Here is a 127,015-nt window from a genome sequence, read left to right on the forward strand (position 1 = left end):
AATACCATTAGACACCTGATGTATTACTCTTGTTTGCCCATCCATCTTGCAACATGGATATACATGATTTAAAAAAAGCTAGGGGAGGTTCCCTAATTACCATGACCATTTTTTTCCTTAGGTGTGTGTTTTGGCATTATGATCACAGGATGTTAGGGGTTGGAAGGGGCCTCTGGAGATCTTTGAGTCCAACCCCCTGCCAGAGCAGGACCATATAATCTAGTGCAGCTTGCACAGGAACATGTCCAGACAGGGCTGGACAGTCTCCAGAGAAGGAGACTCCACAAACTATCTAGGGAGCCTATTCCAGTGCTCTGATCCTTACAGTAAAGAAGTTCTTGCTCATATTTCTGTGCTGTAGTTTATATCCATTGTTCCTTGTCCTATCCCAAGGGCAGAAGTGAGCAGAGGCTATCCCTTCCATCCTGTTACCCAGCCCTCAGATATTTATAGACCTTGATTAGATTCCCCTATCAGTTTTCTCTCCTGACTAAACAGCCCCAGGTCTCTCAGCCTTTCCTCATAAGGCAGTGCTCCAGTACCTTCATCATTCTTGTAGCCCTCCATTGGACTCTCTCCAGTAGATCCCTGTCCCTCTTGAACTGGGGAGCCCAGAACTGCATCCAATATTCCACACGGAGTCTCCTTGGGGCAGAGCAGAGGGAGAGAAGAACCTCCCTTGATCTGCTGGATACTCTTAATGCACCCCAGGATACCACTGACCACAACATGTATTCTTATCTGATTTGAACTATCCAGTCCTTTAAGAGACAGTTTTGGATTCTGTCCTTCAGAGAACAGCTACCTAAAGTAATTTGGGATAAAAAGCCTCTTTAAAAGTTTGTATTTGAGTACCCAAAGCCACACTCTTGCCATACCTGAACAAGCTCATTTAAGACCACTGCATCAAAGGAAGATATGCTGGATGTAGTATCTCTGCATCACAGGGCTGTACTTCCACACATGGGCTCTCAGCTCCTCCATGTAGAAGATCAGCTTGGTTATGTGTTTGTCTATGATAATCTAAGGTTACTTTAGGATGCAGTTGTGGCTTGTATTTGGCTCAGAAGTACTTGCCTTGACCATGTATTAACTGAAACTTCCTGACAGTTTTTTAACCTTGTTCTTTTGACATCACATGGAGTAACAGGGGACTGAACACGTCTCAGTCAGGACATGGTCTAGGCAGGCACTTCTGGTTTTCTGCTACGGAAAATTTAACTGCTGCAGCTCATGGTTTATATGCAGACCAGAGCATCTCTGTCATGCTAGTTCTGCTGTTATGGGCAGCAACTCGGGCAGCATAAGGTCAGTCTCAGGGTGATATATTGGTATTTGAACCTAGAAGTCTATGAAGTGCAAACGGTTTTGCCAGACACTGAAACAAAGTGGTACAAATCGTTCTGCCAACAGACTGCTCAAGACTAATATGCTCCGCAAGCAGCTTCAGCTGGTTTTGTCTGTCTTGAGACATTCCTTTTGCAACAGAGTATCTTGTAGTTAAAAAGTTTTACTTATTTATCTATTGATTTCCACAGATTAAAAAAAATTAAAACAAATCCAAGTACAATTTCTGTGGCCTAAGGCCACAGTCGTTAGTGTTCCTGTGCAATCTCAGTCACTAGTGCTAAACCCTGGCACAAATTAGTCTCTCACTACAACAAAAAAACCGATTGTGAAACACGAGAGGACTTTGGACCCTGGGGTTTGTGCAATCTAGAGACTTTAGGGGAGTCTTGAGGTATTAACAGACCCCCTACTGAGACGTGTGAGGGTGCTGTTTGTTGTTAACAAATATCGAGTATGAGCCACGTTGGCTTGTTCTGAGGAACAAAGGCGCAACACACCACTACCGGCCGCGACGCCACACCCGCGCTGGGCCCTGCCTCAGAGACTAGGCGGGGCAGGGATCCGGGGCGCGGGCGGGGCGACGTCCGCCTTCACGACCCTCCGCCCACAGCCCAGCATGGCGTGGGGAGGGTGGCAGTGCTACCCAGCCTGACTGGAGCTAATGGGGGCGTGCCCTAGGGCCTTTTCTCAGGCGCCAGCGGAGGCTTCGGCATTTTGCGCGGCCTGTGGGGTGAGTATCGCATGGCGAGGTCTCAGGGGCTCGGGGCGTCCTTTGGCATCCTTGCAGCATTAGGAAGCCGTAGCTACCAGGTGTAACTACTAACGTCACACACATACCGAGTGTGCCTCTGCCCCTGAAAAACGTCCTTTTGTCATCGCTTAGGTGCCTGCGGAGTGTTTATTTTTCAATCTCTGGATAAAGTGGGTACACATTGTATCCTTTCAGAAACAAGCCATTACTCATCTTCTAAACCCAACTCATTAGCCTATTAAAACACGGTGTGCGCACAGTTGTATATATGAAGTGATGTTTGAATCGAGGATAACTACCAACGTTTTGAGGAAAACCTGTTGTCTGTAAATGCAGTGATAGGTTTCATGGATGGAAATGGTTCGAAGCTGTGTCAGGAAGGGTTCAGACTTCTCATTGGAAACGTTGCTTTACAGCATAGGGTGGTCAAGCACTGGAACAGGCATCCTAGAGAGGTGATTAATGCCCCAAGCCTCTCAGTTTTAAGAGACATTTGGACAATGGCCATGACAACATGCTTTAACTTTTGGTCAGCAGTCTGGCAGTTGTAGGTCCCTTCCAACTGAAATACCTTTATGTCTATTACTATTTCTATTTCCTGCCAGTCATTGAGGTCTTTGTGCATGAACACCAATAACTTTTCCCAGTTTGATCTTGCTTTTTTTTGTTTTAGGTGAAAATTGACACTGGAAGCTTGAAGGTTGTTAGTGTGCCTTTGAGTTTTGTTTACTGTTATGAAACCACCTCAAGAACTGCAAGTAACAAAAAGATGCTATACTATTAAAAATTATAAAATGCAGAGATGTATGATACTTTAAGCTGAACTTTCTGAAGGCCTCATTTTCAGCAAAATCACAGTACCAGTTGGAATTATGTTTATTGTAGTGCTGAACAGTTGTAGGTATCCACCTGTTCTTGTTATGTTGGGGTGTGTTCTTTTTTTTTTCTCATGCAGATTAACAACAAATGTTTTTAAAATTTCATTACAAAGTTTAGAAGATAAGCCTGTGAAAGGGAGTGTTTAAAGTGAAGTGTTGGACTTAGGATCATAAAGAATGGAACAATACAAAGTGTTGGAAGTACTAGGAGAGGGATCCTTCGGCAGAGCTCTCCTAGTTCATCACAGAATCAGTGAGCAGAAGTATGCAATGAAGGAAATAAGACTTCCTATGGTAAGCATGACATGTACATCACCTCAGCCACTGCTATTTTCAATCATAATTCACTTTGTTCAATTCTGGACGCCACAGTATAAGAAAGACATTGAGGTTCTGGTGGGTGTCCAGAGAAGAGCAGCAAAGCTGGTGAGGGGTTTGGAGGGCATGTCATAAGAAGAGCATCTGAGAGACCTGGGGTTGTTTAGTCTGAAGATGAGAAGGCTAAGGGGAGATCTTACTGCTTGCTCACTACAACTATATGAAAGAATGCTGTAGTGAGGCTGGTGTTGGTCTCTTCTTCCAAGTAACTAGTGATAGGATGAGAGGAAATGGGTTTAACTTGTGACAGGGGAGGTTTAGATTGAATATTAGGAAAAATGTATTGACTGAAAGAGTGGTGAGGTGTTGGAACAGGCTGCCCAGGGAGGTGGTGGAGTCCACCATACCTGGAGGTGTCCAAGAAGCGTGCAGATGTGGTGCTTCAGGATACAGTTTAGTGGCCGTGGTGGTTGGATTAAGGTTGAAGTCAATGATCTTAAAGGTCTTTTTCAACCTTAATGATTCTGATTCTATACTTTTGAAATGCTGAGCACTTTGTTGCAGAGAGTTTTGTGAATTAGACAGCTACATGGTATGGCTTTTCTGCAGCTATGTCTAAGGTGATGATAATATAGTAGCAAAATCTGATCCATTTCAGAGGGTGTGTAGTTAGATTTTGGGAAGCCTAGCACATAGGAAAACACTTAGAATGAAACCACTGTTCCCCTGATGCCCTTGGCTGGATTCACATTGATTTCACTGCAATACTATTGCTGGTAATGCCATTTATGTTACTTTCTCTATGCTTAGCTGACAAAAAAAAAAAAAAAAAAAGGACAAAATGGGAGGCACAGGCTTTACTGAGGCTGAAGCTTAGTTAATACCTGGGCGCTTGGCTTTATACTGCCTTCATGTAGTGTAGCTCTTCCAAAGTCACAGATTCACAGAAACATTCAGGTTGGAAAATTCAGGATCGCCAAGTCCAACCCATAACCTTACTCTACAAGGTTCACCCCTAAACCATATCCCCAAGCACTACATCCAAACAACCTTTAAACGTGTCCAGGGTTGGCAACTCGGCCACCTCCCTGGGCAGTCCATTCTAATGCCTGACCACTCTTTCCATGAAATTTTTTTTCCTAATATCCAGTCTAAAGTCAGTGCGTGCTGCTTTGTACATAGTTCTGCATTATTAAAATTGAAAGAATTACTAACCAAAGTAGAAAAATATCCTCTACAATTAAAAAACAACTCGGAAAATCAAAGAAGTCTTCAGTTAATAAACCATTAATTACAAAATGATGGGGTTTTTCAAGTTTCTTAATTTTTAAAACAACTGGGGAACAATTCATAAAAATATTTTCTTTTTGGAAAATTAGGTGCATCATGTATGTATATGCAAATCTGTTACTATGGCATTTATATAAGAGTACTTACATTTTCAGGCTTCATCTGATGTGGAGAACTCTAGGAAGGAAGCAGTTCTTTTGGCTAAAATGAAACATCCAAATATTGTTGCCTATAAAGAATCGTTTGAAGGTAAATATGTATACTTAGAATATCTTTGTTTTGTTTCAAACTGCATACTCCTGAAGGATCAAGATTACTGTTTGTGTTTGTTTATAACATGTTGTAAACAAAATATGTTTATTCTAATACAGACCACATAGCATGTAGTCAGAGCTTTATAGTAACAAAACTACACTTAGCCTGCTATGAAAATTACTAATTATTTTTTCAATTACCTACAATTTAGCTGATGGACATCTCTATATAGTGATGGAATATTGTGATGATGGAGATCTAATGCAAAAGATTAAACATCAAAGAGGAAAGTTATTCCCTGAAGACACGGTAAGAAAAGACATTGTTTTGAACTAAGAACCTAGGAATCCTTTTTCATGAAAGCTGAAGCACCCTACATCACATAAAACAAGTTATAGATATACTGCAGGGAATTATAGATATACAAGCACGTTAAAGTATCTCAAATGAAACAAAGTCATTTATAGATAGAAAGTAAGCATTATTTCTTTGATAATTTCCTGAAGAATATGAAAACTGAACTGAAAGGAACAAGGAATTGCTGTCTACATCTGTGAAATGTGCAAGCAAGATGAAAAATATGGTCGGGTTTGCATGCATATATTTATGCAATTAATTAGGAGTTTAACACAAACTTCAGTCGTCAGAATTGAAAGCACAGTAAGTGGTACTGCAAATGAAGAGTAAATAAAACATCCTGGTATGATAAATGAAACTAGCTGGGAGTCTAAATGCCTGCATGTTGTGTAGCAATTAATTGTTTAGGTAATTAAGGAGGCAGAGGCTATAAAATTACTTTAGAAGAAGATTCAAAGTGACATTGCAGTGACTGACTGAAAACTACTTCCTGTCACAGTTTGAAGCATCAATTTAGTTAAAAGACCATAATCCTCACTTAATCTAATATTTAGATTGGCCAAGCATCTCTAAGAACTTTACTTTGTACTTTTAAAAAGAACACATTTTGTTTTAGAATCAGTATGTCATTTCAGTGTAGTTTTCTGTTGTTTTTTGGTTGTTTGGGGTTTTCTTGATAATTTACTTCCAAATTGTAATTGGCATGCTTATAAAGTGCCATATACTGATTCCTTAGCTTCATTATTTTTAAATATTATTAATACTTTCTAGACACAGGTAGCAAACAGTCCTTCTGCTGTGTTAGAAGACACTTTATTGTAAAGAATTCAGTCTTTCACGCTGACTAGAGGCCATTATGCTAGAGTTAAACTGCCAAATATTCTGAGTACTTTTAAATTTTTTTTTCTCAATTTTAAAAAATCAATTAGTAAAGAATTAATTGCATATAGCATTGAGCTATTCTTGTAACTCTTAGTTACTCTTTTCAGATCCTTCACTGGTTTGTGCAGATGTGCCTAGGTGTGAAGCACATTCATGATAAACGTGTGTTGCACAGGGATATCAAATCCAAGGTGAAGATAGCAAGTTTTGTTGCCATTATTAAACTGTCTTCTGCATGTAAAAGTTTAACTCCCTCTCTCATAATTTCCTGTTACTGCTACATGCTGTGTAGCATGTAGCATCCTTTAGGTTTGAGAATATTAGGTAAATGAAATTGATGAGTCTATGGGTTAATGTCAGACCATGGGTGTAAACATTATTTAAGTATAGCTATACATTTCATATCCACACTGCTGATAGTGTTTATTGCTTGAGAGACTTCATGGAGTGTATGGAGTATGCCATTTGTAAATATCTTGCCTTTCATTTTTCCTTTCAATTTTTCCTAGCAGAAAGTCAGATAGAAATTCAGTGAAAAGTGTGACCTTAGCATGTGAGTACAGCATAGAGATTAAAGCATTTTCTATGCTCTGCTTCTTTCTCAGATGCTGATGCCGGGGTTTAAGGCTCATAAAACCTTTCCATCTCCATTTAAACACAACATAGTTCTTAACTTTTTTTGGTAGAAGTATTAGGATAAGCGAATAAAAGGAAATATAAAGATAAAATATCAGAAGTCATTGTCACTGTGTTTTTTCTGTATACCTACTACAGAAGTGTTTCCTTGAAGAATATTTAAATATGTAAATCTGTCCTTCTCTTGAAATGCAGAACGTCTTCCTCACTCAAAATGGGAAAGTCAAATTGGGAGATTTTGGATCTGCACGTCTTCTGGCACAGTATGTGGATGTTTACACTCATCTCAGTGGTGTAGAGTTTTATTTTACCATTGATCAATAGTATGATAGATCAATAGAGCTCATAAATAATTATTTTTCACCTGGCAATTTTTCTTTGTCATTTCAATAGTCCAGCGTCATATGCTTGCACATATGTGGGAACTCCTTATTATGTACCTCCAGAGATCTGGGAAAGCATGCCATACAACAACAAAAGGTATTTTCAGTAGTCACAAATGATGCCTGACAGTTGTGTGTCTTTTTATTGTCATCTCAATGTGGTGTTATGGCTACCCATCTTTTGATTGGAGAAGATACTGAGCTGAGAATATTTAGAAAGAGTTAATTGCAGTTTGCTTGGGATGAAAAGGTCTAAATTCCTCTTTACTTAGGTAACTGAGTGTACAATATCTTTAAAGTTTGAAAACTGGTGTGCAGACCTCTCTGTGCATTTAGGAGGGTAAATATATACATACAAACATACACACATGTATGTGTACATGCATATGTATGTGTTTGTGTCTTTTGTCTGGTCTTATTTTTTCATCTCCTCTTGCCTTAACTGATAATGTAGGGATAATGACTACAGAACTGATGACTTAAATTTACAAAACCTAGTTAATCTAGTTGTTATGCAAGAACTTCCGAGAGCATCCTGATAGTATGGTGTTTACAGCTGTACTCTAAAATGCTAAACTATTTTATATTCCCTCCACTAGATCTCTTTTATGACTATTTATACCTGTATCAAGTGACATTTTCCGTAGAAGGGAAGAAACCTTCTACTGCTTAAGTTTTTTTTAGCTTCTGTTCTGGGAAAGGCATCAGTTGCTTCTTGTGCAGGTGGTAGTACTCACTTTGAGCAGAATATTATTGGTTTTTTCTCAGTAGGATAATTCTTACTGGCAAGACCAGAATTCCAGTTCTCAGAATTAGGATTGTGTGTCTGCCATCTTGGGTTAAAGGCTGTGAAATACAAAGGCTTTGAAGTGTGGAAGGATAAATACTACAGCTAATTGCTTAGGAGACATTCTGGAAATAAAAAGCCAACTACAACTCTATGACAGTCGTCCGGTTTTACATCAGAGTAGGTAAAAATAAGAAAGACCATTTCCACTGAAGAGGTAAAACTTGTATTTCACAGGATCACAGAATGTTAGGGGTTGGAAGGGACCTCCAGAGGTCATTGAGTCCAACTCCCCTGACAGAGCAGGACCACAGAATCTAGCGCAGGTCACACATTAATGCATCCAGATGGGTCTTGAAAGTCTCTGGAGAAGGAGATTTGTCTTCTATGGTTATGTACATTTATTTCTAAATTCAGTTATATACACATAATGAATTTCACTTTTTCTTGGCAGGACGTCAAATTGTAATTTTTGGCTCAAAATTTCTCATCTTTCTCTATACCTACAGTGATATATGGTCTCTGGGATGTATTCTGTATGAGCTGTGCACTCTTAGACATCCAGTAAGTATAGCTTGATTGCTATGAGGAAAGTTTTGGAAATCCTTAAATGGAATGAGCAGTTAGCTATACTTTGAAAGATTCACAGCCAATTATTTATTTGACTAATGTGTTTGCTGCTGCTTCTGGAAGAGGAAAGCACTGCTCCACTCTTCCCACCCCTTCACCATTACATGCCTTCTGTTTTTTCACCAACTCTTGTACGTATTGGACCCTTCTGTGTAATGATTTTTTAAGCTGTTAGAAGAAAAAAAAAAGTTTTTCTTTCATGGTTCATATTCTTCAGTATCAGTGAGGTGATTTGGAGCATACTAAGGAGTTCAGCAAGTAGCGGTCTGGTTCCAGATATCTGCAGGGAAGTTGCAATGAACATTTTACAAAGTCAAGATGATCACTAAAGATGTAGGCAAAAACTCTTTGCTAAAGAGCATATACCGTATGCAAGTACAGCAAAATACAGTAAGTGATAAGCGGTTTTGTACCTTGCATCTGTGGTCCACCTTATTCTTCAAAGTTCAAGAACTATCCTCCTGTTGGGAACCTTTGTGGATGGTTCTGTCTCTCTTATTTCTGGAACACTGTCTTTTACAACTTTGGTGCTACGCTTCTTACTGGTTAACTCTGAAACATGTTAACTAAAATAGCTAACACAGGTTATGCTTGTTTTGCAAGAATATTCGATTGTCCTAATTTAAGGTCCTTTTGTCTTAGCTTTTTGTAAGCAAGAGTTTCCTTTAATTGAGCTAATACTATACCTTGAAAACCTGCATTATCAGCAAAAGATTCTCTACCTCTGCACCTGCCAGCAGTACAAGAGTTTAGACGTTTATACTGTATGTGACTGGATGATAAAGGAGTCTGTGCATAGGAGTGCATTAGCCTAAGTGCATCTGTGGCAAGGCTTTGGTACTGTCACAGCTATTCAGGCAGTGCTTAGAGCTGAGACACTTAAGTAGTGGAGTATCCTTCCCTCTTTAGCAGCAATGAAATGTTATGTACCTCTTTTCATGTGGTGGTCATATACGTTCTTGCATAATCTTATCAGAGGTGCACGCTGTGGATACTTGGCATTCTGCAACCCAGCCAGTGGGGTGTACAGTAAGAAAACTCCCCATGGAGATGGAAGTTCTGAGCTATTTTTGCTCAGGCTGTTGCCATCTGTGGTTATAATTGTCCTTGCTGATATTGCAGTTGTCCAGTGATTTGCACTTAGAAGCAGTAATTCCCAATGGAAGACTGGTTAACAGTCAGCCATTTCAAATATATTTGCAAGAGCATACTTGTGCTTTGATAAGCGTGTCAGTGTGAGCTGAAATTCCCCCCCCACTGACACTAACCAGGCTAGCCCAGTCTGAAAGCAAATGAAAGCTGTATTTACAAAGCAGAATCTACAATCTACAATGAAATGCAATGAATATGTACAAATATACAAAATTCACAACATTTACAAATATATACAATCAACAGAAAAGCACAACCAATCTCCCTTTGCTTCCCCCCAAAAGGGACCCTTCCCAAAGGGGCCTCTCTCCCAGGAGCTTCCCCCCAGTCCCCCCTGGACAGAAAGCAGAGTTAGCTAAAGCAGAAAGTTGTTAACTTAGCTGCCAAGGTCAGTGTGTTATCTTCAGCCAGAAGAGAAGAAGAAACAGCAGTCAGACAGCCCAGCAACTGCCCTGCCTGCAGAATGCAGAGTGCCCCACTTTGTTTTGAGTAATAGTTCTTAAACATTTCTATCTATCCAATGGAAGTGTTTAGAACAATCAGTATTTTGCTTTCTTACACCCAATAGTGACTTATTTACACTCTTTCACTTTCTCTGTTTGAACTTTGCAGGGAAAAAAGAATTAAAAAGACAGTTTCAAACCATCACAATAAGCTACTTTTGATGATTTAAATTTTTTTTAATAGAAGTCTGCATCTTTCCTTGCTTGCAGGTTCACTCCTGCAGTTTGATTCTGATCTCAAGTATATGAAGGAACTAAGATGATACAAAATTTTCAATGCTATATACCTATAAAAATAAAATTTGAACAATCCTAAATTTACAAGAGTAACTCCCACTTGATTTACAGTTGTACAGATTATTGTTTGCAGTGTCTATTAAAATCTCATTTTATGCAAACCATGATGTTTTCATTCTCTGCAAATTACATGTCTGTCATTGTTAATATAAATAAATACCTACATAAATAACCCTACAAAATGTAAAAGTTACTGATCTGTTAATTCAGGGTCATTACTCCATACCTCTGAATTAGAGCTCTGAAACCATCAAATTTGGAGCCAAATCAATATGCCAATTGGGAGCATGCATAGACACATACATGGATTTTTATAAAATATATAATAAATGTTTAAAGTTGCTCTTAAATTATGTCATCTTCTTTTTACCTCATGCCTAACATCCATGCCCTAATATTTATTTATTTTAATGCAGTTTCAAGCCAGCAGCTGGAAACATCTCATCCTTAAGATATGCAAAGGATCCTACAATCCACTACCATCTCACTATTCCTATGAACTTCACTACCTAGTAAAACAGATGTTTAAGAGAAATCCCAAGAGTCGTCCATCAGCCAGTACTATTCTTGCAAGAGGCTGCTTAACCAAACTTATAAAAAATTGTTTGCCTTCTGAGGTACATTATACTCTTTGTCTCTAGATTTAAACAATAGCATTTACTTTTTAAATGCTAGGTCAGCTTATGTTGTAGTTGTTAAGCATGTAACAATATGAAGTGTAGTGTTGTGTAAGTCCTCCTCTAAAAGCTATAAATACAGTTGTAGACATCTCAGGAAACTGAGTTTTTAGAAGGATTTCTGTTTAAAAGTAGAATATCAGCATGATGGTACTAAAATTAGAAATTGTTAGCTGTCAGCTCTACCACTGTTTTTGTATATTAAGTCTATTTTTAATACATAACGTTTACAATAATTTGAGAAAGGTTAAAATGGTACAGTACTTGCATCTCTTCATACTCATTCCAGATGATGAGTGAGTTTGAGCAGGTACTGAAGGAAACCAAGACACATGAAAGCAGTGCAGCAAGACCAAAGAGTAAGTCAGCAACATTTTTCTTGATGTAAGGAATGACAGAATGATTAGGAATTGTAAGGTCTTAAATACAGCTATAAACCAGTACTATTACATGTTCAAATCGAATTATTTCAAAATCGAATATTACTGAACTTGTATGGAAAAATGCTTGAAGTGTATAAATTATATTCTGGCATAAGAAGTAGCAGTGCAGATCTACAATACATACATTGTGACTCTTGAGACTTGTGCTAGAATTAAACCTTTCATTTTTAAAATTAACAAAACTTCTAGCTGTTACATTTTAAATATGACAGTGTTTTCTTTCCCAGAATCTGGTGAAGCAAGTTATTTTTTATTATTTAATTTCTAGTGGGAATGTTGGATTTTCTTCTTTTGCATAAATTTAGCTATGCTAACATTTGTACACATTTGGAACTGAATAGCAGAGGGACTCCCTGTTGAGAATGTGCCACATTGACAGAAGTGTGAAGAAGCGTTCACATAATTTTCATTGCTTAGCTCAGTGATGTTGCTGTCAGACCTCTGGAATAGCTCTTTGCCACAAATGTTTACTAAAGGTATTTACTCTTAAACCTGTTCCTTAATCTACCAGGTAATGTAGTGGCTGGTGGAAGCTCAAACAAGGAGAATGAAAATAGGGTAAGTATTCAAATATAAATGAAATATTTGTATTTCAGTAATGTAGAACGTTCTTCATTATAGAGAAGTTCATATGGAAAATTAGTATGCCAAACCATAGATCAGCTTACTAGGCCAGCTCTCATATGTGTTCAAATTTCCCTCTGCATTTCCCACTGCTGTAACTTTTGATGCTTCCCACGTTTAGTTTAGTTTCAAGTAGATTTCCTTATTGCTCCGTTAAATAAAACTCAAAACAAAAACCTCTTCTCCTGTTCTTCTAAGTTTGGGGATACTGCAAAAATGGATGCTTTTTCTTTGTTTTAGAAACAAATTTTGAACAGGCTGCTGTGGAAACAGTCAAGTCTGGACGTAATTCTCCCCAGGTTTTAGGGCCTATGTGAGATTCCAGGTGAGGAGAATTAAATCACAGGTGTCAAATAAGTCACCTATGGATACACCATAGCACAGCCTGGCTTGGCCATACTGAGTATACTTTAACACATGTTGCAAACAGTTTGGTTTTTTTTTCCCTTTCTTTCTTTTAATAGTCCTATCAGTCTGAGAAGCTTAATACTTGGGTGCATCTTTTTTTCCCTGGGAATATGGTTTACTTACCTTTATATTGTTACTAAGTGTAAAAAAATCAAACCTACAAATTGCATGAAGTAACTACACACGTGCTTAGCTTCAAAAACTGAGATTGTCTGTGAAGAAAGGGCACGAAGTTCAATGAGGGATACAGTGCAGTTGTAAGTGGCTTCATGGTGTCAGAGGTTTAGTCTTCAGATCTTTTTGCAACACTAATGTAACGAATGCCATGTTAATATTACTGCTTTGTTTTTCTCAAGACAACAAGGGTAATGATTAATACAGTCTTTATTATTTTAAAGCAAAGTAAAGATGAAAGCAAGCATAGCCCCTTAGAAAGGAAAAACATTACTAAGGATTTGAGTGAAAGCACAAAGGAACAAAAGAAATCTGATGAAGAAGGTAAGTTCTGCAGTTTTGATAACTGTGCAGTGATATCTAAATGTCAGTGATCCAGCCATTTAAAGATGTAGAGCATACAAGTCTGCACCTATAGAAAACCATGCTACTGCCTGTTACTTATGCAGTTGTATCGATTCTTACTGCTCACTTGAGATTTTAAAAAAAATCTTGACCCAAGTGTTAAAAAGTTACTGAAAGACTTAGTATTGAGTAAATGTTTGGGGAACTCTTCACCAAGTTCAGGCTTTTAGCCACAGAATCAAACATCACTGTTAGTGAAGTGCTGCACACTTGATTCTCTGTCCATACAAACTAGTTTTAAGTTAGATACTGATGATCATCCTTTATTGTTGTTGCAATTACAGTAGAAATGTCTCATGTCCTCCCAGGAACCGCTGATTCGTCACCTCCCCATCGGAAACAATGGGAAAAGGGGATATCCAGTACTGTAGTGGATGTCCTGGAAAATGCACCCTTGCTTTCTTCCAGTTTTACATCTGAAGAGACTAAAAGTAAGATATAAATAAACGTGGGTTTAATTTGTTCTGTACAGTTTTTAAAAGCCAAAGTTTTACAGGGTGTATTTAAAATGATGTAAAAATAGTTTTAAAATATTTTATTAGCAAACATTTAAAAATTCCATTGTGCTGACAAGAATTTTTTAGTGGTCTTGTGTGACAGGAGGACTGTTACACAAGAGTGATAAAAGCCACTGTAGTGGTTTGGAGCACATATTCCCCACTGTCAGAGAATTTATGGCTGTACACTACAGTCCTTGAGTGGGCAGCTCTGTTTTTGCCTGCTAGGGGATTTGGATGGGTATTCCTTTCCCTTTTCCTACTGATGTCATCTGATATCTTTGTAGCAGAGGAGTAAAATACTCTGTGTAAATCAACCTAACCCTCTCCATCTGCCTTTTTTTTTCCCTCCCTTTCTTATCTCCTGGTAAGGAGAGAGGAGACAAGAGGGGGAGTGAGAAGAGTTGGGGGAGTTTAGCCCTTGTGCTAAACCATTACAGCTACAGATAGCATTAGAAACCCTAAAATTACAATAGTCTCTAAGAAATTATCCTACTATCTATCCTCTTAATACACCATTTGTCACAGTAACACTGGAGAATTCATCTGATGCAAAATGCAGCTGCCTGACTTTCAAGTACAACATACTGTTGGGTGCATATAACTTGCCTACCTCTACTTCTGCTGTCATTTAACCCACAGATAATACAATGTCAAGAACTATTAATGATGTGAGGGAGAGATTCTTCTTCCACTTCAAAAGCTTTTAATTAGAACACTTAACACAAGGTTTCTTCTGAAAATTGGTCCCATTTTAAAATGTCCCACACTGTATGTGAGTGTTATAATAATTATTCCATGTGATCATGGATATATATGCTAAGTAAATGTGAATAGATGCTATTGAAATAAATAATCAAGATACGAGTAGTCAGAAAATTCCCAAGCTGTGGTAGGTACATTGCATGATCATCATATGTAGGACAAGGAAAGAGGACAGAAGAATGCATGTATTTAGGTGTTATGCTATTAAAAGGGATAAAAATGTCCACAGGCTCCATTTTTGTGAGATTTATAGAGCCACCAAATAAGCTTCTTGAGAGTCTGACTTCTCACACTGCTCAGCCAGCTTGGGTTGACTCCCTGATAGCAGAAGGCTCCACTGTAATTTTCTTTCTTAATGCAGATAGTGTCAACCTCTGCATATTGACAAGTCAGCAGTGCAGGTGGAGACATCCAGATTATTTTCTTTATGTATTTCTGTCTTGAATGTGATCCTTAAAATCTACACTGCTGATGCAATTTTGTCTAAGTAGTATTAATTGTTTTATTACCTAGGCGGCTGTGTAATAAACTACAGTGAAAAGCCACGTAAGCACTGGACCAAAGAAACTCCTCAGACTGTGATGAACATTCTCAGTAATGCAGATGTCAGCTTAGCATTTAAAACATACACCATTTATAAACCAGGTAAATCTCTATCTTGTGGGAAAATATTTTTTGCAAACAGATTTATTAATAAAGGCATTGATTGGGTTTTTTACATACATATCCCCTATATATAAAGATTGTGCACTTCATGTCACAACAGACTGCTTTGGTGTTTTGTTTTTTTTTTTTTCTTAAGTTTACCAAATGAAACATAGATTACAAGAAGCCATGTTTAGAATTCACTCCACTGCATCTCCTTATGATGAGCTTTCACTTGCAGCTCAGTAGGTGAGTAAGGTTGTGACAAAAATGCAGTGACTGCAGAGCCATCCAGTTTCCATCTTGCTCAGCAGATTGTTGTATGTGTTCAGGAGGTGCAGTAAATGGGCTGTAGGCCCACCACGTAAAACCACTAAATCAGTAGTTCCTTGTTTTGAAGACAGGATGGTAAGGTGGCACAGCTAAAATAACTGTATTTTACAGACATGCACAGCCACAGTCATAAATAATTGTTTTGCACTTGAGTTGTGTTATTAATCTCACTTAAAGTAAGTAACAGCTTGTACTAGAATCTGCTAAGAAGTGGGGACAAATTAGAAGGACTATAATAGTATTTATATTTTCAATAATTTTGTTTTTTAAAATAAAATACTTCGGTGACATTTTGATTTTTATACTTTCCAAGCTTCTGAAAATGTATTTAGAGGTCCACTTTCTGATGAAACTGAAGCATCTGATGAAATAGATGGTGAACATGAAGCTATTGTCACAGATTCTGAGAGACTTGAGCCTAGATCTGATGAAGATGACACGTATGTCCAAATAATATTCTTGTATTTTTTTTTCCACAAAGATACTCCTCTGAAAAAAAACCTCAGTATTTTTCTCAGCATCAAAATTCATCCCTCTTATATAATAAGTTTAGTAGTATTTGATGTCTTACAGGTTTTCTTGGCTATATTTAGTTATTGGTGGTGTTGAAATTAAACAGATTGTTCTTCAGCAGATATGCTAATAATTTGCTGATGACTTTGCAAATATGAAAGCATGAGATTAAATTAGATCCACAGTAAAGTGCAAAATCATGCATGAAACATCATTATATTCTGACCTTGAAATCAGATAACCAGTGGCAAAACCACTTGGTTATGTTTACTGTGTTTTTGTATTCTTCCTACTCTTTCATGCATAGTACAATAAACTCAATTTAGTACCTACTTACTGAGACATACTTAGAAACTGCTTTACCTCTACCTTCCATTTATGTTAGTGACTCACTTCTGGTTTTGAAAGAGCAGAGTGTACATCAACACATTCTGAGCAGAAATAACTGTGTTTCGGAAATGTATGTATGCTTTGGGGGGAGTTTCTTGGATTCTCAGGATCATCGCTTATTTTTGTGGCACTTGGAGATTAAGTACTTAGACATGTATTACTGCAGTTCAGCTGCAAGCTGGTAATGCCAACATGTTTGCAGCCTCTTACTATATGCATTTGGTTTTGCTTTTGATAAAACTTACTTGGGTAAATTCAAAAGAGAACATCTATTGGTTCCTTAACCACAATGGCACAGGAAATACTGTGTTGACGTTTCTAACATAATTTCTCCTAGTTGTAGGGTAATATGGAGGGGGGAAATACTTACAAAGTTGTATGTTGCTTTGCAAAATAATATTTTGAAATTTCTTTTTAGGGACTTTGAGGAAGATGACCCAGACTGGGTGTCAGAACTGAAAATAATATTGAAACAGTGACTGAAAACTTGAATTTACCTACAACAACTGGAATTAAGCTTGCCAGTATTTATAGCTGTTGATACCCACATCATTGCTGTTAATAGTTGTAGTTATTAATAAAATTATTTCAGTCAAAAATTCTGAGCAGGCATGTTTTCTGTGTCACAGAACTGAGTGTGGAAAATGCATCCAGAGAAGGGCCACAAGGATGATCAGAAGGCTAGAGCACTTCTCCTATGAGGACAGACTGAGAGAGTTGGTATTGTACAATTTGGAGAAGAGAAGGCTCTGAGGAGGACTTATTGTGGCATTCCAGTATCTGTAGGGTACCTACGAGAAAGCTGGTGAGGGACTTTTTAGGATGTCGGATAGTGATAGGACTAAGAGGAATGGATCCAAGCTGGAGGAGGGGTGATTTAGATTAGATGTCAGGAAGTTCTTCACCATAAGGGTGGTAAGACCCTGGAACAGGTTGCCCAGGAAGGTGGTGGAAGCTCCATCCCTAGATGTTTTTTAAGGCCAGGCTGAATGTGACTCTGGACAACCTGATCTAGTGGATGGTGTCCCTGATCATGGCAGGGGGGTTGGAACTGGATGATCCTTTGGGTCCCTTCCAACCCTGACAATTCTGTGATTCTATGAAAATGCAGAGCAAGCTTTTTCATCTGGAACGCTTGCAAATAACGAAAAGTCTAGCTATTAAACATATTTGGAGTTGGTAATAGCTTTGCAGAAATGTTCAGTCAAAATAGCAGTGTTCAAATTGCCCTACGAGAATACTGTGTAAAGTTTTTCTTCCTGACTACAGCTGAAATGCTACATAGTAGGATCTCAGCTGAAGGGCATATTACAGACAACATTTAGCCACGCTAAATATTTGAGGCTTTAGTTCATGCAGTTACTAATCTGAAAACTCCTGAGGCTGAGCTTTTGCCTTAATTACTTCAAAGAGAAGGTTTCTGTATACTCTACTGCAAGGCTAAATTTGCTGATTATGGTAAGGAGACACACTTCTGCTGCAGAAAGCATTATGGGCATGTCATGTTGGGGCTCTGTGCTGGATACTGGGTGTGAAACAATCATTTTATAAGAGAAGCACAGCAGAGGAGAGCAGAAATGCTTCAGCAGAGCTCTCCTAGGGAACCTGTTCTGGACTGTGTCCATGTAATAGAGAATACTACATAAAAAAGCTTTAGGTAGTCTGTAGATGAGCCATTTCATACTGTACCTTGTGTGTTGCACATTGGCTGGTACAAGAGGCATCACTCAGGATTCACAAACTTGAGGCAGTTGAGATTTTTTTTTCAGGCCATCCGCCTCTGTTTCTGGCCATCCAAAGCAAAAGACGCGGGGGAGAAGAAGATGCCGTTGCGTGTGTGAAATTAAGCCTCGCTGCAGCCGACGAACCCTTGCCGTCCATGGCCGCCGTTTCAGGCCTGGCTGCGGGCTCTATCGCCGCACTGCTCCAAACGCCGCAGTGCCCGGGGAAGGCTCCCTCCCGGGGCTGCGGGGGCTCACGGCAGTGGGCAGAGGCCGCAGGGAGAGTGACCCTAGCAAAAGCGCACCCTGTCGGTAATGGCCGGGGCTGCAGGGAGAGTGACCCTAGCAAAAGCGCACCCTGTCGGTAATGGCCGGGGCCGCAGGGAGAGTGACCCTAGCAAAAGCGCACCCTGTCGGTAATGGGCTGGGCCGCAGGGAGAGTGACCCTAGCAAAAGCGCACCCTGTCGGTAATGGGGGGTCAGGGAGAGTGACTGCAAAGCGCACCTGTGGAATGGCCGGGCGCAGGGAGAGTGACCCTAGCAAAAGCGCACCCTGTCGGTAATGGCCGGGGCCGCAGGGAGAGTGACCCTAGCAAAAGCGCACCCTGTCGGTAATGGCCGGGGTCGCAGGGAGAGTGACCCTAGCAAAAGCGCACCCTGTCGGCAATGGCTGGGGCTGCAGGGAGAGTGACCCTAGCAAAAGCGCACCCTGTCGGTAATGGCCGGGGCCGCAGGGAGAGTGACCCTAGCAAAAGCGCACCCTGTCGGTAATGGCCGGGGCCGCAGGGAGAGTGACCCTAGCAAAAGCGCACCCTGTCGGTAATGGCCGGGGCCGCAGGGAGAGTGACCCTAGCAAAAGCGCACCCTGTCGGTAATGGCCGGGGCCGCAGGGAGAGTGACCCTAGCAAAAGCGCACCCTGTCGGTAATGGCCGGGGCCGCAGGGAGAGTGACCCTAGCAAAAGCGCACCCTGTCGGTAATGGCCGGGGCCGCAGGGAGAGTGACCCTAGCAAAAGCACACCCTGTCGGTAATGGCCGGGGCCGCAGGGAGAGTGACCCTAGCAAAAGCACACCCTGTCGGCAATGGCCAACGCCACGGTCAGGGCGGGAGCGATGCCCCAGCGCTGCGAAGAGGGTGGCACCCCCGCCGGCGTTCCCTCCCCGAGCCACCTGAGGTGCCTCTCCCACAGCCCCCGAGCAGGCAGTAGTAGGCCACCACCCACGTTTGTGAGGGTGGCCCACCAGTCCCAAATGGTAGCTTCTCGCCCATTACCACAAACAGGAGCTGACTTTGACCCAAATACCTACATTAAAAATGCCTGGATGTCACCCTGATTGCGCTGTCAAAGTGGTCTTCAGAAGCTGCCAGTCGTGAAGCCTGCATGGGCTCACAAGGTAGCCTGCTACAGAGCTTGCTTGGCCTTTCTGGCAGGGAAAGTCTACTATCTCAGCAAATCTCCCTTACTAAACGCAGACCAGCTAGTAAGAACAGTTTTATAGTGTTTGCTCATGTTTAGCTGTGTAAGTTTTCCTACGAATACGTTGCCACTCCCTAGTGACATTACTGTTTGTGCAAGAGGTTTCCAGACAGCTGCTTATGCCTGACTGCACTTGGCTGTGGTCTTGCAAAACACAGTAGCTTTTCTTTTTGCTGCCAACATTAGATGGCATTAGTTTAAATTACATGACATAGATTATTATTTTTTTTCCCATTAAAAGAACATGCCTGCAGGATGCCACCTTCAGGAAATAATGAGTCAGGCTTTCCAAAAATCATATGATCATCTTACACAGTACTTTCTATGCTTTAATTTTAGGGTGTACTAGGACTAAACCTCTTTATGAGCCACTCATAAACTTGCTTCTTCTTGAAAGTTCAGATCCTCAATAATTTGCAGACTTCTAGGCCAGCAGTCACCTCCTCAGAACTGGTCTATCCATTGTATTTCTGCTCCCCATGTTGAGACCGGCAGGTCTGGGATCAACATATCACTTGATGTGCTCAGGAAAACCCACAGCGTATAGTTTCTTAATTCTTTGTAGATGCCTGTGAAAGAAAAAGAAGCCTCTCAGAAAGAAGTTATTCTTCTGGCCAGGTGAAGCATGCAAATATTGTAACCTATGCTGTTTTGCAAGGTTTACCTCTAACATTTGTGTTTTATTTGTGGTTACAGGAGTTGAAGTCAGCAAAACCTGCCTTATTAATTCTGGTCAACCTTAAGCCTGTCCCCAGTGCCTTGCTTACCCGTGGGACAGGTCGCAGCTCCTAAAAATAAACATGAGGTATCAAATTCAGTCATCACTTGCTATCTTCATGTGTGTGTCTGTGGGACCTATGGTATCGTGGCATGAATGCTAAATCCTGAAGTGTCTGCACTGCTTAAGTTGAACTTCCATCTTGATCTTCAGGAGGAGTCCAAAGTTTAATGAGACTTTTCTAAGAGTTTCAATAGAAGAAGAGAGCTTTTAAGAAGTAAGTCCTGTTGGCATCTTATCTTGAGCCGTATTTTGAGGTATCACTCACAGATACAGAATTCTTCGGGACAAAAAGATATAGAAGGAATTCTGTTCTCCATAAAAGCTAATTCCCTGTATTTCCTGTTGACATCTGTCATAAGCCATGCCTAATGTAATGAATGCTATAGTCACAGCTGGTGTTCAAATTGTTTTCTGTGACCAGGACTGTACATTTTTTAAGGGACACATAAATCTGGTAGTCTTCTGAACCCCAGAGAGGTAAGAATAGAGTGAATTTCCGTGTAAGTAGCCCCTGCTGTTTATTTCTACTGCGGAAACTCTGCTTTTAGCGTTTTCCATAAGCCTAACTCTGTACTCAGTTACTATTTGGAACAATCCTAGCTACAAAGCATTTTGCTAAGCATAGCCTGTAAGAGCATCTTTCTATCAATGTGGTCTCTCTCGAGTTTTCTCATGTATTTAATTTCTTGGTGCATCTCCGTGTGAATATATTTTCACGTCTTAGTTTTGCATAAGGTTTCACTGGAAATATTTGTTGTTTTTCAGCTGTCTTTGAAATGGAGGAGAGGAGTAGGTAGAGGATTAATTGCTCCTTTTGGAAAGAAGAACCATAGAAAACAAGAATATGTTACTATATTAATCAGTAACAAAGGAAAAGATATACCTTTCCTTTCAGAACAGAACAAACTATATATTGTGGTGGAATACTGTGATGGTGGAGATTTAATGAAGTGGATAAATATGCAGCATTCTCATTCATTTCATTTGGGTCAAGACGTCTCTGATGCCATTTAAATTGTTAAACCAGCACAAAGAAACAAGCCCAGATATCTGACTGCTTTTTGGACCATGTTCACATAGATTTTATTTTATAAATAGGTTAGTATGATAGGTATTGCAATTCACAAAATTTCCCACTATTTCTTACTTTTTTTTTCCCCTCTTAGCTTTCTGAAAAAAATTTTCTCTTATATATCGGACTTTGTGTCCTGGACTCTGGTGTTATTTATATAGCCTGTATATTTATATATAACAGTCTTCTACTTTTGAAGGTTCAATGAAAATTCACCTAGAAACCAGAAAGATAGTATCCAACTTGTTAGTGGAGATATACTCTAAAGCATAAATGTGGGGGAAAAAATAACAAGTATTGTGATTTTTCTTTTTGCTTTAGTAGTAAAAGATTAACTTCTTAGTGTAGAAGCCACTTGGAAGTGAATTAGTGATTCAGTAATAGTAAATTTTAAGGTCCTATTGAGAGTCATACTAGAGGTAGAGAGAACATGAGAGAAAATAAAGAGGACAAAACCACACATCATGAAACAAAAGAGAGAGTCAACACATACAAGCCCTTTGAGAAAGCAAGAAAGAATAATGCATATTTAAAAAAAAAAAAGGCAAAGGAAGTACAGAGAGAAAAACGGATTATAGGAACTAAAGATACATCTGCCAATCAAGAAAGCAAGGCAAATTGCCCAATTTACTACAGCATTGCATGGCCATTTAGGCTGGGTGCCTCCAAAAAAGAAGTCACAGAGTTGAGACCTCCAATGTTTGGAGTGTCTAGCCCCATGGGTGGACACAGGAAATTGTGTATTTCTACCCATAAATTTTGCACCCTTATAAATCTGGCTGCAAACCCTGTGCAATCTTGGCTTGTTTAGGGCTAATGCCAGGGTAAAAAGTGAGGGGCAGTTCAGGCCTGGCCAGCCTGAAACCAACCTAGCAATGGTGGGGGGGAAGAGCGAGCCCTGGGGCTTTTGGTAAGCCCCAGATGGGGAGAAGGGAAGTGTTGGGTTGTGTGTTAAGTTTAGACTGGGGATTTTTTTGAACTTTATATGCTTTGCTATGCTCACCACTATGCTTTGTAGTTTTGTAGTATAGGATTGCTTTTCCATATAAACTTTCCGTTACTATCCAATCTATTTGAGCATTATTCTTTTGCCCCTTTTGGAGCAATAGAGCAATCTGTTCTGCTCTAAACTAGGACACATTGTTAAATCATCTTTATATTTTCTGATGTATGCCTAAGAAAGTCTCATTTGTGGCATCAGCCTCATTCAGGAAATCAAGCTGCTTAATGTGAAGTACTACTAAATAGAAGATTATTACTTAATCTTTCGTGACCATCAATTTTCCTAAATGGAGAAGCATATTGTACTTTTGTTTTTTAATTAAGTTCAAAGCCCTTATTCAAGAAAAAATGTGTATATTTGAAGTTAAATATATGTTTATGGGCTGTAGAGAGTCAGGGAATAAGGATAAATTGGTGTGGTACCAAACCCCCTTCCTCCACCTCTGTCTGGGGAGGTTTGAATGGGGGCAGACAAAGGTGCAAAATTCCTTTCCCTTCCCTCTGCGGGCTTGAGCAGGGAAAGATAAAAAAATCCTTTCCTCCCGCCGGGAGCTAAAGTCCCGCACATGTATTCACTCGTGGGAAAGCCCACGCTGGGAGCTGGGATCGTGACTGTCTGGGACCTTTACACCCAGTATATATTGGCATTGGACAGGTTGTCTAGTGAAATCTTAAATAGAGTGACCAGAAAGTGGTCTCGGACTCGTTTTTTTGGGACTCGTTTTGAGACTTGTTTGGGATTCACTAGATTAGTGGCAAAATTGGAGAGATTTGCCTGCAGCACCCGGACCTGGCTTCTCCCTAGACCTGCGTACCTTGGGTTCGTGCTCCCTACCTCATGCTGGAGCAACCCTGCCTGCCGTAAACTGTGGCCGTTGGCTGTAAACACGCCAGCAGCACGCCTTCGCTTGTGCTGCAAAGGCCGCGCTGCTCCACGAGATTTGCCTCGTGGGAGCCATGTCTGGAGACACTTTCACTTTGGCAGATCCCATTTTCTTTGGATTTATGCCGCGTGATCCACAAATTGGATTATAAAGCTTGCCGTTCTGGAGGCTATCGCCAAGGAGAGATCTAGGGACCATCTCCAAATTCCTACTTTGCCCTCGTGAGTAAAATCTGTCATTCTCGGCTTTTCCCTAAGGTCCTGGCTTGCCTCTGATTTTGTAAGGGGGATAAAGCTATTTTGTGGCTTAGCCTTTTCCATTTCCTGAATTCCCTAAATTGAACTAAAGTTGTCCATAAGCATCTTTGTGGAATTCCCGACCAAATAGAACCAGTAAATAAAATTTAACTAGTTTTGTACATAATTTTGGGGTGGGGTTTTGGGGAAAACAAAGATAACCATATTTTATAGAATTCCCGCCTCGTTAAGTTATTCCCAATCAAAATACTTATTATGCAAGTTTATTCATAGCTTCCTTCTTTCACTACATTTCATTCTTTCATCTTTTGTTTCTGGTGGGTTTTTTTTTTCTTTCTGGACTATATTTGTTTAAGACTACAAATAAAACAAGTGGGTGGTATAACTTCCCACCATTGAGTATAAAGAAGACACTTACCAATTCTGTCTTAGTTATTTGAACTAATTTCTAAAAAGGCCTACTAGTCTTACTGTCCTTTGACTTGACTCTTCAGTCTTTAATCAAGTACTTATCCTGTCACAGTGAAAACTTGAAGGGGATGAGGAGAGTGGAACAGGTGTCTATTTACATTTAGTTTTGTGATAGCACTGAAAAAGGAAGAGATGCAACTTGGAAAGGGACCTTGGGGTATTGGTTGATAGTTGACTGAATATGAGTCAGCAGTGTGCCTAAGTGTCCAAGAAGGTCAATGGCATCCTGGCTTGTATTAGAACCACTGTGGCCAGCAGGAACAGGGAGGCGATTATCCCCCTTTACTCTGTTCTGGTGCCGCCACACCTTGAGCATTGTGTTCAGGTCTGGGCCCTTCACTAGAAGAAGGACACTGAGGTGCTGGAGCTTATCCAGAGAAGGGCAATGAGGCTTGTGAAGGGCCTGGAGCACATGGCTTACAAGGTGCGTCTGAGGGAGCTCCTAGGGTTGTTCAGTCTGGAAGAGGATGACAGGAGACCTCATCGCTCTCTTCAGCTACGTGAAGGGTACCAGTACGTGTTTTCCCAGGCAGCCAGGTATCCCTAGTAATTGGTTGCTGCAAAGAAGGCCTCTTCCAGGTTTTCACAATCTCTATGTACTGCCAGCACAGCATTATAATCCAATTTCATTTACACAGTACTGACCCTACATAGTATCACTGACTGCTCAGCACTTTCATATAGTAGCAGTAAAACCAGTTTATTAGCAGCATGAGAACCGTGTATTTCCCAGGTCCTAACAAAACATGGGACAGTGGTTCTTCCAGTTATTATTATTTCATGTACAAAATTTCATATAATGCAGGTGAAGTTAAAGGGAAAACCATATTTTAGTAGTTTTTGCACTTTTTGGTTTGCTGAATTATACAATACTGCTTTGAAGTCTCAAAAAGGACTACACAGAATCATAGAATCAGTCAGGGTTGGAAGGGACCACAAGGATCATCTAGTTCCAACCCCCTGCCATGGGCAGGGACACCTCACACTACATCAGGCTGGCCAGAGCCTCATCCAGCCTGGCCTTAAACACCTCCAGGGATGGGGCCTCAACCACCTCCCTGGACAACCCATTCCAGGCTCTCACCACTCTCATGGTGGAGAACTTCTTCCTCGCGTCCAGCCTGAATTTCCCCACTTCCAGCTTTATTCCATTCCCCCTAGTCCTATCACTCCCTGATATCATAAAAAGTCCCTCCCCAGATTTCTTGTAGGCCCCCTTCAGATACTGGAAAGCCACAATAAGGTCACCTCAGAGCCTTCTCTTCTCCAGACTGAACAGCCCCAACTCTTTCAGTCTCTCCTCATAGGAGAGGTGCTCCAGCCCTCTGATCATCCTGGTGGTCCTTCTCTGGACACCTTCCAGCTTGTCCATATCCCTCTTGTAATAGGGGCTGCAGAACTGGACACAGTACTCCAGGTGGGGTCTCACCAGAGCAGAGGAGAGGGGGAGAATCACCTCCCTTGACCTGCTGGCCACTCTTCTCTTGATGCAGCCCAGGATCTGGTTGGCTTTCTGGGCTGCAAGTGCACATTGACAGCTCATGTTGAGCTTCTCATCCACTAGCACCCCCAAGTCCCTCTCCTCAGGGCTGCTTTCCAGCCAGTCACTGCCCAGCCTGTATTTGTGCTTGGGATTGCCTCGACCCAGATGCAGGACTCTGCACTTGGTCTTGTTGAACCTCATGAAGTTGGCTTGTGCCCACCTCTCCAACCTGCCAACGTCCCTCTGGATGGCATCCCTTCCCTCCGGCATGTCTGCTGCACCACACAGCTTGGTGTCATCAGCAAACTTGCTGAGGGTGCACTCAATGCCACTGTCCATGTCACCAACAAAGACGTTGAACAAGACTGGTCTCAGGACTGAGCCCTGAGGGACTCCGCTTGTCACTGGCCTCCACTGGGACATGGAGCCATTGAAAGCCACTCTTTGGCTTTTTGATGCAAAAGCAAATGTTCAATTTTTAAACATTTTGTTGAGTTTTGTAACTGTGGTTATAACAGTGGCTTAAGGTTTTAGCTTTCATGTTTGTGTAACGTTTGTGGTTTGAGGCTTTAGTGTTCATGTTTGTATAACGTTTAATTAATTATGCCCTCAAATCTATACCCTCTATTCTTTTGGAAGAAAAAACTTTTCAGTGGAGTTGGATAAAATACCATTAAATTGTCACACTGTGAAAGAGCGTGGCCAAATACCAGGTCCTGGGGATATGGTTTAGGGGCAAACTTTGTATAGTAGGGTTATTGGTTGGACTTGGTGATCCTGAGGATCTTTTCCAACCTGAATGTTTCTGTGATTCTGTGAAATTGCTAATATTAAGATCATAGACAAGTGACTTAACTAAAAAGTGAGGTAACAAAACCATGTGAGTAACCTAAAGGAATCACAGTAGGTAGTGGAATCTCCAGAACCACAATTAAAATCTCATGTAATAGAATTCTGTCACACAGTGGGGGACAGCAAAATGAAAATATGCTACAGGTTCTGGAACACAATCTTCTGAGTACAAAAGATATCAAACAAAAGCATTGACTTCAGAAATGTGACTGTGGGTAGAGTCATGAAAGAGGTGGAAAGTATTTAGTAAATAAAATAACTTCCAGATGCAATTCTGTTACTAAGGAAATATGATGGTTTTGTGAATCCTGAGGGTTTTGCAGTGCCCTGTACAGTCATAGAGTCAACAGAAAATTTTCATGAGCACTTTTATCCCAGTAAAAATCTGTTACACAAAGCAGAAAGAAAAAAAAAAAAGACAATCTCTTTATTGAATGGGACCAAAGGATCACAGATTAAATATCTACAGGTGACACAGTGAAAGAAAAAAAAAAAAGGTTAATTTTATTCATTTACATTTTTATCCATACACATTTGTTTAAATAATGGTTCCACTGATAAGAGGAATGTCTCTTCAAAATGCTGGTCAGAAAACCTGTGCACAGAGCGACGAGCATTTTCTCTGATCTCTAACCTTTTTTCAGGAGACAAAGAGAGAATATAAGCCATCATCTCTGCATAACTGTCCACATTTTCTGCTAGGAAGCCTGTAATATGTCCTTCATAGGGTACCACAATATCTAATTTGGGGCCTCCAGAATTGTGAGCCAGGGTAACTGTGCCAGCTGCCATACATTCAACTACTCCTGTAAAAGATACAAAACATGCTGTTACAAATGTCCACATCATGTATCTTGGCTTTCTGTAAGGCACTGCAAAGTTAAAACCACAGTAAAAATCACCTGGAACAGTAAATTACTACAGACTGCTGTTCTAGATTAGTTTGAAAAACACAGAGTAAAATGAGCTCATAAGAAGACCGTTGTGTAAGCATGGGACCGGTCAGGAAGGCCAAGGGGTAATAGTTTTAAACTAAAAGAGGGGAGAATTAGACTATGTAAAATAAAGATTGTATCACAGGTCAAAAAAAAAAAATGTACTTCATTAAACTGGTTTGTGAGGGAAAGAAAATATGACAAACCATTATTTCCATTTTGTGGCAGCTGCTTCTGGACTCGAGTATCAAGTTTTTATACCAAGTTCGTACAAACTGTAATTGCTCCTGATACTTACTTAACTTGTATTCTAATAAAGTCTGATTATTTTAACTGTAATTTAGTCCCATTATAGCCAAGTAGAGATCCATCTGCTTGGCTGCCAGCTTACTCTGCTGTAGATTTATGGCAGATGAGATATTCCCTTTCAAGATCAGAACTCAAGTAAAGCAAATAAACTAAGCTCAATACCTTAATTCTGCATGGCAGCACATTGCAAACCTACTCCCAGGTCCTCTCCAACATTCCACTTCATGTTAAGGTGACTGATTTAAGGACTTAATTGCCTTAGTGCAGGTGCCTAGTGCAATGAGATGGTGGCTTCTATTCAGGGCTTACAAATTAGGAGACAGGATCTGTGGGAGCCTCAGCCCTCTGAAACAGCATCTAGAGCCCCATGACTTATAAAAAGGCATTTGAAGTGGCAGCTGAGGCAGCTGAAACAAGATAAAATCTCTACACAAGGGTACCTACAGGTGAACTAAGCTCCTCCTGCAGCCAGTGGAGCCAACAATCTAAGGTGCTTAAACAAAAGTACCTGCTGCCTTTTGAGAAGGCATCTGTGAAAGGTTAGAAAACACAAGACCTTAGTCTGACCCGTGACCCATGACCATGAGGCATGACAGTTGCAGCCTGAGCAAGAGGACATCTCAGGCAGCACAGATGGATTGGCTCTGTGTATAGGTGACTAGAGGACTTCTGTAATTCAGACAAGAGAGCTTCATCTTGCACTACAGTAGCACCTTGATGGTTAGTCAGCTTACTTGGTCCTTAGGTTTTATCTCAGCTAGTTTACCTCCAACAAGAATGGGATTTGGACACTTGCTTGGCATTAGGTCTTAACACTTGGATACCTACACTGAGGAGCCTTAATCATGAACTGAAGCCCTCCCCAACTCTGTCCTCAGCTGGGACAAGGAAACTTGGAAACTAAGGAAAGATACTGACCTATCCCAAAGTGCTCATTCCACATCGTATGCAGGCCAATGGTGGCCTCAGCCAGATGTCTCTTTAGCTCCTCAAAGGGAATGTTTATTCTGAACATCACAGCATTGCTAACTCCCAGCTCTTCACAAAGACGTTTAAGGTTCTTTACACGCTCTTCATCTTGCTGGTTACGGCAGCCTCCAATTAAAATAAGCTTCAATTGCGGCTGTTGCCCCAGTCTCTTCTCTTTCAGCAATTTAGCAAAGGCTCTGATTTGCAAAGGATGATCTTTTTCAGGCCTGAATTGACTGACTGAAACAATGGAATATTCAGTCGTGCTCTTTTCCTCTTCCAGTGGGATATCCAGGAAGGTCTGCACATCGCACGGTGGATACACAACACTAGTGCGAGCCCCAGCTCTCCAGAGGGAAAGGATGTGATTTAGTGTCCAAGAAGAATTAACCATTATCACATCACTGCAGGAACCAACCAATCCATACATGAAAGCAAAGAAGTAGTAGTAGACAAGTTTAAATTTGCTGAAAAGAGGGCTGCTTGTAATGAAGGCTGCATTGTTAAACCTAGTATCCTGATTCCTAACAACAGAAAGCATATCGGTGCTGATAGTGGGGTAATGGACATAGCATCCAACACGGCAACCTCCTAAATATTTAAAGAGGGGAAGCGTGAAAGCATAACCCATTGAGTCAATATAAATATCAGGAATACATTTTAAAAGAGCTTCCCAGCCAAGAAACACTGATCCTAAACTTTGTCCCAGCAACGTGAAGTGAGGGTAAAAAGAAGCTTCCACAAGGTACCGTTTTTCTAAAAACACAAACTTCACAGGATGAGTTAATTTAATATTAAATCTTCTGAAAGCACCCTCTACTATTTCTTCTCCAGTGGCACCTCTATCACCAGTGTAAACAACACATGTTACATTTCTGTACCTGCAAGAGTAAAGAAAAAGACTTTAATACTTTCATCCTTTCCCCCTTCTAATTTTTTTTTTCTTTTACATGACACTAAAATATTGTCAATTCACAATTACTCGCAAAGTATGTGAGAACAAATGTTTGGCCTAGAAATTACTGTAAATTACACATTTCCTTGTATTTTCCCTTTTTTTTCTGATCTGCAGAAAAATACATGGTGGAGATCTTGGGAAGAATTTTTTTTAGTAAAACATAAAGAAGCTCAGTATTGTTCTAGACTTGAGAAGCGCTTGCCTTAGGTTAGAAGATGTCTGTCTAGTGCATAGTGTGAGTAAAATGCAGAAGACTGTGCAAGCCAGAGGATGTGCCAATGTTATAATCCACTTTAGATTTTAACTTGTTTTGTCTCCTGCACCAAGAAGCAAATATTATCAGTTGTCTACTGATGAGTTACACTTATACAAAGTTCCATACAACAGCGGAAAACTGATGAGGAAAGAGAGGTTCTCTAGAGGACAGAAAGAAGAGAGAAATGCCGAAGCGGGAAAGATCCAAATCTAGGTAAAAGGATGAAGTGCAATGGTGCAACCAAGTGAAATGAAGATATAAAAAACTGTAGGACTGGTAGATTAGTAATACCTAAATACATAGAATGGTAAAATGTGCATAACACCATCAGTAGCTGCTAATAAAATTCAGTATTTGATAAACACATCTGCTTACTTTTTCTGGAGCGTTCTTATGGCACACCATAAGACTCTCTCCCCTCCACCACCCGCATTGCAATAGGGGTGAAAAAAAGCAACCAGCAGCGGTGGCTTCCCATCTTTTCCTTCTGAGATCAACTTTTTTTTCCTTTGTTGTATCCAGAGCCGTATTCCCCACAGGAGTATCACCAAGCAGACACACAAAATTCCACTTAGAAATAATGCAGGGATTAACAATGAGCACAGCAATCTGAAACAAGTCAGAAATTTTAAAATACAAAGCTGCTTCAAAGAAATACCATATATAAAATTGAGAGAGAAGGGCTTACAGCTAGACCCACAGGGAGCTTAACAATTTACTGCATTTTCCTTATCTCAGAAATCAATCTGTTATCATTTCAGCAGTTACGGGAAGAAAAAAAACAACACAGTTCTACATTGTTTGGCAAGAGTTGTTTTTTTTCCCCTACAACTACTTTAGAATTATTTATTACTGTTTATTCATGCCCTGTATCTGTATCTATCTCTGTGTGCTATACACATTGACCCAGCCAAACACGACTAATGAAGAGATTTCTGAATAGATTTTTAAAGTTTTCTTCAGTGCAAGCTCCACTTGGGCCTGCCTTCATACAAACTGTTTTGATGCAGAGCTACTTGGGCCAGCCTGCGGCCCCAGAACCTGCATTTTCCATCCCTTCGGGATTTGAAGAGCTATGTCAATTGCTTAGAAAAGCTCTGAGCAGTTTCTCTGTTTATCTGAAGAGCTAACAGGGGCATTGCCTTTGCTCGCCGCCGCCTCCCTGACACAGCTCTCCTGACCCAGGAAGCGGAGGTTTCTCACAGGGGCTTATTCTTGGCCTATCGAGCTTCGCAGGCGCCAGAACCTAAATATTGAAGCTGTGCTACGCCTTGTGATAAACGCAGCTTACTCGCCATTAAAGGGGTTGCCCGTGGCGAGCCGCGCATCACGACTGACACGTCAGGTAAGAAAAACACTTTCATTTTCGGGATAAAGAAGGGGAAGAGCACATTAACCCATCCGAGGCCGGCGACAGACCCGCCCCACCTCTCCCTGCCCGGCGGTTTCCTCTCTCTGGGGCGGGCAGGGAGGGGCAGGAACGGGACCCTCGGGGAGGCTTTGAGGGGTTTGCGGAGAGCAGTCGCGACTTGGCAGGGGCCCATGGAGGCGTGAGACCGCCTTCTCCCCTCCCTCTCCGCTGCCGGACGCGCCGCCCCCAACACACGGCTCTCGCACCCCGGTACCTGATCAGCCCACACAGACACATCCCTCCCGCCACCATCTTGGATAAAGCCTCTCCACTTTTCCGCCGGAATGGGCGGTGTCCGGCCTACGGGCGGGGCCCGCCGGCTGCTGGCTCTCCCTCATTGGCTTCCGCGGGAGATCGACGGAGGGGAGGGGAAAGGGGCGGGGTAGGAGCGAAGAGGGCGGGGCCGTCCCTGAGGGGTGGGGTATGGCGGGGCGGTCTGGCAGCGCCCCCTGAAGGGCCGGAGCAGCGTGGCCACCGTTGCAGTCGTCGCCGCGTGTTTTCGTTGTCTTTCGCCGCTCCGGGTTTCCTCCGGGGGCGGCGCCTCTCTCGGGTCCTGGTATGCAGTATGGTGTGTGAGGAGACAGAGACTTCCCTGGGTCAGGGGCTTTCTCCAGCATCCACCGCATGCACGTTTTGTCCCTGTAAATATTGTCCCCTCCTCGGCCGGAAGAGGATGGTATTCCACGTCCTGTCTCCCTGCCCTGCCTTAGTCTCCTGCTTGTAAGTGAATCCCGCTTTACTGAGCGGTGTCTCTCTCCGAATGTGTGCAAGTGAGTTCTGCGGGGCTGAGGACAGGATGTCCAACATCCTGCGCCTGGCGCTGCCTGAAAAATGATCCCCGTGAGCATGCTTTCCGGGGACATTTTTTAATTGGAGGAGGTCTAGGCTGTCTCTGGTTAATATTTTGGCTTGATTGTGAAGTATACGCACACAATAGAGATGAGATAGAACATCGTTGCTGCTTTTTTTTTTTTTTAATTTAAAACCATGCTACCAATGATGTGTCAGTAAATAGCAAGACTTGGTATTTCGAATATGGCTTCTCTTGGAAAAATGTGAGAAACGTATCCCCCTCTCCTGGATTCTGTGAAGCTTTGAATGAAGCTACCAGACTGTAAGTGAGGAGTGGCCTAGGCAGAAAAGGCCAAAACATATCTGATTTCCTGTCACATCCCTAGATACCATCTTCCCTCACCACATTCTCTGTTAAAAAAAAAAAAAAAGGTTTATGTGGCAAATTTCATCCAGATAACAGTGTCTACTTTCTTGCTCACTTCTGGTTGTTCAAAATTTGAAGGTATTTCAAGCATTTTCTTTGAACAGGATCCCTCCAGAACCTGTGATCTTTCAGCCTCTTTGAGGTCTGAGTGACCTCTTTCATGCCATAGCTGCCTGTACATTTTGAGGTCTGGAAGCTGTGAGGGATGTTTATGAAAGTCTTCGTGTGTCTCCTTCATCAGGAGAGTGCTGGCTGGAAAATGATGAGTTGTTGGTTTATTTGGCCATTGCTACACCCTGAAGCAGAGAGACAAAGTCTCTAGTGGGAATGAGAAGAGTTAATCTTAAATCATGGTTATTTGATTCTGACTTTTCCTGGATTGAATTTTCCATTTTTGAGGACTCATCATGTTGGAATGGAACTGGAAGTGTTTCAGGCCCTCAAAGTTAGAGTTTTGTTGGTTATTTTACTGTTTTCTTGTTTTATTTGCCTCACTGTCCTAAATACCACTGACTATTGGGTTTACCAGGGCATCTCTGCCTTTATGTATGCAAGTAGATTGGAAGAATTCTTTTGTGAGGTCCAGAAAGCATGACCTAACGTTTCATTTCTGAACAGGTCTCCTAAGTAGGGTGCCACAGGTGTTGATTTCTCTTCTTTAATCTTTTCCCTCTTCCCCAACAGAGCGGTTGCCTGAGAAACGTGTCTCTCCCCACTGACTTGAAAAGGAGCTTATGGCCACTCCTTTGGAAGGTATGAATCTTAGATTAAATGTCTTTATGAAGCTGAAGGGTCACAGGTTAGCCATGCCTTAATTGAGAGAGACTTAAGTAGTGCTGAAGAGTTCTGGGAAACAAGAAAAATTAAAGAGGGAGACTCCTACATAACCTGCCTTTTTAGTTGCCTCGGCCATAAATGCCAGATGCAATGTTTTGGGTTTAGATTCAGCTCTCAAAAGTACTCAGAAAAGCCTTTGGCTTCATGTCAGTACAGCTTGTTCTTTCCAGTCAAGGCTCATTGCAAGGTTAGCTGTACTGAAATCAGGATTTAACCCATGAAACTTCCAGAATAAGTCCTACACTTTCTTCAGGGTTTCAGTCTTACGTGTATACTTTAGCTTGAGCCCCGCAAAATATCTTGCCTTTCCTGAAACTAACTAATCGATTTCTTGAAAGTTCCCCTGTTCTCCTATTAACAAACACATAGATCTGTGGATTTGGCAACTAGAAGAAAATGACTGATTTGCACAGTCACAGTGGAAAGTGTTGTCTTGTGTCAGCATTCTGTATTTGCAGTGAGGGAACTTTCCAGCAGGGTGAGCCTCAGCCTTGATTCAGCTAGCTGTGCAGCCAGACTGCGCTCTGAGCGCACCGCATAGCCGGTGTGAGACCCGGGACTGCCACTTCCCTGAAATAATGACATTCTTGCATGCATGTGCATTGACTGTGCAGCGTTAGTGCTGCACAGCATACAGATTAATATGATCTTACTAGTGATAGCAAACTGAGGGAATGATTGTTGGGGGAATAATTCTTAGATACTGCTCTTGTCTTGCTCTCAGGGCAAGCCACAGAAAGGCCAGACAAATTGTTTCAATAAAAGCAGCCCTTTCTGATTTATATTCCTTATTTTTTTTAAGCTTCGTGGCTGTTCCTTACCATGTGCACTCATTTCTTGATGGATACTTTCATGTGGAGTATGTCAGGAAACATAATGTCCTTGCAGACTGCATATGACCTATAAGTTGTAGCTCAGGTGCATTATAAAAAGCACCTACATAAACAAATAGATATTCTGGGTCTGGATAACTTTTTCAGTTCTTTACCAATATTAAACAGGAAAAGAAGAGCTTTTGACATGACAATCAGACTAGATAAAAAGGATATGAAGAGAAGCTGTGGTGCATCTACTTTTAGTCCCTGCCTGGTTTAAATGTGTATTTTTTAGTGGCCTTTTTCTTTTCTTTCCCAAAAGCTATATGAGTTGCTACAGACACAAACTGCCGCACAAGTTAAAATGATAATTTTGAAACCTCTGTCAGTCCTATAATGCTTTCCTCAGACCTGGCTTTGCAGTGAGAAGATGTTTGATGGTTCCTGTTTCTTCTGCAGTTCTTCCTATGTATTTTGTAGTCGTCTCAGATGGTCGTCTTGTCATGGAAAGCTATTTTTATTTTGGAAGCAGTGTTAATTTTCTTGTTTTGGGGGGAAATCTGCATAATGCCGAGAGTATAAAATAGTTTTCTCAGTCCTAATAATTTATAATTCACAGGATCACAGAATGGTTGAGGTAAGAAGAGACCTCTGGAGGTTATCTTGTCCAACCCACCCTGTTCAATCAGGGCCATTTAGAGCCAATTGCCAAGGACCATGCTCAGTTGGCTTTTGAATATCTCTAGTGATGGAAACTCCACAACTTCTCTGAGCAATCTGTGTCAGTGCTTGGTCACCCTCACAGTGAGAAAGTGTTTCTGATGTTCAGAGGGAACCCCTTGTGTTTTGGTTTGTGGTCATTGCTGCTGGCCTGATCACCACTGGAAAGAACCTGATCTGTTCTCTTTGCACCCTCTCGTCAGATATTTATATACATTGATGAGAGATCTTCCCAGAGCTAAACAGTCCCAGCTTTCTCAGACTTTCCTCATAGGAGAGATTCTCCTATCTTTTTGGTCTTTAAATCATCTTTGTTGTTCTATTTTTTTTGCAGTAAACCTAGTAATTAGAAAAAGACATATTAATACATTCAAAGTTCTTTTGTTAACTTAATCACAGGCTGTTCAGCTTCTGACATGAGCAATATGAAAACAGTACTGCTGGCAGCCTTACAGACTCCTGGAATACTTTTAATATGTGCATGTCCAGCACAGACTAATTTAGTTGTCACTATTTAACAGTTTCTCACCTTAATGCATATGTAGCAGAAGCTACTGTATCCATGTGTTTAGGGAATTGGCAGTAATTTCAGCAAGAGCTGTGCTGAGCTCTCTGTGGGTTCCCATTCCAGCAGTGAGAACACTGTTAAAAACATTTTCTGTAGAAATTCCATGTGGCTGACATGCCAATGAAATTGAAGTAGCCTTCTCATGAAGTTGGCTTTGTTTTGACCTTCCCAGAGATGTACTGAGTTTTAGTCTTTTGCTGACTCTGTAAGCACTTTTGTCCTGTTTTAATTGCTTTTTTTTATTAAGGTTTTTACTCTGAAGGAAAAATCCATACAAACAGGCTTTCTGAAGTGAGTGGTATTCAGAACAAATAACAGGATCCACTCACAGTGTGTTCTGGGCAGGCCTGTAAGGCATTTGATACACTTTTAAAGTGTCTTTTTGTAACTCTCATTCTTGCTGAGTACTCCACATAGAAGTAACTTGGTAAGATAAAACCACGGGCAAGTAATAACACAAAGAAACTGGATTAATATTGTGTAAGGATATTCATATGACAGTCATGTGGTCTTTTATGCATTCTTGTACAGTTGGTTGCTTTCTTTCAGAAATGTGCATGGTGTAGCACTGAGGCTGTCACACAGAGCTACCAAAATGCCTTGGACTGTCTTTAGCAGGAGAAATCTTAGATCACTCATATACATACACAGTAAGTTTTTTCGGTTCTGAGCACATCTTGTGATAGGCTGTTAAATGTTACAGTTCATTTGTTCTTTATTGCATAGTAACAGGAGGCAGAAATAAAGCTGCACCAGTTGTATATTAAATATTTCTGATGCAAAGAAAGAGAAAGTATTGGAAATAAATTGTGGTGCTAACATGTCTAGGGTAAAACACTGTGGAGATCTTCTTACTGATATGATGTAATACTGAAGTTGTTAAATACAAGCAGTTCTGCTAAAATAGTTTTTAACTGTCATCTTTTCTTTTGAGCTAGATGCTCCAAGGCTCACACCATGTATCTATGAGCAAAACCTGCCTTTTTAGGAAAAGTTTTTTTGGCAGAAGCAATGAAGAATTAAGCAGATTACATCTACACAGAACTTTCGCAAGAGCTGCTTATAAAACATGTTTTTTTATATCACCTTTTGGTATCAACTTAAAACAGGTCGAACTCATAGCTTTTGATTAACAGAAGATTGTTTTCACAAAATTTGTTCTAGTTGGGCAAGGACCATGTAGGAAACCAAATGAATTCCACTGCTGAAGTTTAATCATTTAGATTGTACCAGTGTTTTAGCCTCTTCTGTCAGTTCTCCTAAACAGTTGTCCTCAGGGAAAACCAAAATGAGTGCCATTTTTTAGGGTGAGTGAAGGAAATATATTCAAGCAGTAGAGAGCACAGGCAGAAATAGGACTGCAGGTGATGTATCCCTAATGATTACATCACTGAGCTTGCAAAATAACACCCGAGGTCCCAGCTTTTTCGTCTGGAATTTGAGAGGTTAGGGGCTATTTGTGAGTGTCTGTGGGAACAGACCCAAACTCTTTTTGCTTTCCCTCCTCCCATGTGCAGATACTAATGTCTTGATGGCCATCTACCCCTATCAGGACATGAAAGAGGTCACAAAGGACCACCAGTTTCTTGGTAGTACCTTAAGATCTGTTTAAATCAACTATGAAAGTGCTCAGGAAGCTGCAAAAGTTCAGTGTGAAACTTTTATTGAGCTAGACATCTCCATCCACAGACTTTAAAGAGATCACATACTGAAAAAGAAACACCCTGCACTATCTTGTTCAAGGTGCATTTATGCACGTTTGTGTGTGCTTCTCTTTGCCTCTGTTGGAAAGCAAGGGAAAGTGATATCTGGATAAAAATCCATTTGTTTACACATGAAGCCAGGATGAGGAAGGCAGGATTTGCATTCTGTGCTCATGGCTGGCTCCTTGGCACTTCTCAAGAAAAAGAAAGGAGACAGAAACTGGCTGTGGAACAGGACAGAAGGGAGTTACAATTATTGGAGAAAATTGTTTGACTAGTCCAGACATGAGAGATGTAGGCACTGTGCCTTGTCACCTCTGACTTATTTCTATTCTGAGGATGAAGAAAGCTTAAAAGGTTGGTGATTTTCCCATGGAGTAGATTCAATCAAATATGCTTTTCTGTTAGGTGAACTAGGGCTGCCACACTACCTTTCAACAAGCAAAGGTACCAGGAGGGAACAATAAATGAACTGAGTCTGAATTTCCATGGATTAGTATCTCTGCTTCCCAGGAATTGAGGGCAATTAATAAATCTCAGAAGGTTGCTCAGCAACTCTCAGGATAGTTACCTTCTTTCATACTGAGTAGCAGAATGCATTAATTTTGACTAAAAATGTCCATGGAAGAAACATTCTTTGGAGAGCAGACTGTGGTGAACTTTGGAAATGACAAGAGCTGAAAAACAATCCTCCATTTTCACTGTCTGAAAGCTTTTTTGTCTTTCCTTTTTCTCACAACTGCAAACTCCCAGGAACTCTTCTATTAGGAGTAAAATGTCTCCAGTTTCCTCTCTTTACTAATGCGATAAACAAACACTATTTTTACAGTGGGTTTGAATCATGATGAGCAAGTATGCATGCCACAGAAAACAACCTGAGAAAAGCCATCAGCATTTGAAAGCAGGATTTTAACTGTGTATTTCAATACAAGTGTTAAATATTTCAGATAAAAATACTTGTGAACAGAAAGGGGTTTATTCTATATTGCCATTTCCCTTAGATGTCTCACAAAACATCTGTTTGTGTGGAAAAGATTGTGTAAAATTAGTAGCAGAGTTTCCTGCATTCATACTTTCCTCCCTGGCTGATGCTTTAGTTCTGACATTTCCACTTGAATTCTTCCCTGCTACTTGCTGTAGGCTGCCAGTGTTACTTGCTGTAATATGAAGTATTCCAGCAGAAAAAAACCCAACACAACAGCAAATGTGTTTTAATCTTTATTTTTTATTTCTGTACTCAGTTTCTACTCACTCTGCAGTGAATCAGTATGACTTTAACCAGGCAAGCTCCATGTATCTTAGTGGTCACTTAAAAGTATATTTTGTCCACAAAATATACAGAAACTGGCACCTCCCTGCCTGTGGTTTTTGCCTGAGAGTTGACTGTAAGCTCATGTGAGGTATTAGACCTGGACCTGGACAGAGCAGTGCTGTAATAATTTCTAGCCCTGGATTTTTGTAGCAAAATAAATTAGCAAAACAGCAGCTCACATACCTTACAGTTTGGACCTCTGACAACTGGGAACAGCAAAGCTTCTACCTCATGTGCCTGTAGCACCTTCATTAGAGCTTTCCCTCCTCACTGTTTGCCTGCAGTGTCAGAGGGAATCAGCTGGAGAGCTGGCAGATCTTCACCCATCTCCAAATCGGGAAGAAAACCCTGCCTGACGGCAGTGCTGTGTTTAGGGAGGCCCCTGCTGCTTAATGGCTGGACTCTCCTGTCCTTTCAGTCCCTCTGTGCGTATGGTGATGCCAGAGTAGGGGGTGTGTGAGCAATGCCCTGGTTACTTCACTCCCAAGAGGACAGGAGGGCAGTAGCCTTGTTTTGGCAGCATATGGCAGAGCCCAAAGGGGCAAGTAGTGGAGTAAAGGTGCTGGCCTGGCTGGACTATGGCTGAGCCCCTAGGGCCACAGGGTCATCTGACAGTCTACCCTCTAAAGGGATGATACCACAGAGAGATACTCTAGCACTCTCATGCCTTTTGCTACCCAGTAACTTCAAAAGTACACCGAAAGAGGGGAAAGAAAAGAAGTAAAAGAACAAAATTGATGATGTAGAAAATGGAAACCCTACTTCCCAGGTTGGGGTTTACCTGGAACACCAAGAAAGCAGTTAGGACTTTACTTAGGACTCTGTGTTGGAGCAGCCCAGGTTCAGTGCTGAGGAGTGTTGCTATCAAGCTTTCTTAGGGATTGCTGGAAGCTCCTCTCTTTCATTACAGATGTTGTTTCTGCCAGGATGAGATAGCCAGAAACAAGAGAAATGGAGTTTGGGCTTGCCATTACACATCAAGCCTGTCCTAAGAAAGGCAGTATATTTGTATTCTAGCAGTGCCGTCTGTAATGCAAACATAAGATGTTGTTTTGTCTTTTTATCCTGAAATGAGGGTGATTGTGGTGTATGTAAATGAAATGGAATGAAATAACCTTTTATTCAGAGGCCAAGCAGTCTGATTTGGGATTAGACACTGAAATACAGGCTTAAATCAGAGTTACGTGCATGCCTTCTACAGGGTAAACAACAGCTTACTTTAAAAAAAAATAAAATAATTATTCCCTTTTACTTAACAATTCAGATACTTAACACTTCATTTATTCAAAACAAATGTGAATTATATTTGTAAGAATCCACTACAAATTCCAAGGAATTTACCAAACAGAACTGGAATTAAGAACTCGAGTCATATTTCTAAATGTGGATAGCTATGATCTTTATCAGTGACAGGTATGGGGCTTTCTGACTTCTCAAATGAGCCTTTTTTTTTTTTTTGATACTACTCATTCTCAAGTTGTATTTGAAATACTGCAGTTAAAATGGATAAAGTACAGGTCAAAAGAACTTTTTTGCTCAAACTTTTCTAAGCCAAAACCAGCTCTGAGAAAGGGCAAAGCATGGACAATGTCAGAAAATTAAGTTGCAAACACAGAAATGAAACTACTAGTTTCATTGTGGCACTGCCTGACAAGTTCTGCCTGCCTGCTTCACCTGCCAGGTGAATGAACATTCCTGCAAATCTGGATGCAAATTAATTCATGCAGATTGCAATTGTTCTTTGCACTTAAACCCTGACCCAAAAGGTGTGCCTTTTCCTGTGGTAATGTGATCAGCCTGGCAGTTTCCAGGTACTTGAAAACAAATCCTGCAATATAAATAGATAACAGCAATTATCATAATGAATTCAACACTGCTAAAAGCAGACAAAGTTCCAAGTCCACACAATTTGCAACCATATTAGAAACCATGGAATGAACAAAAATCACTATGTATTTTAGGGGCCTGTTACAAAAGAGAAACTCTGTTGAGTTTTGCTGGTTTAGAGCAAACAAACCTTTTTTTAAATATTTAGAGAAGATTGAGTCTGCTTCCTGAAAGACTGAAGCCAAAGTCTGAGCTGATATGATTGGAAATGAGGCCATCAACTCTTAAGCGATTTTATTCATGGCAGGTAGGAATTTGTTTCCTTGTATTTCAGAGTTATGTACATTTTCATCATGCATGTTTTATCTTGTAGTGTAAGAAAGAATGGTACTTATGCTTCTTCATCTGTTGAAAGACATATGTATACCATTTATGCTATAGAAATTTTTGTATATCTGATGGCTGCTGTTTTTCTTAGTACTTCAGCCAAAGAGTTGCGTTTCTGGTTTCATGGCTCAAAACTAGGAACAAATAAGGATTTTTGTTGCCTCTTCATTGCTAAAAAAGATGTGGCCTTTTTAATTTTCTGTAATAAGTAGGTCAGTTTGTTTGAAGAAGTCAAGGACATAGTTATGTATCATGAATTTGACCAAGCTTCCACTGAACTTTCAGCTACAGCTGACTTCATGAAGGAAATGTCAGGCTTGTGTTTTTGAAAAATTAATGCTTGAATAAAAAGTGCATACATTTACTAACTAGTTCTCTGTTGGCTTATGAAGGACAGTGGCAGAGGAGAAAAGTTGTTTCCCTGCAAGGGCTGGGTTGTTTTACAGGTTCCCCACCCAAGCAATATATTCAACAGTTTGTTGATAACTGTGTTAACCAGCACTCTTGTTTGTCATGTTATTAGGAGCTTTGCAATACTTTGCTTTTCTCCATTTATTTGTTTTGTGGTTTGTTGGTTTTGTGTTGTTTAGTTTGGGTTCCCCCCCCCCCCCCTTTTTTTTCCTTAAAGCTCCAGTTCCTGCAGTTGCATTATCTGGGTAAAAATCCCAAATCAACCAAACTCTGTTATGATGGGGAAAAAACCCCACAACATAAAATTTTAGCTTTCTGTATCTTGAATACAAATAATTAAAAAAAATATCAGAATACTGTCATTGGGTTTCAGCCTCAGATCATTGTTTGTATGCCTCAGGATGGACTGTATTTCATTGGTTTAAAATGATGTCAGGAGGAGAGCAGGAAAACAGTTAATGTTCAAATTTAGAATGGATTTCTAGAGTGATGTGTTCATACTAACACATCCCTCTTTGCATTGACATGATGTGAATGTATCTGAACCACTACCTTTTGTCTATCTGTCAGATTAAGGCAATATGATCCCCTTACCTTCACGCCTCTAGTTTTTATCTTGAACCCAAGCTTCTCATCTTCCAAGGCATTGTTAAGACTATTTAAGATGTTTTCTCTGCACAAGGAACAGGCCAGAACATCCTGTAAAGCCAGGTTTGAATGCACCCATGAAGTATACTTTACCTGAAAACAACTTAGTTCTTGTGTGTTTATCAAATTCTCCAATAGTAGTGGCTAATGTGAAGGGGAAAGCTTGTGTTTTATCAGCTCTTGAGGCTTTAAATCAAAGGGATTTAATTTTCTTAGGATGTCCTGCATTTTCTGGACACTAAAATTAAGTCTCTGCCTGACTAGCAGATAGCTGCAAAGGCTTATTTTCTATTTGCCATCTAAACCTCATGCTACCAAACCTGAGTGACTATTCTGGCAAATCTCCTAGTCTGTACAAAATCTAGCCTGGAATCAGGTCATGATACTTCTGTCAGATGTGATTGCTGTCCCTCAGGTGGGGTCATTTGCTTGGTGTGCATAATGCCAGTGTGCTCACAGAGCCAAGGTATTCTGATTTTAGTACATATTTGCAAGTATGGGCATGCAAGGTGATGATTCACCTAAGCAAGCACCAAGTCACACAAATCTGTCATCCTTTATACATCGCAGGTTAGTAAATCCTTCCCATTTAATATACATTCATTAATATTCTATTCGTCTATTGGTCAGTCCATTCCTTGCTTCAATTTAAAGGTATAGTGTTCAAAAGAACCAAGATGCATGCTCAAGAGAGGGGCCCTTCTTCAAGGAGGTGGGTATCCTAAGAGAGGAGGTGTGTCAATTAGCTGTTAATCACGTTATAATGAGTGCAGGTCCCACAGTTCATCTATAGTTAGCCTATAACCACTAAAACTACTTATTTTCCCAAATTTTTATGTTCTGTTTATCGAGACAGATATGCCTTCTCTTCTGAGGGTTTTCATATATCATTGTTTCTCTCAACCTATGGTCTTTCAGCAATTATTCATTCATTGTTTAAGACCTATGGTCTTTTGGCTGTCATTCATTTATTCTTACCCTTGACATTTCCTCTCTTTGAAACCTGTTGAAGTTTTACATTTTCAGTGAGTTTCATTCTTATTGCTATGAGTAATCCTTGCTTATGGTTTTGACATATAGCAATCATACTTCTAAGGCATCCAAATAAAACATACACAATCCATAAAATAACAAACAAAATTATAAGACTTTGCAAAAAAGCATTGCAACCATCCAGTCAGGGAGTATCTCATTCCATGTAATGTTTTATTTATCCATCTGGTTCCATGCTTGTTCTCAAATCTTGGCTCTTGCCAAATCTAGCTACTTGCTGAATCTGATCAATTTGTTAGTCCAAATGTTCTGTCACATTGGGAGTATGAATATAGCATCTATCATCTGTTGTAAATATAAGGCCAAATGATCTTGAAGGGCCATCTTGAGGTCATCTGTAATTGTGTGTTCAAAGCTTGGAGCCTTATCCTCGCTGCATCTGCTAGTGCCTTTGTCTGTTCTGATATATTGTGTAACCATATGCAATTCTCATATGAAGGAATCTGAGGGCTAAAACATGATTTTAATACCCATCCTGCTACCATTCCGGTCATAGGGTGTTGCCACAGATCAGTAGTGTCTTCTTACATTTCCCCCCATAATTCAGATACTAACGGACTTTTTCTCCAACAGGGGCACAAAATTAACCTTCTTAAGGTGATTACCCTTCTTGGCCTGGTCAAAGATAACTGTGTGGCCCAAGTTCCATCACTAGTTACCCAGACAGTATGTCCCACTGGAAGTGCTGTTTCTTTTTGACAGTGTATATGTGTCTCTTTTACCAATGTCCCAGTCCAAATCACAGAATCACAGCATCACAGAATTATTGAAGCTGGAAAAGACCTCTGAGCTCATCAAGTCCAGCCTATGACATAACACCACATCAGCTAAGCCATACCACCAAGTGCATTCGATCTTTTCTTAAAGACCTCCAGTGGGCAGTCCATTCCAGTGCCTAATCAGCCTTTTTGTGAGGAAGTGCTCCCTAATGTCTAACCTCAACCTCCCCTGGCGCAGCTTCATACTATGCCCTCCTGTCACATCACTACTTGCCTGGGAGAAGAGCCTGACCTTCACCTGACTACAACTTCCTTTTAGGTAGTTGTGGAGAGTGATAAGGTCTCCTCTATGTCTCCTCTTCTCCAGGCTAAACAACCCCAGCTCCCTAAGTCTTTCCTCAAACGGCTTTCCTTCCACCCCCCTCACCAGTCTCATCGCTCTCCTCTGGACCTGTTCCAGCACCTCAATATCTTTCTTGAAGTGAGGGGCCCAGAGCTGCACACAGTACTCGAGGTGAGGCCTCACTGGTGCCAAGTATAGGGGCAGAATTACATCCCTAGTCCTGCTGGCCACACTGTTCCTGATATAGGCCAAGATGCCCTTGGCCGTCCATGCCACATGGGCATACTGCTGGCTCATGTTCAGCCAGCTGTCAACCAGCACTCCCAGGTCCTTCTCTGCTAGGCTAATCTCCAGCCACTCATCCCCCAGGCTGTAGCACTGCATGGGATAAGAGTTTTGGATAAGGTTGAATAATTTCAATATAAGCATCTTTGCCTTAAAGCTCTGGCTATTTGCCCTATCTTTGGACTTCAGAAGGTTTGGTGGAACAACTGTAAATCTGTGTACAATTCCAATTTTAAACTTCAGGGACTTATATTCTGGACTTGGTAATATTCTTCAATAGAACCCTGCCATGTTCTTTTTCTATGCAATCCATATACCAAGGTGTAGGCTGCCTATAATGCCATTCACTATCCTTCATCTGTTTTCCATACTCTTGAGAGCTGCATTCTCCAAGGCAAGTGGTTACAAGATTCTGAACTTGTAGGTAGTTCTTTATTGTGATTATTATTTACATGCCAACACAATTTGCCATTTCCATTTCCAAACATTATTTGTATACCAAATCCATATACCTTTTCTGTCTTGAGATTAAATTTTAAAATGCACGATTCATTGTTTAAAATTGCCCTCCAAGTTTGATTTAGATCTAGGGATAAAATTCCCCAATCTATTGGTGTGATTGGTGACAAGCAGTAATTTGACTACCATTGTGGATTTTCCCAAAAGACTTGAGGAACTGCAATAATAAATTTTTGCCACCTTCATCCCACATAAAGTAGATTATAAAGATGACTTCATGATTCATAGTGACAGTGACAGGTTAAGAGTACTTTGAGTCAGAGTTTTTGGTCTTGTTTTCCAAGAACAGACTCTAGCTCTATAAGGAAATAACGAAACAATGAGAAACAAAATACATATTTCTAAACACAAGAATAGTTGAGCCTGGGGACTGTCAACTTCTCTGCATGATACCTCAGATTCCCAAATACAGCTCATTAATGAGTCTTGGTCATATGGAGCCTGAGTCCTTTCACTGATATTGTGGTCAACCTTTCTTGTTCTGGACCTCTCTTCATTGTAGAATGATGAATCCAAGAGCTGATTCCATCTACTTTTACTGCAGCATACACAGTAAAAGTACTGTGTATGGTCCTTTCCACTTTTCTCTAAGAGGCTTGTCCTTTCATATCTGTATATATACACTGTCTCCAGCATGAAAATTATGTTCTGGGGTTCTTTATTGCAAATACCTTTGTAAGGAAGATAAACTCTGCGATAAAGATTAAACTTTGCCCCTTTGTATGCATTTGATTCCCTGTAGTGACCAAAGAATTCATAGGGTGTGGTTTCCCAGGTAACATTTCAAAAGGGCTCATTCCTCCTTTAATCCTTGGAGTGACTCAAATTCACAAGAGCGTGAGAGGCAAAGCCTCAAGCTGCTTAAGCTGAGCCTCTTGACATAATTTTGAAATTTGCCTTTTCAAAGTTTGATTAATTCTTTCTACCTTTCCACTAGACTGAGGTCTCCAAGGGGTATGTAATTCCTACTTAATCTGCAAAAAATTAGATATGTACTGCACTACTTCTGCAACAAAATGTGGTCCATTATGAGATGATATCCCACCTGCCATACCAAACCTAGGTGTTATTTCCGTTAACATTATTGCAACTGCCTCTCTGCCTTTGTTGGTGTGACAGGAAAAAGCCTCTGGCCATCCTGACAAAGTATCTACTAATATTACTACATATTTATGTTGATTACATCTAGGCAATTCAGAAAAATCTATCTGCCAGTATTCCAAAGGAGTTACCCCTTGTTTCAGAGTTGCTCCTATGACTCTTTTCCCAGTTTTTAGATTGTTAGCACAACAAATCGCACATTTATTGACTATCATATCTGCTATGATGACCTGCATTTTAGGTCCATAGATACTGCTCTTAGCAGTTAAAACCAAAGCATCCCCCTCCATATGAGTTTCTTGATGCAATTGAGCAAGCACAGTTTCAGCCAACTTTTCTGAAACCAATATCTACTTTGTGGGGTTACTGACCACTCTTGTTTGTTCCATGAACAGTCCAGTTGTTCTGCCAATTGATTTTCCATTTCTGTATACTTCAGCGGTGACAATTCCCATTGAATCCCTATTTATGGTGGTCTCTTGAGAATTTAACAATTCCCCTCCCCTTTCCACTCCCCCCATCCCCTCCCCCCCAATTACCCCATGTACGCAAGCTACCCAAAAGCGTGTTTAGAACCTAACCCTCTTCCCATCACTTAGCCCTAGTGCATGGGTAAGTGTTCAGCCTCTCGAGCAGATGTGTTGGGAGGGAGTGCCTTCTAACACTTGGGTATTTGTTACCACTGCATGTACAGCTCTCCTTTTTCCTGCACAAATAGAGCTGCTCCTGTTGATGAAAAGTTCCAATTTGGCATCAAACAATAGATCATCTTGTAGATCTAACCTACTGGAATAAACTTGTTAAATGACCATATTGTAATTCACCAGATTCCAAAACAAGAAGAAGGTTGCTGGATTCAAGACTGAGGTTACATGAAGATTGACATTGTCTTGTTCTAATAGTACAGCTAGCTTCCAATTTTACAGAGTATTGTTTTGCTCTTACCAGTTGAGCACTGGGTTTTGGTTCAGTTTTTACTGGGATGACACTCCTAGGTCATCCAGGTGTTCCTGAGGCCTATACCAGAGGTATCCTGGTATCCAATACTTTAGTGAGGATATTGTCTTCTCTAACAGCATCCAACCTAGTAAGTAGACACATTGGAGCTGTCCAGATGTTCGCAGGAGGAATCTGCAACAAAACAGAATCTTCAGAAAAGGTTAACTGTGAATTTATTTTACATAACACATCTGGTCCAAGAAGTGGCAAGGAATGTTCTGGCATATAGAGAGACTTATGTGTCGATTTAGTGTTTCCAACAGATAATTCCATAGGTTGTAGAAAAGGTCTTGGAATTTTCTACCCTGTGGTATCAACAACACTAATCTGAGTTTTGCTTAATGGTCCTTTACAACTAGTAATTGCAAAATGGGTCACTCCACTATATATTAAAAAATCTACTGTTCTGTTCCCCAGCCTAACTGGGTCGGCTGGGGAGACTTCAGTGACTTCCTCTGGTCCCCTTCAGCCTAACCCAATCTCTGCCATTATTCCTACTGTCTCCTCATTTCTATTCTCTAAGGTTTTTAGGAGATGTGGACACTCGCTCTTCCAATGTTACAATGCTTACAAAAGGCACATTGATAATTTCCTAGAAGGGGATTTTGTTCTCTTTCCCTTGTTTCTACAGCGTCCTCCCTGCCTTGAAATCATCCTCTTTTGCCTTGTCTAACACAATTTTCCTTTATTCTACAGTGATAAAGGTATTCAATAGAGCATGCGTGTCCCTTGAGTTAGGATTATGAGTCAGAATAATAGTTTCTAAAACCTGATACATTCCTTCAGGGTTCTTTTGATAGGAACTTTCAGTCTGTTTCCAGTTTAGCAAGTCAGAAGTAGTGAATGGTGTATGTACAAAACTTGGCAGATCCTGTGACCCACTGCTTGTCTCAAGGGTGCCTAAATTACTGGATGCAGGTGTTCCTGATTCTTCCCTGCGACTGGGCTAAAGTTACCATCTCCTGTTTACCCTTTTCTCTGATCCACACTCTGATCTTGCTACTCTTTATCCACTTCTGTCCTTGTCTTATATGGGGATGGGAAAGAGGGAGCCAGTATCTGTACATCTTTTAGATCCCCTCCACAGTATGTAATCTTTTATCTTTTTTCTTTTTCTTCAATGTGTGGCATTAATATATCCCTCCCTAATTTACGCCTTTTCTGCATATCTGGACAGAATACAGAGTCATGAGAACAACACAGAACATCATTACGTTTCCCAAGTAGGCATCAAAGGGACATCTCCCTTAGCAGCCAGTATGGAACAAGATTGGTCTACTGCTGTGTATCTTCTAATGTGTCTTATGCAGAGCTCTAAAGAGAACCTCCCAGAGGTTCCAATCATTCCCCCCCCCTTACCAAATTTCAAGAATACCTCCTCCAAACACGGTCTTCTTAGCAAGACAGATATACCTCCTTTTTTGAGGCTTTCCTTATCTCATTTCTCAAGTGCTATGGTCATTCAGCAATCATTCATTCATGGTTTCTTAACACCTGTGATCTTTTGACTATCATTCATTCATTCATTCCTACCCTTGACAAGATGGACAACATTGCCCTTCTTATTTTGTTCTTTACTAAGATGCTCACCCCCACTTTGTAGCTAGCACAATTAACATGAACCATAGAGGGCAATTAATTTAGCCAGGAGTGGGAAAATAATTTGAAAAATAGTGTGAATCTGTCAGAGTTCAGCAGCAGTCAATCACAGCAGTTAACTCCAACCAGCCGCCTCACTTCCCTGGCAGACACTGCAGCCCTTGAGGTGCTGACACTGAATTCTTTCTCAAACTGCCTCCTGAGCCATAAGAGAGTTGTAGAGTAGTTGGGACGGGGCAGGACCTCTGAACTGGAAATGAAAGGTAAGTGGAAATTGTTGTTTGGTTTTACAAGATACTCAAGTGTTTTCTGCTTTGTTAGTGGTACCTCTTCTCCAAGAGCTGGTGCTCCTAGCTCAGTTAGCTGCACAGGTTTCATTTGCCATTGCTATGTAGATCTGCTTGAGCCTGTGGATAGATCAAGTGTTTGAAATCAACTAGACTGGTTGAGATATATCCCTTTCTTCTGAAGAACTGTAGCAAACTTTTTTCCAGCCAAATAATTCCTTTTGATTTGGGGTAAATACCTTGAAAACTGAACATGTTCAAAATACAGCCTTGTGTATTGCTTCTCTGCCTTCAAATTGGTATTCAGTACTGTGCCTAAAGCAAAGGACTGTGGAGCCCTAAGCAGTGGACAGAGCTTCTGTCCACTGCTTTTAGAAACAGATTTTTACCTTAGAGTTGCTCAGAAGTTGAGGAGAAGAAGGACAAGTGAGGGGAATCGAACAAAAGATGCTTACTAAACATCTCTTTATTCTCCCAGACTAAGATGAGCTTTACTGTTGAACATGAAACCAAGTATGTTTCATCATATAATAATTTAATGAATATTAGTTGCTTGTAGAAACATGCTAGCTAGGGTTTGGGTATTTTTAATAGCAAAAATACTATCTGTGATGAGTGTTACAAGTATATACTTTACAAATGGCAAGAAACTGGAATTTCAGTTCCCCATTCTAGAATTTAAAATTTCCATTATTTGTCATCAGGATGCAGAAATGAATTTCTGTGTACCTTTGATTTGGGATTAGGTTTGTTTTGTTTTACAAAGACAAAAATCTATTTTAAATACATATATGTTTAGTAGATGTAGCATTAGCATTTAAAGATGATGTAATGAGATGTTTTCACATAAGTCAAATTATATGTTTTTAATTGCTTGTTTCTAAACCAGTTACAATCAGTAATTCCTGAAAATATTTTTCCTTTAACACAGTTTTCTGGAAAGTGTTCCCTTTGAATTCAGGTGTGGGTTTGAGCGATTTTATTGATAAACACAGAACAAACACGGATGCTTTACTCTTTGTAGGAATATTCTTTAGAGGGGCCATTTCTCAAAACGTTTCCAAGATAACCCTTATTTTAAGTTTAATGTTAGCACCATCTTTTATATTAAGATACAAAATAGTGTGCCAGCAGTGTTTTGAGTTCTGCATCATTGGCAGAAGACCTCCTTTTTCCAAAGATGGTTCCTAACTCTGATGTGGAGTCAAGAACTGGGTGGTGTGAGCAGAGTGGTGAATTCATCTTTGTGGGGAACATATGACAGGAAGACAAGCCAGGATGCTAGTGTTCTTGCACTGTGGCTTTCTGAACCACTGTATTTGTGGCAGGGGTGTGAGGGATGTACCTCTGCTTTTGGAAGTAAAAAGAATCCAAATTTGTCCTGTCAGGTGGGTGGAAAGTCTGTCTATTCCCTCAGGTGTTTGTGATGTGACAGAGTTATGATGAGATTTTGACCTTGTGCGCTAACCTCTACATAGTGGTAGATCCGGTGTCCAAAATACTCTGATTAGGCATAATCCAATGATTTTAAGGCTTGCCTGTGCAGTGAGAGCACTCCCTAGCCAGGGAGGATGTGAACTGGAGGATGTAAATTCCCTGCATGGCTATTCTTTCAGTGTCCCTGTTCAGGGGTGTCCTCAGAAGTGGGCTGTGTTACGGTTGGCTGAGAGAATCCCACTCAGTGCTGTGAATTTGCTGCAAGCAATGCCAGAGAAATCTGTTTAGACTTGTTCAGGCGCTTGCAGCGGTGGCACCTGTCGTGTGTATGGCTGTCTAAATGTGACCTTCCTGTACCTGCCCAGAGGATTTAAGGGGAATTGACTTTGCAAAGGAATAAATTTATATATATATTTAAATGTTCTGTTCCTGATTTAATTTGTGGTTGTGTGTGTAGTTTATTTTGTTTGGTTGGTTGGTTTTTTTGAATATAGCTTGCCCATAGAGGCATATTTTTAAAAGTATAAATATTGTACTCTTTTTTTTTTTTTTTTTCCCTCTTGAAACAAAGAATGGCTCTTTGTGTGCCCTTAATGAGTGAAAGACCTTCATTCTAGGAACCTTATCTAATGATGTAATCATAAGCATGTTTTTAGTGTTAGAAGGGACCACATTTTATCTGAGAAATGCCTGGTAATTTCATAGAAGAAGGAAATGGAATAGCATTGCCCTTTGTAGGAGCTATGATGATGCACATGGCCACAATGAGCTAATGCCAGGCTGGCTGAGTTAATTATGCACTGGTTTGCTGCACACAGGTCATGTTTGAGTAGCTTGTGAAAGACAGCCTTGGCTGAGCTCACTGCTATGCCGTGTGCAAAGATTAGCAGTGCTGGACGCAGCTCAGTAAGCACAAGGGATGCCAGTCGATGGGAAGCATTTAAACGGGCAGGAAGAGCCGGTAGCTGAGTGCAACTAGCAGCGTACACAAGGATCACAGGTTACATCTGGGACTTTGTGATGAATGCCTAATAGGCATGTTGATTAGACAGGCAGAATTCTTCAAACTGTTGTAAATGCAACTGAAAGAAGTTAGTTGGAGTTGCAATATTTAGAGCCTAGAAACATAATGGAGAGAAAACAGGACAATAAAATGAAAAGGGAACTGTCCTGCTTAGCTACTTTAAACAACAAAAACATAACCCTGGTGTCTATTCGCAAGCAGCAGGCAGCTCATGATGTGCCTGAACTACTGATTATTGGTGAAAAGTCCAAGACAGGATCTCCAGTAAAAGCAAGCTGTAACTTGCAGAAAGAAGAGAAACTTTTGCAGAGTTCCTCCATGGGAATGCCAGTTAAAAGACAGGTCAGTGAGCTGGTGTGTGTGTATGTGTTGGGAGGGAAGAGATATTTCTGAACTGGAGAATTTAAATCAAAGCATGTTGGACATGAGTTGCATGTTAAAGGAGGTGAAACCTTCTTTATATAAATTGTTTCAACCCGCAGCATGAATGCCTGCCCTGTAACAAGCAGTACCCAAATGTGAAGTCCTCTGGAGATCCCCTGAAAGTAATCTTTGAAAGCACATGTTAATAAGCAGTTAAGCTGTAGCAAGTAATAAGCGGTTTTTTAGCTCCACCTCTAATAATACAGAGTGATGATTCTTAGTGAGGAAAGATATTAAAATTTCTCCTTTTGAACTGCAGTTCCTTGAGTAGTTTGACAGCAGCTCATACCAGGTTATTCTCTGGAATAATAGAATTTGCAGAGACATTAAACATTCTAATTGTAGGTAAGTAGTTTATTTTATAACTTCTAAGAGGATGATGATGGAAGTTCTTGATAATACATCAGTGGGCACATAGTGTTGTATATAACTAGGGCATTTGGGGAGATTGGCTGTGGTGGAGAAGAGGTTTAGAAAGATCAATGCTGATAAAAACATGACAAGATTTATTTTTTTAAAGAGTTTTTTTCTATTTACAAGGTAGTAAATTGTGCCAGTATAGTTTGGATCAGTGAACGTTTAAGGAAAAGAAACTCTCAGAACAAATTTTGAAACTGCATATGCTTTGACTGTCTTGAATAATTACTATCAGACTGGAGTGAAATAACAGCCAGGACAGACCAAATACACCTGAAGGCTTTTTCTGCCTCATGTTTCAATGTTGGCTAGAAAATAATCATGACATAAATAACTTCACCAAATCTATTTTCTCTGTTCCGTGCATAGGATATGCACGTTTCTTGTAGTGGAGTATGAAGAGTATCACAAAGTGTGTTGCTTTGTTTTAATTCTAGGTTAGGAGCAATCTGTTTATGGAAAGGCTTTCCCACTAAACCAAGCATGGTTTATACAGCTCCCTTTAAAGTAAAGTGCCTGTTGAGGTCTATAATGTTCGTTCACTCTGCTGTATGTTGGTGTCATTTCACTAAGACTAGCTGCAACTGCCCCATTGTCTACTGTTGGAGAAACTGGTTCCCAGATGGATTATAGTAGACCCTAGGCAGAAGCATTAGGGCAACTAACTGTGTTTTGAAAACAAAGGTACCATAAAGGCTGCCTTAAAGTACTGTTTTCATTGAATCTTAACGTCCAGGTGGAGAGGGTGGATCTTCCTCCTGTAAGACTCAGGAACTATTTGAAAAATAGCAAACCGTGTTACAAGTAGTTAATGAAAATAGTAGCTACTGACAAACTAAGCTTGGGGAAAGAGGGAGGGAAGAGCAACCGGTTAAGATACATTCAAACAACATGCACTAATGAGATGGATGGACAAGTGGCACTGAAATTTGTTGAGGAGAATGAGTGCTGAACTTCTGCCCCCTCCAAAGTGCTGATGTTATAGACACAAAACTGAAGACTCAGGACCTCAGGACCTTTGATGTTCCCAAGACTTCTCTGTCCTCGTTTTGTTGTTTGCTTGCTGCCTCTAACAAACTAAGAAAGCATCCAAAGCATTTAATTAATAGTATGTGGCTTTTCAGTGCCCAGAATCCAAAGCTATGAATCAGTGGGTTGGGAAAGAATGAAACAGGAAAGGTAAAAGAGTGACAGATGTGCACTCGATGGTGAGAGGGTGGCAGCTGCTCTCAGCCTGTGGTAGTACAGAGAGAAGAGCAGCTCAAAACCTCTGGAGACACCGGGTGAGAGGTTCATCAAGATCCAGAGTCAGTGGATGAGCAAGTTGGGAGGGGCAGAGAGAAATGTGCTGAATAGGCCAGGCCTTGCCTCCTCACTAGCTGCCTGCCTGACATCGTGGTGAGGAGTCTGGTGCTTGAGCTGGGGTTGGGAGAGAGCTTTGCTGTAGCACCAAAGATCAGTGTCCATGCAGGATCTTGGTGTGGGTAATGCTTGGGGGAGCTACAGGGTGCATTGGGCATGGCCTCAGCCTTGTGGTGGAGGTGCTTGCACCTCTTGGAAAGGAGGGGTGAGGGGGAGAAGAATGGGTTTCCTGGTGACAAGCCACCTTATGAGGTCATCATGGATCACAGTGGGGAAGGCAGCATGGGGACCCAGCCTGCAGTGGCTGGTGGTTGGTGCATGAAGCCAGGAAGGGCACAAACCTTGTTGAGTTCACAGCATTGGTTAGGCCACACCTTGAGTACTGTGTCCAGTTCTGGGCCCCTCAGTTTAAGAAAGATGTTGAATTGCTGGAGCATGTCCAGAGAAGGGCAACGAGGCTGGTGAGAGGCCTTGATCACAAGCCCTATGAGGAGAGGCTGAGGGAGCTGGGACTGTTTAGCCTGGAGAAGAGAAGGCTCAGGGGAGACCTCATTGCTGTCTACAACTACCTGAAGGGAGGTTGTAGCCAGGAGGGGTTTGGTCTCTTCTCCCAGGCAACCAGCACCAGAACAAGAGGACACAGTCTCAAGCTGCGCCAGGGGAGGTTTAGGCTGGAGGTGAGGAGAAAGTTCTTCACAGAGAGAGTGGTTGGCCATTGGAATGGGCTGCCCAGGGAGGTGGTGGAGTCACCATCCCTGGAGGTGTTCAAGAGGGGATTGGACGTGGCACTTGGTGCCATGGTTTAGATAGTCATGAGGTTTAGGGTGACAGGTTGGACTCGATGATCCTTGAGGTCTCTTCCAACTTTCTGATTCTATTCTATTCTATTCTATTCTATTCTATTCTATTCTATTCTATTCTATTCTATTCTATTCTATTCTATTCTATTCTATTCTATTAGGACACTGGTTGCTGTGTACTGGGTGAGGGTCTCACCCAGCACTGTGGTTTCTTCTTTGTTCTTTTTTTCCTCAATTCAGTTGTTTTTCTCACATTTATTCTGTATCCTCTCACTGATGTGTTGTATTCTCGGCCTTTGCACTACTAAATAAGAGTACCCAAAAGAAGTAGCCCATTTTGGGGGACTGTGGGGCAGTTTTGCCTCACCAGCTGCACAGGCCACAGACAACAACCACCTTTCCTGCCAGACCAGCCACCAAGCTCTGGATGCTGTAATGTCAAGAGCTTCACACCAAGCCAGAGATAGAGACTTGATGCTTGCAATCCAGCTGTGCCACCCTGCTCTGCTCCACCTTTACACTTTTCCCCAAAGTTAGTCCAGCCCCAGGGCATGTTCCTGTTGGATGATCTCCTCCTTGTTGGCTGGAGGTAGTCAGGATGGGGAGGAGAAGCCTCTGTCTATTCCTGCTGGCCCCAAGTCCTGCTTTGCCCCAGGACAGGCATGAACGCTCCAGATCGAGAATAGAACTTCAAGGGTTGTTCTTCATGCTGGTGGGTTTGCTTTGACATCCTCCTACAGTTTGAGTTGATACTCGTCTTGGGTCCAGTTCAGACCTGTCTCCTGTAGATGCAAATATTTTCCATCCATCTCTGGCATTTCTTTTAAAGTTCTCTCCAGCTGCTGTTGTTTCTGTGTCAATAGGTTTCTTCATTATTTTTTTCTATATTGTTTAAATGAGCTTCATAACACTACTTTCTCTAGGGATCCCTAGCTTCCAGACTAGAGCCTTACTCCGCTGTGCATTTTAAGTTGCAACTTACATGTGCAAAACAAGGGAGGGAAAGATTTGTCAGAATTGCATGTTTTCTTTCTTCTTTTTCTTTATTTTTTTTTTTTTTATGTAGTCACTTCAAAAATATGTGCAAAACCTGTCCTTAAAAGTAAGAAAGGCTCTTTTGAGGCAAGAGACTAAGCAGTACCTGTGGCTGTTTTTTCACACTCCATAGGGGTGTAGTCAAATGTATTTTCATTATTTCATTGAGATTTCTCTCTGGGCAGAAACAAGCAGGAGAGTCAATGTCTGGGAATCCTAGGCACCTTTTTTAGTATTTTGGTGCTGGTTGCTTTCCTGATCCTCTTGCAGATGGTGTCTCTGAGGGGCTGTAGAGTCTCATAGATGCCATTTTATGTGTGGGTGTTAGCTGGTGTCAGGAAATGTTCTGAGCCCTATCATGTGCCTGTGGAAAACTACAGGCACATTTCTGCATGCCTCATCTTTCTGTCCTTATATACATGTAAACACTTTTTACAGATTCACAGATTGCATCAGGTTGGAAGGGACCCTCAAAGGACATCTTGTCCTACCGCCATGCAGTGAACAGGGACACCTCCAACTAGATCAGGTTGCCCAGGGCTACATCAAGTCTGATCTTGAATGTCTCCAGGGACAGGGCTTCAACCATGTCCCCGGGCAACCTGTTCCAATATTTCACTACCATCATTGTGAAGATCTTCCTCCTTACGTCCAACCTAAATCTACCCTGCTCCAGTTTAAAGCAATTGCCCTTGTCCTATTGCTTCAAGCCCTCCTAAACAGTCCTTGCCCATTCTTCTGACCTAGTCTTGAATCACCCCTTCTTGCAAATACACACATAGATGTATTTGTGCTCCCCCCTGTCTTTTTATTTTGGAAGATGTTAATACTAAAGGCTTTGTGTATACTGTCTGAACCTGTGCATATTTCTGGGTTTTGGGGCAAGACTCTACAGTGATTTGGCATTTTTGTGGGTTTTTTGGTCTTTTTTTAAAAGAGAAATAAAGATTTGTGGATTTGGTTGGGTGGGTTTTTTTTTTTTTTGTTTTGTTTTGTTTTTAATATCCATATTCCCTCTCTACTTTTTTCCTTGTCAGTTAAAAATTGTCAGTTAAAGAGATTTTTCACCTACAAAGTATAAACATCTAGTTTTGTCAAGTAACAAACAAAATATTTTTGCCAGTTCTTCTGAATATTGAATAGCTTTTTATCCTAAATATAAAGTGGTGGCAAAGTCTTGTTGTTTCTGTGGCTTGCAATGCCACAGAATTCAAATAGTAGAATCAGTCCTTAGCTTCATGTTTTTCAAAAGACTGAAGGATGAGAAAACACCCTTTAATCTTCTCATACACTTAGTTTAATTGCTTTTATATCCCTGGGTATCTAGGAAAACTGAGAGAGTGAGTGGGTGAGGGGGTGGAGGGTACACAGTGGAGGACAGAAGACCTGTGGTGGTTCTGGGGTTTCGTCTGCCAGTGTCTGCCAGAAATGTGGTGAAGGGGTACAGGAGAGCAAAAGATATTCCTCTCACCCATCTCTCATGCTCTGTTTTGCTACAGAATGCAGAAGACAAGTAGCTTTGTCATGTGAGCCAAAGTAAATGCACAGGGTGAGCTCCTGTAACTCACCCATGGATTTTCACCATGGCGTGTTTGTGATAAGAAGGGCTGGCCAATGCGAGCAAAGTGCCCTTGGTGGGGCTGAGGACAGGAGACAGGGAAGAGGAGATGAGGGACAACATTCAAATTACATTTCTCATGGTTGACATTGCAATAAATGCAAGTCTTAGTTTAAGGAACATTTGAAATATGGTGGATGAGAGACTTTAAATTTTCAAATGGGCTTCTTTTCCATATGCAAGGCCATATTATTATTTCAAACTGTGTGTAGGCACAAATAAGAGGAAATAAGCATATATATTCCCTGTGTGTGTTTAAACAGAGAACCACCTTTGTAGGGAGATTCAATTAACTGTTGAGGTTTTGTTTTGAAAGGAGGAGCTGTCTGCATATTTCCATATATGTTGAGGATTTCAGTAACTTCTAGGGAGAGAAGTGCAAGGAAAGGGGTATGTCCCCTGGGTGCTGCCAGGCCTGTGTGAGGTAAATGGGGGTGCCAGGGCTAAAATATTCCTGTGACTTTTCTTCCCCAGCATCCCTGGAGAGCAGCCTTGAGGTCAAGCAGAGAGGAAGTGGGCATGAGCAGAGAGCTCAAGGTCAGGATACTGAGGGGCTGCATCATAATGCTGAAGAGCTGAAGTTGCTGTTTCCTTCTCCTGTTCTAATAAATATAGTATGGAGAAGACTGAGAGCTAATTTCTCATGTTAAATTTTTGCCATTTTGGTCATGACCCCAGACCTCATTATTCCCAAGCTGTCTAAGCATGAAACAAAATCAAGTTAATGAATTTTGAATACTGCATCAAATGAACAGGATGCAGTCTAGTGTTAATAAGCAGCCTAAATTCTTCTCATCCACACTGTGCTACCAAGGATAGAGTTTTCTTGGTGGTGGTAGGAAAAAGATTTGTAGTACTGAGCCTTCTGATCCAGTGGCCCCTTCTTCAGCCCCTTCCTGCAGTAATGCCCACTATCAGGTGCTTTATTGAGTGCTGGAAAAGCCCATGCCTTCACAGGTGAGAGAATAGATGTCATAGTAGCTTATGTCTAGCTCTTTAGTAGTTAAAGCTGCCTTAAGTCATGGACATGAATTTTGATATTCTTTCCATGTAATTTGACAATCTGGGACTTGTCCCTCCCCTTCTTTATCACTTGGTGCCAGCAATTTCCTTTGGTGATAGAGTCTATGCTCAGATTACCTGTTCTGTGAGAAGCATTGCCTTTATTGCTATGTTTTAAATTATTTGTTTTAGTATTATTATTGTATTATTATTTCATTTTCAGTTGAACTGAGCGCGTTAAACTCTAGAGTCTCAGCACTGCAGAGCCTATGAGAACCCACTTCTGGGCCGTTTTCAATAGGGGCCATTACATTCTGAAAATTTGGTTTGGGTCAAACCAGTGAGTTCCTGTAGCTCAACAACATATGTTTTTTATTAGGTATCTCACAAGGAGGTAGATGAAACCATAGTGGGAACTACCTGCATATGTCTTTGTGGCTTTTAAAATCTTTGTCAGATGTAGATTTTAACTTCAAAGATGTGTATACATGCAGACAGCCCAGGTGTTTGTGTGCATGCATATCTATCTATCTATCTGTCTATCTATCTCTATCATCTCTATCTCTCTGTATCTATATATCTTCAGATATCATGCAACTGGTTCTTCCTGTGTAAGCTTGGTTCAGGCTCAGAGAAAAGTCTTGATTCTGTTTTCTGTGGACTCTTTCGCTTGATTTGAACTGCTGATCAGTAGCAGGTTGGCCAAACTGAGTGAGCTTCTGACATTTGTGGAGAGACATTCAGCACATGTCTCTGAACCTTTGTGCCAGTGCCAGTGAGCTCTGAAGATCAGGGTTCAGGCTTCATGGTGAAAGTGCCCCATGGCTGCAGAGCTCAGGTTTTAAATGATTGTATTGGAGTGGGAATGTTAAGACAATTTGTGGTGGTTCTAAGGCTATACCTTTTATTTCTTCTCACTGAGTTTGAGCAGAAAGGTGAAAAAATGTCAATAAATCACTATTGGGTGTGAGAAAGAGAAGTAATGATTATTCTAAACACTTCCATTGGAGAGAGAGAAATGTTTAAAAGTCAGTACTCAAAAGGTACAGGCAGTCTCCCGGTCTGTCTGTCTGGTGTTTCTCTGCTAGGCAGTCTGCGTTTCTCTTCTGCACTTAGCTTCACAGATAACATACTGGCATACTGACCTTGAAAAGCTAAGTTTAACAACCTCTCTGCTTCTTGGCTTTCTTCCTCTGCCAGGGAGGTCTGGGGAAGGCAGGGGAAGAGGCAGAGCCTCTCTGGGGCCAGGGGGCTTTGTTGTGTTTTTCTGTAAATTATACATATTTGTAAATGTTGTGAATAGTGTATATATGTACATATGCATTGCATTTCATCATAGATTGTAGTTTTGCCTGTAAATACAGCTTCATTTGCTTCCATACTGAGCTAGTCTGGAGTTGTTATTGTGGGAGGGGAATTTCAGCCCACCACACTACAATACAATTTCACTTCTATATCCCTAGTGAATTGTTTTTAAGTTGCTGAAGAGAAGTGTCAGAAGCCTGATTCGTCATCATGGACATTGGTAATGTATTCAAGGTGTCAGTTAATGTTGCGAAGCATTTCAGCAGTATAGACTGACTTGAGAGCATGTGCAGAGTATGGCTGCCTTTACAGGGCTAAAGATACATACATTTTATTATATTTTTCTTTCTTGCTCCTTAGGCTTTGCCAAACACCGATTCTCCTCCTGACTGTGAGCTGGAGCCTACAATGAAACAAAATTTTGCTTTTGACAACATGGGCTATGAGGAGACCTTTGAAACTGTGCCCTCTCCATCTTCCCAAGAACACATTGTGGCAGTCAACATTGTGGGAATGACTTGCCAGTCATGTGTGCAGTCAGTAGAAGGCCAAATTTCCAAGGTGAAGGGCATTGTGAGTATTAAAGTCTCCCTTGAACAGAACAACGCTGTAGTAAAGTATCTGAAGTCGGAAATAAGTCCTGAACAGATTTGCCAGGAAATTCAAGATATGGGCTTCGATGCCAGCATAGCAGAAGAGAGGTTGACAGCAGCAACTTCAAATTCATCGTGCTTGAAAGAAGCAGTAGTTAAGCTTCGTGTAGAAGGCATGACATGCCAGTCCTGTGTCACCAACATTGAAGGAAAGATTAGGAAATTGCACGGTGTGGCAAGAATCAAGGTGTCACTTGGTAGCCAGGAAGCGATTATTGCTTACTATCCTTACATCATTCAGCCTGATGACCTCAAGAGCCATATTAGTAACCTGGGATATGACTGCACCATTAAAAGTAAATCAGCCCCTTTGAAGCTGGGTGTACTTGATCTCGAGCGCTTGCAAAATGCAAACCCCAAGGAGACACCGACAAGTCTTGAGAGTGATGGGCTGGATCCACTAGTCGCCAAAATGAGTAGCACAGCTATGGTGACTGTACAGATAGAAGGCATGCACTGCAAGTCCTGTGTCAGAAACATTGAAGGAAATATATCAGATCTTCCTGGCATACGAAGTATTAAAGTGTCTTTGGAGCAGAAATGTGCTGTGGTGCAGTACAGCCCAAATTTAATTACCGTGTCAGCTTTGCAGCAAGCTATTGAATCCCTTCCACCGGGAAATTTCAAAGTATGCCTCCCTAATGGTTCAGAAGCCAATAAAGGAGCATCTCCATCATGTGGTTTGCCATGCAAAAGTCTCTTCAGAGAGCCACCCCAAGACGTGACATACATAGCTATTATTAGGATTGATGGCATGACCTGCAGTTCTTGTGTACAGTCCATAGAAGGGACCATATCACAGAGACAAGGAGTGCAACATATAGCAGTTTCTCTAGCTGGCAGAACTGGGACCATATATTATGATCCAGCTGTTACTAATGGAGAAGAGTTAACAGCTGCCATAGAAGACATGGGGTTTGATGCTTCTCTGCTGACAGGTAAGATATTTTTTCTTCTGTGAGTAATGTGCAAGCAGGGCCATGCAATGCCTATGTTGAGACTGTCTTATGGAAAGAAACTCTTAAAATATCACATTGGCATTGCCTTTTCTAAGGGGCTGGCCTGACCTGACCTCACTTAGCAAGGGAGAGGTTACAGCTGTGAATCACCTTATTTCAGTCCTTAATAACTTCACTAGTGGGTGGAAGAGTTGAATTATATGATGAAGGCAAAAGGTTTGGAAGTTGATGCAAGGTCTTTCAAATATCTGATCCCCTTACCCACTGAAGCACATTTCCTTTTCTGCCTACAGACTGCTGTAAGTAGATCTATATAACCAAATGTTTTCATTTTTGTTCCAAAACAGTAGACCTCGCAAACTTAATGAAAACTCTTTCATTTAAACCCACTTTTTATCTAGCTAAAGTATCTTTTTAGTGTCCTAATCCTCTCAGCTTCATTTCTTGAATATTTTTGCTAACCCTACTTTACTAAGCCTTACTTTATTCAAGATAAGTGGCAAGGCACAAGTACACTTTGGTAGGAGCAGGTGCTTTTACATGTCAGATGCAGCACAGTTTGTGCATTTTGTATATGTGCTCAATGTTTAAGAAGTTGCTATGGTACACAATCTTCTCTCTATCAAATTTAAAATGTAGCAATATTTATCTGCTTCAATACAACAGATTTGCTGTGAGATACTGATGTGATTTACGTGCAATGAATTTGTTTGATCACAGTATACCACATCCTTTTATCTTTCTCATTGGTCTAATCCCTCTGAATCTGTGGAACTGCTACAGATGAGGAAGAGCCCATATGTGGTGTTTAATTATGATTTGTTTGATTTATAATTTGTTGGTGGGAGACTTCCCAATCTATCTGTGTAAAAAGAAGGGTAGCCTCAGTGTTGAACATGTTCAGAAGCAACTCTTGTGCTTTTGCACAAGCCTCTGTGCAAGAGAGGTGGTTTGTGAATGCAGTTGGAGCTGCTGAGTATATGGTAAAGAACAACAGGCCTATATATGTGAAGTGGGTGCTGCAAATCCTTCCACTACTCATTTTGCAGTACTTGCAGTATACATATTGTGCCATAAAGAGAAATCTATTGAGAAGCTTGCTCTTTACCTTGCTTGAGATGAAGTGCTCTGAGTCCTGCATAGATGACAAGGACAGAATAGCTATGACTAAACTACATTCTCAGTGCTGGATAAGGATCCTCTAGATACCAATATATCTTTATTGATTGGATGTAGCTGTCAAGTCTAGGCATTGAAATAGAGAGGAGTCATTTGCCATCTGAAAGTGGAAAACAGTTCTGTAAACTTATATGGTCATGCAAGTGGTGCTAGTTAGTGTAACAATCTAAATTATTTCCATGAAGAGACCAAGATTACTATGACACCTTTCAAACAAGTAAGAAACTTTTCATGGCTGATAAATGTGACTGGCTTGTAGTTTTCCATTTTCTGATTGTGCTGTCAGTAGTTCAGTTTACTGTGTGTCAATTTAAGATACCACCACTGGAGGACGTAGGCACCAGCCTGATGCCATCAATGCAGCCATACAGCCTCAAGCTCCAGAGCCTCCTCACCAAGGCTGTGCCTCAGATACCTCAGGTGCACTTCAAGACAGTCCTCACCTCGATGGACCAAAGCAGCACAGCAGAGCAACAGCTGAAAAGTGTTTCTTACAAATCACAGGCATGACCTGTGCATCGTGTGTTTCCACCATTGAAAGGAATCTGCAGAAAGAAGATGGTAATAAATTTAGATTCCTATAGCCATTTATAGAACGGGTGACAGAGCACTGGAACAGGCTGCCCTGTGGGGTTGTGGAGTCTCCTTCTCTGGAGACTTTCAAAACCCACCTGGGTGCATTCCTGTGCTACCTACCCTAAGTGATCCTGCTCTGGCAGGGGGGTTGGACCTGATGATCTCTTGAGGTCCCTTCCAACCTCTGATATACTGTGATACTGTGATAATGAGTCTATGAGGGACTATGGGATAAGAAAGGTGGAAGGTGCTGTGGTACATCTGGAGGTTAAATAGACTTAATGCTCTTTCTTAGTGCTGATGTAATGACATTACTGTTTATACTATTGCACTGATGGAGAAACCCAGTGGACATATTTGTGTTGTAACAGTAAGTTGTTGTGATAAAAATTTCAAATAGGGCTCAAGAAAACAACAGAGAAATGGTTCTCATTCAGCTTTCAGGGCCTTATTGCTTTACAGAGTGATCCATCTCTTCCAAAGCTGTGGAAAGCTCTTGACACATTTGTGATATGAAACTGACCCTTCAGGGCACATTTGCACAAGCAGGTACAAACAAATGTGTGGCTTCAGTGCCTAGGTAATTATATTAGCTTAAGCACAGCAAAGTTTATTAGATTAGAAGTCAGAGGACTGAAGCTGCCTTTCCTCCAGCTGCATTGAACAGATGTGCCTCAGTGATGTTTGATTTAATCTGTGTAGGCATGCCTTTGGAGGGTTTTGCTTATTGATTCCTGCACCCTCAAGTCTCACAGTGATGGTCTCACCACCTTGATTTAAAAAAAAAAAAAAAAAACCTCATCAGTACTTAGTAACAATTTTTTGCCTGTGATTTTTATGTTTTGCATTTCAATTCTAACAGTAGATTTCTGTGGGTTTATTTGTTTTTTAATAGAAAGAAAGAGGGGGGAAAAAAGGAGAAAACTAAGAAAATAAAAAAGCCTAACATTGTACTGTCAAGTTTATTTGGGACTTTCCAAACTTAGTCCAGGATACAGCTTGCAGCAATGAGATTGCTTCTGAACATCCTTTTTGTCTCGTATCACAGCAAAATGCACCTCCTTCCCAGTGGAACTCCCATGATTTCTCAGTGCTGAAGGGAACCACAGTGTGGCTGAATCTCAGTAAAAACAGAGAAATTGTTAGGCCTTTTACATCTCTAAGTTGTTACAGCCTTCATTGACATACCTCAAAGGAGGTACATTATCTAATAATATTTTATTATTGCTGCTGCAGGAATTGTTTCAGTGTTGGTAGCACTGATGGCAGGTAAAGCAGAGATAAAATACAAGCCAGAACTCATACAGCCTCCTGAAATAGCACAGCTGATCCGGAATTTGGGTTTTGAAGCTACTGTCATGGAAGATCATGCAGAAACAGAAGGAAAAGTGGAGCTTCTTGTAAGTCATATGTATTTGAAATTATCTGTTGGTTTTGGAAAAGTCAAATCTGGAGGAATAGTTTTCTTGCAAATGCTTTTGTTTAAGGAGTTATGTCTCCAGTTCTGGCTGGTTACACTTTTTTCTTTCTAATTGCTGAAAACACAAAGTCAATTTGTCTTAGTAGAATTTGTCTGAAGGTGCTGAAATAAAAAGTGATAGTTGTGTGTACAGACTAGGCTTTCATTAGCAAGGAGAAATGAAACAGGAATTTTTTTGTGAAGACACTTCAGTCAAAAGTACAGACTCTGAGCAACTGAGAATATATCACCAAATAAGTGTTGATAATGCCTAAGGAATTGCATAGAGGTCTGAGAACTCTGGGTAAAATTACTAGGCTGTTTATGTGAAGGATAGGTTCTTCAAAAGTCTATTTTTATTCTCTGATATATGACTGCTGCAAGACAGATAACAACAGTTTGCAGTTGTGCTAACAGAACATAGAATGATAGAATCAGTCAGGGTTGGAAGGGACCACAAGGATCATCCAGTTCCAACCCCCCTGCCATGGGCAGGGACACCTCACACTAGATCAGGCTGGCCAGAGCCTCATCCAGCCTGGCCTTAAACACCTCCAGGGATGGAGCCTCAACCACCTCCCTGGACAACCCATTCCAGGCTCTCACCACTCTCATGGTGAAGAACTTCTTCCTCACTTCCAGTCTGAATCTCCCCACTTCCAGCTTTGTTCCATTCCCCCTAGTCCTATCACTCCCTGAGATCCTAAAAGTCCCTCCCCAGCTTTCTTGTAAGCCCCCTTCAGATACTGAAAGGCCACAATAAGGTCACCTCAGAGCCTTCTTTTCTCCAGACTGAATAGCCCCAACTCTTTCAGTCTCTCCTCATAGGAGAGGTGCTCCAGCCCTCTGACCATCCTGGTGGTCCTTCTCTGGACACATTCCAGCATGTCCATATCCCTCTTGTAATAGGGGCTCCAGAACTGGAGGCAGTACTCCAGGTGGGGTCTCACCAGAGCAGAGTAGAGGGGGAGAATCACCTCCCTTGACCTGCTGGCCACACTTCTCTTGATGCAGCCCAGGATCTGGTTGGCTTTCTGGGCTGCAAGTGCACATTGACAGCTCATGTTGAGCTTCTCATCCACCAGCACCCCCAAGTCCCTCTCCTCAGGGCTGCTTTCCAGCCAGTCACTGCCCAGCCTGTATTTGTGCTTGGGATTGCCTCGACCCAGATGCAGGACCCTGCACTTGGTCTTGTTGAACCTCATGAAGTTGGCTTGTGCCCACCTCTCCAGCCTGCCAAGGTTCCTCTGGATGGCATCCCTTCCCTCCAGCATGTCTGCTGCACCACACAGCTTGGTGTCAGGAAGTCGGAACATGCCTTACTGAAACCACAAGTGAATTTTAAGTAAGCAAGATGGAGTTACACATGCAGAGTTTGACTTTGGCAATGTTAATATGACTGCTGTTAGAACTCCATTAGCTATACTGTTACAGTTAATGCAATGTACAAGTGTTGCTATCCAAATATATAGCTGTTGGGAGGTGATCTGCTGGAGAGCAGCCCCGTGAAGAAGGATCTGGGAGTCCTGGTGGAGTAGAAGTTATCCATGGGACAGCAATGTGCCCTTGTGGCCAAGAAGGCCAATAGTAACCTGGGATGCATTAAGAGGAGTGTGTCCAGCAGATCGAGGGAGGTTCTCCTCCCCCTCTACTCTGCCCTGGTGAGACCTCACCTGGAATATTGCATCCAGTTTTGGGCTCCCCAGTTCAGGAGGGAAAGGGATCTACTTGAGAGAGTCCAACAGAGGGCTACAAGGGTGGTTAAGGAACTGGAGCACTGCCTTATGAGGAAAGGCTGAGACCCCTGGGGCTGTTTAGTCAGGAGAAGAGAAGACTGAGAGGGGATTTAATAAATGTTTATAAATATCTGAAGGCTGGCTGTAAAGAGGGAGGGGACAGGCTCTTCTCAGTTGCATGCTGTGATAGGACAAGTGGCAATGGATATAAATTACAGCACAGGAGGCTCCACCTCAACATGAGGAGAAACTTCTTCACTGTGAGGGTCACAGACCACTGGAACAGGCTCCCCAGAGAGGTTGTGGAGTCTCCTTCTCTGGAGACTTTCAAGACCCATCTGGATGCATTCCTGTGTGACCTGCAGTAGATTATTTGGTTGTGTGGTCCTGCTCTGGCAGGGGGGTTGGTCTCAATGGTCTCCAGAGGTCCCTTCCAAACCCTAACATCCTGTGATCCTGTGACTGTAACTGGTAGTTGCAGAATTTTATAATAAAAGTGGATAGTCCTGTTCTCTCTTCGTTTCTTGTAAAACAGCTCTAATAATAGCTTCATGCTTAGGCCTTAGGTCAGTACCAGCAGAGCTTGAATAGTCACTAATATCTTTATGACATGGGGAAGCTTTCTCTCAAATTCATCCACGACTACTGGGTGGGATGTGGGGGACTGCTAACTGTACCTAAATTTGTCTGTTTTTTTTAGATTACAGGGATGACTTGTGCTTCTTGTGTTCACAATATTGAATCCAAACTCATGAGAACAAATGGCATATTCTACGCCTCCGTTGCACTTGCTACTTGCAAAGCTCACATCCAGTTTGATCCTGAAATTACTGGACCTCGAGATATTATAAAAATAATTGAGGTAGGATTTAGAATTTTTTTGTGTATGAACAATTATAAGGTTAAATTAAAATGGAAATATAGCAGCTGGCATTTGAGAGGTTTCAGTGACTTTTGCAGATGACATAGTGTTACAGTTTGAAGGGGAAACTTTAGCCTAGTCTCTGACTGAAAAGACTAAAAATAAATTACCACTGGATGCAAAAGAAAAATAATGATAATGTCTACATACTTCATTGGATTGCTAATGGGTTATAGAGCAGAGGCATAAACAGGTCTTTCTCTCTTTTCTTCTTCTGTTGCTTCTGCTTGCAACTTTCCTCTCTCTCTTTTCCTTGGCCTTGCCAGTGGTATCTCTGTTTTGACTACTGTGTGAGGTAACGGGAAGGAGGAGGTGAACAGGTGCCCTGCATCCATCCAGGGGTGTTCTGAGGAGTTTCTGAATCACAGAATCACAGAATTAACCAGGTCGGAAAAGACCTTTGAGATCATCAAGTCCAACCTATCACCCAACACCATCTCATCAACTAAACCATGGCACCAAGTGCCTCATCCAGGCTTATTTTAAACAATTCCAGGGATGGTGACTCCACCACCTTTCTGGGCAGCCCACTCCAATGGCCAATCACTCTTTCTGTGAAGAATTTCTTCCTAACATCCAGCCTAAACCTCCCCTGGCACAGCTTGAGACTGTGTCCACTTGTTCTGTCACTGGTTGCCTGGGAGAAGAGACCAACCCCCACCTGCCTACGACCACCCTTCAGGTAGTTGCAGAGAGCAATAAGGTCTCCCCTGAGCCTCCTCTTCTCCAGGCTAAACAACCCCAGCTCCCTCAGCCTCTCCTCACAGGGCTTGTGCTCCAGACCCCTCACCAGCTTCGCTGCCCTTCTCTGGACACGTTCCAGCAACTCAACATCTTTCTTGAACTGAGGGGCCCAGAACTGGACACAGTGCTCAAGGAGTGGCCTAACCAGTGCTGAGTACAGGGGCAGAATGACTTCCCTGCTCCTGCTGACCACACTATTCTTGATACAGGCCAGGATGCCATTGGCCTTTTTGGCCACGTGGGCACACTGCTGGCTCATGTTCAGCCTACTGTCAACCAGCACCCCCAGGTCCCTTTCTGTCTGGCTGCTCTCCAGCCACTCTGTCCCAGCCTGTAGCACTGCATGGGGTTGCTGTGGCCAATGTCTAGAACCTGGCACTGAGATGTGTTAAATCTCATACCCTTGGACTCTGCCCATCTGTCCAGCCAGTCAAGGTCCCTCTGCATAGCCCTCCTACCCTCTAACAGATCAACACCTGCCCTCAGCTTGGTGTCATCTGGAAACTTACTGGTGATGGACTCAATCCCCTCATCCAGATCATCAGTAAAGATATTGAATAGGATTGGGCCCAGCACTGATCCCTGGGGGACACCACTAGTGACTGGCTGCCAACTGGAAGTGGCACCATTCACCATTCTGTGTTGTTTATAAATTGTAAATATATATATATAGTACATATATTGTATGTTTTGTACATATTCATTGCATTTCATATTTCTAGGTTGTAGCTTGCTTGTAAATACAGCTTCATTTCCTTCCAAGAACTAGTCTGGCAATTTTATTTTGGGGGGTAGTTTCTCCAAATTAGTTGGTGGGTAATATCTACCCACCACACATATTTATTGCCTTATATTTCTATGCTCTTGTGGTGAAGCTACTGTATATGCAGTAATGCATAGTTTCTCAGGTTATTGCTCTAAAAACTCACCCTAAAAGCTACAGAAGGAAACCCTTTTTTATCTCTATCTGGTAAAAGTGTCTTGTATTTATTCCTTACAGTTCCGTGTGTAGAATCATGTGTCTCTGGTTTCCAGCCATTTTGGTGAAGTGTTGATACTTCAGAAAAAAATACTACTTTCTCTTGCTGCTGAAAGAGGCTGTAAAAGAAGTTTTGCAACAGCTCATACCAGAAGTATTACACATCTCTATATTCACTGGCATTTATTCCCATGTCAGTTCAGAGAAGAACTTTTTTAAACTGAAAGAGCTTGTGATACAGCCATTAAAGGAAAAAAAATCCTGGCCTACCAATAACCACACAGATAAAATATACCATTATTACAGCCCAGGTGCAGACAAAACTTTTTCTTGTTCTGCCCCACCAGAAGGGAAGAGAACGTAGTGTATGAGATGCATGCAGTGAGTAGTCAGTAGAAAACATTTGCCCTTCATGTTCTAGGGTATTTACTCAGAAAAAAAGTGCTCCTAGACCACTGAATGGATGTGGCAGCAGTGATTAAGGTGTTAACTAGTAAACTCTTCAGGTGAGCAGAGTAGTTCTGTGAAGTGTATCTTACCACAGGAGCATCTCATGATGCAGATACGAAGTTTAAATGTATTGTGCTTTCAAACATGCTTTGGGGTTTTTTTTGTGGGTTGGTTTGTTTGCATCTTTTTTGTCGTTTTTGTTGTTGTTTTGTTGGTTTGGTTTTTTTGGTGGGAGTCAGGGTTCTACTGCAGTAACTCACTGAAGTGTAATTCAAAACTGTCTTTTTGTTGCATTTCTTTATGGGGTGCAGTTTGTTGTTTTACAGGTTTAAACTGATTCTAACCACTTTGGTTTTCAAGTGTATCTACTCAGCTGTAGTGCTAAGGAGATGCTCATGAGGTTGACTAGCCCAGTAGCTTGTACATTTTTACTTTCCTTTATGACATTTCCCATCTCTCATACTTATTTCAGTGGAGATGTAAGGGAATAAATGTCCTCCCCCCCGACTTCTGCCCTAGTGAGACCATACCTGGACTGCTGCTAGTTCAAGAGAGACAGTGATCTGCTGGAGGAGTTTAATGGAGAGCTATGAGGATGATTGTGGGACTTGAACATCTCTCCTGTGAAGGAATACTTAGAGGACTGGGGCTGTTTAGTCTTGAAAGGGGATCTTATCAATGTCTGTAAATACCTCAGGGGTGGGTATCGAGATGAAGGTGAAGGTCTCTTTTCAGTGATGCCCAGTAATAGGACAAGGAACAATGGGCACAAGCTAGTTCTTTATGGTGAGGGTGATGGAGCGTTGGAGCAGGCTGTTCAGAGAGGTTGTGGAGTCTCCTTCTCTGGAGACTTTCAAAATCTATCTGGATGTGTTCCTGTGCAGCCTGCCCTGGGTGATCCTGCTTTGGCAGGTAGGCTGGACTCGGTGATCTCTAAAGGGGCCCTTCCAACCCCTAACATTCTGTGATTCCCTTGAGGAGGAGGGAAGCAGAACTTTAGCTGCCGGTGGAAGCTTCTTGTGCATAAGAAACCTGGGACACTTACTACATCTATATACTGTGTCTATGGATAAGTAGCCAAAGTCCTTTGCAGTTTACATTGTGTGTACTGTCTGAAATATCCTCTCATGTTGGCAGGATCTAAAAATAGATAAGAAGTTGGCATGTATTAAATGTGGAACAGTGTCCTTTTCTGACATTTCTTCTAAAAGTAGCATCGTTTAAGTATGGTATATGCATTATCGTTATTTTAATCAAAGCTAACTCATCTTCCCTCCCCTTTCAATAAAAAGGAAATTGGCTTTCATGCTTCTGTGGCTAGAAGAGTTCCAAATCCACGTAACCTTGATCATAAAAAGGAAATACAGCAGTAAGTATTTACCATTGTCTCTCACTAATGAACATGTACAGATCATGTCTTGTATCTCACACCCCACCCACCCCACTCCTCCTGGTTAATTTTGCATATTTAATTTTATAATTTGCCATTTAGTTAGGGTTCTTTAATTTATTTCATTATTTCCAGTTTTTAACTGATAGAAGTCTATGTAGTTAAACATGTATAAGACACTGAATGAAACTTTCCCAAATATCTCAAAGCTGTGTGTTAGTACACTGCTAATACCCCAAGCTCTGCACTGCAAGTACAGAGACCTTGCAAGTACTTGTACAGGTATGCAAGTACCCTACTGGGTACTGTGGGGTGTACAACAATCAGGGATTTACAGTTTCTACTTTTCAGGTGGAGGAAATCTTTCTTGTGCAGCCTGCTGTTTGGTATCCCTGTCTTAATCCTAATGATTTATATGCTAATACCTGACGGTGAGCACCATGGGTCTATGGTGCTGGAACAGAACCTCATTCCTGGATTGTCTATTTTAAATCTTCTCTTCTTTGTCCTGTGTACTTTTGTTCAGGTACGTTCTCAATACTTTCTAGGGGTTTGCTTTCTATTCATTTCTTGTTTATATATAATCAGATGTGATAAAGACAAAAGATTGGAAAGGTTTTGTGGATTAGATATTCTCTCTTGTCTGTGCCACCTATGCAGAATGAAGTGGCATTTTTGTGCAAGTTATCCATTCTATCCTGCCACAGTTGCATCAGATAACTTCCCAGGTGGGGAAGGTACTGTCAAAATGAAGAAATACTTCATCAGCTGGAAACTAATTGGATAGCTATAGGTAAATCCCTTCAACTTTTGTGCCTTGTTTATTTTGCATTTTTGAGGAACTAAAGATGGTATTTAGCTGGCAGAGATGTTTTAAGAACCAGGAAGGACAAGTGAGAGGATGACAATGGAGGTGGTCTCCTAGGAGACCACTCCACACAAGTTGTATCAATACAAAAATTGCATGGGACTGCAATGTCTTTCCCTACATACTACATATTTATAATTCTCTTATAGGAATATTATGTACTCTCTGCTTTTACTGCTGTGATCTTAATATGAGTCTGTCCATGCTCACACCAACAGTTTCTTGGTGGATGGTATTTTTACGTGCAAGCTTACAAATCACTGAAGCACAAGACAGCCAATATGGACGTGCTCATCGTGCTAGCCACAACAATTGCTTATGTTTATTCCTGTGTGATCCTGATGGTGGCAATAATTGAAAAGGCAGAGAAAAGCCCTGTGACTTTCTTTGACACTCCTCCAATGCTGTTTGTGTTCATTGCCCTTGGGAGATGGCTGGAACACATAGCAAAGGTAACTCATCTTCACACTGATTCACACACAAATACATATATTTGTGATGACAGTAGAAGAAAACTATTCAGAGGAATTTTTGAGCCAGATGTTTCTGATTTAGCTATATTATACAAGGTCATTTAGAGTTTATTGTGTTAACTACTAACCAGCATTTATATTTCTTAATATATCTTAAACATTCATCTCTGTTTTATAGAGTAAGACCTCAGAAGCTCTTGCTAAACTTATATCTCTTCAAGCCACAGAAGCCACTGTGGTGACTCTTGGACCTGACCACTCTGTCATCAGGTATATATTTATGAACCAAAAGCCCTTCAGCGTGCCTTGGTGCAAAAATTGGGTTTGATGCAGTTAATTATGAGAGCACTATTATTCTTTTGAAGCCAATAGCATTAAATCATCTGTGTGTTCTGCTTGTGTCTTTTGCAGGGAGGAGCAAGTAGCTGTTGAACTGGTCCAAAGGGGTGATATCGTAAAGGTTGTTCCTGGTGGAAAGTTTCCGGTCGATGGAAAGGTTATTGAAGGCAGTTCTATGGCAGATGAGTCTCTTATTACTGGTAAGTTCTCTTACACTTAAGCAAAGAGCTGAAATCATCTTAGAATTCTTCCTTACAAGAACAGAAAGCAGACTCAATCCAAAAGCTGTTGTCTGAATAAATTTACACCTTAATGACTGCTATGCCTAACTTTTGTAGGCTTGAATCCAAATCTCATGTCTGCATACACCCTAAAACGCTGAAGAATTTCCTCACAGTTTGGTCATTTTTACTAATGTATTGATGGGATAGGTAAGAGTCTAAACAATACTGTCATTATTCCAGAGATTTGCTGGGAATTTCCTCTGGAATGTGTTTGTAGGCATGGTACCTTCTCAGAAGGAACTTCTAAAGGGTGATCTGGAAATATTGCTGAGGTGTTGGGATGTCTGAATATGGACACTGAACAGGGCTTCTGACAGGGATCTCCCAATAAGCAAGAAGAGGGAATGAAAGCCTCACAACGTGTGGCTCATTAAGGGTCATGGGACTTTTTCAGAGCTTCTGGAATTTTAATTTCCTTTTGTAAGGATTTGTAAGGATTCATAATTTCATTTTGTAAGGATTCATAATAAGGATCTACTGCATTCTACAATTTTTATAAATAAGGTAAAGGATAGAAAAAACTTTTACATTGGCATTGGCTTACTTGTTTTAGTTACGCTTGTTTTAGTTTACTTTGCTTGGGGAACAGGTACACTCTTAGTTTAAGAGAACCTGTCATTGTCACTAACCTTAAAAACTGAAAAAAAAAAATCTTGTACAGCAAGTGTTCTTAGAGAGGCTGTGTGAGAACAGGAGCTTTGTCACAAATGCAGCATTTCTAGTCTTTGAAAACTGAGGGTGGTGGAAATAAAGACAGATTGCTCAAACTCCCCTGGCCAGGCAAAGTGTTAATCAGAGACATTCCTTGAAGTTCCTTGGTCATGGGTTTAGCCATTTGAATGAATATTCAATACCATGCTAATGTCATGCCAGCTTTAAAATGAAAGTGCTGGCTGGAGCAAAGTATCATGAGGCTTGTGCTTTGGATTGTAACATGAGAGGCTTCCTGTTTCCAGTTGCTGCTTCTGGTTTTGGGGTGTTGCTGTTTTCCTCTGGGTTGGCTGTGGGCTTGGTGGTGGTGTGTTATTTTATTGCTTTTGCTGTGCTTTTCTGTGGAACAGGCTAAGGTACCTGCACACCGTATTATTTCCATTAAACTCCTGATCTCAACCCAGGACTTTCTCATGTTACTTTCCCTCATCTGTGTTGGGGCGGGGGGGCTTGCTTGTGAGAGCAGTCTGTCTTAAAACAGGACGTCTTTTTACAAGCAATTTGTTCCTGGCCCTTTGGAGGGGTGTCATACTGAAAAGTTAGGACCAAGGAAATGGCATTTGCTTTCAAACTAAACTGAGAAAAAACGTTTATAGAAGTATTACACCACTTACACTTCTTTGCTAGACAGAGGTATACAATAGATGATTTATGGTCGTTATTGCTTGGCATACTGATTTTGCCAGCATACAATGGGCTGTGTGCTAATGAGCTGTGTTGGCTCATTAATTCTTACTTTTTCTTTCTAGGAGAAGCTATGCCAGTCACAAAAAAGCCTGGGAGCACAGTGATTGCTGGTTCTATAAACGCACATGGCTCGGTTCTTGTCAATGCAACTCATGTTGGCAGCGATACCACTCTGGCACAAATTGTGAAATTGGTGGAGGAAGCACAAATGTCAAAGGTAAAAATAATTGAAAAGAAGATGTTATTCAATGATTTTGATTAAATAAGAAAAAGTTTCAGGATTTTGATGTATCTATTTGTTCACCAAACTGTGTGGGGTTTCAGACTTCAAAATGGAATCCAATAAAGGCTATTAGATATTTTCATGAACTCAGCAGGTTTATTTGTTTTGGCCATAAACATCCAAACATCTGGGGTTTTTTTGTGTGTTTCTTTTTTGTTTTTGTTTTTTTTTTTTTTTATAGGCACCCATCCAGCAACTGGCAGATAAGTTCAGTGGATACTTTGTTCCATTTATCATCATCATTTCAACAGTGACATTGATAGCGTGGATTGCAATTGGGTTCATAAATTTTGATGTTATTCAGAAATATTTTCCTGTAAGTAATTTCATAAAGAGCTGGATTTTGGTGCTGGAATATCTTCTAGTGTAGTGAACATACCCTTTGTGTGTAGGGTTTGCAACCTGGCAAATACTTTTGTATAATGTGATGTTTTCTACATAGAGCAGATAATTACACTAATGAAAATCTATCAGCAAATACAAATATACTTTTGCATTTAGCTCCTAGTTCTGCAGGGTAGGAGAGTTCCTGCAAACTGAACTTATTGACAGTTTAAATATGAGCTGTAGCTGCATTTCAAGGAGCTGAGACACTCATCATGCCTGAGGTTTTTCTTTAGCTGTCCTTGTTCCTGATGGCAGATAGCGGTTTTGGCTTTAGAAAGAAGATGATCTTCTGTTGTCTTTAGGATATGTATCTGCTATGCTCAGCAACTGTGGGGATCTGTGTACCTGGAAATAGGGTCCTTTTGCTAATGACTATAATGGAAATGCCAGCAAGTTATATTGTCATCCAGGAGCATGAGAGCAGTCTCAAGTGTATGTGTGCTTGAGCAGCAAAAAATCCAGAAAATACTGCCATAAAAAAATTCATAACATCGACCTTTCTCTATGATTGCAGTAACAATAACAGATTGCTTTGCTGTACTGAAGGTTGCCAGGTAAATGTGGGGTTTGAAATTACTATAATCGATTGTACGTCTATGCTATCTTCTATCAGCAATCATAAAGCTTTTATTTTTCTCCCCTCTCTTCCCTCTTTTTGCAGAATCAGAACAAACATGTTTCGAAAGCTGAGCTAATACTGAGGTTTGCATTTCAAACCTCAATCACTGTGCTGAGCATTGCGTGCCCCTGTTCTTTAGGCTTGGCTACCCCTACAGCTGTAATGGTGGGCACAGGAGTTGCTGCACAGAATGGAATCCTCATCAAAGGCGGAAAACCCCTGGAAATGGCACACAAGGTTAATTGTTCATTCTGTACTTTTGTAGCTTACCCGGCTCTTGCTACATGAAATAGAATTTCCCAGGAAATTCTACAGACCCAGAGAAAGACTGCAGAATGTTTTTTTTTAAACATAAGATGTAGGAGAAAACCAGAATGACCTGAAGTTCTTCTAGTGTATAGAAAAGATGGAAGTGAGATAGAAAAAGCCCTTCAAAGGCAGAAAAGTGATAAAAAGTAGAGGATGAGATTGAAGGGGGAAAAGGCTTGACATGTCCACAGCTGTTGAAAAGCACATGAATTTAAATTGTGTTATAATATGCTGGATTAGACATACACAGAACATTTTAAGTGAAAAAGGATGGCAAGAGTAAGTTAATCAGACTGATAATTCTTGTTCTTACTGGACATTATAAAGCATAGACCAGAAATTTTTCCAAGCCTCTGCAAACAAACCAACCAACCCAAACAAATGAAACACACACACACACACAAGCCCACCAGAAAGTCTGCTAATTAGTGTCAGGACTTTTTACCATTCTAACCTAAATGAGGAAAGGGTTAAGGCTTGGAAAATTAGGTGACCTGTTGTATTCTGCAAGGTTGGTAGAATGGAGTAGCTGGGAATGGAAATAGTGCCTACTTTGACTTTTTTTTTTGTTTCTGTGTTTCTTTGTGCTGTGTTTATCTTCAGGATTAGAATTGACTTGACCTTTGGGTTTCAGTGTATGTGTGGCTGCATCTATTCCCTCAGGACCTGTTGAGCTGGCTAACAAGTGATTACTGAGTTTAGTGAATAGCGTGAGGCTAGCATGAGGTCAGGTTGTTGTTTGTGGAACATGCTGCAGGTTCTTGTACTCTATCCACCTGCTCTATCACCCCATAACCTCTTGAGTCCTCTTTCCTCAGCAGCATTGTTAACAGTTTCGAGTAGCACTCCTAAAAGCCCTCTTTGCTTCATACTTTGTGGAAAAAGTGTTGCAGGTGCCATTACATGAATTCTGCATGTGAATACATATGAGTACACACTCCTTCTCTGGAGACTTTCAAAACCCACCTGGATGCATTCCTGTACAGACTACCCTTAGTGATCCTGCTTTGGCAGGGGGATTGGACTCGATGATCTCTCGAAGTCCCTTCCAACCTTTAATGTACTGTGATACTGTGAGAGGCAGTGCAAGTCCTTCAATGCCTCTGTTATCTGAGATCCAGATATAAGTACAGGACAATGTTGTAGCTTCAGAGGAATCACTGTATGGGGAATTAATATGAAAGTGTAAGAAGAGCTACTGTACAGATGGTTGAATTCCATACATGAACTTCTAGTTTTACAGGTTTATTCTGTCTTGGTGTAGATATAGTCATCTTACTATTAAGGTCTTGCCTGTGTTTCTGTGCCTCAAGCTCATGAGCATCCCTGTGTTTGCAGGGCTTAGGCAGTAACTCTGGTTTATTTCTTGCAGATCAAGACTGTCATGTTTGATAAAACTGGGACCATTACCTGTGGCATTCCTAAAGTCATGAGGGTGCTTTTGCTGGGAGACACAGATGTGCTCTCTCTGAAGAAGGTACTGGCGGTGGTTGGCACAGCAGAAGCCAGCAGTGAGCATCCTTTAGGTCTGGCAGTCACTAAATATTGCAAAGAGGTACTTAGCCCTCCTATTTCATCTAAGGCCTGAAGGCATCTGTGCAAATGCTGTGTACAATGAGCAAGTTCCAGAGGGACAGGCTTGCCTGAAAAGTAACAGGCTGAAAAGCATCTTAGTCTGGACAACAGCAGAAAGCATATTCTAGGCTTTGCTTTTCTGGTAATGCTGTGGAGTTCTCAAGCAAGATCTTACAAAGTTTTTTCCTGAGCAACTGGGAAAATAAGCATTGTGGAATATGTGCAGGAGGAATGCTTATGCTTAAATAGCATTGTGCAGCAAATATGTGTGATGACACTTCATGTTACCTGTCTGTAGTAATTTCTGTTGGTCATTTGCTTATCTGAATAGACTAGGCAAAAAGCTTTAAAATCTTGAATCTTAAACTATGACATTTGTGAGTTTCACAAATGAATTAATAGATTACTCAAATCTTAGCAAATTTTACAAATCCTTAAAAAGGTCATTGATGTGTGGAACATCTTCCTCAAATGTTTCAGGAAGAATGAAAGCACAAATAGTTACTGAAATAGGAATTCTTTCTGCTAAAACAGCACATTCATTTGTTTATGGAAAAATTGTCAAGAATATATCAAACTTATTAGTGATAGACCATTCAGTGGTAAAATTTAGAAGTTAACATGTAAATTCAGATGGAAAAAGAGAGTGTGGATAACAACTGAGTTGCCTCTCTTGATATTTACATTTTCTGTTTTCAGATTTGTCTTAGTACCCTGACGCTTCTGTAGTTATTCCATCCACCAATTATTACTGGATCATGAATTATATGAGTTGTAAAGCTATGCTGTTTTCTAATTTTCTTACTGTCTGCCTTGCCATCCCTGTGTTGTAAGGTCACTGAAAGGTACATGTAATTCCGGCTTCTAAAGACAACCCATAATAACTTGTTTATAAGTCAATATTTTCTCCATTTATTTTTTTAGTCATTGGGTCCTAGTAATCTCTTTTTTCATCTTGAAAAGGCTGGCTTCTCTCTCTAACTCAACAGACAGATTCAGTTTCCTTATCATCTAGATAGAACAATTAATTAATTAAATACAGTTTTTCATTCTACTTTTACCTATACATAAAAGACTTTGCCCCCCACCCAAGCCAGTTGTCTGTGGGGTTTATTAGAAATTACATCTATTCAGGAGCTGTGTGGCTTATTGTTATAGTATTTCTCTTTAGTTCCTAGCCTTGAACTGAGGTCATGAACCACCAACGTAACTGCTTCCTCCTTTTTCCTCCCAAGAAAAGCTGTCCTTTATGGTTTGCTGGTGCTAGGCCTATGACCAGGATGTGACCTGTGTGGATGCCCCTTTCTGGAAGTCTAAACAACAGCACATGCATAAAATCCTTGAGTTTTAGTTCTGTGCTACTGATACTCCATGTTGCTTTTCAGTTGGTCATTCATTGTTAAGAGGAGGAAAGAGGCCTGGTTTTGGCAGTGGTTATCTAATATTTGTAACCCACATAAGCAGCACGGACTGACTACAAACTCTGGGTACATCCACAGGAGCTTGGCAGTCAAAGCCTGGGATACTGCACTGACTTCCAGGCAGTTCCAGGCTGTGGCATCAGCTGCAAAGTCGGAGGTGTTGAGGCTGTCTTGGGCATGGCCGAGGAGGGTCTCGATAAGCTGCATGCTAAGAGGAGCAGGGACAGCAGTGCTCTTCTGGGAGGTGATGCACTGATGGAGCTCCCGGAGGCACATGGTAAGTCTGCCCCAATGTGACCACCAGTCACGGTGCAAGAGCTAATGAACCAACAGTGCTGACCACTGTAAAACAGTCCTGTCAGCACCAGGAACAACACACACATGGGCTTGCGGCAGAAGGAGTCAAAAAACACGAGGGATAAAAATGCTCCTGAATAAAAATTGAAGCTCTCTGTTTCTCCTGCTCTTCATCTCTCTGCAATTAAGAAACCCACATGAGAATTTAGATGCCACACTCACAGAAAGAGTCATTTGCCATTGGAATGGGCTGCCCAGTGAGGTGGTGGAGTCACCGTCCCTGGCAGTGTTTAAAATAAGACTGGAGGAGGCACTTAGTGCTATGGTTTAGTTGATTAGATGGTGTTGTGTGATAGGTTGGACTTGATGATCTTGAAAGTCTTTTCCAACCTGGTTAATTCGGTGTGATTCTGTGGTTCTCTGATGGGTACTCAAAATGTCCATAGGCAAGGCATTCTCAGCAGTGTTCCTTTTGAATTAAAGAATGGTCTAGCAGAGAGCAAAGTTTGCCAGCTAGCATGATCTTCTCACTTAGAGCAGTTACATTTAACATACATTACCTTACTGCAACTATTTATATCCTACCCTTTGTCTCATATTAACTTGGACCTTTTGTTTTCTCTTCATATGTCTCTCAAGGCACTTAATTAAAAAAAACTATCAGCAGAGGCACAATAAAGCATGTTTTTTATCTTCAAGCTGAGTTTCAGTGCCTGATGTTTTTGATTAGGCCAATACATTTGTGGGTTTTTTTCAGGCTCTGTAGAAGCCACTTTGCTCTTTTGTAATGTAGGAGAGAGAGAACAAGAATTTAAAGTGTTCCTTGTGAAGCTCATCAGTTCTCTTCAGAAGGCTGTGGCTCTCCTGACCTTTTTGAGAAAACTATTACAAAAGTTAAGTAAGAACTTTAATCATCAGAACTCTACTATTTGTGTATGGTGTTAATGTAATGTTTTCTCACCTGTTTCATACAGCTCTTTTGAAGTGAGATTGAATTTATAATGATGCATTACATACTGTTTCATTGTTAGAACAAAACTACTTTTTTTTTCTTGCCAGAAATAGCCTTTATATTTGTAAGAAGTCATTAGCTGTGAGAACAAAGCAGCATGGCATTTATGAAGTGTGCATACCGAAATGATTCAGAAAAAACACAAATACAGGCAAATACTTCCATTAAGTTCATTACACAGTTCTGTGTTTTAACAGGACAAATTGAGTCTTAAAGAAGAAAAGTTAATGAGGCTGTCTTCAAGTAGTACCTATGCATTTGTGTTTGCCCATGACAGCAGCACTAATTGTGTTTGTGGCTTGGGTGTGACCATTGCCAGTCCAGAACACACATGAAAAGAAATCAATTAGTAAACCTCTTCAGAATCTCCTTTCATAGCTAATGCACCCTGACATTATCATCTGGAAACATCTCTGGCTTGTGTTCAGTATTTTTGAGTTGCTCATTTTTCTTTTTGTTTGTACACAAAGGTCCATCAGCTTCTCACACATACTCGGTGCTAATTGGCAACCGTGAGTGGATGCGACGCAATGGCTTGCAGATTGCAAATGACGTAAATGATGCCATGACAGACCATGAAATGAAAGGACAGACTGCCATACTAGTGGCTATAGATGGTAACTGATGTTTGTTGGGGTGGCTTGATAAATATCAGTGGATGAAACTGATAAAAATCATGAAACTGATAAAAGCAAACTCTGGAACAATTGGTCAGTGGCTTAATGTCAAGAAACTTCTAGTCTTTTATTGCAGAACTGCTTGTGAACTGCAAAGTGTTATGGGCTTAAGAACCATAGAAGTTCTTAAGGTCCTCCAGAAGGATTACATAGTCTGGGGTGAGGAACCCCAGAAAATGTAATCTTTATTATTTCATTCCCATCATGCTGCATCTTCCCTATATAAAGGGGTTCACAGTCTGTTCTCCCCCTTTTCCTCCCTCTCTGCTCCCGGTGTGCACCGAGCTGTTATCTCTCTGGTATTCCGGGGGAGGCTTTCTCCCTTCAGCAGCCTGGTTAGCTTTTGCTACACCATTTGGGACTAGGTTGTGGGGGGTGTGGGAAGCAGAGTGGGTAGGGGAGGTGTTTGGCCTGGTTGTGGGGAAGGTTTTGGGAAGGTTCTGGCCTATTGAGGTTTTGGGAAGGCCAGGATGGAGAACTGAGCTGAGGCCGAGTATAAATTTTTGTATTTTGTATTGTTGTATATAGTTGTGAATAGTATTTCCATGTAACTTTCCAATTGTGTGTGTGGAGTGTTTTTATATTACTCCTTTGGCCGGGGCGGGGGGGGGGGGGGGTGTAAAATAGCTTTCTGTCTGCCTAACCTGAGACACAAAGTATCGAGGTGTTCTTGAAAGAAGCTTTCACTGCAGAAGAGTGTTTTTAAGATTTTATTGGATAGCTTTTAATTTAAGTATTAATTTCTGAACCTCCTGTTGTCTAGGGCTGTTGTTCAGAATAGCAGTGCCAGTTCAGTGCCGTGTTCCATCCTGACTTCACATTGCTTTAGCATCACAGGCAAACCTATTACATCACTGACTTAAAAATACATCATGAATAAATATGATCATTCGTTAGACCATTCAAGTGTAGTAGATTAATCTAAATGAGTTTTGCCAGAGGGATTCTATTCTGTGCTATGCAGAAAGAGATCCCAGAGAATACCTTTATATGTGAAGCTGCTCTAACAGTGATAGTTTTATCAGTGTAATCTTGAAATGGGGCCTCTGATTTGATTACTGAATAAAATATTCTTGGTGCTCCTGAGAGCAAGTTTGAGAGGCACTTGTGTGTTTCAGCTTGGACTCCATCAGCAGTCCAGCAAAGTCAAGTGCTCTTAACATGGAATTAAGGCCCCTCATGTACAGCTGGTATGTCCTACCTCTGCTAGTGACAGCAAACAGAGGGTGCAAAACCTACTGAAGTCCTTGCTTTTGAATGACAAACCTTTGCAGTGACAAAGCAATGTGAGATTTTTGTAAATTGCTTGAAGGAGGCATGGATGCACCTTTGAGTCAATATATTGGAAGACATATGCAATGCTTCTATACGAAAGTAACAGAGATCCAGCCCTGAAAAATTAGGGAACATAAAACCAGATACCCTATATGCTTCTTCCTAAAGGAGTGGCTTCAACATCTGACCTGGGAACAAATACAAAAACTTTCTCTGGCCCACTATTGTATTTCTCTATATCATAAACCCAAGGAGTCAGGCATGTTTAAAAGTTACCTTCCTCTTCTCGCCTTTCTCCTGGGCCCTAAATATCAAAAGTGTTTGTTGTTCAATCTGAGACATAAATGAGAAAAGTATGTTTGTGTGTGTAAGAAAGACTACAACTTAGAAAAAGGTAGACAGTTGTTTAGGCTTATGAGTGTCAATGTTGCCCAGACTGCCTTATTTCACAAACTGCCACGGTGTGCTGGAGGGAAAGTCCTGCTCTCCTCTGCCACTTTGCCTCCCATAGCTCTCCCTAATGGAGGATGTTTCTTTGCACAGGTGTGTTGTGTGGAATGATTGCAATAGCAGACACTGTCAAGCAGGAGGCAGCCCTGGCTGTGCACACCCTGAAAAACATGGGAATAGACGTGGTGCTGATCACGGGGGACAACAGAAAAACTGCAAAAGCCATCGCTACGCAGGTATCTGCTGCTTGGTGTTTCAAACCAATACATGGTGAGGTTCCTGGAGAATAAATCTTATGCAGAGCGACTGAAGGAGCTGGGGCTGTTTGGCTTGAAGAAGAGGAGGCTAAGGGGAGACCTCATCACTCTCTACAACTACCTGAAAGGATGTAGAGAGGTTGGTGCTGGTCTCATACATAATTAGTGATAGAATAAGAAGGAATGGACTCAAACTGCAACAGGGTAGGTTTAGACTGGACTTTAGGAAAAAATTTTTCACAGAAAGGGTAGTCAGAATAGCCTGCCCAGGGATGTGGTTGAGTCACCATCCCTGGATGTGTTTAAAGGTCGTTTAAATGTTGTGTTTAGGAATCTGGTTTAGGAATTAACTTTGTAGAGTAGGGTTAATGGTTGGACTTGATGATCCCAAAAGTCTTCTGTGATTCTGTGTGATTCTCTGCTTACTCCAGTGAATTCAGAGCAGGAACTCAGAGTTTCCATGGATGTGTTAAATGAAGAATAACTTTTCTTGAATTGGACTGAAAATCAGGTCAGGTCAGGTCCTATGGCATAGTAAAGGCCAGGGGCAGCATTAAGATCCCACTGAAAACAAGCAGTCAGAATTGCTCCAGAGATAGTTTCTTGCAGTAATTAGTCTGTTGCCGAACTGAAGCTTCCTACTTCCCTTCAGTGAAGGGCAATCATGTTTGGTTAGTGACAAAGGAAAATTCCTTTAAGGTCCAGTCCTGTTCCCACCAAGAGAAGTGGGAATTTGTCGTTATCTTTAAGAGTGACATGGTAATAACAATAAGAATTATGGAAAAGCATTGTGGTCTAAAAGAGGTTTGGTTTATAAAAGAGGTTTGGTCTTATACCATCTCAAAACACACAAATCCATGGGCCCTGATGGGATGCATCCACAAGTGCTGAGAGAGCTGGCTGATACTGTTGCTGAACCTCTCTCCATCATCTTTGAAAAGTCCTGGAGAACAGGAGAGGTGCCTGATGACTGGAAGAAAGCAAATGTCACTTCAGTCTCAAAAAAGGCAAGAAGGAGGACCCAGGCAACTATAGAGGAGTCAGCCTCACCTCCATCCACATGGAAGACAAGAAGATTATCAGGAGTAGCCAACATGGATTTACCAAGTGGAGATCCTAACTAATCTGATAGCCTTCTATGAAGTTATGACCAAGTGGGTAGATGAGGGCAGAGCAGTGGATATCATATACCTTGACTTCAGTAAAGCTTTTGATACTGTCTCCCTTAACATCCTCATAGGAAAGCTCAGGAGATGTGGCATAGATGGGTTGGTCAGTGAGGTGGATTGAAAACTGGCTCCACAACAGAGTTCAGAGGGTTGTCATCAGTGGCACAGAGTCAACTTGGAGGCCTGTGGCAAGTGGTGTCCCCCAGGTACTGGGTCCAGTTTTGTTCAATATCTTTATCAACAACCTGGATGAGGGCATTGAGAGTACCCTCAGCAAGTTCACTGATGATAGAAAACTGGGGGGGTTGGCTGACACCTGTCAGGCTGTGCAGCCATCCAACGTGACCTGGACAGGCTGGAGAGCTGGGTGCAGGCAAACCTCATGACGTTTGATAAGGACAAGTGCAGGGTCCTGCATCTGGGGAGAAATAACAACAGGCACCAGTACAGGTTAGGGGCTGCCCTGCTGGAAAGCAGCTCCATGGAGAAAGACCTTGGGGTGCTGGTGGACAGCAAATTCTCCATGGAACAGCAATGTGCTCTTGTGGGCAAGAGAGCCAATGGGATCCTGGGATGCATCAAGAAAGGTGTGTCCAGCAGGTCTAGGGATGTTCTTCTACCTCTCTACTCTGTCCTGGTGAGACCACACCTGGAATACGGTGTCCAGTTTTGGGCTCCCCAGTTCAAAAGAGACAGAGAACTGCTGGAGAGAATCCAACTGAGAGCCTTGAGGATGATTAGGGGACTTGAGCATCTCCCCTATGAAGAGAGACTGAGATCCCTGGGGCTGTTTAGTCTGGAGAAGAAAAGACTGAGTGGGGATCTAATCAATATCTGTAAATATCTGAGGGGTGGGTGTCAAGTGGAGGGGGCCAGGCTCTTTTCAGTGGTTCACAGTGACAAGAAACAATGGGTTCAAACTAGAATATAGAAGATTTCACCTCAACATGAGGAGAAACTTCTTTACAGTGAGGGTGACAGAGCACTGGAACAGGCTGCCCAGGAGATTTGTGGAGTCTCCTTCTCTGGAGAGTTTCAAAACCCACCTGGATGCATTCCTGTGCAGACCACCCTAAGTGATCCTGCTCTGGCAGGGGGATTGGACCTGATGATCTCTTGAGGTCCCTTCCAACCTCTGATAGACTGTGATACTGTGATATGAGATTTCCTCGATCTCAAACTACAAATGCTGCTCGAAAGGTAAAGCGAAAAATCTTACTACAGCCTGCTATATTTCCACCTTCTTCATCTTCATTATCTTCATTTTCCCCTTTCCTTTTCACTGGCCTACTTCTAATCTACTGTGTGGACCTTGCTTTCCTCAGGTATCCCACCACACAGCTAACCCAGCCAGCACTGTGGTATGCACGTTCTCCTATGTTGTGAGGTCTGTTTTATCTTAGTGCAATGGTTTAATCCTTCTCTTTTGATTCACACTTCCACTTTTTGTGTTCAATTATGGTAAAGCACTTCCCGACCCCATCTCTCCTTGTTAAGAGAAGCCTTTCAGACAGAACCAAGCTTTGATTTAAAGTTCCAGGCACTCAGCTGAAGTTTTCAAACAAGCTTAGTCTGTGCCAGCCTGTATTTTTATTGAATTTTTGGCACTTAATTCCTTTCCAATGGAAAAATGGTAGGACAGTCCTAAAAATGTTTTTAAATGTTACTCTTTGAGAGATTAAAAGAGAATTTCTGTCATGTGTAGTGAAAAAGCTGATCTATGCCTGGTGAGGCAGCCAAACCAGGGGTATTATCTCAGCCCTCTTTAGCACACTCACTTGTTTTTCAACTACAGTGCTAAAGCCATTGGTAGCAACTTCGTATTGCTGAGATGTGGATGGGTATAAGTGTTTAGCCAGCCATCTGCTTTATTTTCATAGTTTCCCTGAAGCTTGCACATACTTGGCATTTGTTTCCCCTAGCTTGATCATATGTGGTTCCTGTGTTACATTTCACTGAAACCTTTATTAGTGCACTGAGCAGCACGATTAGCTAAAACTGCCTCTTTTAACCATCAAATCTCTATTGCCAGGTCTGTAGAGCTTTAGAAGCCCTGCAGGGTATGGTGCTAAGGGCAGAGCATGGTTTACCAGAACCTCTGCTGTAAAGATGGAGGGGCCTATAATCACTCCCTTTCTTATGTCAAAGGCATGTTGCTCTTCAGCTTTCTGTGTAGCTTGCAAATGTTGCCTCTGCCAGAATCAGTTTGGTTAACTCTTCCTTTGTTTCTCCTTCACCCAGAACAGCAAATGGCTCTTCCTTTCAGCTCGTCACGCGTCACCAACTGGGTGTGTTTCTTTCTTTCTACGCAGGTTGGGATCAAAAAAGTCTTTGCTGAGGTTCTTCCTTCTCACAAAGTTGCAAAGGTCCAGGAGCTCCAAAGTGGGAGGAGGAAGGTTGCGATGGTTGGTGATGGGATCAATGACTCCCCTGCACTAGCCAGGGCCGATGTTGGAATTGCAATTGGAACAGGCACTGACGTTGCCATTGAAGCAGCAGATGTTGTTCTTATCCGAGTGAGCACTACAGTTTTGACATGTCCTCTTTTATCACTGGCAATCCTCTTCTGAAGACTGAATGTGGAAAACTTTCAATGCTGTTCTGTCTTGCAGAATGACTTGCTGGATGTAGTTGCCAGTATTCACTTATCAAAGAGAACTGTTCGGAGAATACGAATAAATCTGATTCTCGCCTTAATTTATAATCTGCTTGGAATACCCATAGCAGCAGGTATGTGACTGCCAGAGCTCAGCTTGTTGAAGACAGCAGCACAGTTGAGCTTTGTTTTGCCTCTCACAGGATTTCCTGCTCAAGAAATCAAAGGGAGATTCTTAGGGCATTTAAACTGTGGAGGACAAAAAATGTATTTTTTTTTTTAATGTTGTATTAAAAATATTTGTACCCTGGGTTCTTATATGACAAAATTAAAACCATGCTCTTATTTCACGTAGCAGTACTTTGGGATTAGTTTCTGTATATTCAAATCCAACTCTAATCAGAAATACCACCACATTCTGAATGCTTCTTCTATTCACCATGGATCACATTTTCTTTCCTACAACTTGTATTCTCTCTGCTTCTGTCAGACATCTTCTCATGCTCCAAATTTCTCCTTAAAGCTTACTTTAAAAATTCTCTTTGTCTTTATGAGTAAATTCTTCCTGCTTTACCTGGACAACTGCCTTATCTTTTTGTTACTTTTGCTTTGTTTCGTACGTGCAGAATAGTTGGAAGAGACAAATAGTCTCACCTTGTGACCACAGTCTTAGAGCTGAATCCAAAGAGGTCAACGGAAGGGACCTATTTAGAAATAAGTGAATAAATATGTATCAGATGTGTTGATGGAGTTCTCAGCAACTCATGTTGTGGAACTGCTGGTCTGTTCTATGATAGGCAGGGATAGAAATTGTCTGTGTGGGGACAGGTGGCTCTGGCTCATGTCCCTGTATTTTTTTTTTTGCTAGGTGTGTTCATGCCTGTTGGCCTTGTGCTTCAGCCCTGGATGGGATCAGCTGCAATGGCAGCTTCTTCTGTGTCTGTCGTGCTGTCTTCCCTGCAGCTGAAATGGCAAGTTGGCTTATGCTAGCAGTTGGTGAACCATAGGCAGCACTGCTGCTGGGGATCAAGCGAAACGTTATTTTGAGCTTTCTGTATGTAGAAGTACCTGAGAGCCCTTTGGCTTGGGGTTGTTCTGTCTAATCCTTGGCTCCAGAAGAGACAGGTGTCACGATGATGAGCACACCTGGGCTAGGCAGTACTAAGCATTCTTTAACTGGCAGCTAAAAGTGTAATTGGCTGCTACTAGCACACCTGTGTGGGGAGATTTGGTTTAATACCAAGTGAGGTAATGCTCAATACTGGTTTTGCTGGGAATATCAAATGGACAAATCATTGAAAAGGTAATTCTCCATTGTTACAATGTAGTAGTAGATGTTTTTTTTTAAAGATCTACACCTCTTTTTATTGTTTTTATTTTATATATATTTAATGTAACCAGAGAGAAACAGAGAAGCAGTGTTGCTATTCTTTTGCACCTTTCTTACTAATAAATTCTCTTGCTCTATTTTTAGAAGCAAACCAATTTCTGAACTAAACCAAGATTTTTTTCAAAGTCTGTTAATTTTTTAATGCTACTTTTCTTTCAGATGCTCTTTTTAGTTACAGTTGGACCTATTTTTAAAAGTATTGTGAGCAAACAACTTTCCAAAAAAAGACTGTTTATGGTGTCTGAAATGAGTTCAAACAGTCATGTATTTCTACTGTAGCTAGTCTTCTGCATTGTACAATGTAATACAGTACAGTATAAACTAATATAGAAAATCTCTTGCTGCATCATTTTTCTGATCCTGTAAATGCTCAGTGATACCACAATCTGGAATAAAAACTGCTTAAGCACTCATGAATCAACACTACCAATACAGGATTTTCATCCTAAAAGGTTTCTGTGCATAGTTATCCAAAGGATGAGAAATTTCTATAAAGAGATTCCTCTATTCTTCAGTTATTTTAATCTTCTGCTGATTACATTAAGTATCCGACAACACCATTGTGGTTAGATATTGAGAGCACCCCAAAACTTACTTGGCTTCAGACTTATGGAAGATGTATTACAGTATACCCTGTAGAACAATATTATTTCTTGAAGCTTCACATCAGCTGAACAGAACTTCAGATTCCAAAGGATGCAATAAAACGTGTAGGTGAAGATGACCATCCATACTTGCCATCACTGGGCTTTTTCTGACCTAGAATCTATTGAATCAGAAAGTGATTTTTGGGTCATCAGATCCATTCCCCTGCAACTGTCTGGTGCAAACCCTGTCATAATTTAGCAAAATAATTATTTTTTTAAAAGACCATCACTTTGAGAGTCCCTCACTTTTACTATTGAAATGTCTTTGTGCCACGTGGAGTGTGGGTAACATTTAGGTTATTGGAAGTTTCTGATCTGTTCTAATGCTGAAGAGGCTTCTACGTATTGACCTCTTGGTATTAAACATCTTTTCTATTTTTTCTTCTTAGTTATAAGAAGCCAGACACAGAAAGTTATGAAGCACGAGCTCAAGGCTGCATGAAGCCACTTACTCCTTCCCAAATCAGCGTTCATATAGGAATGGATGACAGGAGGAGGGATTCAAACAGACCGACTCCTTGGGATCAGATTAGTCAAGTGTCTCTCTCTTCCTTGGCTTCTGACAAGCTGCTGAGACGTAATGGTTTTGTTGAGGAGCAAGGGGACAAGTGGTCGTTGCTCATGAATGGAGGAGATGAAGAACAGTACATCTGAAGCATTGTATTCTTAATAAAAGAGTAAACATTCCTCTTTACCAGTGACAGGAGAGACTGGCTCATTTCATAAAGAGCTTCGAGGCTGTAAGTGAAGTCATTCCTTCAGCTCACAAAACAATTGCAACCCATCCCAATGTTGGGTTGCGCAGACTATGGATTTTTCAGGTCACCAGGTACTTCTAGTCATGGAAAGAATCTGTGGCTCTCGAATTGAACTGGCTCCTTTGCACACAGCAACTGGTGAAACTTACCAAGTTGTAATTTTCAGAGTCTAAAAGACTTTCTCTTTTATGGGCTGTTTGCCAGGCACCAAATTTCATACTTCTCACTAACTTTATTCTTTCAAGAGCACATGAAGCAAAAGGATTTTTAGAACTGCCAAATACTAATTTCTTTGTCTAAATAAAAGTAGCGATGGCATAAGGAGCTCTGTGATTAAAAGTTGTGTTTTTACACAGAATCCTAACCAGTCATGCCTTTATGAAAGTGCTTTGAATTTAGGATTCAAGTGTGTCTCCTTGGTTAAAAATGCTTCAGTGTTTCACTGACTATAACTTTCTGAAAGGTTTCTTTGAAAGATTTTTCACTTCCTTTCAGGTATTGCATCCTTTTGATGCACATTTCCATTGCTAAACTTGTTCTGTTGTCCCCACTGCTCTCCTGGAGTTTTTCTTTTCTCCATGTCGACTCTTTTTCACCCCTTTCTTTGCACAAGATGCTTTCTATGAGTTTTTGTTATTAATATGTTTACAGTTACTCCTGTTTGGGACAGCCTCCTCCAAGTCATGGGGGGTTTTTCTCATCCCCCATGAGAAAGCAGAGCAATTCCTGGTCTAAGTTAGCATATCATTTTCTTGGGGATACCTTGCAGGACCCCATGACAGTTGTACGGTTGTTGGTCTCTTCTGTCTGGCAGAGTGAAGAATTTGTGCCAGTGTGAGTCTGGGTGGTATTTACTGTAGTGTGACTGAGAGTAGAACTTGCACTGGTGGGAGTCCAGCATGGCTGATTGGAGTGAATTTATTGTATAACTCAAGCTTGCTGGTTGCTTAGAATGGAGCCAAAGTTTGAATGGTAAAGGTGGAAAAATGGCTTTAAAATGCAGAGCTTCTATTTGCTAGCATATAAATAACCTTCTCTGATGACAGAAGGACTTGAACTAAGGTTTGTAATAGCTTGAATTTGAATGTAAATTTGTATTAATATTTTGTGTTGTTTTTAATTTCCCTCTTTGCTGAACATCCCCCCGTTTTTTCTTTTTTTTTTTTTTTAATTTCAACATCTTTGCCAAAGTTTCAGTCACTTTTTTTGCTGTGAATGTCAAATTTATCCCTTAAGACTTTTTAGAGTCAAAACAGTAGGAATCAATGGCTTTGATGCACTGAACCTGGTCCCAGGGTGCTGCGTTGCTCAACTGCAGGACTCTGAAGTAAGCAGATCACAGTTCTGTAGTCTAATCTAAAAGTGAAAAAAAGAGGAATTACCATGCTAAGAACGGTCAAATAATCACCTATTTAAGTATACAGCTGTTTCTAACACGGGTTCAAATCTGTCTTCTCCTAATGTAAAAAAGAAAATGAGTCAGAGGAAAAGAATTGTGCTTACAGCCCTGGGCAGATCTCGCTATCAGTATTATGTTTGAGCTCTCCGTAGCAAATATTGACAGCATTGTCTTAAATATAGTTAGAAATCAACTTTTGAACTGTAAAATCTCTTTGTCTATGTAGAGATTACTTTCACAGCACACACACTTTTCAAACATGCTGTAGGTGCCTGTACATGTCCTTGTGGGGAAGATGGTCAGCTGTTTCTGGAACTGTTTCAGTGTTCCGTATTTTCTTGCTAGTGCTTACAGCAAAAATATTGTGTTTGTTTCTTTTTTGAAATAAACAATCAGTCCCCAAAACCAAACAAGTAAATAACTTTTGGTCTTTTTTTCTTCCTTTTTCTTTTTTTACCTTCTGAGGGGTAGAGAAAAAAATTATTAAGAGTCTAGACATGATTGTTGGATTGCAGGATACATATGCACAAGAGAGATTTTGTGACTGCTTGTGTCTCAGGCAGAATATACAGCAGGGAAAAAGGAAACACTGCTTTGTTATGTATTGAAGCAGATGAGGTTGCAGGCGTGTTGAACGCTGGGATTAGGATTCAAAATCATCTTGAGAAACTGGGCAGAACTGACCAACCTTGCAAACATGAAAGTGAGGGATTAAAGGTCAGCTTGGCAGAAAGAAAAAAAAAAAAAAAAAAGAGTCCAGTAGTTGGCTGGCATCCATTTTGTGAACCATTCTGACAACATAGTGATGCTTCAAAATCAACAGGAAAATGGAGCTGTATAAAGACTACATCATCCATGTGACATAAAATACCTCTTTCTGTTCAGCTCTGGAGAGGCATCAGCTGAAGTATCAGGTCTATTTTTATATGCCATACTTGTTAGGAAAATAAAAGTTCAGAGAAGAGCAATGAGATTTAACAGAAAACCAGAAAACAGGAGAACATAAGTCCATAAGAATGAGAAATAGAAGACAAAGATTGAAGGTGTTTGAGTAGTTTGCTTACAGAATACACAAAGGAAATGTGAGTCTCCAAACACAAAGGGAACAATTTATTCCTTTCATCTTTTCAATATCGTTTATGTACATGGTGCCTAGGACAAGAAATAATAGGCTTACTGAATCAAGGAAGAATTAGATTAGTCACTAGGGAGGAACCCTGTAACAGGAAAGATTATGGAGTACTGGCAGAGATTGCTGGGGGGGTGCTCTTTGGATGCACAGGACAACCAGAAATTTATCTGATGAAAGTGAGTTAGTGAGAGCTGAATCCTGCGTAGGGGCAGGCAACTGCCCTGGACAATATCCGTATCTTCTCTCCAGCTGGCCTTTCTCTTATTTCTGTGAACATAATATGAACTGGAAAATTAGTGGAGTAAAGGACTTTTCACAGTGTATGGAGGTGTCCAAGGACTTGGTTTTAACTTTATTTAATAACTTGAAATGAACTGGTGAATATGTTAAAGTTTCCTAACTATATATGCCTGAATCTTCAGCTGTAAACTGCTGTGGAACCGGTGTAGATGCCTATAAGGAAGTCAGAATAGCTACATATAGTCAAGACAAACAAACGTTAAGTGCTAGTCCTGAAACTTGGGCTCCTATGCTGTTGGTAAATTTCAGCTGACTCTCTGGAGGGGCGTATGAGATGGAGGACAGCATCTGCATCTGGTTCTGTGATTCTGTAAGGGCAGCAAGGCTGGTGAGGGGTCTGGAGCACAAGCCCTATGAGGAGCACTTGAGGGAGCTGGGGTTGTTTAGCCTGGAGAAGAGGAGGCTCAGGGGAGACCTTACTGCTCTCTACAACTACCTGAAGGGAAGTTGTAGCCAGGTGGGGGTTGGTCTCTTCTCCCAGGCAACCAGTGACAGGACAAGAGGACAGTCTGAAGCTGCACCAGGGGAGGTTTAGGCTGGATGTTAGGAAGAAATTTTTCACAGGAGTGACTGGCCATTGGAATGGGCTTCCCAGGGAGGTGTTGGAGTCACCGTCCCTGGAAGTGTTTAAAATAAGCCTGGATGAGGCACTTAAGTGCCATGGTTTAGTTAATGAGATGGTGTTGGGTGATAGGTTGGACTTGATGATCTCAAAGGTCTTTTCCAACCTGGTTAATTCTGTGATTCTACACTTCTGCATAACACAGTTACGAGCTTTCCTTGCATTCACCAGGGCCATCTGTCTGCAGAGCTCCCGGCAGAGTGAGGTGCTGGCTTATGACTGCTGCTGTTCTGAGCACTATGAGCCAAGTCCAGTAAAAGAGTTGGAGGAATGTGCCTAAGAGGACTGGCTTTTGAGATAGACCCTAAGCTTGGTGCCCCAGCCACTCGCCAGTGTGCCATGCTTCTTCTTTTTCCCAGTACTGAGTGTTTGGATGGATTGGACAGTGTGGTGGAGATTTTCAAATCCCAGTTTTGGTCTTAGGTGTCTGCATTCTGCGTGTTCTCCCAGTACGACTCAGTTACTAACAATCAGACCCTAAATGTTGATATGTATGATCATTTACATGGGACATGTAGTTATTTTGCCCTGGGAAAAGTTAATTAATCTTTTCCTGTAACTTTTTCTTTCTTTCTTTCTTCCTTCCTTTCTTCCTTCCTTTCTTTTCTTTCTTTCTTTCTTTCTTTCTTTCTTTCTTTCTTTCTTTCTTTCTTTCTTTCTTTCTTTCTTTCTTTCTTTCTTTCTTTCTTCTTTCTTTCTTTCTTTCTTTCTTTCTTTCTTTCTTTCTTTCTTTCTTTCTTTCTTTCTTTCTTTCTTTCTTTCTTTCTTTCTTTCTTTCTCTTTCCTTCTTTCTTTCTCTTTCCTTCTTTCTTTCTCTTTCCTTCTTTCTTTCTCTTTCTTTCTCTTTCTTTCTCTTTCTTTCTCTCTTTCTTTCTTTCTCTCTTTCTTTCTTTCTCTCTTTCTTTCTCTCTTTCTCTCTTTCTTTCTTTCTTTCTCTCTTTCTTTCTCTATTTCTCTCTTTCTTTCTCTCTTTCTCTCTTTCTTTCTTTCTCTCTTTCTCTCTTTCTCTCTTTCTTTCTTTCTCTCTTTCTCTCTTTCTTTCTCTCTTTCTTTCTCTCTTTCTTTCTTTCTTTCTTTCTTTCTTTCTTTCTTTCTTTCTCTCTTTCTTTCTCTCTTTCTTTCTCTCTTTCTTTCTTTCTTTCTTTCTTTCTTTCTTTCTTTCTTTCTTTCTTTCTTTCTTTCTTAATACAGAACATGTCTAATGAATCACATCTTTGACTTTCATGCTATTCTCAGGGCAGTAGCTCAGGAACAGTTATTCAACTATTTTACATCTCTTGCTATAGTTTTGTCATAAATATTTTTGGTACCCTAAGTTCACAGGAAAGAAATGTTCCCATTTCATTTCCTCCTCCCTTCTCTCACTTTTCAAGCAAATTAACTGTTTGGTTACAACCTTTCTCTGACTAAATATTCTTTTAAAGACTGTATTTTCTCTAAGTGCACTTGTGAAGAAAACAAACGAGTAGGTGGTGGAAATATACAGTGGTATACAAAGATGGGAAATCAGATAACACTGAAATTTTGGATTTTATTTTCTCTACTAAGATGCCATCAGCAAGTGTGTTGTTTTTCAGTGAAAAAGCATTTGAGGGTCACAACAAGAGAAGAAGTGGCAAAGCAGAAAGCATCTTGCTCATATGTGAGTCTCAGGCAGGCAGAAGGGTGGGAGGAGGCAGGTTAATTCCTCTCCTTGTCTCGAGTTAAAAGGGCCCAGGCTTTGCACGCAAGCATGGCCCATCCAATGACTCTTCATGCAGTGATTTGATTGTCAGGTTTTGTTTTTCTTCATGCATAAAAGGATGATTTCTCAAGTTTTCTCTGGGGCTGCAGGTGAGGGGGAAAGGGTGTTGTAGGAGGAGGTGTGTGTTTGTTTCCCCATTTGGTATTCAGTCACCCCAGCTGGAAGTAAGTCCCTGGGAGATCTGTGCAGGTCAGTGCTATAGTCCAGAGGCATAGGTGCGAGGTGTGGGTAGGAGGATTGTGCTGCCTGGCAGTCAGCACCTCGCCTTGCCTCGCCTTGCAGGGGACCACGAGATGTCACTGCAGGTCCAGCTGGAGTCAGAGAATCCCCTCAATCTGTGTAAATCATCTGAAGATCTGATTCATTCACTGCAGGTTAGCAGTGAGGCGAAAAAAGTGCAAAGGGGGCAGTTTAAATCAAATAATATCATATATCTAAATTTTTTGGCTGACTTAATACTATATAGCCTGGGAACTGATTTTAGGCTACTGTTTTTCTGCCTTGAGCTCTGAATTGGTATTTTGGTATTATTTGACACTTAAATCCTGAGCTCTGAATATGCTGTCAGCTGCAATTATCGTCAGCTTTTTCTCCTTCCACAGGCTGAGATTCAAAAAGTGAAGTACTACAGGAAGACAAAGCATGGTGCCTGGACCCTCAGAATAAACCTGCACCTTGCAATGTGAGTTTAAACTCCCCAGGCAGCTGAGGGTGCAAGACTGCTTGTTTGGTTGTTTTTTGTTTTAAGTAGACTCTCACCTTAGGAGAAGTCACAGTGCAGACCCACCATAAGGCTCCAGGAACGTGTTTCTGTTCAGTGGAACACCAAAGCATGAGTGTAAATCTTTTTGGAGTCAATGAAGATAAGGCACATGCACAGCACTCCTCTGAACTACAGCTGCATGTGTCTCATGATAGGTATCAAAAAATTTGTAGGCATAATTTGAATATTTGAGGCTTCCAACTACCCAAAATCCACATGACTATCATTAAAATTAATAAATAGACTAGGTTTGAAAAAAGTTCTCCAAACTCTTTTTCCTTCACTGCCACCTATTTTGAAGATTGATACAGTGCATGGCTTTTGTAAAAAGAGGCAGTGACAGTGGCATGAAGCATTGTAGCTCTGTATTATTAATTTTTAAATCCCTATAAACTGGCATGCCTTCAGCTACCTGGCAAATGAGGAGCTACCAGGTGATACCAACTCCTCCCCCTCTACTCATCTCTAGTGAGACCCCACCTGGAGTACTGTGTCCAATTTGAAGCCCCTGTTATAGGAAGGATCTGGACGTGCTAGAATGTATCCAAAGAAGGGCCACAAGGATGATCAGAGGGCTGGAGCACCTTTCCTATGGAGACAGGCTGAGAGAGTTGGGGCTGTTCAGTCTGGAGAGGAGAAGGCTCTGAGGAGACCTTCTTGTGACCTTCCAGTATCTGAAGGAGGTCTACAAGAAAGCTGGGGAGGGACTTCTTTGGGTGTCAGGTAATGATAGGACTAGGGGGAATGGAGCAAAAGTAGAAGTGGGTAGATTGAGATTGGATGTTAGGAAAAAGTTCTTCACCATAAGGGTGGTGAGACACTGGAAGAGGTTGCCCAGGGAGGTGGTAGGAGCATCATCATCCCTGGAAGTTTTTTGAGATGAGACTGGATGTGGCTCTGAGCAACCCGATGTAGTGTGAGGTGTCCCTGCCCATGGCAGAGGGGTTGGAACTGGATGATATTTGAGGTCCCTTCCAACCCTGGCAATTCTGTGATTCTGTGGACTGCTGATGAGGAAGAGGAGCATTCTTCAGACAACTCAGGGCCTTGAGGCACCCATCAGGCAAAGCTTGCCAGAGGTGTTTTTGTGGATATACCAGATCAATGGGATTACCCCAAGCTGCTGCTTTGGTAGAGAATGGTCTGAGGCAGTTTTGCTAAAAGGCAATAGCTTTAAAATCAGTATTTTTCTCTCCTCTTATTTTTTTAGACATTTTTGTAGCTCAGGAACATCTGGCTGAGTGTCCATGTCCTCTGAGCTCTTCACTTCTACCTTCACAATGTTAGGATGAGGTCTGGAGGTGGCACCTTAGGATGGGTGGCAGGAGGAATCTCTCAGTGCCAGACACAAGGGAACTACACAGCAAATGTAGTACTTTCCAGCTATCCTGCAGCTGTGCAGCTTTTCGGTCTTGCCTGGCAGGTAGCACCACCCTTGCCCAGCAGGCAGCACTCATGATGCAGGCTGGCAGTGGGGAGCAAGGTAGAATGACCACTTTGGTGATTTGAATTGCAATTGGTGAGAGGCCTGCTCATCCACACTCAAGCCTGCTGATTTAATCTGGCCTCTTGGAGGACACAGTGCTGTCTTGCTGTGGGAGCGTGAGCTGGTTTCAAGCCTGCTGCCAGGTAAAGGCTGGGGGCATCCCTGCTGTGTGGGCAGCACTGGGTACCAGGGAGTTGGCTGTGGTCCTGTTGTGTGCACTCATTTTCAGTATTAGAGCTGGCTTTTAAATTCACTGCGTGTCAGTGGACCAGTTTATGAGGCTGAAACAATGGACACAGCAAAGGCTCCTGGGGTGCATTAAGAGGAGTGTGTCCAGCAGATTGAGGGAGGTTCTTTTCCCCCTCCACTCTGCCCTGGTGAGACCTCACCTGGAATATTGCATCCAGTTTTGGGCTCCCCAGTTCAAGAGAGACAAGGATCTGCTGGAGAGAGTCCAATGGAGAGCTACCACAATGATTAAGGAACTGGAGCGTGTGTCTTATGAGGAGAGGCTGAGAGCCCTGGGGCTGTTTAGTCAGGAGAAGAGAAGACTGAGAGGGGATTTAATAAATGTTTATAAATATCGTTTATAAATATCTGAAGGCTGGCTCTAAAGGGGGAGGGGACAGGTTCTTTTCTGTTGTACCCTGTGATAGGACAAGGGGCAATGGATATAAACTACAGCACAGGAGGTTCCACCTCAACATGAGGAGGAACTTCTTCACTGTGAGGGTCACAGAGCACTGGGACAGGCTCCCCAGAGAGGTTTTGAAGTCTCCTTCTCCAGAGACTTTCAAAACCCATCTGGATGTGTTCCTGTGCAACCTGTGCTAGATTCTATGGTCTTGCTCTTGGCAGGGGGGTTGGACTTGATGATCTTCAAAAGTCCCTTCCAACCTCTAACATCCTATGATCCTATGATCTGGGGAAGGTAGAGGACTCCTCAGTTTGCTGTGATGATTGAGCACAGGTGTTTTAGTGCATGAGCTTGTGCCAGCTTTCCTGCCAGGCAGGGATTGCTTCATCATGTGCTCTAGGTGACAAACATAATAAACTTTGTCCCTGGAGTGAAAATGTAACAGGCTTCTCCACAGAGGACTGCTGGATTTAGATGGCCCAGGTGTGGCATGTTCCCAGAGTAACCCATGTTATGTCTCCATTGACTGGGATGCACAGGAGGTGCTGAGCAGCCCAGGACAGCTGCACACTCCATGCACAGAGACCACTGGCACTACCATATATATCCTGCTGTGCCTCCAGAAGAGCCTCTGCATGGACAAAGCCAATGGACTATTTTCTGGACACCTGCTAGCCCAGGAGCTGCAAAAATACTTGACTGCTGTGAAAAGAGAGGAAAAATTTTGACTTTCCTATAGGACACAGCCTGAGACTGTACAATATAAACCACTGTGTCCTGACAGTGGCTATGTCCACAGCCTCCAGCTCGTGCAGGCAGAAGTGACAAAGCTGTACTCACCAGGGCAAAGCAGACCCAGCTGAGGGCTTGCTCTGAAGCCTGCCCATGCTTTCCAGTGGTGCTGGGAAGGGTGTGTAGAACCAGGCTCTGCTCTCAGAGCTCACCTGTGTCCCCGCAGAAAGGGGCATTGTTCCCAAGGGTTAATGTTATTTTGAGACACCTCTGCATTGCAGTTGGAAATCAGAGTGGCTGGGAGCAACCTGCTGAAGAGGAAATAGCTCATTAAATATATACTGTCACTGATTTATAAAAGAGTGCGGAGGCAAGATAATTGCTGCAATTATGTCAGATACTTGCTGCAGAGTTGCCATTTGTGTTGGGAATGTCATCCTCTCGCTGTGGCAGAAAGATTAAAAAACCACACACTCTGCCAATATATTCATACCACAAGAAACTTACTCAGAAGCTGTTGTTTTGATCTTTCTCTTTGCAGACTGTTGAGCAAGTTAAGCGTTATCATCATCTTAGGGATGAAGGGGAAGTAGGCGAGGCTTTTGGGTAGTGTACTGCTTGCTTCACGCCCACAGGGGAGGCAGATTTTGGCTGTAGAGGTGACCTGGCCAATGCTACCCTGGCCTAGACCATGTTGCAGTGAGAACATTTACACTCATAACTCGCAAGAAGCTGCTGAAAAGGAAATTTTGGTGGATGATGCTTGGTGGAAAAAGCCAGTGGTGTGTCCTAGGCATAAGCTCCTACCAACCAGCAGCACTTGTTGAGTGATGCTGTGGCCAAAGTGCCTCTGCATAACTTATTTCCCTCCTCTGTGAAGGTTTGCTGTAGTCCACTCCTAACCTCGGTAGCAGAGCTGGGGACACCAGGTGACTCTCATCTATTCTGAAAATAGGTTGCCTGCTTTTTGCTTGTGACTGCCATGACAGATGAGAGCTGTGCAGCCAGGAGAGTATGACTTACACAGTCTATGGACCATAAAATAGCAGCTTCTATGGTATTATTGGGTAAGGTGGGAAAGGGAAACTACAAGGAGGAGAATTTTTGCAAGGCATGGAGGTGTCTTAAAGAGGGTATGACCTGCTCACCATAACCTGCGATGAACAGAGAGAGAAACTGGAACACAAGAGTAGCTTTTGTGGGGAGGGGACACTAGGATTTTCAGGCCACTGAGGCAGTTTGCTGTGAGATCCCCAAGGGTGAAAAGCCTCAGCAGACTACAGCTGGAGTCAGGAGCACCCCAAAACCTGTGACTCCAAGGCAGGTGCCACACAGCACCTCTGCAGTGAAAGAGGTGGCAGATCAAATTGCTTTCCCTGAAGAAGCAGTTAACCAGTTGTTAATGGCTACAGCAACAACTCCATGTGCTAAAGAGAAGGGAAGAAACGGGAATTCAACAGAAAGCTTTCCCTCCTGGGCACACTAGGCTGTAGGAAAACATTCTCTTGCTTAAATAACAAGCAAGTTGGACAAATACAAGGCAGCAGAAAAATAGGCCTGGTCTTGAGAGGTCTTCAAAGTAACAAGAAAAGCAGCTGTGCTTGGAGAGTTCCATCCTGGGATCTTGGCCCAGAGAGGGGAGGGTGTCTAAGGTGCTGCTGGGAGGGAGGGCTGAAGGAGGAGATGAAAACAGAGCTGAGTCTAAAACAACCTCAGTATTCCCATCCTTTAAAAACTGTTAAATTCTACAGAAAAGCACACTGCTACTTTGGTACCACTGTCATTGCTGCTGCTATGCAACACTCTGAGCATCTATGAAATGTAAGCCCTGCAATAAAGGTGCTTTACAGCAATAAAGCATCAAGCCACTTCCATGAAGAAAGCGTTGAGTGTACCTTTCACAAGGCTGAGCTGAGGCACAGGTGAAGTGACCTGAGTGGTGTCTGACTACAGCAGGGATCAGGATGTTTCAGGGCATTTCAGCCCTGCCTCTTCAACACCATCTTGCCTTGTTCTGATTGCTTGGCTTGTTGGTAGAGACACAAATAAAAAAGGAACTTGAAACACAAATGAATAGTCAGACAAGTTATTAGTCTCTGATTGAGACATATATGGTTATTTTTCCAACAACTTGTTCCCCCTCTCCATACTCACCAACTCTTCCATTATTCCCAACATCTTGTGTGAATAAGTCAGAGAAGAGACACGACTGGAAAGCCCTGTAATAAAGAGACCTGAAGAGTAATGAAACGAGCAGTGACAAGTTCTGCCAGGGTGCACGTGTTGTTTGTGCATCATGTTTACTCATCTGTGCTGCTGATGGCACTTCCTCTGCATGCTTGCTTCTTTATTAGTTAAAACACATTCAGAAATGGCAGGAGGTGTAATGAGAATGGCTGCACCCATACCAGCATTGACACCCCTCCCATTTAATTCACTCTGCTGTATATATTCACACTGGGTGCTGTGAATGGCCACAGAGTTTTTGCAATGCATATGCTGGCTGCAGCAAAAAAAGCACTTTAACACCCAAGAACCAAAGAAATGGAGACAGAAGTGACCATGAGCCAGCAGTGTGCCCAGGTGGCCAGGAAGGCCAATGGCATCCTGGCCTGCATCAGGAATAGTGTGGCCAGCAGGAGCAGGGAAGTCATTCTGCCCCTGTACTCAGCACTGGTCAGACTGCACCTTGAGTACTGTGTCCAGTTCTGGGCTCCTCAATTTAAGAAGGATATTGAGACATTTGAACGTGTCCAGAGGAGGGCAATGAGGCTGGTGAGAAGTCTGGAGCACAAGCCCTGTGAGGAGAGGCTGAGGGAGCTGGGGTTGTTTAGCCTGGAGAAGAGGAGGCTCAGGGGAGACCTCATTGCTCTCTACAACTACCTGGAAGGAGGTTGTAGCCAGGAGGGGGTTGGTCTCTTCTCCCAGGCAACCAGCACCAGAACAAGAGGACACAGTCTCAAGCTGCACCAGGTGAAGTTTAGGCTCGAGGTGAGGAGACAGTTCTTCACAGAAAGAGTAATTCGCCAGTGGAATGGGCTGCCTAGGGAGGTGGTGGAGTCACCATCCCTTGAGGTGTTCAAAAAACCATTGGATGTGGCACTTGGAGCCATGGTTTAGTTGTCAGGAGGTGTTAGGTATTAGGTAATAGGTTGGACTTGATGATCTCTGAGGTCTTTTCCAACCTGGTTGATTCTGTGATTTTGTGAAACCACAGAAATTATATATTCCCTTCATTATGGTGAGCTGTTCAGACAAGTGCTGGGGCATGGAGCACGCCAGGATGCTGCAAGCAAATCCAACTCTTGACCTCATTGCTTGGATACAGGGCAGTACAAAAGCAATAACGAGAAAGGGCTAGCACATTTCCCCCGGGGGCTGCTCCACCTGCATCAGCTGCTATCTCATTTTGTCCTTTGTTATTCTGAGAGAACATTAGTCCTTCCTTTTCTTTTCTTCTCCGGTTTTCTATGGACCCTAAGGTTCCTGTTTACAGCTTGGTGCTTTGATGACCACAGTTTCTTCTCTGCTGAGGATCTCCTACTGCCTCAGAAAGAAAATAATCTTTCTGCTTACTTAATAAGGCCACTCCAAGCTTAAGTGGTTGGTCTGACAAGAGGATACACATAGGTCAGTTAAACTTGTCACTTTTGACAACACTTGGCTTCTCTGTTTCTCATGTCTCCCTACAGGTTTAGCTGGTGTCCCATATGCTTTGAGATTTGTGTGTGGAAATGCAACAGAGGCTGCACATGCACAGCGTCTCAAGGGCAGAGTCTGGAAAAACAAAGCCTAAGTCGCTGAGGTCTTACACAACCATTCCCATTTTACTCCTGTTTACTGAGGGAAAAAACCTTCTTGCTCCCTCTGAAGGTGGCTTCCACCATCACCAGTGGGTGATACACAGTTTTAGGAGATCCCAGCATCCTGTTTATTTTTTTCAGTCCCATGTGATGCACAGACTGGAGAAATTCTAACGCTGTTAGCCGGGGTTGTCGTGCATTGACTTCAGGTCCCTCTCACTTTCTTCACCCTGCTAAGGTTGAAGTGGACCAGTGTAACCTGTTCAGAAGATCAAGACTCAGGTATATTATCTCCAGATATGTAATTAAGGCTGATTTGTGACCAAATATTTTCCACATGGGATGGTTTCTTTTTTGCCTAGAAATTAAGATGGTTCTTATGGTCTGAACCAGAGCAAAATAGATCACACAGAACTTGTCTATTTTCCCAACAGAGAAGTTAGGCAAAAGTAACATATAAAAACTCTGGATTGAGACACAAAAAAAAGTGAGATAAGAATAGAGTTTACTGATCAAAAATCAGATAAACATAGTACAAAATGCACAATTGTTCTGGGCCCCATCCTGTTCAATATCTTTATTGATGATCTGGATGAGGAGATTGAGTCAGTCATCAGTAAATTTGCAGATGACACCAAGTTGGGGGCAGGTGTTGATGAGTTAGAGGGTAGGAGGGCTCTGCAGAGGGACCTTGACAGGCTGGACAGATGGGCAGAGTCCAACATGATGGCATTCAAGAAGTCCAAGTGCCAGGTGCTGCACTTTGGCTACAACAACCCCATGCAGAGCTACAGGCTGGGGTCGGAGTGGCTGGAGAGCAGCCAGACAGAAAGGGACCTGGGGGTGCTTGGTTGACAGTAGGCTGAACATGAGCCAGCAGTGTGCCCAGGTAGCCAAGAAGGCCAATGGCATCCTGGCCTGCATCAAGAACAGTGTGGCCAGCAGGAGCAGGGAAGTCATTGTGCCCCTGTACACAGCACTGGTTAGGCCACACCTTGAGTACTGTGTCCAGTTCTGGGCCCCTCAGTTTAAGAAGGACATTGAGATACTTGAATGTGTCCAGAGAAGGGCAACGAGGCTGGGGAGAGGCCTTGAACACAAGCCCTATGAGGAGAGGCTGGAGGAGCTGTGACTGTTTAGCCTGGAGAAGAGGAGGCTCAGGGGAGACCTCATTGCTGTCTACAACTACCTGAAGGGAGGTTGTAGCCTGTGTCCTCTTGTTCTGGTGCTGGTTGCCTGGGAGAAGAGACCAACCCCCACCTAACTACAACCTCCCTTCAGGCAGCTGTAGACAGCAATAAGGTCTCCCCTGAGCCTCCTCTTCTCCAGGCTAAACAACCCCAGCTCCCTCAGCTGCTCCTCACAGGGCTTGTGCTCCAGACCCCTCACCAGCTTTGTTGCCCTTCTCTGGACACGTTCCAGCAACTCAGCATCTTTCCTGAATTGAGTGGTCCAGATCTGGACACAGTACTCAAGGTGTGGCCTAACCAGAACTGAGTACAGGGGCAGAATGACTTCCCTGTTCCTGCTGACCACACTATTCCTGATACAGGCCAGGATGCCATTGGCCTTCCTGGCCACCTGGGCACACTGCTGACTCATGCTCAACCTACTGTCAATCAGCACCCCCAGGTCCCTTTCTGCCTGGCTGCTGATGTCCCTACATCTGTTTTTCTGACCGGTGCTTAAAACATATTAGGCAGTCCCTCTTTCCATTTTGCCTTTGTCCCCGTCCAATTTTCCATGCTAAGCAAGTTATTTCAGACTAAACAAGCTATTTGTCATTCATTCAATTAATATTTTCAAGTTGTGGCTCAAGATTTCCCACCATATGGCAGTCTTTAATCTTTATAGTTTCTCTTTTAGAACACTAGCGCAGGATTTAAGTGATACTGTTTGCAGAAGGAATAGAGAGCTCAAGTGTGAAAAGTGACTGTAAAGGGCTGCAGGCAGATGTATCCATGTGGTTATGTGAAGAAAATCACACAGCTTTTAAACTGCTGGTGCAGCTTTTTCATTGCTTCATGGATGGCACAGCTACTGCTTCTCTCTGACTTCATTAGCATTTGGCCGAATCCCAGTTCATTTTGAAAATAATTAATTGCAGAAAAGCTATCCTTGTTAGTGTTATTCAGCCCAAACTGTATGTACCACAAAAGCAATTACCAGGGAGCTGGGCGATGGCTTTCCTGCTCAGAAAGATCGGCTTGTCTACAGGAAGAGCCAGGAAACAGTGTTTCCCATGGCCTTAGAAAGCTGGGAAATGCATTCCAGCCACAAAAGCCTGCGTGGACATCCTGTCTCTCTGTCCACGTCAGAGGTGCTGTTTCTATCACTGCTGGTCGTTTTCCAAGGATCACATGGTGCTGTTCTGGGGATAATTCCCAGAGCCTCTCCTGTTTCTTTAAAAGAATGCGTTGCTTGTTTCTGCCTCCGGAAGCTGAAAATTGGAAAGAGGTCATGAATGTCAACCAACGTTTACCATTTTTTCTCCATGTTCTTCATTGCTAGGAGAGTTTTAATGAGAAAGAGTAATATGTTAAGGGCTCACACTGGTGGCAGCAATTAGATTCACAGAATTGTAGAATGGTGTCCACCAGGCCCCCCAAGTGTGCTTCTCATGTTCCAAAGACTTTAACTGATATGAGCAGTCAGTGTGGCCTTCCAGTATCTGAAGGGGGCATACAAGAAAGCTGGGGAGGGACTTTTTAGGATGTCAGGCAGTGACAGGACTAGGAAGAACGGAACAAAAGTAGAAGTGGGTAGATTCAGATTGGATGTTAGGAAGAAGTTCTTCACCATGAGGGTGGCAAGACACTGGAACAGGTTGCCCAGGGAGGTGGTAGAAGACCCATCCCTCGAAGTTTTTGAGGTGAGACTGGATGTGGCTCTGAGCCACATGATCTAGCATGATGTGTCCCTTGCCCATGACAGCAGGGTTGGAAGTATATGATCCTTGAGGTCCCTTCCAACCCTTACAATTCTATGATTCTGCAAAAGCTGCTTTCCAGCTAGCTGAGTGTTCCCAACGTGTACCGGTGCTTTTGCACTTTTAGTTGATCATAATGAAGTTTCTGTCAGCCTGTTTTTATATCCTGTTTTGGTCCCTCTGGGTAGCAGCACAACCCTCTGGTGTATCAGCCACTGCTGCTAGATTGGCCTTGTCAGCAGACTTGCTGATGGTGCACTTGACCCCATCATCCAGATCAACTCTTTGCAGTAGCAATTTAGTAGTACAGACTTGATTGTCTCTGCTCTCCTCCCAGCACGCTTGGAGGCCTCTCTCTTCTAGCAGACACCTGCTCCCTGGAAACTTGCTGATCCTGGAGTTTAGCCATGCTTCTCCCACCAGGAGGAGCATGTAGTCCCTTAGTCTTCATTGGAACTCGCAAGCAGTACTTAATTTGAGATTTGCCTGGTTTGCCTTTAAACCATGCAGGTCATCCTGCTCTCTGCCACATTACCAGGTTACCCTCATGTTTCAGAGCCCAGCTGTGGTGTAGAAGGTCTTGAGGTTTGCTTACCACAATGTGAGGGAGCAAGAGGTGATACTGCCATGAGTGCTGCAGGTTTTAGCACTCAGCAACATAACGAAGAAATGCTTTTGCAGGACATCACACAGTTTGCTTTAGAAAGCACTTACACAGCTATTCTCTTTTTGATTGATCTCTTCTTTCCCACTGACATAACTCTGGGCTGGCATCATCTGCAGATGGTGCCCAGTCCTGGAGGGTGCTTGCTGGAGGTCTTCAGGGCATCCTCCCCAGGCAGACAGTGCATACATTGAAAACACTAAGTATTTATGAAGTCCTTTAAAAGCCCTTAATGATGAGGGGGAAAATGTGTGTTTTAAGGCCACACCTAAACCCTGCTATAATCTTCTTTTATCCGTGCCCATAGTTACTCTTCTGAGGTATTTGGGAAAACCCATAATCCATAATAAGATCCCAGTTCCCAGTTTAACTGTGCTATGGAACAGCTATGTTGCAAGTAGACTACTAATGCAGCTTTGTTGCTGATGTAGTATTTTGCCATCTGGACTTTCCCATGCAATAAGTGCTTGTAAGTACTCGCCTTTGCCTCCTACTTCAGGCAAAACATCCATGAGCTCTTTAACAACTGCAGAAGCTACCAGCATTAGGGAGGGGTTTTAACCAGCTTCCAGCCTGGCTCCTTGCAAGTGTTTTGGGGTAGAGAAAGGATTCTACCTCTGCAACACTTCTTTAACACAGAAAGACAAGTGGGCACATCTGGTTGGGTGTACTTCTCATGTCTTAAAGACTTTAAGTGACATGAGCAGTCAGGATCCAGCAGTTTTGTCAGACTGGGTTAAAATAAAGTAAAAAGTCAACACTGAACTAATGTAGTAAAATGTAAAGACTCCAACAGAATGCCCTTTGGATATGGCGCCAGCAATTTACGGTTTAATAAGTGAGGTCTGTTTCTTCAGCTCCTCAGAGGCTACTCACTGCTGTTTTCTTCTGGCTTGCGCTGGGGAATGAGGGAAAAATCATACCATGGATGATCTCTGTATCTCCCTTTGATTGCAATTGCAGTACTGGACATTCAGCTGCTATGATGACAAACACAGCAGAGTTGCATAGTGAGATAAACCGGCTGGGTAGATTTTCATTATGAACATTAATTGATGAATGAGGGAGACAGAATTACTGATAGCATCTAATACGAGAAACAGTGACACCCAAGGGGACATATAATAATCCAAACAATGAGAATTTACTGATGCTGTGGTCTGCCTCTTCCATATGAACCCATACAATTTTCCTGATATTGCTGAGAGGAGGGAATGCTTTTGCTGAGGGAGTAATACAAATATTTAATGGTTTTACCTAAACTCCTACCAGGCTCTAACAAAAGCTTGCCTAGCAGTGATGGGGTGAGAAATTTGGATTGCTGCATACCTGAACTGTCCAGGAAGCCCCTGGGGCAGCCACCAGCAGCCTGCTGTAGAGAGTTTCTTGTGTTCACTGTCCTTGCACAGCCATGCCCTGTGCCAGCCCTGGGAGTGATGTGGCGAGGTTAGAGAGAGCTCTTGGGAACAGGGACAGGGTACCACACAGCAGCAGCATGACATTGTGTGGGTGCTCCCTTCTTTGTCTACTTTGTGCTGGCTTTCTTTTTGTGGACATGCATAGAGTGGAGCTGGTTGTGGTGTTTTGCCATCCCTCATGGTTCATAAACTATCCTTTGGCATGGGAGGATTTTTACAGTTCTGTGACCTAAAAATCATGCAGGACTTCTCTGACAGATTTCCAGGTGCTAAAAGACTTCTAGTCCCTTGGAAATGGCTGATTGGCTGGAACTCAGTGCAAAGCCCTGTAGAAGAACTTGGTTAAGCAGGAATTAAGGAATTTCTGGAAAATGGGAAATGTTGACCACTTAAACCTGTTCATGCCCACATGGCTAACTTCTTTTGATGCCTGCCAAATTTTGTGGTGGTGGAGGCTAGTATCTTCATGTGTGCCTCCCAGGTCTTTACGTTTCCTTTTATAATGAAATTAAAGCTTCCAGGTTTGATTGGCATTGTCCCAGGGACAGAATGCCTTCAGGGAGTGCAAGGGAGCAAACCAGCCTATGTCTAAACATAGGAGTGGAACCTTCCTGCAGCCCCTGAGGAGCATGTCACTGCTTCAGAGCATGGTAAAATATGTAGAGTCATGAAAAATGTTTCTGGCTAACATTCTGGCTGTGCAGCCTCAGAATTGCTTTTGTCCTCCCCAAATCCTCCCTGACCTCAGGGGAAAATCCAGTCACTTGGTCATTATTTTTCTTTGCACACTGGTAATTATACTTCTGCTCAGGAAGCCATCTTCATTCCTGCTGGGAAAATGTGAAAAATCATCAAGGCACTTTGAGAGATGACTACAAACGCCTACAGGATTCTAAAAATATGCAGCATTGACAATGCGTGCTTCAGCAGTTATTGTCTCTGTGCTTCAGGCTGCAAGCTGATAATTTCACATGCCAGCATTAAATTGAGGACTCCAGCATCTCTATCTAAAATAAAAATCATTTTAGCAATGAAACATCACATGTATTTGTCACTGTTGTTTTCTCTTCAGTGGCAAATTAGCACATCATGAGGAGGGTTGTACTGGCTGTAGCTCCTACCCATTTGGGTTTTGCTAGCCATGTCCTCTCTTCCCAGCCAGAACTTCTGCCTGGTGGTTTGTTTTTTGTTGGGTGGTTTTTGGTTTTGTTTTTTTTTTCTCTCTCTCTATTTCTTGAAGTGTGTAGCTATAGGTCATATGATAGGCTGCCACTTGACTCCAGGTAGACTGTGATGTATCAAGAAATCCTGCGTGGAGACAGAAGGGTTGGGGTTGAGCTGGGCTGAGTTGCTTCAGCAATGAGGGAAGAAGAGGTAGACACAGGAGACAAAGCATAATAGGGGTGTGGGAGGGTGAAGTTGGTGACTCTCACTGCTCAGGTGGGTCTTGGAGGGGTGAGGATGGCACCACCTGCCATCAGGCTCTTTATCTGATGACTGAGTTGTTCTTCAGAAAATCTATCTGTGGTGTGCTACCAACAGTGATTGGGTTAAAAAAAATCCTCTTGTTACAGTTGTCACGAGAGATGTAGACCCCATTGCTGGCAGTATGACTGTGAGCACATAACATGAACAAGCTGCAGAGGTATTAAGTGCAGACTTAAATGGTGTGTAAATGTTTTATTTGCTTGGTCAAACATGAGCTTGGAAATCACTGTGTTGCATTCAGGAGTTTTATACAGTACTGTCACGTTCTTACTGCTGTTTCTACAGCCTTGTGGCAGTTTTAGGCTGATGCCTAGGGAATTTTCCACTGATCTTGAGAAAAAGTGGTGGAATGTAAATAAATTACCATTGGATGCAAAAAAAAATAAAAATTATAAGGTCTAAATAATCCCATTGCTCTGATAACTAACATAAAGTTAGTTGTATAAACTAACTTTCTCTCTTTCTTGGCTCTTTGCTCTAGCAGATACTAGCTGGTGCTTTTGCTTGGCTGTTGCTGACCTTGGCTGTGTTTCTGGTTGTGGCTAAGTACTAACAAGCTACTTTCTGCTCTTCTCTTTCTTTTTCCCTTGTACGGGGAAGAAGGGAACAGAGAGGGGGAAGCTGTTGGTAGCCCCCTGGTTTTGTGCAGGGGGGTTCTTGTGTTGTTTATAAATCGTAAATACATGTAACTATTGTATATTTTGTACATATTCATTGCATTTCATATTTCTGAATTTTAGTTCACTTGTAAATATGGCCTCATTTGCTTCCAACTGAGGTGGTCTGGCAATTTTATTTTGGGGTAATTTCAACCCACCAGAGGCCTCCACCATGGCTGTGACCAAGAACTGGAGAAGGCAGCTGTGATCGATGCACTATGAAATGCTTCAGAACCACCAGCATCAGCCCTCTGAGATGCATCTTTCTGCTGTCACACAGGACACCCTGGCCCAGACCCTTGGAGGTGTGCAGGACTTTCATGCACAGTGACATTAACCATATAAACATTTAAAGCTCCAGACTTTATTCCAGACCCAAAGTTTATAAAGCATGATGGCAGTCCTAACCTTTGCCTTCAGACCCACCTGTGTTTCTCTTGTCTGCCTCTGTGTCCTTCCCATGTAAATCAGGTCTCTGGACAAGGACAGTGGTGTTCTCTGTGCTTCCAGTACTGCATTAGGATGCAGTCAGGACATGCCTGCTGGTAGCACAGACCCTATGCCTGTTTTTCCAACCTGTTACATTAAGACAGTGATGTGTATGCATACCACAGTGAGTGTCCTGACCACACAGAAGAGCTGAAAACTGCCAGAAGCTGTCTGATGTTTACTAGCAGAAAGTGCTTGTGATGAGAGCTGAGTCACAAATGTTTTTCAGAGAGGTGATGCAAAGACAGCAGCCTATGAAAATATGTTGTGGGTACTCCCTTGCCTGCAGTCCCTCAGCCAAATCTGTTTGCCCTTTGGCACGGTGACTTCCATGTAACTATAAATGCTGTACTGTGAGATTCTTGAGCTGGATACTAAAAATTGCAGCTGATCATAATGACCCATTTCTGGCATTAAAATCTGGGATCACCCATCCTGTCTGTTTATACAGGTCATAGAATTGTTTTGGTTGGAAGAGACTTTGGAGATCAAGTCCAATCATTAATGCGCACTGCTAGGTCACCACTAAATTATGTCTCAAAGCGCTACATCTACATGTCTGTTAGATACTTCCAGGGATGATCACTCCACCACTTCCCTTGACAACCTGTTCTGTGAAGAAATTTTTCCTAATACCTAACCTAAACCTCCCCTGGTGCAACTTAAGGGCTCTCTGGAGGACTTCTCAGGGAAGGGCATGGACTGTAACTCCAGTGCAGGCTGGTCAGCTTTCAACGCTGGTGTGGCAAAAATTGTGGTGTTAAAAAATGGATTCAGTCTTGTGAAAAAGCTGTATCTTGTATCAGTGGCTAGAAACTGGATTGTTTAAAGGGAAAATAAGGATATACCATAACTGATGGTCTAAGCATGAGAATAATGAGCTGGAACATAATCACCTGTGATATACTGTAAGCTCCCAGTAGATAAATGTCTGCTAACAGGGTGGGTCAAAAGTAGAAAGCACCAGATTTGTATCTGTCACAGAGATATGTACGTATGCCAGGAGCTGTAAGAGACAGTGGTATGGATTAAAATACCCAGCCACCACCATGCTTTATGAAACATATTATCTGTGGGTGTGCTAAGAGCTGCTGGCTGGCTGGTGTCATGGGTGAGGTAGAGACCTGGAAGGAGGGAACTGTATTTCCTGAATTTGCCACAGAATCCTTTTTCAGCCTTAACCTCTCAGGCTCTCTCTGTGTTCTCTTCTTTAAAATGGCAGTAACGTCCTCTGCACAGCTCTCAAGAGAGCTGCAAGTTAAATACAGTAATGGTGTGGAATGCTCTGAGACCTCTGAACAGGAAGTACCATATGCCATAGAAGTACCACGTAAGTGCAAAACGCCCTCCTGCTGCTGCTGCTGCTGCTGCTTTTCAGCAGGCTGGTGCAGGGCTGATGGTTCCCTGGGGAGGGTTCCTTGCAGGCTTTGTTATTTATGTCTTCATTAGCAAGACAATCAATTTACACAGATTTCCTTTCCTCATCCTTGGGAAGGATGGGTGCTTCAAGTGATATCCACCCTGTTAATCAGTTCCACCTCCAGCCTTGATTGTGGCTCCGAGGTGACTTTATTGTGGCCTTCCAGTATCTGAAGGGGGCTTACAAGAAAGCTGGGGAGGGACTTTTTAGGATATCAGGGAGTGATAGGACTAGGGAGAATGGAATAAAGCTGGAAGTGGGGAGATTCAGGCTGGACATGAGGAAGAAGTTCTTCCCCATGAGAGTGGTAAGAGCCTGGAATGGGTTGTCCAGGGAGGTGGTTGGGGCCCCATCCCTGGAGGTGTTTGCAGCCAGGCTGGATGAGGCTCTGGCCAGCCTGATGTAGTGTGAGGTGTCCCTGCCCATGGCAGGGGGGTTGGAACTAGATAATCCCTGTGGTCCCTTCCAACCCTGACTGATTCTATGATTCTATGAAATACAGCTTTCATTTGCTTCCAGATGAGCTGGTCTGGCAAAGTTAATGTTGGGGAGGGGGGGTGGAATTTTCAACCCATCACGTTAAGTCATTGGAGTAACATTTGAAATAGCAGAGGAGGATGACTGGAGCAGGGCCTGCACTGCACACACTGGCTGGCTCCTTTTCTGTCTCAGTATATCTCTGCGTACACACACACACACTCACACACTACTGCACACATTAATATTACAAAGAAGAGGAGGAAAAATTGCAGCCAAGGGAAACTGGTTGCTTGCCTGGTGGTACTGCATCATGTATTGTAAACATGAAGATCCAAGATACAAGCTGTGTTTATCTTTACAACTCCAGACCTGTCATTATGTTCTCTGAAGATCTCTTGTTCCCGTGTTTGAATTGTCTTTTATTTTGATAAAAGCCCACATCATTGAGCATGTATTCGTCTGCTCAAATTCACCACCACCTTTGAGTGCCTTCCCTTGCCAGCTTCTTATGCCACCTATGAACCAGTGATAGGAGAATTCCAGTTTTAATTCTACATACAGAATTATATGGGACTTTGAAACATCTCAGGTACTCTAAAGACCACAAAGATTATGTGAATTGCTGGATCAGGACCAGTACCTTCCACAAAATCCCCAAAAGTGTGTGGAATCTGAAACTCTCTCCCCCTCTGCCAATCATGCTCCTAGCCCAATCAATACACAGAATCACACAGAATCAACCAGGTCGGAAAAGACCTCCAAGAGCATCAAGTTCAGCCTATCACCCAACACCATCTCATCAAGTAAATCATGGCACTAAGTGTCTCATCCAGTCTCTTCTTACACACCTCCAGGGATGCTGACTCCACCACCTCCCTGGGAAGCCCATTCCAATGGGCAATCACTCTTTCTGTGAAGAATTTCTTCCTAACATCCAGCCTAAACCTCCCCTGGTGCAGCTTGAGACTGTGTCCTGTTGTTCTGTCACTGGTTGCCTGGGAGAAGAGACCAACCCCCACCTGGCTACAGCCTCCCTTCAGGTAGTTGTAGACAGCAATAAGGTCTCTCCTAACTAAAGGGGGGAGAAAAAAAAAGAAAAGAGGAAAAGGAAAAGAAAAAAGTAAATAAAAAGAAAATAAAAAGAAAAAAGTAAAAAAAAAAAGTGAGAGACAGAGAGAAAGTGAGACACAGAGAGATTTTCAGCATCATAGAATTGTTTTAAAAATACACTTTCTTCATGGTTCCTCTCTTCTTTAACCCACATTGGATGTTAATTTCTGAAGGATGACAATGTGGTTATTTTTTCCCCACCTGATGTTTTCATCCACAGTATTCTATCTCCTCCTTCAATTTCTGCAGCACCCTCTGCACTGACATTTCAACAATTCAGCCAGACTTCCTGGCAGAACAGCAGTAGGATTTATATTTGTGGCTGGATGCTCTCCATAGCTCCAGACTCCCGTGAGTCACAGAACTGCCTCTCAGCTTCTTTACATTCCTTCTATGCAATGACTGACATGCAGAGTAGGAAACTATAGCTATATATACACATACTGAGTAAATTTAATTTTCTTCAGCCCCTCTTACCATTCCAGTCTATGACACATATAGACATGTGAGCTGACTTAACTGGTGGGAGAGGCAGCACATAGCAAATGGCAGAGTCATTTATCTCCACGCCTGTGTCAGGAATACTTTCCGATGACAATGCTGCTTTTTAAACATGTGCAGGTGAGCTCAGGAGCTATTTCTTTCTCGTGTTCAAATATTTATGCTGATTTGGCACTAGTGACTCAATCTCTTTCTTGTTCTGTGTGGGAGTTTCTGTTATTCCTCTGAAAGACACTTTGGGCTTTGGGAGGTTTTGTGTTTTTCAAGGTACGAAGCTGCATTCAGTAATTGCCATCTTGCCTGTGGCCTTGAACAGAAAATAGCCCTCTGTGAATCACTCAAGGAGAAACTTTGAAAGAATTACTCTTGAGTATCACCTAGAAATATGAATATCATATTTATCACCACCTTCATTGGCTTGTGAGTAAGGCCAGAACTGCCTTTCAGTGTGGATAAAGTAGGATCCTTCTGCCTCAGCATACATTTTCTGTAATATCTTCCATAGTATTTCCATATTTTTGTCCATAGAAGAAGAGCAAGAAATGCTTCACCTACACCAGAAAGCCAGTGAGATCCAGGCGTGCAACCAAGCCAGTCCATCAGATTTGTGCATCCCATTGCCAGGTCGCTCTATGCAGGACTTGCTAAGCCTTCAAAACTTTCCTGAGTGGACACAGCTCATTGACTTTAAATTAATTGTATTACCAACATATAATAGTCACCACATTTCCCTGTATTTGGATTTTTATCCCTTTGTTTACTCTGAAATTAGACTAATGGTGCTGCTCTTACCTTTAATGCCTCTTTATTTGACCAACAACCACAGAAGGTTTGACTATGGTCTAAAGTTATGTCAGGGTCTGTTCTGCCTGACTCTGTGCCGCTGCATTAGTCCCAGGTTTGCTCTCCATTCACAGAGGTCTGAGACACTCCAGGGCACAGGAGAGGGCTCACAGAAGTAGTATCACTCTGCAGAAGGACACACTGGCACCAGTGCATCTCAGAACTGATGTTTGGAGTCCAAAGTGCTCAGCTGCATGGCTCCTGGATGAATCTCTTCTGTGAAACAAGCACTGTGACATGGACCTGCAGCATCTTCAGGGATTGTATATGGATGCTGGAAATGATCTTGTTTTTTCTGTCTTTTGGAGGGAGAGACAGAGGTCTTCCAGATAGCTACAGAACTTAGGCAAGTGAAGGAGGCCTGTAAGAGATGGAGTGGGTTAGTCTAGGGAGACTTGGGCTTCATATGGAGAAGAGGAGGCTCAGGGGAGATCTTATTGCCATCCACAACTACCTGAAGGGAGGTTGTAGCCAGGTGGAGGTTGGTCTCTTCTCCCAGGCAACCAGCACCAGAACAACGGGTAAGTTTAGGCTGGATGTTAGGAAGAAATTCTTCACAGAAAGAGTGATCTGCCATTGGAATGTGCTGCCCAGGGAGGTGGTGGAGTCACCGTCCCTGGAAGTGTTTAAAATAAGCCTGGATGAGGCACTTAGTGCTATGGTTTAGTTGATTAAATGGTATTGGGTGATAGGTTGGACTTGATGATCTCAAAGGTCTTTTCCAACCTGGTTAATTCTGTGATTCTGTGATTCTGTGGCTTACCAAAGATGGTGGGAAGTGGTTTGGCAACTACAAGACAAACAGAAGGGCTGTACCCCATGTCCACTGTGGACAAGACTACAGATAAGAAGTCAAAGCTGCTATTAGGATGATTCACCTCAGATAACATGAAAAAAATTAATTTAAGTGAAGCCTTAGAGAGAAAGCGATGGCTGTGCATCACTAATGCTGGGAATTAAACAAGTATAACATCTTAGAGAAGTGTTTGCACAGAACATTACAGACAGGTATGGCTGCTTTTGAGGCACAGACAGGCTTGGCAGCTTCTTTGTGTTCTCCCACTCTAGATGAGTCCATGCTTCAAACACCCTCAGTTCTTTTGACACTCCCAATTCTTTCTGGCTCCCTACAGCCAACCTATGCCAGATGAGCAGACTTGCTCTTCCAAGAGAGGTGTATTTATGGATTTTTTCACTCTGAATTTCATGTCTTGAAATCCTCTGTGTGCATCTTGCAGAGGTGACAAATGTAGCCAAGCTTTTTCTTACAGTAGTTTATTTGTTCCCCTTGTTACTTTACAGAGAGTTAACATAGATGTGCTTTGTGACTAAAATTTGTCCTCAGTCCAGAGCTGCTGGATGCACAGCAGATGTCCTCTAACCTCCCACTTCAAATACCCAGCTTACAGCCTTTTGCATGTGGTCTTTAAAGGCCTCTCTTAAGCTAACAGGTGGATGGAGCATTTTCAGGGGAGCTACCAGCAGTCCAAACCCATACTGGTACATGTTTTTCTGTGGATAAACCTCTGGCTCCTCTGTGCTGCATTGTGTAATGCCTTCAATGTCACAGCTGTTGTATTATGCTGACAATGATCTCACCAGAGAAATACTGTTCTGGTCTCCTGTGAAAGAAGTGACTTGGAACTCTCCTAGGAGTATTTCATGTGCTTCAGGTTCTTTGCAAGAGAAAGCATACCTCATTTCAGTTTAAATGATGTTAATTTGACGTGTGGATTTGAATAACTGAGATAAATTCTAGGCTTTTTGACATTAAAATATATTAAGTGACAAGTGGGCTTTTTGCATACTGTTATTTTCTGAAAGGTTCTTTCTCTCTATGGCATCCAAAAATAAAGCTCTAATGCGTTGAGAGTCCTGAATTTGCAGGAAGTTGCACTGAATGGTCTGATAGGTCCTTTTCTTCTCTGGCTTACAGGGTAATAACAGAATAATAATAACAAAGGTTGCAAAACATTCCTACCCTGGCTGAATCAGATGGCTTTTTTAATGGTCTGGTTATTCACTGAGCAATAAATATTCATGGATTTTTCAGGAAAGACATAGTGCATAATTCGTCTTGAGCAAAATTAAACAGGACAGACAGCCTTACCCTAGAGCAGGTCACTAAAGACTGAATTTGAATGACAGACTTGAGTGACAGCCTAAGTACCCTGACAGTTGCAGTAGTCATCAGATCCTTCAACAGCAATTCTAAAGGCTTCTTACATTGTGTCCTTGAGCCTTTTCAGGGTTAAAATCCCATACTGAAGGAGAATGAGTTACTAATGGGCCCATGAAAATGACCAGGGGGTTTAAGCACCTCTGCTAGGAGGACAGGCTGAGGGAACTGGGGAAGAGAAGATTCTAGGGAGACCTTCCAGTACCTGAAGGGGGCCTTCAAGAAGGACAGAGAGACTGTTTACAAAGGTCTGTAGTGATAGGACAAGGGGCAATGGCTTCAAACTAGAGAAGAGTAGATTCAGATTGGATGTTAGGAACGAGTTCTTTACCATGAGGGTAGTGGAACACTGGAGCAGGTTGCCCAGAGAGTGGCTGAGGCCCCCATCCCTGGAGGTATTCAAGGTAAGGCTTGACAGGGCTCTGGGCAACCTGATCTAGTTGAGAATGGCTCCTACTTACTACAGAGGGGGTTGGACTACATGACCTTTGGAGGTCCCTTCCAACCCAGACCATTCTATGATTCTACGATTCTAATGCTACCATACCAGAGAGAAATTCAATGTCTGGTTTGACTCAGGTGAGAATTTTTCACTGTTACTCTTGCCCCTCACTATCTTGCCACCATTATTATGTACATAGGGTAAAAGGCAGATTTGTGTGTAGACCAGCCTTTGAAAACATGAAGCATTTGAGTTCAGTTTCTCAAAAGGAAAGGAAAAGTGCAATTCTTGTGCCACAGCTCAGCAGAAGGCATTGGCTCTGTACTCATGTCACATAAAATCCTTCTGAATATTGACCACGTGTTGCACTGAAGTTATTGAGCACTGTCTGCTAGAGGCTTTTGTACCTGCACTGGCAGCACCTGAATAACAACCCCAATCCCTGTGTGGCCTCTCTCCTGCCTTTACACACTTATATATGTACTCATACTGCTAAATTTACTTCCCCCTTGCTGAGGGACTTGCTGCCAACTTTGCCTCCAACCTGCAGTTTCTCCCACGTGCTGCTGACTTCTGTAATCCCTTCCCTGTCAATCCTCATCCTCTCCCTGTGTCAGCAAGGCTGCTGCCAAAGCTCCTGTAAGCCAGATAGTGGATGCAGGGGGCTCACCTGAACAGGTAAGTCTTCCCATCAGGCTTCCAAGAGCAGCGGGAAGTTAAATGGAAAGTAAAAGCCCAAACCTGGTTGAACAACTGAGTTGTCACATTGAGAACCAGGAGCCTTAACTGTGACTCTTAAATATGGGGGATCTGAAAGTACAATTTATTAGTAGCTTATTTTGGCACTGACTCAGATGATATAAACTGCACTGAGTTAGGTGAACTGTTCTGAACTCCAGAAGATGACTTCATATTCAGCTCTCATCTTCGTAAGGCTTTACCCACCCACATGCCTCCTGGTGATAGACCAGGAAACCAGGTTTACTCCATTCCTCAGGCTACAGGACCTAAAAAAAGAATAATGTCCTAAAAACATAAGTGTAATGGCTCTAAACCAAATCACATTAAAAAACACTACTCTGATCTACTCCAAGAACTGGAGAACTGGCTGAGGCACAGCACTGCTTCAATAAAATATCCACACCAGTATACACAGCCATCCGTGTTTCTGAGCCTAGCAGAATAGTTTACTCCAAGAACTGGAGAACTGGCTGAGGCACAGCACTGCTTCAATAAAACATCCACATCAGTATACATGACCTTCCATGTTTCTGAGCCTAGCAGAATAATTTACTCCAAGAACTGGAGAACTGGCTGAGGCACAGCACTGCTTCAATAAAATATCCACACCAGTATACACGGCCACCCGTGTTTCTGAGCCTAGCAGAATAATTTATCTGTGCAGTGGCATTTCTGGAGGTACCCTTTCCCAGGACCAAAAAGTCCTCCTCTCAGATCAACATTTCATACTTCTAGAGTTTTTGTATTTTTCATCTTCCTGGAGAGCCTCCTCATACTTCCAGAGAGCTCTCTCCTCTCCAGGAGAGCTGTTCCATCTGCTCACAGAGCTGCTTCTGCCCATAGGACTCTATCTTCATGCAGAAGGACTTGTCTTTCTCCCAGAGGAGTTGATATTCTTTCCAGAAATCCTCATCCTTCTTCCAGAAAGCATTATAATCCTTCAAGGAGTGACATACCCTCCAGAAGGCTTCTGCTTCCTCCTCAATAGGCTTTTGTTCCTCCCAAAAGGCAACTTTCTCCTTCCAGATGGACTTTTTCTCTTCCAAGATGGCTTGGTTGGCCATCTTGAAATCTCTGAATTTTTCCTGAAAGCCCTTAATTTTCTCCCCAAAGCTCTTCATTGTCTCAAGAAAACTGAATCTCCTCCTGAAAGGCTTTCTCAGCCTGCAGCTTCTTGGTGAGAGGTGCAGTAGGAAGAGCAGAACACCAACTCTATTTCACTGCTTGTCACTGATGGATTGGGCAGAGACCCAACCCAGCTCCCTCCACCTCTCACCTTGTGACCTAGCAGAGAGGGGAGTCACGGGTATCAGTGATGACATCACCCAAACACGTCACAGCTGGCTTGAAGCGATGTTACAGCACAAGTGAAGACATCTGCCCTGAGCGAGAGAAATCCCTGACCAGGCCTCATCCAGCACGAGCTGCAGTGGCACCTACAACTCAACCTCTGCATTCAGGACGAAGGTTGGGCTTTCTCAAAGCCATTCCCTACCATGCCTCCAGGTGCTACTGGCTTGGAGATGTGTGAGGGGCTGTGCCAGGAGCAGCCTTCAGCACTATGCTGCTCCCACCCCAGCTCCAACAGTGGGTCACAATCTGAAGGACAGACACCTCTGCCTTTTTCTCTTCACTCTTCTCAAGGCACTTTCACCTCTCTGACCCTTGACTATGTCTCCTGCCCTTTCACAGACCACTCCCCTCAAAACTTACAGCTGCCAGAATCCCACAAAACTTGAACAACAAAGAGAAAACTAGAACAACAAAGAGAAAACTAGAACCTAATTTCCCATTCACTAATCTACCTCATAATTCTGTAGCTAGACTTAAAGCTGGTTACTTACTTACCCTGTTTCTTTAGATTTACTATGACTTATTGCCCAGGGCCTCCAGCTCTGCAGCAGGGAGTAGGTTGCCATATAAATAAAACACTCCTGATTATTAATAAATTGTGAGCCTACCTATCTCTTGCTGTAGTCAGGGAAGGCCCTGGGGGGGGTCTTTGTGGCTACTATGCAGCTAATGGCAATATGCATCTGCTCTGTGTGAGGAAGGAGAAGGCAGAGAGCACCCTGAGCCTGTGTCATGGCTCCAAGGCACAGTGACAGGATGGGCAGACAGTCCAAGCTGCAAGACTGCCTATGCACCCTGGCAAAAATGCTGCCCCTCCAGGCCCTGTGTCTACCAGTGTGTGATGCTGTCAGCTTTGCTGTGCTAGACTCATAGACCTTCCTCATCTCAGGCTTTCTCTCTCCTCCAAAAGTTGGGCTGGGTGCTTGCAGGGCTCTATCCTCTTCCTCATTGTTTTGAGTATGGTCAAAGAGTCTCCTAGAAACATCAGGCTAACTTTTGCCTCTCCCCATCTCCACAGTCACTTCACTCTCATGGAGCTCCTGGGCCCACTAGTTTGCCTCTATTCAGTGTGAAAAAGATCCCAAAAGCATGAGGTGTGCACTCTCAGCTGGGCTATCTCATCTGAGGAGGTTAGGGGTACCACACTATGTACCTAGAAGGCCAGAAAAATTAGGTGAGTAAATGTGCCAAAATCTAATTGCCAAGACCCTGTTATTGTGGTCTTTGAGGTACTATGTTCCATGTGAATATAAGGAAAAACTTTTTCACTGTAAGGGTGACAAAACACTGGAATTGGCTGCCCAGAGAAGTTGTGGGTTCTCCTCTGGAGACATTCAAAACCTGCCTGGGTGCATACCTGTGTGACCTACTCTAGGTGATCCTGCCCTGGCAGGGAGGTTGGACTAGATGATCTTTTGAGGTCCTCTCCAACCCCTAACATTCTGTGATTCTGTGATTTCTTGAGTATCAGAGCACCTCCTGAAGCAGCAGCCATTTCTTCTCCACCAAATGAGTTTCTGTGGGGCTCCTGGGTTGGCAGTTCCTCTTCATTCACAGCAGAAGTGTCAGTCAATAGGATGTGCTGAATTTCTGCTCCCTGGACTGACGTGGGAAGCAATCAGACAACTCAGTTCCAGCCGTCCCTATGAACTCCAGCAATGGCTGCCAGCCCATTAACAACCTCAAATACAGTCTCGTCTTTGAAATGAAGGTGTTGCTGCTTCTGATTAGCTGATTTTGCCACGGTCATTAGCCCAGAACATGTTACAGGTGACTTAGTGAGGTCCTCTGTAGCCTGGGTAAGTTGTGAACATAGCCAGTGTCCCACTGCACTGGCGTTGCCCTGCTTGATCCCGCCCTGGCACTCCTGCAGGTGGTAGGAAGCCAGACAGGCTTTCAGCCTGCCTACTGTTGCTGTTAGCAAGGTGAGGGATGAGGCAGCTTTCAGATTATACACTGTAGGATATCTTACCACAACCAGTCAGAGGGCCATGTGGTTGACACGGGTGCTTGCAAGTCAGTGTTGGTGTTGGAACTGGAACAGGCTGCCCAGGGTGGGTTGTGGAGTCTCCCTCTCTGGAGATATTCAAAACCTGCCTGGATGTGTTCCTGTGTGATCTGGTATAGGTGATCCTGCTCTGGCAGGGGGGTTGGACTGGATGATCTTTCAAGGTCTCTTCTAACCCGTAACATTCTGTGTGTGATTGTGTGATTCTGTTTTAATGGAGCTGAAGAGCAAGAGCTAATGTGCTGCTGTGGCAGGCACAGAGATTACTCTTTGACAGAAGGACAGTCCCAGAAACCTGTGTGCAAAAATGGGATCTTCTAGACCTAACCCACAGGGAAACCACAGGTGATTGTGCTCTGTCCTGCCCCACAGATTCAAAGCCTGAGCCTTTCTGAGGACAGACCACCCTGCACAGCAATTCCAGACTGATTTCACTGAAAAAAGAAGACTTACTCTTGCAAACATGACAGAGGAGGAGCAGTGACGCAAGGCAGGGAGAAACAAAGAGACATTTCTTCTTCCCTCCTGCCCATCCAGGGTTCAGCTGGAAAACTCCTTAGGAAAACAAATTTGACTCACATGGAGGCAGCATCCCATGTCTCTAAACAGAATCATCCAGTGCCATTTTAGACACCCAGAATACAGGAGTACATGATGTATCTGCAGATAACCTGGCAGAAGATGCCACACAGGAGACCTCTGTCCTTTGGGAGCTGCAGGTGGAAGCTGAGGGAGATCTCCCAATGCATAAAAGGGCAGGAGGCACCTGTGAGTATGCTTGAGTTTGACCTCCAAGTTTGTCTCTGATTTATGTGGCTAAAGCTTCCTTTGGATCCTGTCCCAAGAGATTAGGAGACCAAATCAGGAAATCATTTTGCTTTTGTGAAACTTCTGCCTCCTCAGCATGCATCAAGTGATACAAATAAAACTTTGAGAGCCTTTTCTCACATGGTACAGTAAAAATATTACCATTTGTTCTTTTACTGTGCTCCTGAGGCAAGATTATAAAGATGTAAGATAATTTTATCAGAGTACATTTTTCAGTTAGAGCATCATTATTATTTCACAGAAAATGACTAACTGGTATAATTTTATTCCATAAGTCTGCAAACACTCTCAATTGTCATCAAAATAACAGTCATTGGATTTCTGCAGACATCTCTAAGGGTGCAGAACTAATGGCTAAGAAGTCTGATGCTACTGTGAGGTCTTAATGATAGATGTAAGGTGAAATTGAAAGAACTGTCTTTACTTTGTGTCACTCTTCTTCTTGCTCCTGCTATCTCTTACCATCAAAAACAATTCCCAAAGTTCTTCAGTAATTAGTGAAAACTCAGCATCTGTAAAACTCTATAACAGAGACATACAACACTTACAGAAGTGCAGTCCTTATGGGAGTTGTGTCTCTGACATCCACTGATGACTGTAATCCATTGGCCATCTACAGTGATGTAGTTTCACAAAGTTTGAAAGAATTGATTGAATGTCAAGTGGTTCTGGGTGGATCTGGGAGGAATTACTAGTCTCCTGGAACAGTATTAGCCAGACCTGATGCTTTGCTTCGCTTCGCTTTCATGATGGCTGTTTCTGAAGAACACCCATCCAGGTGTTACATTACACTTGCTAGCTCCCCTCTTTCTTTAAGTAAACTGTCTGGAAGACATGGCCAGCACTTACACTAAATGTTAGACACATGCTTTGGTTATGTGCTTATGATTGTGTGTCTAAATTTGGCACCCAATGTAAGTGATGCTGTATCTTGTGTCATTATGGGCTCTTCAAAGAGGTTGTGGAGTTTCCTTCTCTCTGGAGTCTTTCAAGACCCATCTGGATGCATTCCTGTGTGACCTGTGATAGATTATATGGTCCTGCTCTGGCAGAGGGGTTGGACTCAATGATATCCTGAGGTCCCTTCCAACCTCTAACATCCTGTGATCCTGTAACCCTGTGATCTGAACAAAAAGAAAATGATGAAGCTAAAACTGGGCACAGATACAGCCAAGACCAGGTGGTTTTAAAAAGTAAATCTGTGACCATAAATCTACCTGAAACTTGTTTGAGAAGAGTAGCCTGGCTTTTAAATGGGCTGCTCCTACTGAAATCATTGGGGAGAAGTAGTAGATGAGTGGATTTGAAATCAGACCTGTCTGTATAGTACTATGGTACAGTATTGTAATATGGCTTTATGGTCCTAGCCTTTGAAATTTTGGTCAGTGGAACTTCTCTGTGGAAGCATAAAAAGCTTTAGTTATACACACTGTACATGCATTTAGTGCCACTCAGCCTGATAATACTGCAGGATGTGCAAGAGGCACTTTACTGCCAGAGAATTTGTCTCTATTTTTCTGTTAAAATTGTATCAAGATGTAGAGAAGGATGTTTAGGAATGCTTCACTGATTCACAGGGATCTCTCTTTGTAAGACCTTGAGTCAAATTCCTCCTAGTAACCTAGCTTGTTTGATGATAAAAACAACTATCCAGCTATCAGCTGAGGACAGGCAGAAAGAATGAGATGCATTCAGAGAACTGAAGGAAAAATCTGATTAACAAGTGTTTTAATTGCTAGGAGATAACCCTTGGAAATCTGTTCCAGCTTTTTCTGTTTCAAGGCTTTTTCAGACCTTTAAAGGTTCCAGCTCTTCAGCTAGAAGCAGCTTCTAGTAAAATACCTTTTTCTTGTGGGATAGCTCTCATGTTTCTTGCCCAAAGTTCAGAAAGTATTTTATTCGTATGGGAATAATTCAGATAGATACAATCCGGTTCCTCCAGAAAGTCTTGCTCTCCAGGCAAGCTTCTTGTTTTCCTTCTTCCCAGAGGAGATATCTCTCTCTTTGCAAACGTGTTGCTTTGGGTTGTGAAAAGGTTTCTCCCTTTCTCTCTTAGTATGCTCCATCCCTCCTGCCAGGGCCTGTTTCTTCTTTCCAGAATGTTTGACTCTATAGCTGGAAAACACTGATGATAGAAAAGATGCTATTTAGTTAAGCACTTTCTGAACTTTAATGAAAATATTGTTTTTCTAGACAAGAGATTTATTATGCAGCAAACAGCATAATAAACACTGTGTGTGGCAGTGACCTAGTGAAACCTTTAGGCATGAATTTTTGACATTCCAACTCTTGCCATTAATTCATGGAGTTGCAGCAGAAGGGTATATTATTTCTTCTCTTCTGCCTGACTTCAATAGCCTCTTTACTTCTCACAAAGTAAATTCTGCTGCCAGTGAAAAGAGGGCCTTTCAGTTTTCAACTCCTCATCCTTTGCTATTTCAACACAAATTTTGTGGTAAAATGTGGAGTAGGATTTCACTCAAAAACGCTTTCAATGTCACTGCTACCAGTAACAACCTTCCTGGGAAGGACTACATGGATAAAGCTTTGCTTTCTGGCACATCAGTGAAAACACTCCCATGGTTTTCCTTTCAAGTACAAGGAGTGGGAAGCTTGAGGCATCCTTGATATTTGGAAATTTGTATGTACTCTGGACCAGGATTTCCTGAATCCTTTTCACCTCCAAATTGCCTTTCGTGGTGTTGACAGGCAGGTGCTGCCATAGCAGCAACACCTGTAAAACAAAGGCGTTCCAGGAGACAAAGAGCCACCCAGCAACTTTGCCCAAAGTCCCACCAAGGCACCCCCTTGCTCTCCTGGGTCATCCCACGGAAGCAAGTCCACATCCCAGTTCAGATTATGGCCCTTGCTGTTGTGTCAGGTGATGTAGGGAGAGGAAGCCCCTGCTCTGAGGTAACCACCATAACACCCATCCAAAGTGATGAGATGGGGCCCGTGAGACTCAGGTTTAGACAGCATGTAGGTGTCCAAGTGTTGGTGCCTACATACTAGCAGTTTCCAGAGAGCAGTTCAGCTGGACAAAGATACATGCTGCCTCATGCTGAATCAAATTGCACCACAGACTCCACTGGCTGTACTGTACAAAAGAAGCTTTCTTTTGGCCTTCATGAGCGCTGGGACATCTCAACAGCAATATTTCATGAGAGCTGGGACATCTCAACAACAACATTTCATGAGCGCTGGGACATCTCAACAACAACATTTCATGAGCGCTGGGACATCTCAACAACAACATTTCAGTGTCTACAATTTGGATCTGATTCTGAGATGAGGGGACTTGTAGATGTGGGACTTGAGTCCATGTCCTACCTAGGTCATTAGATGCTACATATTAGATAGCAAAAGTTAAGTTTGTGTGTGCGTGTGGGTGGGTGTGTCTTCATTCATTTGCTGCTATTCCAGAGAGGGCTCTGTGCAAGGAGAAGAGGCGTTGCTCTGTGGTGATACTGCCATTTCCACTACACACCAAAAGGCAGGGTCTTCAAAGTGTGTGGGTGACTGCTCTACCTCAGTGTTCCTTCATTCCTCACTAAAATAGCAGCAATCACATTCTGACCAACATTTGCAGATGTCTGTCCAGATTTCCACATCTGTCCAAAGGCTTTAATTTCTGTCCATGTGGAACTAAATCAGGAGAAACCATCTGTTCTTGTTGCAAGTGCTCAGGTATCTGTGGATTTCGGAAGTAGGTATTTTTAGAGAGAAAATAATATGGCAGGAGTCACAGAAACACAAAATACCTCAAACTGACTTTAAGCAAAGTCCTGTATACGCCATATATGCACTAAGTTTTGTGGAAGGAACTTTAGGCACCTTCCAGGGATGAATCAAGCCAAGTTTTGGTTCCAACTCCATTTTGTAAGATTCAGCTTCAGCAAAACCAGCCCTCTGGAGTTCTCAGGTCCTTCTCTTGAAGGTGCTCCACCACATTTTCACCTTACAACAGTAATATGATACAAAGAGGCCTTTCTAGGACAGACTGCATAAACCCAGTGCACACTGTGTGGCCATGCATATCCAGAAATAATGAGAAATCATCTTAAACCTATCCCCCACACATCAATGCCAGCAAAAAAACCCAACCCTAACCAAATCCCCCAAACAAGACCTTCAGTTGACCAATTTAATGAATTTAAACTCAGAACAACTGCAAATGGTCTGAAGTTTCAGACCAGTTTGTTTCAGATCAGGCAAAGAGGTTTTGCATCTGATAGTCCTTTCAGCCTAACAAAAGACATTTCCTATAGGCCATGAGAAGCTGTTTCTGACCCTTCTTACTCTGATGGTTAGAAATCAGCTTCTATTTCATGGCCTATTTATACTCACATATTCTAAATAGCATTTTTTATTGCATGCAAGTGATTGTTTTCTTTAACCCTGGTATGTTTTCAAAGATTAAGTACAGACCCTTAGCTTAGCAAAGGCTAAGCTAAACTGAAATCTGTAGATTCATCTGAGAAAAACAGATTCCTTACAGTCTTTTTACAACAGTGTTTCTCTTTTTTCTTTTTTTTTTTTTTTTTAAATTGTTTTATTTCTTCTTCTCTACTGTTGCTATAATTTGAAGCAAAACCTATTACAATTTTTAGCAATGTCTTTGTTTTAGGAACGGACCAATGCTCTTTAACCCTTCTCAAAAGAGCTAAAGAAAAACATTCCACACCAGATTGGAAAGAATTGGAAGTTTAAATGGAAGTAGTATTCATAACTGCAATGGAAGTATTATTCATAACGGCATACAACAGTACAAAAACATGCAAAAATACATAACAATTCATACCTCTATTTCACAGCTCAGAAGCAAAGATCAGATAAGAAGTGACTTCACCGCAACGAAATGTCCAATAAGTCCCCATGCAAGGCTGACCAGAAAAGCAGTACATCTATTAAGGAAAACTTCACTACATTGTAAAATCCATGTGGATCTGATGTTACTGAATAGTGGACTTTCCACACTGCTGATTGATTGAAATCTTGGAGGCTGTTCCACTGTCTAGTGAGGCAAAGGGAAATGGCTGTTTGCAATTTTCCCTACCAGCATAAAGCCCTTCATTTGTTCCACATAGTCTGAAAAAATGATGAGTGTTTTCAAATGTGACCATCATGCTCTTTTCCACCAGCAAGTGCTAACTATCTGTGAAAGATGAGATGTCAAGTGGAGGGAGCCCAAGCTCTTTTGTAGTTGGCAGGAAGTGGCACCTTGCATGAGCACACATGAAAGAACAGCATTGGCATTCAGTATCTCCTGCAGAAGAAATTAATGGCCAAAAGATCAGGTAAAGCACTGAAAGATTATTCTGGAAATAAACTATTGCATATTAATCTGTAAGCAACCTCAGGTAATCAGTGAACTGAGGGAAGAGATGACCTCAAGGTGAAGAAAGTGACACATCAGAAGGGACTGTCCTTGTGAATATCATCCAAAGTAGTTGCTCTACAGTAACACCTCAAAGGTGAGCACATAGAATGGTAAGAGTTAAAAGAACCAAATGTCATTTTTCTCTGCTTTAGACTGAGATCAGACAGGTACCTGTTAGACACAGGCAAGGTTTGAGCTGATCAGTGCCCAAGTTAAAAAAAAAGAACCACAGATGGTTTCTTTTCTTTCAGTTACTGCTCACATCTATCTACTACATAGAGCTAAGTATAGCCAACAAAAGTGCCATGCTCTGTCTTTGGGTCACCTTTCCTACTCTCCTGAGAAATTAAGTCCATATTGTGACATACTTTCTTAGCAAATTTGGAATTTGGCTAGAGGTGATGGAAACTTTAGCCTTGGATTATACTTAACCAATTCTCACTGTTATCTAAGTCCCAGTCATATAGATCTGAAGATACTGTGACCCTGACTGTAATTCAGAGAAATAGCATGGAGCACACTATTTACTGCAGATCAATGCTTCAGACCTCATATTCATACTCTTTTTGAAAACTAGTAGAAAGTCCTGAGTGATCTGATTCTATTCTGGCTCAAAGCAAAAGCACACCAAAATCATCTTTCTGTGGTGAGTTCCTGTTCCAGACCTTACTCAAAACCTGCATCAGTCTGGTGTCCTTTAAAACCAGCTTTGACTGTGCTACTTGCAGTCACCAGCAGGTATGTCAAGCATCTTTTTTTCTTTTTGCTGCTCTTTTCTTTTCCACCTCTGAATAAGAAAAGCACCAAGTTATACAAGCACCTTAGTTGTTTCAGTCTTCTACTTAGTATCAAACCAAAACCAAAAAACAAACCACAAGCAGTTATAGAGTGGAGCAGCACAGTGTTAACAGCCACTCATCCAACACTTCTGTTTCATGTCTCCATCTCTTGTACTTCTTCACCCTTCTTGCCACTCTT

General features: G+C 42.1%; 3 protein-coding genes across 4 annotated transcripts; 2 read left to right on the forward strand and 1 right to left on the reverse strand.

The window, feature by feature from the left end:
- Nucleotides 1–3,156: 3,156 nt before the first annotated feature.
- LOC128970446 (serine/threonine-protein kinase Nek3-like) lies at nucleotides 3,157–16,822 on the forward strand. Its single transcript, XM_054385633.1, has 15 exons — nucleotides 3,157–3,273; nucleotides 4,743–4,836; nucleotides 5,054–5,151; nucleotides 6,189–6,272; nucleotides 6,913–6,980; nucleotides 7,111–7,197; nucleotides 8,397–8,451; nucleotides 10,886–11,086; nucleotides 11,436–11,505; nucleotides 12,101–12,147; nucleotides 13,020–13,119; nucleotides 13,485–13,631; nucleotides 14,976–15,107; nucleotides 15,754–15,880; nucleotides 16,762–16,822. The coding sequence occupies exons 1-15, from the start codon at nucleotides 3,157–3,159 to the stop codon at nucleotides 16,820–16,822; spliced, it is 1,488 nt and encodes a 495-aa protein (XP_054241608.1).
- Nucleotides 16,823–26,847: 10,025 nt separating this feature from the next.
- ALG11 (ALG11 alpha-1,2-mannosyltransferase) lies at nucleotides 26,848–31,433 on the reverse strand. The gene is made up of 4 exons (XM_054395381.1): nucleotides 31,396–31,433; nucleotides 30,146–30,379; nucleotides 28,506–29,437; nucleotides 26,848–27,149 (listed from the first exon to the last, which is right to left on the reverse strand). The coding sequence occupies exons 1-4, from the start codon at nucleotides 31,431–31,433 to the stop codon at nucleotides 26,848–26,850; spliced, it is 1,506 nt and encodes a 501-aa protein (XP_054251356.1).
- Nucleotides 31,434–34,849: 3,416 nt separating this feature from the next.
- On the forward strand, nucleotides 34,850–88,383 carry ATP7B (ATPase copper transporting beta). 2 transcript variants are annotated; one of them, XM_054388144.1, is made up of 22 exons: nucleotides 34,850–34,951; nucleotides 35,872–35,984; nucleotides 59,315–60,547; nucleotides 62,063–62,308; nucleotides 63,560–63,723; nucleotides 66,219–66,380; nucleotides 69,906–69,982; nucleotides 70,355–70,529; nucleotides 71,090–71,323; nucleotides 71,523–71,614; nucleotides 71,756–71,883; nucleotides 73,428–73,582; nucleotides 73,830–73,964; nucleotides 74,697–74,891; nucleotides 76,336–76,518; nucleotides 78,038–78,236; nucleotides 79,739–79,885; nucleotides 81,764–81,906; nucleotides 85,409–85,612; nucleotides 85,709–85,826; nucleotides 86,561–86,663; nucleotides 88,119–88,383. In XM_054388144.1, the coding sequence occupies exons 2-22, from the start codon at nucleotides 35,936–35,938 to the stop codon at nucleotides 88,381–88,383; spliced, it is 4,407 nt and encodes a 1,468-aa protein (XP_054244119.1). In that variant the 5' UTR covers nucleotides 34,850–34,951; nucleotides 35,872–35,935. The 2 variants fall into 2 exon arrangements, with proteins under 2 accessions (XP_054244119.1, XP_054244111.1); XM_054388136.1 differs by lacking the exons at nucleotides 34,850–34,951; nucleotides 35,872–35,984 and adding an exon at nucleotides 78,242–78,268 and having other exon boundaries at nucleotides 59,365–60,547; nucleotides 62,147–62,308; nucleotides 78,038–78,188.
- Nucleotides 88,384–127,015: the final 38,632 nt, after the last annotated feature.

The sequence above is a fragment of the Indicator indicator genome, chromosome 1 (genome assembly GCF_027791375.1).
Source record: "Indicator indicator isolate 239-I01 chromosome 1, UM_Iind_1.1, whole genome shotgun sequence".
NCBI lineage: Eukaryota > Metazoa > Chordata > Aves > Piciformes > Indicatoridae > Indicator > Indicator indicator.

What these genes read in the sequence shown, in the direction of transcription:
- LOC128970446 (XM_054385633.1), top strand. Translation starts at nt 3,157, where the DNA reads ATGGAACAATACAAAGTGTTGGAAGTACTAGGAGAGGGATCCTTCGGC. An exon ending in AAAATTGTTTGCCTTCTGAG is followed by an intron (nt 11,087 to 11,435) that starts GTACATTATACT and finishes TACTCATTCCAG; the next exon opens with ATGATGAGTGAGTTTGAGCA. An exon ending in ACAAGGAGAATGAAAATAGG is followed by an intron (nt 12,148 to 13,019) that starts GTAAGTATTCAA and finishes ATTATTTTAAAG; the next exon opens with CAAAGTAAAGATGAAAGCAA.
- ALG11 (XM_054395381.1), bottom strand. Translation starts at nt 31,433, where the DNA reads ATGGTGGCGGGAGGGATGTGTCTGTGTGGGCTGATCAG. An exon ending in TGTCTGTGTGGGCTGATCAG is followed by an intron (nt 30,380 to 31,395) that starts GTACCGGGGTGC and finishes GACTTGTTTCAG; the next exon opens with ATTGCTGTGCTCATTGTTAA. An exon ending in GAATGAGCACTTTGGGATAG is followed by an intron (nt 27,150 to 28,505) that starts GTCAGTATCTTT and finishes TATCTTTTACAG; the next exon opens with GAGTAGTTGAATGTATGGCA.
- ATP7B (XM_054388144.1), top strand. Translation starts at nt 35,936, where the DNA reads ATGCCTTGGACTGTCTTTAGCAGGAGAAATCTTAGATCACTCATATAC. An exon ending in AGATGAGTCTCTTATTACTG is followed by an intron (nt 71,884 to 73,427) that starts GTAAGTTCTCTT and finishes TTTTCTTTCTAG; the next exon opens with GAGAAGCTATGCCAGTCACA. An exon ending in TCACTAAATATTGCAAAGAG is followed by an intron (nt 76,519 to 78,037) that starts GTACTTAGCCCT and finishes GTACATCCACAG; the next exon opens with GAGCTTGGCAGTCAAAGCCT.